Here is a 144,179-nt window from a genome sequence, read left to right on the forward strand (position 1 = left end):
CGTCTGTATACTCGATAGTAGCTATTATCTACAGTTTGCTCGGTCGATGCTTTTGTTGTCGACCTTAGAAGCAAACAATTAGTAATGAAAGAATAAGTGAAGAGCACGATTTGCGTTCATTTCTTCATGGGGTGTTTACATCTGTGCGGATTTTCTAGTGCTAGTGTACTAGCCAACTAGCATGAATTTCAGTTGCTCCTAAAATCTCATGCTGGTAGACGCTGATGCCCTGTTTACATTATGCTGGTGAGCTTTTTTGCTAGCAGCTGGCTCATTAGCACTAGTGAAATAGCATAAGTGTAAACACCCCATCAATGAAAGCGCTATGAGCGTCGTTGGCGATATTTGGAAACTACTGGAAGTGAATTCCGTTTTGATTGAAGAGGCTTATTGGCTAGCGGCGGATATAGTATTTTTTGTATTGTACTTCTTGACTATAGTTTTATTTTTTGTATTGTATACTGATCAAGAAACCTCGGCTCTGTAAAGTTCATTCGATTGAGTATGATCATACAAAGTAATAAGCAAAAAAAAAAATAGAAACGTACGAACATGGTACAACTAAACTATTCACAAAAATTTTGCAGCTATATTTTCTTTTGCAGAAACAAGTCTTCTCATTTGACCTTGGCTTGAAACGGATTGTGAGTTAGTATTTTTATAAATATACGGAGGATTAATATACACACATATAGGGCAGTGTACTACTTCAAAATAAGCGCCTACTTCAAACCAATCATCAAATATATCAATGATTTCAACGTGAACGAATCAATCATACACAGCAAAAAATAAATTTTAATATTACATCCATGAGGATGCACTTCAATCATGTCGAAAATCTCATGTAATTTTTATGGCAACAAAAATAAACAAATGCAGTAAAAGCAGCGTAATGTCAGTTCATGCACTCTATTAATGATAATTTTGTCTTTTTTGGCAAGTAATATTGCGCTATATTTTCGACACGATTGAAGTTTATCCACTTTGATGTGAAATCAAAATATTTTTTTGGCTGTGTACGTTTGGTAAGATAGTTTAGTTCAAAAGCTACTAAACAAAGTCTATAAGAACACATAATATAAATATTTACAGTCATTCTGCTCAAAACAAAAGACGCCTTAGTAACGAATCAATTTTTTTCTGCCTTCATCTATATACCGAAGTGAATCTTATGTGTCAATGTATTTGAACAGAAATAAAACTCGTATGACGGAACTGGAGTCAAGAAGCAGTGTTAGATTTTCAACAATATCTCAACAAAACATGACTGTTTCTCAAATCTAACGGTCAAAACATAAAATAATGAAATTGATACTCTATGTTTGTTGTACCGTAGCAAGCAAGGAGTAGCAATTTCATATTTGTATGTTTAGTGGGAGCTGACATTTGTGATCTTGAAGTTTCATGCTAAGGCTTCCTAATAGTATCACCTTAAGAATTCTATTTACCAAACGTAATTGTGTTTATCGGCTCCGTGATGCAGTATACACCTTTTCCCCGTACATCACAGCCATGTGCACGTGCCACTCCAACGCAAACACAGCGATAATAAACTAATTGATGCGTATCTTCTCCCACACAGACGGGATAATAAACTTAACTAATAGTGATGATGACAATGATATTGCCCACTAGTAGCTCAATCTCCCTGGGATGCTGGAAGTTAAAATTTGATGACTTTCGTGCGTGTTCATGGTAAACATTGCTGCTGCTCGCTCGCTTGCCCTTGTGTATTGGGACGCGGTGATTTCACAGAGTCAGAATGCTTCTAATTTATTTGCTATCTCAGATGGAAAACCACGTGATAAATGCTTCCCACCACGCCATGTAAAGTGTTTTATTGCTGCAAAGTGACGCGTACAAAAACAAACAAACACTAGCCCATCGCCACAGTAGGTAGCCACCGCAACCGTGACTTAATCCAGTAGTAGTTCCTCTGTCAGTCTTCCCCAATCCAATGGGAGTTGGTTGTGCAAGAACAAAACCGAATTCAGATACTGAATAGCGCTTTCATGGCGACCGCAGCTCCAATGTCTTCCGGCAAGCTTTCCTCCCGATGAATAACATAATTAACGCCAATACTTTGATTGTAATATGGCCCGAAGGAGATGTACTCACGCAACATGGATCGGTAACACTCTCCGTTGGAATCGCGTGTCGAAATTGGCACAGACTACAAAAGCTAAACCGCTGCATCTGTGTGGCTCGTTTTCGCAAACCTCCCAGAAAGTGCAGATTCCCGAAATTGCAGACATTTCATTAGACACCCATCACGTATCGGATCGGGTCGGCACAAAGCACGATGGCCCAAAGCACGCGATGGTCTCGTAAACATACACACCAGCCACACACCGACCGCACGGAGCACTTTCGAACTAAATGACTTAATGTTTTAACACCATTTCCTTATCACCACTATGGCAAATTAAAATGTTTCAGAATTTCGTTTTACTCTCGTTTCAGGAAGATTTATGTAATGCTGGCGAGTTCGTCGCATGCAACGAATTTATCGAGCTTATGCATTTCATGCATCCATCTCATTTTTATAATCACTCCATTCCTCCCCATCTAATATGTAACATCAATTTTTGATTCGTGAAATATTCAAATCCTTTTCACGACAGTAAGTAGTGCAACACCCACACCGAATTGATAAGTCAACCGTTTCCATATCGGTCTCGAAGCGAATGCCATTACTCTCTAGTTTACAAGGTTTACTATACAGAGCAGCTTAGTTCACTCACCCTCCCTCCCACGATTGCCCCATCGAGCAGACCCGCAGCAAATATTTTAATCGGAAGCAGTGTACAGTGGTAGGCATACGTTTAGGCGCACCTTGGCTGCGCTTATTTCTTGGTTCATGCAATCCAATAAAATATAAATCGATATTACAATTAACAAACATTAATCTTAGTTAGACGAAATTTCATACAAACGCACATGAAAATGACCAATGAAATTTACTGTAGTAAAGACTAAGTAACTTAAGTGCACTTTAAGAGACGAACCAGCCTACGGTGCCGGATTCAAGCGTCAATCGTTAAACGATCGTGCATCGAGCCAGCGTTAAACGCATTCACGGATACAAAAAAGAAAAATTTTACATTTGGCACAATAATGTATTTTTTGCCCTACATGTGACATACAGCAAAAAACAGTAATTTTACAGGAAAGTATTTAAAAATGTTGCTTTCAGTTTTACAGCCATATGGGTCATTCCATCTCTAGTGGTTACAGAATTTAAAAAAAGTTGTGGTCGATGTCACCGATTAAAGACAAACTTGGCCAAAACGCTTGTTCTGGCATGCTGAACAAACGCCTATTTTGATTTTGCTCTAAAGTACCTTCTGGGCTACAACCCTTGATTTCCGAGATTTTTAAAAATTTCAAATTTCAGAAGAGAGTACTCCACAACCAAATAAGCTATTCGAGATACGTCAATTTGAAGAGTTTTTAATATTGATTCTTATAGGTGTACTCACATTTTGTGTTTTTTTATAGTAACTACAGTAAACAGACTGATTATCGGCAGGTATCCAAATTGTCAAAAAATGGCCTATTTTAACCATGGGCGGAATTTTGTGTCTTTTAATATTATGTGCTATAATTTTCACCACACTTTGGAAAATTCTTCAATTAGATGTGTTTCCAAGGGCAAATGTTTTGGAAAAAACAGTTTTTGAACATTTTTTTTTACTTTATTAGAGAGATTTTTAGCCGTTGGCTAGTTCTAGTTTTTGAACAGTACTTCTAAAGCACAACGTTTTGGCTGTATCACATAGAAACGTATTTTTTTCACTTTTAGGACCACAATTAAATTATGGACAGAAGTAAATAAATGCTCGAGCTAGTTATGATTTCATATAATGAGAATCCTGCCCAGAACATGTGAAAAATAACATAAAAATATTATTATGCCATCGGCATTTAAATAAATTTTATACAACATTGATTTTTCACTATAAAAGCTTAAAACTACCTCTCTCTAATCTGATCATATCTCAAAAACTATTTGTCCAAATCATTTGCCCTTGGAAACACATATAGTAGGAGAGTTTTCCAAAGTGTGGTGAAATTTTTTGCTCAAAATATTAAAAGATATGTGTTTTTACATGGATGTCAAAAGAGCAATTTAAATTTATTTAATTTTCAACGAACAACCATATAAATTTACATGGAAGCTTTAATTCATTGTATTTCAGACAGTTAAAAGGTACGTTAAGATAAAAAAGTATAATTTCAGATAAAGTACCCCGGGGCAAAGTGAAACGGTTTTTTGTAACACTTTTTAGCTCTCTGGAAAATTCATAAAGTAAACCGGATGTTTTTGCACCAAAAGTTTCGTAAAAGCACAGAAGACGCTGAAACAGTATTAAACTATAGATTAGGTAAAGAAAAAACTAATTATTTATGAGGATACATATATAGTTTGTGTTGTTTTGTCTTGCCCCATACAGTGGGGTAAGTTTAACCACACATATTACATCAGTTTTACGATGAAAAATCTTATCTATTTTCTCCTAAAACATGTAGGGACATTTTTTTTTTTAGTATTTTTTTTTCTTCAAAATTTCACTGAATCAAGCTTAGAGTGCATAAAATACCAGTAGGGATTAGTTGTCAGGATAAGTTCATTTGTTTACATCATGGCTTCACCGGAACAAGCACGTCGCGATTCGATCCTGTACGCAAAACTTTTGAATTTGTCGAAATCCACGGTGTGACCGGACTTGGCAAGCTGCCACTACTCAAATCCCACCAAACAATGGTCAGCGTAAATGGCACAGTAGTTTCCAAAGAGATGAATCTGGCCAATACTCCAGAACTAAGGTCAATTGAGAAATACTGGTCAATTATGAAGCACATACTGAAGAAAAAGGGTGGAACTGCAATTGACCTGAATTGAAATGGAATGGAATTCGGCAGCCAACCAAGCTAGTGCAAAAAATGATGGGCCATGTACGAGAAATGGCCTATGGTAAGAAGGAAGACCGAAATGTCTTGCAATAAGCATAGTACCTACTCATGTATAGCTGTTACATTGAACTATGAAAAACAAAACGCATTTTAAAACCCCAACAAGATTTAATGTCTGGATTTTTTCGTGATCAACCTATATAAAAAAAAACCGTTTTTGAACTTTATCAACCTCTGATGGGAATACAAGTATCCGCTGATGAACGCGGTACATCATGACCGCTACAAGTGTTACCTGGCAAGCCGTGTTCACCCACACTACATAAGTATCTCTTATACGCCTTTTGCCTTCCATCTTATACATGTACTGATAGTCTAGTGGTCAAAGTATGGGTTTAATGATCGCCAGGTTCTTGGTTTGAATCCCGTCTGATGTTTTTATTTTTTAAACTTATTTTGGTTAAAAGTTAAAAGTTAAATTCATGAACTTAGTTCATGATTTCAACTCGGATGATTCATGATTTCGGGAATCTTGGGTGCGTTACGCAAACATAGCTCATGATATCATGGTGTATTTTCATAACATGAATCGATGTTTTTAGAATTACTTGTTATTTTACACAGTTGTTTGTTACTGTCCAACATGCCATTTTACATATATGGTTCCTTAGTTTTGTACACGACTAAGGGCTTATGCAAAAATAATACGCATCAATAAAAAAAAAACATATATATTTCGCGAACGATTTGTTTGATCGAGATGGTGGCTTCGAAGAAGTTGCGGACAAGTATTGTGCCTTTCAAGAAAAAATATACACTGTAAAAATTATTTTATTAAAACCTAAATTATCAAACAATATTAAACTCAGCTACAACTTTGTTGAAAACCACTTTTCAATCAAATCTAAGGAACAAAAGTTATTAATGATTCAAGTCACTGATGTCTTATGATTATGCTTATTCAACTGTTCAGTAGGCAACATTGGTGTTTCAGGTGCGAAGAATAGAGCACAAATATCATGGCTACTATGTCACACTGCAGAATACAGTGTTGCCTACAGAACAGCTGCTTGATCATGCCATACGATTATCAATCTCTTAAATAATTAATAACAATTTAATTTGACATTTGGCTGAAAAACGATGTTCCGCAAAGTTGTAGCTAAGAAAATTTCCCGTAATAATAGTTATAGAAGTTTTCGAAAAAGCAATATGGGGAATGGGTAGAAGACAATGAACAAAAAGTTTGGTTTTCCCATAGTAATTTCCATATGAACTTCGAATAGTTTGTGCCAAGTCAGTTTCTTACCAAATGAGTTTAAATTTTGGGAGGCTAATCAGGACCTGTTTTGAAACCGTTTGAGCACTGTGGAGCGAAAATTTCAAATTTTGCATCAGTCTAATGATTATCCATAATATTCATAAGTCAACTAATAAGCAGAAGCCATGCAAGAATGTTAATGAAAACACGACGGCAAACATTAACAAATGAAACGCATGAATAAATTATTAATGTTCGTGGATGATTAATTCAATAAGGTACACGTCATTGCCAAAACTAACAGACAACTCGGTTTCATCTTCAAGATCTCCCGAAGAGTTTCGTTATCCTGCCTATCTAAATGGTATAATTGCTCTATACGGCTCTCTCGTATGGTTGATTCTAGAATTATTTAAGTACAAGTGGTATGGTGTCCGTATCACAGGGGCAACAATCACATATTTCGGCGGAGCTCAATCACATATTTCGGCAATGCTCACATCAATGTGATGAATATAGTGGGTGAGGATAACTGCAACTAACTACTCTTTCTAGCATTCCGGACTGCGATGCAAGTAAAGAGTAAGCTGTTTTGTTCTGTCATACCTCCGTCAGTCTTACCGCTGTCAGTTTGCCCAAAAATGTCAAAACCATGTAAGCTATGGTGCATCTATATGTGGTTGACAGGAATAGAGTCCCCCTGGTCCGAGCAGTTTCGATATTGAATTAGAATCTATTCAAAAGAAACTCCTTTGTTGCAGCCCGTTATGCTGCCTTTTGATACAAATGCTGCAAAACAGCAAAAATCCGAACGAAGGTACTTCTACAAATGAGTATTTTAGACCCTAATTTAAAATAGTTTCTGTCGTGAAGTAATGAAATTGGGTTTTTAGCGGAATGCTTTAAATGAAACAGCAAAAAAGGTTATCTTCCATTTAATTCCACTTAATTAATGTTGGTATCTTCATCAGTGTCATTCCCGCTAAAGAGCTTATCAAAACTTAACCCCCTTAAGTACTCATCCCCTAGGTAAAAATATCAAGATCACAGGTATAAAAATGAAACAACAATGTTTAGAATCGGAACCTACCTAACTAAAAAACCAAAGATTTAACTAAACTAAAGGAGAAAAATCGATACAAATCTCTAATAAAGAAAACTGTCATTCAACATTTCTGATATTTGTAAAAGAGGTACACACTTAGTTTTTTTTCTACCGAGCTCAGCTGTGCAAAACTCAGCAAAAAAAGTTTTACTGAGATCTCAGCAAACATTTCAATTGTTTGTTAAGATTCAGCTAAGCATTTTCCGAGACTCAGCAATCAAATATCACTTTTGCTGAGATCTCAGTGAAACTTATTTTTGCCGAGATTTGCAGAGCCGAGCTCGGTAGAAAATACTAAGAGTGTATATTAATATCTAAGTGGATCTAAAAACTGCTAAAAGGTAAATAAAAATGTGACTTATGAGATGAGTGATTCAAATAGATTTGTTATTGTTCGCTATTCTATATAGCAACTAACTTATAAAGGACATTTAAAAATGTCAGGTTGAATTCTCATTCGCCTCGTATACGAACATTTGAACAGCAGCAATGAAGTGACTTAGATCTAATTTTGGGCCTAATAAGCACAACCCGCGTTTTACCTCTATTTTAGAGCGGATTTTTTATTCACAAAATGAAATGCTTTCGCTGCAAATGACATCTAAATGTATTTACATTTCCGTGCGTATTATAAGATTTGATGAAGAGTAACTAATTGTTGAAATATTGTTAAAAAACTAAGATTGCTTCTTGACCCCGAACTTGGCCTACGTATTTTAAATTTGGCCTAACGCATTAAAACGCCATTGAACCGCCATTGAATTCACTTCGGCCCGTCGGAAGAAGATAAAAATTGATTCGTTCTTAGCACTTCTTTTGTTTTCGAGAATAATGGGTCCAAACATTCATATCACGTGTTTTTATATATTTCGTTCGGTAGCTTTTGAACTAAAGAATCGTACCAAACAAATAATTGACTTGTTAACACCGAAATCATGGATTTATTTGATGTTTTCTACTCGATAGGCCCAAAATAAGCGATTAGGCCGAAGTAGTTCATTACCCTAATGTTGTTTTCATTCGTAAGACGTTCCGCTCATGGCCAATACAATAGCAAATTAGTGATGCCAGCCTTGGCCACTTCTCAGTCATAAAAATAGCACAAAGACACAAAAATAGTCTTATTGGGTGTAGAATAATATTAATATTTTAATTTCTACAAAAAAAACTCAATAGTAATTAAAGATCATAATTAAACACCTTGGTTTAGAATCTATACAAAACAACACAAAAAATGTATCTCAATTGAGAAATTGAGAATCATGAAATTGCATCTATAAGAATGTCCACCACTGTACGCCGTAGAGGCAAAGCCATTTGTGTGGATTTTGCTTTATTATAGGGCTTATATCATCTTCTCTCCGGCGGCAATGCTCTTTTGCATCACCCCGGGTTGACACTCTGTCTGGGAATGGGCTAAAAGCATGATTGGGTGGAAAACCGGAGCAGAGCATGCCAAACAGAGAAAAAGCAACAAGCCAATATTGATAATGATAGTTATAACACGAGCGAGCGGAACTTCTCATCGCTCATCGGACCACCGGAGAAGGAACCTTTTTTGCTCCAATAAAAAGCCATATCTTAATTGGTTTGAACTTGATAACTTCTTTTTCGGCTTCGGTTGTGAAATTTTCATAAAATAACCAACGATTTCTTTTAACCGTTTGTCGGTTTGGAAGTGCGCTTAGCACGTGAGATGCGTTCTGTTGAAATTGTAATATCACTTGTCATCCTCATAGATACCAGGTGAGTGACACGATTGAGAGGCAATCAAAATTCATATGCCATCAGACCATTGATTGATCCTACCAGCGTGCATGTTATCAATTCACTCAGCGTGTCAAAAAAATTCCTTTCTTGAAATCAAATATACTCAGGTCAATACTTACGTGGACGACCACTTTGTCCGTTGTCGTCGGCATAGACAGTGCCATTTTTTGCTATTCGGACAAACTTTGATGAGCAGGCCGATTGAAGATACATGTATTCGGGTGTTGCTCCCGCAATCATCACCACCTGAGAAGTAGAGCAAAAGAAGGAAATACCATATTACATTAATTGAGAACTGTTTATATGCCATGTGTTGATACATTTCCTGCTTCGTGTCTGATATATAGAACATGTATTTACCAACATACAAACAAAAAAGAGCCCTTCGAAATCGTAATTTAACAAATCATTTAGTATCTTGCTCAATTTCAAAGACTACTATGACGTCAACAAAAAACAAAAGGAATCCCCTGTCAACATGTGAACAACAAAGAAGGTAATTTATAGACAGTCATTGCTGTTGTCAATGGACACCGTGGGTTGTCTCTGAATTGAAATTGCGCCTTTATGATATCATATCGTAACAAAGAGATTGACATCTTACAAATTTCGCACTGTGTATCTGAAGTATATTTATTTACTATCCTATAGCTTGCTTCCGAATTGTATCTGACGTTTGTACATGGTGGAATGAAATTTGTCAAGATTGACATAATAATGGGTGATTTTTATTTTTGAGCTACGTACAACATCCCCTTGAGTGGTCTTGAAATTTTACTTTTATAACACTGCAAACATCGTTTGATAGGAAAAGGATAGCGCTGAAATTTTGTTGTGGCGTTTGTTGGTCTAGAATACACCAATTTTTTAACACTTAAAATTGTAACCTTGATCGGAAGAGCTGAGAAAGCTTTTAACAAGTAACACTAATCAAGTCAAATTAATAACTAAATGGAATTTTACCTGAATTCGGGGCCTTCCTATGTTAGTCAATAAAGGCGTAGCTGCATAGAAACATATGCTGGTACACTCTAAGTAATATTAAGGTTAGAAAATGCTACAACTTTCCTAGGGTATCATCATGCTTGCCCTAAAATATATATGAATGCATTGTGCAGGCTTAGAATACTGTAAGTATACCGTTATTAAACTTGGTTAATACGAAAAAAACAGGTAATAACGATTGAAGTGTGAAAGATAGTTAGAGACTAAGTGAAAGAGTTATTCAGAAACTGATGCATTATTAAGGAAATTAAATAAATAAGTTGCTTCTCAATTTTCAAATAATAAAATTTCCATTTCAGTGAAAAAATTACGACGCAACCGACAGCCGCAGCATGCTATTGAAGCTAAATATTGAACGCTATTTAAACGTTTCGGATATTGTTCAGAAAATTAAGTTGAAAAGATGCATCTGTGTCACTTGAAAATTCATACATGTAAACCAAACAAATACAAGAAATAAAGATCATTCAAAGTCAAAGTTCAGAAAATTGATCGCGTTTTTTTTAAATGCATAAATGTCACACATCATGATTCAGGTCAGTGTCAAATGCGAGATAAAAAACAATTGATACCATTTTTATTCTGAAAATATTGATATCACACGCAGTAAACATTGATGATACGATTAAGTTCAATCAGAATCTCTTTTTCAAAGCATCGTGCTGCGATTAGATAATTTATTATACAGTTGTCATCCACTCTTTTTTTCTATTATTCCAAAGCTGTGCACCGATCCTCTAGTATGAATGGGACCCAGTTTGATAAGCAACGTAATCACGTTGGGTGTCAATAATTTTGGCGATAATTGTGAGTGGCTGATATGTTTAGATGTTATTTATAGACCTGTCCATCGAATGGAAGTAAAGATGAAAGGTTACGATCTGATTAGACGTTTGACAAAAAAAAACTCAATCTTGATGAATGTTGACGTCCATGTACCGGAATATGTATATTTTTAATTTTCACTTCTAGTAACCCTATGAACCTCACAGAAACGTGTTTCTGGTAACAATGTTTGCCGTTTTGAGTTGATTCTACGTTTCGTTTTGTAATGTAGAAACATTTCTTTTTACTTTATTAACCATAATCAGTCCCATCTGGATAATAAAAGGAAGCCAAGAAAAAAACCGTTGATAATTTATTTTTCCATTGGCTCTTATGGGTGGGACAATCTACACAGTTCGAAAAAGTAGTGTAAATTTTTGTCACTATGATGCACATAAATGAACCGTAATATAACATTCAAATTAACGTTATAGATCGTGTAAAGTTATGAAAAATTTTATGAAATATTCCAAATATTGTATGCAAACGTCTATTTAGACCTGGGTGTCCTTTCCTGTACACAGAAGTTGTCTCAATTCCACTCGATCCATGACTCAATCCACGCTGTCTACGAAGGCTCCGCAGTCCACCTCCCAAGTAACATTGAAAGCTTTATTGAAGTTTTAAAGCATACTACAAGTCTAACACTTGGTCTACAGAACCCTCATAAAACCCAAATTGTTACTTGCGCTGGTCGATCCACCTTCTGCACCTTGTTAAAGTCCAGATGCGTACCTTTTCGTTTAGTCCAGTCATCAAATTCATCAAATTCATCAAATAATTCGGACGCCTCCCTTAGTTCAGTCGTTAATGGCGCAGCTATAAAGTAAGAACATGTTGGAGGCGGCTGGGTTCGATTACCGGTCTGGTGAACAATTTCTCGATTTCCCTGGTCATGGAGATATACTAATGCAATAATGGTACAGGCTTAAAATGTTCTCAATTAACAGCTATGGAAGTGCTTAAAGAACAGGCCAGCGGGACGTTATAAAGCCAGTAAGGACACACTACAAAAAGTCATACACATTTTGGTGTCCCGAGACCAGCACATGCAACCGACACAATGAGAAAATCAAATCAATTGGAACACTTAGGCTGTGGTCCATTTGGTGAATTTTCACTTAAATTTGACACTTCGAAACTAAATTATAATGTTCGAAAATCCCTCTGTTGTTGATCGGCCAATTTTCGAGAAGGTGTGTGTCAAAATTGATTCCTTGTCTGTCAGATATAAGTCTGCTGGAATAGCAGGTTAATTTGTAAATTTTCCATCTGTCAAGTTTAAGTGAAAATTCGCCAAATGGAACACAGCCTTAGTTTTACATGAACTGTTTGTTTAAGTTCGCTAATTTTCGTCAAAGATGGATTACGTCTTGTGTGAAAATAATTATTTCTAAGTGTGGACGTAATAAAGCCAACGAAAAAGACGTTCCGTTAGTCAAGGCGAGGCTAACACTCTTGAACCTCTTCCTCGCATGTATTTTGAGTCCAATCCGATTGGCTTCAGCCAGTCTGATGTTCGTTTCCGCTATCGTCTCTTTGCCATAATATCGATGTCATGCCAAGACGAAATTTTATAAATTTTTACCACTCTTCGAATTACACCTTACAATGCGATATTAAACAACAGACACGAAAGCTTATCACCTTGCCGTAACCCTCTTCAAGATTTGACCTCGAAAATACGCTAAATATAAAAATGCACGTGCTTAGCTGTGCAACAATTAGCAAAATGCCCTATCGCTCTATCCATGTATGAAGTTGTCAGATTGCCAAAATTTTATATGTGGTTACCATGACGATGACAAGACAGGCTTTGTTGTGATGGACTTTGTGTTGTTGTCAGCCACTTTGAAAAAAAAAAAACGTTCCAACTTGGCCCGGTGTACTTTATTGAAGGCGTGCATCTAATCCAAAGTTAAACGTACACTCAAAATAATGTTCACGTCAATGCTACGTGAAAACATACATAGATTTTTTCCATCGCATTTTCACGTAAGTGTTACGTGATTCTCATATCAAAGCACTCATTTCAGTGAGCGAGATAGTCACGGGATTATCACGTAGAAGTAATGTGATTCTTTCGATGAATTTCATGGTGGTTTTCAATGATTTTTATTAAGGTTTAAATTAATTGTTTTTCTTGATTTCAAATGAAAAAAGATCCTAATACCCCGGACAGACTATGGCTTATATAATGTAATATAGGCTGTCTTGCAATGAGCACTCATACATAGGATTTCCAGCGAAAACTAGATGTATGAGTGCTCATTGCAAGACAGCCTATATTACATGATATAAGCCATAGTCTGTACGGGGTATAAAGTATTTCTTGACCATTGTATCTTTATTGTGGCAAATATGCACACAGAAGAAGAAATTATTTCGGGCGAAACTAGACTCGGGAAGGATATGGAACGCATATAATACAAGGGCATTTAACTCGCATTTAAATCCATGGTACTCCTTTTCGTCAGACTAAAACAAAGAAACATGTTACAAATTATTTTCACCATACAATTTGTCTGTGATAAAATGTTCAGCTATTATACTTACAACACGAAATCGTCTTACGAAAATAAGCCCTAAGATTTTAACTGGCATGTAAACATGCAACTTGCAATTCCACCATATTGTGTACCATTATGAGTGGGGCACTCATTTATTTTTTCATACGTGACAATCACTTAGAGTTTACGTGAAATGCACATAGAATTTGTGTATGTGCAAATCACGTGCGTTTCATTAAAAAAAAACCTAGTGACTTCAAAGGGACTCCCGTTGATACATATAGGGTATCACGTAGACTCTACTTGTGTCACGTAAATTTATCATAAAATTGAAAAGAGAGAGTCCAACTGATTTTTCACGTAACAATAACGTGTCGATTATTTTGAGTGTAGGCCATTCCGGGTCCAACTACAGCAACATATTTCTTTACTTGTTGCGTCCATCTCAGATTCAATTGCCGCTTATACCCTGGACAGACTATGGCTTATATCATGTAATATAGGCTGTCTTGCAATGAGCACTCATACATCTAGTTTTCACTGGAAATCCTATGTATGAGTGCTCATTTCAAGACAGCCTATATTACATGATATAAGCCATAGTCTGTCCAGGGTATTAGCCACGTGCATCTCCGTAGTAGAAATCAACAGTGAGATGCTGGTATGTGACTTTGGTGATAGATAATTGAACTCCAGCTTAATTAACAAACTTATTTATGGAATCAAGCGGCACTAATTAAACAGCATGCCCATCGTCGACGACATTTGCATGTGAGGTAATACTGAATTAATAGGCTCTTTAGTGGACAGAGATTTCGCAACGATCAATACCTAACCTACACTCGATCGGTCAAATAGACGGAGTGCCGTTTGCCACTACCACGTTTCCTCTGATGAACGTGTGTTGACACACTGATGTGTTTGCCAACTTCTGTCCAGGGGCAAGGTGATAAAATATTTAACATCGGACCTAACGTGCATATATTTTATTAATGAAAATAGAAATATGTCATGTCATGGTTGAAATGCAAGTCATTTCCGAGAAGCATGATTTTGGCACTTTTACAAATCAAAACATATCTGGAATGTGACAAAGTAGTCGGCAACGTGCAATGTAACTCAGGTTGTTTTATGTTTATAACTATTTGACATTTGAAATGGAAAAAAGGAAAATAATAGCGAATTCGTTTATTATTCAGTTCCAAGCAGGATCGGGTATCAAGATTGGGTTTGCTTGTTTTCTGACAAACGTCAATTTGCTCGTTTGTTTTTAAAACCTAGCTCAGGTTGAGGTTCGCACTGACAAAAAGTTCGGTTTCACACTGGGTTGGAACTGATTCCAACCCCGGTAATAAACAAATTCGCTATAAGTTCAACCAAATGATATCAATTTTTTTCGACTGATCCTGGTTGTTAAGAAAACTGGACCATGCAAACGTATTGTTGTTCCATGTCGCATTGCAAATTATGAAGCAAAGTGGTGAGGTGGTTGAATGAGGGCGGTAGAAGTCTAAACACCTTTCTATAAACATAAATAAACCTTCGCTGAACGATTGCAACCGATGAGTGTAGAAAAAGAGTTTAAAAGCCTGCACTCCGGCTACTACAACGGTCGATACGAGATGGTTAGACCTCGCAAGATTGGAAGAATCGGAACATATAACTGTCGTTTTGTTTTACAAAACATCATGCATAAACAGAAACGAACGAAACCAGAGTGGAAGGGAGAAAATGTATTTGAAAATGTGATTTACACACTCTAGATATGCTGTGCAAAAGGAGTAAAAAGGGTATATGGCAAAAGGCGATCGACGACACGGCACGAATCGGTAAGGTGTTGTTTGGCCTCGACTGAGCCGCGTACAGTGGTGATGTCGATGAGGCAACCGGCTCGGACTTATCTTGAATTTCAAAAAGCGCAACCACAATGTAAAATTAGTCTCGTTCTCGGAAAAGCTTAACAGCGCTGCTGACAGTAAATTATGATCGATTTGAAATGTTGTAGTCAATGATTGCCGCTATCACTTGGTCGGTTTGTGAATGCCTTAGAGGCAGTTCTGTTCTTTCCCATATTGAAACTGGATTGAGAACCGATTACTTCCATGTTATTTGGTGTCAAAAACAAAGAATTCATAAATGGCATTATTGCACGGTTTGCTACCGGAGTTGTTTTTATAATTTATTGGATGCCGTACATCACAGCAGAATCAACATACGATATGGAGAGTAGCAACTTTGGAACAAGCTGAAAACTTTTTTGTTTGTTTAGAATATAAGACAGAAGCAATGAGCTGGCTGCTCTCTTACCCGACACTCTCTAGTTGCAAAGTGGCGCGGCACGTTGTAAATCACGAAGATGCATAAAGGTGGCTTTCAGGAGCACGCCAACGCCGCGTCGCGTTGCGTCGTCAGCATGCATGTGGAGTTTCTTGGAGCGATCAGGAAAACGTGTTGACTTTTTACTTTCAAGATCGCGTTAAATGAATGAGTTGACCTTTTGTACATAGAAGGCGCAACCATTTTGACACTTGCTATTGATGCTCGTTTCTATTATTTGACTTTGAAAGAAGCCCACCAACGAGCATTCCCTTGTTCTGTATGAAACAGGTCGGGAGTGCAGGAAAGTGTTTGATTTGATTAGCAAACAAATCGTCAATTTAATGAGTAAGAAAATACATAAAACATAACGCAGACCATTGAAACTGATCGATTGTGGCGCTGAAGTTAAAGCTTGGTAAATAAAGATTTATTTTAGTTTCAACCCGTCGTAACTTAACTTTTATTTTTTATTTTTCCAAACGTCGTCTGACTGACAAGGTTTACGGCAGATCTATATTTAAATGGCAACTCTTAAAGCATTGGTGAACTAGGTTTTATTTGCGATTAGAGTTTCAACACGTTAATGGATATAGGAATTTTTCTGCTGAATTTGTTGGATATAATACTTCAATCAAGAAACTTGGTCACAGACCCCAAACATTGATTGGAAATTTTATTAGTACAAATTGATCCTACACGACCACTGGGATTAACCCAAAATGGAGTGAAATTTCACTAATTTTGACAATCCGGGGTATACTAGAAAATAACTAAATAGGTAATGAAATTGAAACATCGATCTTAAGGGCGGAAATATTTGGCTTAATATCAACTTGGTTAAATCATGGCAATGCTATATTAAATATTTGTTAATATTTATCTTTTGGGATCGCCTTAAACAGGACGAAGTAGCTTATCACCCTATCGATTTGTGGCGCAGTTACAGGAATTGTTCCGAGTGTGACAGGTGTACTCAGTATATCACATCACCTTCATCGAGGATGAATGTTTGTGCCGTTATGGCGATTTAAGATAGCGTAAGTTAAAAATTAGCATCACATGTTCAAAATCATTCAGTAATTTGTTTTTGTTTGATTTCTAAACGCAAATAAATAAAATTGAAGTACGTGTGATGGTTTATTATTTTTCTGTAATAAAAAGCATGTTATTCATTTTTCTGCTTTAGTTTATCACAAATGATCAACTACTACGTCAATATTGATTAACTTTAGAAAAATAAATTAGTTCTAGACATGGGAAAAATAAATCTTATAATCAGGTAACCATACCTGGTAATGCACTTCATAAACACGTAACCACCAACACAGTATGTGAACATCCGAGGATGTCTCGGTTGGTATCTGTGTACTGTGTAGCGAGAAACAACGAGAGATGTGTGAAAAATAACAGTTACATACTTTATTTTTATTTACTCCCGCCGTCGTCTTGTGTACATTTGTTGCTTCGAGGGCTGCAAAGAGTGGCAATAAGCCGGTGGTTGGTGGTCTCTGGCCATCCGCATTAGCTCGATCCCTACTGTTTTGACTGTGCTGCTGATAGAAGTGACCAATGATGGTGATGATTATGGCGCATTCCTACACATTGTATGAGGGGGCATATGTCTACTGAGAATTTCGAGATCAATTTGGAGCACCGTGAGTGCATGGGGTCATTTTATTACTGTGACAGTGTGGAAATGTTATCAATGTCAGGGATTTTTTTATGTTAGTTGAGGATTTTTTAGATAGTATTTAAATTTTTGACGGATCAATTATTCAGGAAATTTTGTCAAAAATCATACTTTTTCTTAAATTCCATCCTTTAATGAAATTTGAACTCGTGACTTTGGCGTGAGAGGTATAGATGTAACCACACTCATACATTTGACATCACGATGTACAACTATTTTAACCCTTCAGGAGGTCAAAGCCTATTGCTTGGTGTACAATAGTTGGGAATTTCCTAAGCGGCGCTAGTATACGTGAAATTTTCACATATAAAATATCACGAGATCCTCTGACCAAATAGAATGCTACTGTCTTGGGCAAAGTTGTTCAGGGGGCCAAGGCGTTTTGGCTGGTGGACAGAAATTCATTTTTTTTCACATCATTGCGCTTGTATACACGTGAAATTCTCGCATTGGATATATTTCGAGACCTGCTAAACTGTCATCGGCAAAGTTGTCCAGGAGATCAAAACTTTTTCGTTGGTCGACAGTACATAATTTTCTCACTACGCGGCGCTAGGATATACGTGAAATCTTCGCATATATAATATCTCAAGATCCTGAACAACTAGAAATTTACTGTTTTTGGCAAAGCTGTTTTGGAGATAAATATCTTTTGGCTGATGAAAATTAGTTCAGAAATTTCTCCAAATTTGGCGGGCAATTCTCGCATATCAAATATCATAAAATAAAAATAAAATTTACATCAGCCTAAGTGAGATGAAACAAATATATTCTGGATGTCTTTTACTGGTGAAGATTTTCATGCAGATTTGTGGATACATAAATTGGGATGAGTCGTTCCACTTGTATACCTCTGATAAATTAGTGGTAACACGTATCTCAGATGGAAAACATTATCATAAAAGATCAATATCGCTGAAAATTCCCCCAAAATTAATGTTTAGAGTCTCCCTTTCATTTAAGGCTAATTTCAAATTGTCTTATCGAGGGGTCTAGAACAAAAAAAAAATCCCTGTATTCACGTGTGCACGGACAGCGAGACTAACTCAGAGAGTGAGGCACCCCAAAAAAACATGCAAATGTGTTATGTTCATATCTTTGTCATGTAACGTCCAATTTTCGTTCTTTTTAGAAAATTTGAAAGATTTTGAATGAAAATCAAAGGTTCACCTAAAGTTACACTATTTTTCAAAATGTACTCTGAAGAATCATGATTGATTTTCTCAGAATTGAGTTCAAAAATATATATTTGAAATTAAAAGTAGTAGTAGAACCCTTTTTCTATGCCATTCATACACACTACTTAAAAGTCATGTAAATTTCGGTTCCCTGAAACCGACGCATGTAAGCGAGCCTTTCATGAAAGAAACATGAAAATCAATTCAATCAAACATTCTCTTCGTCGACTAGCTGATGTTTCGGTTTGAGAACACTTAATTTTACATTAAATGTTTGTTTACGTTCTGTGATTTACGTCCAATATGGATTACGTCTCGTGTAAAAGTAGTTATTTCTAAGTGTGTACCATTCAAATAACCTAAGGAGATCAAAAATTGGACGTAAAATGAGAGAGCTTTGCACAAAACACATTTGCATGTATTTTGGAGGTGTATTCAAGCTTATGATCGGGAGTGTAGATTACTCAGCGCTGAGTGAACTACGCTTTTGGAAATTTCTCAAGACAACTGTGTAAAGCAATCTCACGACTGAGATTGTCCTCGACTGGCTAACTCGTGTGTATATATTTTATACATTTTACATTACATTACACATTTTAGATGAACTGAGTAGATTCTTCTCGTTTAGATTTAGGATAAGATGTGTGTAACCATAAATTCGACGTCACCCTTCTAGCAGCGTAGGAATAGAGGTATAATGAAATAGATGATAATTTTATATTATCAGGCCTTTTCTTTATGACTTTGGATGTTCCTACACACTTAGAATGTTTTTGCCAAGATGGGCACCACCGAGCAGCTCGGTATTTTATTTTGCTGGATCTCAGCGAAAAACTTGTCACGTAGTGAGAAAATTCTTAATTACTGTCTACCAGCCAAAAAGTCTTGACCCCCTAAACAACTTTGCCGAAGACAGCAACTTTCTAGCTGATCAATATCTCGAGCTGAATATGTGAGAAAGGCACGTACATACTAGCGCCACATAGTGAGAAAATTCTGAACTATTGTCACTCAACAAAAAGATGTTGGCTTCCTGAAAAACTTTGCTGAAGTGAGAAAATTCTGAACTACTATCCACCAGCGACAAGGCTATGATCTCTTGAACAACTTTGTCGGATACAGTAACTTTCTATCCGGTCAGGATCTCGATATATTCCATGTTGTAATCAATTAAATCACATTTTCCCTATTATCCGCATTTTTTAGGTGTTTACTGTAATCAAAGTTACGCTTGTTTAGATCAAAACAAGTTTTTTGATGAATACTCGTTGGTTTCAGATCGATTGGTAACTCAGCAACAAAATGGCAATGGAAAACTCATGTGTGTTGTACAAAGTACAACAGCGCGAGTAACGGAGGGTTAAGGACCACCTAGCGCACAGGGCAGATTTTTTTTTAAGTAAATTGGCTGCCTCTGTTGTCGTAATATGAACTATTTCTTGATTTTGTTCAAGGATAATCATGGAATACTCTTTGATATTAAAGGGTGATACGGTCAAAATTTGGTCAATATCAACTTGACGTATTTCTTTCAATTTTGCATTTAAAAAACCTGAACACCCCTCATTTTGAAGGTGTGTGTGTGTGTAGAATGTTGCTCCTATTTTGATTTTGGAATTCACTCTTCAGTTGTCAAAATGCCGCCCAAGCAAGAAGAGCAGCGTATCAAAATTTTGCTCGAGCATCGCGAAAATCCGAGCTACTTGCACGCAAAGTTGGCAAAATCGCTAAAAGTTGCCAAATCAACCGTTACAAATGTAATTAAAGTGTTTGGGGAACGTTTGTCGACAGCCAGGAAGTCTGGATCGGGGGGAAATCGAAAACCGGAAGCCGCTAAGACGACAAAGAGAGTTGCCGGTAGTTTCAAGCGAAACCCTAACCTCTCTCTCCGAGATGCCGCAAATAAGCTGGGTGTATCGTCTACAACCGTGCATCGAGCCAAAAAACGAGCCGGACTATCGACTTACAAGAAGGTAGTGACTCCAAATCGCGATGATAAACAAAATACGACGGCCAAAACGCGATCCCGGAGGCTGTACACGACGATGCTGACGAAGTTTGACTGCGTGGTAATGGACGACGAAACCTACGTCAAAGCCGACTACAAGCAGCTTCCGGGACAGGAGTTTTATACGGCAAAAGGAAGGGGAAAGGTAGCAGATGTTTTCAAGCACATGAAACTGTCAAAGTTCGCAAAGAAATATCTGGTTTGGCAAGCCATCTGTACCTGTGGCTTGAAAAGCAGCATTTTCATAGCTTCCGGGACTGTCAACCAAGAAATTTACGTGAAAGAGTGTTTGAATAAACGTCTGCTGCCTTTCCTGAAGAAACACGGTTGTTCCGTACTGTTTTGGCCGGATTTGGCATCTTGCCATTACGGTAAAAAGGCCATGGAGTGGTACGCCGCCAACAACGTGCAGGTGGTTCCCAAGGACAAGAACCCTCCCAACACGCCAGAGCTCCGCCCAATTGAGAAATACTGGGCTATTGTCAAGCGGAACCTAAAGAAGACCAAAAAAACTGCTAAGGGCGAGCAGCAGTTCAAGGCAAACTGGCTTTCTGCGGCGAAGAAGGTGGACAAGGTGGCTGTACAAAATCTGATGGCAGGGGTCAAGCGTAAGGCCCGGCAATTCGGATTTGGAAAAGCGGAAGCCTAACTGAATATTTTTCCTGAATTTTATACTAATTGAACTTGAAAAAGAAATTTAATTTGATTTTTTAAATAAACGATTTCACCGATTTACATGCGTTTTCCCTTGACCAAATTTTGACCGTATCACCCTTTATCTTAAAATTTTGTTCATAACGCTTTAGGAATTTTCTCCAGAAAACTTTTGGAATTCAGTTTTTAATTCTCTTACAATTGATAATCAGTTATTTTTTTTTCCATAATGCTCTTTAATATTTATTTGAAAAAAAAAAAAATATCAGAATACCTATCAGGATAAGCATGAAATTTTCAGAAGAATTGGCTTGGATTATCTAGCAATTCTCTTCAGATGTATCCTGTAACGTCTCTAGGTAATTTCTTCAGCATTTTCTAGTTAGAAATTCTTTCCAATTTTTAGTTGCTTTCCAAAATTTTCTAAAATAGTTATAAATTATGATTTTTAAACCGTATGAGAATTATTCGCAAGAAAGCTTGATCATTGGAAATGACAAGAAAGCTCATGATTGGTAGTTTCGTCTCGTGATAGTGAAAGGACCTGTTTTCTCATGGTCACACGATGGCCGTGATATTTACCAGCTCTGTCCGCATAAGATCGCAATCAAATGAGCTTACATTTTAGAAGAAATATCAGGTTTTGATTCAGAATTGATTGAGGTGGGCGGGGTATAATAGATATTTTGAGCCACCCTGCTCTTACCGTTTGTATAAAACATACAATAAATATTATAAATTATATATCCATGTATACATACAAGACACAAAGTCAGCATGATATATTGTTTCGTGTAATTTACCAGGGCGTGCTAACGTTGAACCATGCTTATAAGTTTAAATTGTCTAAGATGGGCTCGATATAGAAGCTGCCATCAATTGGTTTGGCAAAATATTCACTCAAAAATGATCCTATGCTTGAGGATTTTTTTAAAATATTGCCTCAAAAAACAATCAAGATTATTCCAGACAGTAGCAAAAATCCGCCTTAAAAAATATTTTTCGCACATATTTTAGCATGTGTCATGATCCGAATATTCATCTCAACGGGGAGTAATTTAGAAACAGTTTATCGCCTGAGGCGCCCGTCGATTTCTCGTGGTCATCATCATCTTATGTTAACCAAAACACAAAAAAGAAACATATCATTGAGACCACAGGGAGGAAAAAAAAAGTTTCACACACCTTGCCATGAAACTGTTGATACGCGCGCGCGCCGTTGGTCCGGTGTTTCTTGATTAACATTATTTATTATCGCAATATTTATCAATGGCGGCATGGAAATTTCTCACAAAATAATAAAATTGTTTGACAAATAATAAATCTTTCGGGTCTCTTTTGCACCGCACAGGGTCCACGTAGCTACGTCTCGTTTCAGGTCTCGTACACAGTGCACAGCTCACAATCGATGGGACCAGCCGAAGGTAAGCGTCACACTCCATGGTGGAATATTTAAAATATTTCGCGCATATATCATCAATTGAACCTGCGAGTGCCCCTGTGACGTTGATGGGGTGCCACATTGTCACTGTGCAAATTCCTCTATCAGGTGGTGTGGAGACGAGGAGTTTTTCTTATAATAATGTCGGTCTAAGTGTCCCAAATATTGGGCCCATTCATAAATTTCGAAGGAAAGTAAATTTTGACAATTTGTCAGCAGCAACCAAAATATTCATACTTGTTGATCGTTGGGCCGATCGTTAGATCCATAGGCCAACATTAGAGCCAATTTCACTACTTACTTTATCTCAATTAGACACAGTAGGTCTCTATTTTGTTTTTTAATTATAAATACCGTCACGATAATCTAATGGAATTTTCGTTTTAGTACACCAAAATTATTCAGGGTCGGGTGCACTATTGTTTACAAACTAGGTCTGGCCAAGACACATTGTATTCACCCCTCGGTTGCCACCCCTCGGTGTCAAGTTGGTAAACAAAGCATATCAGTGCATGACTCTCTTGTAACGACAGTATCTAGTTGTTCAGTTTTTCGTTTCTCGTAAGCAGTTGAAATACGATGTTACGCGAAGTTTTGCAGCTACACTGCACGTGCACCGGTAAAACGAAGCTTATTTCAAAACTGGTTTTGCTAAGTTCGCATTAGTCAGCAGTTCAAGTCAACAGGAGAGTTTTTTTGTATATGCTACCAACTGTATCAATATTTCCTTGTGCTGAACAAAAAATTCTCAGCTTATATCCAACTTGTGAAAGATGAAAATATTAATGTTCAGGATACTTTTTAAAGTTCCAATCGATTTTCCTGTATGCCATGATATTCAATCTAAGCTGATCAATTAATTCATTTCATATCGTTTGAGAAATCAGAAGTTGAAAATTAAGAAAATACTGTTCAATAGCAAATCTATGATGATGTAAGATTTTTCCAGTTGATAATTTTGTTTGTTTTGATTAGATAATTGATATGAACTAAATAATAGCAAAAAATTGTGAAAATGTGTATTTGTCGATTAATCATAAAGTTATTTCTAAAAAAAAAGAAAGTTCACTTTTCACTTATATTTCAATACCTCCTATCTGTTTCCTTCTTAAAATAACAGTAAAAACTGGTTCCATTGTTACAGATCAAATTGCCAGACCTAGTTTACAAACAAATTATGTTGAGTTGTCAATGACACTCACTTACATCAAATGTAAGGTTGAATTTATTATACCCTCTGCATATGTTTCATGCAACAAATGTAATGCCATTTAGTTCTTGCAGCGTTCAAGCAAGTATTTCCACTATACATTTTTTGTATAAAATCTTCACGAGATGAATTGTTAGACGCAATGCATTTGGGGAAACAAACTTTGTTAGAAAATTAAGCTATCATAAAAATTACAACATGGATCATATCATTCGAGCAGTTTAAATTTACGTTTCTTTCAGCTCTATCTTTTACGTGGATCAATATTTTGATATATTTTTTTATAGAGCCTTTAATAAATGCTCAACCTGAAAAATCTAACCATATAATTAATTATTCGTAAAATCCTTCCGGTCATCTCATTACAGAAGCTGTTTATGTAGTGAAACATTGCATATTCTGCATACTTTTCATGCAAATCTGTAATATAATCTTACATTTCCCGGTTGGGTGTACTTTCTCACGCCAGTGTGTCTGGGTTTAATCCTAGCCGAGGTTATAGGGATTTTTCTGAGGTGACAAAAACCCCTGGCCATGTCTTCCTTCGCAAGGGAAGTAAAGCCATTAGTCCCGGTTCATATTTTGAAGGGTGCGATATCTACTCAGGTTTGAAGCATGGGATGGCAATCGATATCCGTCAATTGTCAAAATATGAAAATATTTTAATTCCGTCCAATATTTTGAAATGTTTCTTCTACAACATCGAACATTGAAAAATCTGGTATTTATTGCATCATTTTATTAAAATTGTTAGATCTAAAAAAAAAAAAAAAAAAACGAAAAACAGTTTGTACTCTTGTGGTAATCTAAAAAATCGTTTCAACTGAACACAGCATTTTAAAACAAATGCGAAATTATAAAAACAAACTCCGGGCGTCCACTAGTAAAGAAGTATTACGCTTTTTGCATTAAACTTTTTGCATTAAACTGAATATTTGGTTGAAAGCAAACCAGTAGAAAGGAGCATAGGAATAAAAATGGCTAGTTGGAATGTAAGAGGGTGCAAAACATTAACCAAAAGGACCGAAATTGACGGTACGTTAGATGCATATGGAGTAGATGTAGCAGTATTGCAGGAAGCAAATACCCTAGGGATAATACACGCAGCGAATTTCACTTGGATGGTGGAAGGCAACCATATTAATAAGGCAAGAGGACTAGCAATTTTAATAAGGAAAGGATCAGGAATAAAAGTTGTTCATATTAAAGAAAGAAAAAGAGGCATTATGTGGTGTAAGCTTCTAATAAATGGAATTAATTTAATATTAATTAATGTTCATGCACCTAATGTTAGACAAAATGCATTTTTATCTAATCTTAGTGATTTAATATCAAAATACAAACATAGAAAGAACTTGTTGATCATGGGTGATTTTAATGCACAACTAGGAACAAAAGACATGAGTAGTGAGGACCATAAATATATGGGAAATATGATCGGTCATGATTTCTGTAACGAAAATGGAGAACTGCTCAAATTATTCTTGCATACATCAAAAATTAAAAACGTTTCATCCAAAATAGGGAAGGATATAAAAGTAACTTGGAAATGAAAAGATAAACAAAGTTGAATAGATCATATTCTAGCTCCGCAGTATAACAATTTTAAGATTAAATTTATTAAAGGATATTGGACGCAGGTCAAAACGGACCATAAACTGATTCAAGTGGGTATTTCACTTAAAGATGTAGAAATTCAAGCATCAAAAGCAAAAGAATCATCTCGCATCTGTACAGAATTTTTTAAGGATCCAAGTATTAAAAAGAAATATCAGGAAAAATAAAATCAATTAAAGTAAAACACACACGGATCACTAATGAAAACTTTTTTTGCAGCAGCGTTGATTTACAGCAGCTCAAAACTGTAAGATTAGTTTGTATTCAGTTAATTGTTAATTTTTGGTTTAATCTACAAAACTCACATGAATAGTTTTCACTTCACCGTGTTTTCTCCTTTTGTGTCTGCTAGTGCCGTGTTATTTGCCTGACTACAACAATAATTATGAATTTCACATTTTTAATCTAATTGTTCCATACAAACTTACTTCTTTAATACCGCAATTCACAAACGATTCCACTTAACTAATTATGCCCTCTACTGATCAATTTCACCATAAATTCACTAAATCGCTTCATTCAACTACAATCGACTATTTCCATCCACTAATGTTTACTTATGTTGCTATGTTTACGTTTTTGACCGTTTGATTCGGGTCGGCTATCCGCACTCAGGTACGCCCGACGACTACGCGTGTGTTGGTAGCTGCGCGTTCGGTGATGACGTCACCGGTGCCTCAACAGCCCCTCCCCGTAACACTGGCGTAGGCTCTCCGCTGGAGCCAGATTTACTAACACGTATCTCCGGCACCGCAAGCTTTGCCACCGGACGCCTGTATGTTCCTTTTGCTGTGCGCACCACTGCTTGTCTAATTCTTCCATCGGCTCCTTGGATGACCTCCTCTACTACTGCTCGAACCCAGCACTTTCGATTGTCGTCGTCTGCCACAAACACGACTTCGCCTACTTCCAGTGGGTTCTGTTCGCTATGCCACTTCGATCGCCGGTTGATGAACGGAAGGTACTCAGCCAACCACCGTTTCCATATACGGTCAGCCAGCATCTGCGACCTTTTGTAGCTGTCCCGTAGCGCCTCAGCTTCGTTGGTCGGTAGTACACAACCTCCCATTTCGCCTGACGAAAGCCCTCTCAGAAAATGGTTGGGAGTTATCGAACCAGTATTCCCCGGTTCTTGAGGAATATAGGTTAGAGGTCTGGAGTTCACCATGTCCTCTGCTTCAGCTAACGTAGTCTGGAGTATCTCATCCGTCAGTTTACGCCCATCGTCCAACACCTTCACCGCTTCTTTGACCGAACGGACGAGTCGTTCCCACACTCCGCCGAAGTGTGGTGCCGATGGTGGATTGAAATTCCATCGGGTCCTTGAACTCGTTAGCTCCTCAGAACAGTTCGCTTTGATCTCCTTCACGATCTCCTTGCTTGCGCCTACGAAGTTTGTCCCATTGTCAGAGAAATACTCAATGGGAACTCCACGCCTGCAAACGAAACGTCGGATGGCCATTAGACATGCCTGTGACGACAGACTATGGACGACTTCAAGATGGATGGCTCTAGTTCCAAGGCAAGTGAAAAGAGCACACCAACGCTTTTCTGTGTGTCGTCCAACCACTACGTTGATTGGACCGAAGAAGTCAACTCCGGTGTAGCTGAACGGTCTAACGAAAGGAGTGGTTCGTTGATTCGGAAGCGGAGCCATTCTTGGAATCACCGGTTTGCATTTCTGGACCTTGCACCGCATACAGCTTTTCGCAACTCTTTCCAGCTCTCTGCGGACTCCTGGGATGTAAAAACGTTGTCTCAACTCGTTCACTACAGTTTCCCGGTTCGCGTGACCGAACAGCTGGTGATAGTGTTCTATCAGCTTGACCGTCACCGGGTGCCCCTTTGGCAGGATTACCGGAAACTGTAGCTCAAACGGAACGAACTCTCCCTCCTGCACTCTGCCATCCATTCGCATCACATTATGCTCGTCCAGAATAGGCGACAGCTTGAAAATATCACTGGAACGATCAATGGCTTCGTACTTCCCTTCTCTGCATCTAGCTAACGTCTTCACTTCGTCTGCGAACGATTCGCCTTGCGCCATTTTCCACAGATGGCGCTCCGCCTCTTGGTACTCCTCCCTCGAAAACGGACGTTCTACTGCTGATACGGACCCTCTACCTAATCTCACTACCCTGGGATCAGCTGGTAGCGATTCAATTGGCAAACCTCGCTGCTTCCGGCGAATGTTCGACACGAACCTAAGAACGTTCGCCACCGTTCGGACTACAATATTCCACTTCGAAATGCGGCTACAGTTGATCAGCGGCCTTGCGATCTCGATACTGTGGAACAGTAAACTGGCACGTAACTCTTCCTTCACGTTCGGTCTCGGTGGCTCCGGATGTGGCCACGTATCCTCCGTCTCGTACAGAAACTTAGGACCCATGAACCACGGGCTGTTCGATGTGATCCTGGTTCCTTCCTTCCACTTGGTCAAATCATCCGCTATGTTTAGCTTTGTGCGGATCCAGCGCCAATCCGACGGGTTCGTCTTGCTCAATATTTCGCCGATTCTGTATGCGACGAACACTTTGTATTTCCGGTGATCCGACACGATCCAGGAATACACCGTACTTGAATCCGTCCAGAACTGTACACGGTTGATGCGCAAACTGTGATTTTTCTTTACGGTTTCGGCCATTTTTGCTCCAAGCACTGCTGCCATCAACTCCAAACGTGGCGTCGAATACTGCCTCAGCGGTGCCACCTTGGACCTGGCTTGCACCAAAGTACACCGAGGAATCCCATCTACTAGCATTCGAAGGTATGCCACGCATCCATATGCACCTGCACTGGCATCTACGAACACGTGGAGTTGCAGTGATTCGTAGTCCAGTGATTCGCCACCACCGAAATAGTGACGGGGAATTTTCACTCGCTCAATATCCGGTAACAGCGCTGTCCATCTTTGCCACTTTTCGAAACTCTCATCGTCGATCGACTCATCCCACTCACAACCTGTACGCCACAAGTCCTGTATCAGCATCTTACCGTGGATGGTGAACATCGTCAGCAGGCCTAACGGATCGAACAGACTCATCACGATGCTCAAAACGATTCGTTTGGTCGGACGCTCGTCTCCGGACAAGTACGGTTGCAGATTCTCTCGCAGCTGCAACGCGAACGTAAACACGTCCTCTTGAGGGTCCCAGACAATACCCAAAACCCGCTCGGAACCCGTAGCCTTGTCGGTTTTGAAATGGACAATTTGGTTCGATTTCGACTCACCTAGTTGCTGAAGTACCTCGCTTGAATTTGATACCCAGTTTCGGATTTCGAAACCGCCCTTTGAGTGGATGTACCGGACCTCGGTTGCCTTTTTCACCGCCTCCTCGACGGTCTCTGTGCTGTCAAAGTAGTCATCCACGTAATGTCGGTTGACAATCGCATCCACGGCATCTGGGAACTGCAACATAAATTCACTGGCGTTGCGATCTTTCACGAAGAGAGCCTGACTCGGCGAACATGTCGCTCCGAATATCGCGCAGTCCATCACATAGACCTCGCCGTCGAACATGAACCGTAGAGCTTGCCTATCCTCCAGTCGTATCTTCAGTTGGTGGAACATCTCTCGGATATCTCCACCGAACCCGACACTGTATTGCCGGAACTTGCACACTACCGACGGCAACGATGTGAGGAAATCAGGACCTTTAAGCAGCTTTGAATTCAGCGAGACACCTCCAACAGCGGAAGCAGCATCCCATACCAGCCGGACTTTATTAGGTTTCTTCGGGTTGATCACGATGTTGAGGGGAAGATACCACACCTTCTTGGGGTCGGTCTCATTTAGTTCTCCAACCGTCGCTTTGTGGCAGTATCCCTTGCTTTGATACTCGATGAGTTGGTTCCGAACGTTTTGTTGCAGTTGTGGACTCTGCGAGAGGCGTTTATCCAAGCTCTTCATCCGGCGTGCTGCCATTGGATAACTGTCCGGAAACGATGGATCATCTTCCTTCCACAGCAGTCCCGTTTCGAACCTGTCCCCAACTCGCTTCGTTGTCCTTTCCAGAATCTCGCGGGCCCGTTGATCTTCAGCTGATTCAGGCAAAACTTCCACCGACACTCCTGCTTCTTCGAGTACATAGTGCGACTTCAGCAGATCGTGCAACTCCTGATTGGACACCCCAGCGCATGAATGATGGCCAACGTATGCAGTCCGCAGACTGCCTCCTTCTTGTGGGCCATACACCGTCCAGCCAAGACTGGATCTGACAGCTATCGGCTCTCCTGCTTGACCGATCCGAGATTCAATAGGTGCGAATAAGTGAAGATGCTTCAAACCTACCAAGATTTTCGGCGAGTCGTTCGGATATTCAGCCACCGGAAGGTTTCGAAGATGGCTGTAACGCTGCACCAATTCCTGGTAGTTCAAGGACTGTGCTGGCAACTTGAGCTCCTTCACGGTGTGTACTTTTTCCATCGGAAACTGTTCCTTCGATCCGACGGCAGATATCGTCAGATTCAGCAGCATTGACTCTCGTTCTAGTCTCGTCATTCCAGCGGTCCAGGTTACCCGTAGTGGCTGTGGTTTCCCAGTCGCCTTCAGCTGGTTCGTGATGGAACTTTCCACCAACGAAAACGAACTGCCCTCGTCGAGAAAAGCCATAATGTTAATGGACTTTTCTCCAAAGCTCAACGTCACTGGAATCATCCGGAAGAGTATCGGCAGCTGAAGACTCACACTGTGAGCGTTGCAGTCCGATCGCATTTCGGTTACCTGCTGATGAAGCATGGTATTGTGTTGCCCTTGACACCTATCGACTTTACACCGGATGTTTGCTTTACACCTACTCCTCCCGTGGGCGTTCAGGAATGATCGACATAGATCGAAACGTTCGACAACTTCCAGCCGCTGTTGAACTCCCATCTTCCGAAATTCGTCGCAATTTCTCAGCCGATGATCTGTGCCTCCGCACGTTGGACACGGCTTTCTTTCTGCGAACGATTCTTCGCTGTGTGAGTTGATGTGGCTCTCGTTCTCTTTCGGTCTTCCTCCTTTTGCCTTACCGGAACGATTACCAGTCGGATTCGATGGCATATCGACGATCCCAGTCACTTCGCTAGCAGTAGAGACCAGTTCGGACAAGAAGTCGGCCAACGTCCGCAGTGTTACCCTTTCGTGTTGCCGCTTGAACCGAACCCAGTCCATTTTCGTCCCCGGTGGTAGCTTTTCGACTAACTCCTGGATGAGGAGAGGATTCACCAGGTGGTCGTTAAGCTTTGTTGCTTCGAGATGGTCGCATAATTGCTGTACTACCATCCCAAAGCTGATGAACGTACCCAGCCGGTCCGCTTTCGGGCAATCTGCCTTTCTCACCTTCACAAGCAACGTGTTCAGCAACTGCTCCGGTCGCCCGTACAACATCCGCAACGTTTCAATGATTTGCGGAACTGCTTCTGGCAACAACATCCGACTGCAAACTGCCTCCCGTGCAGGGCCTCGCAAGCTCTCCTGCAAACGAGCAAGGTTCTCCAAATTCAAAAATCCGCAAGCCTTCGTCGTGGTGTTGTAGCTGCTGATGAATATTGGCCACTCGTCTGGCCGACCTGTAAAGGTAGGCAGCTTTCGCGAAAGGAACTGTCGTGCCGATATCTGCGCCTTCGTTGGGTTTTCTTCATCCTGTTTGTTCTTCCGCTTACTCTTCTTTAGATCCTTGTCTTCTTCCTCGTCTTCAGAACATGTTCTGCTACTGTCCTCGTTAGAATCGTCCGACTGTTCATCCTGCGAACTCACCTTCGAACCATCGTCGTCACTATCACTTTCATCCTCCTCTTCTTCCTTTGCTGGCTTCTTTACAACAGGTACTGACTTAACCTTAGTTGTCTTCTTCTTCATTCCCTCCGTGGATGTAGACGGCTTTGGATCGACTATCGGTGTGGAGCTAACGCGTAGTTTTCCTCCTGATGACTTCGTTCCTTTGGAACTTTCACGCTTCTTCTTTTTCTCCAGCTTCTCCACTTCCTTTTCCGCCTGCTTTCTGCCTTCGCTCAGTTCCTCGAGTTCCTTCTGTAGCTGCTTCTTCTCCATTTCCTTCTTCTTCTGGAACTTCTTCTCCGAAGCAATCTTCATTTGGAGGATTTGCTTCTCCAAAGCCCACTGCATCTCCATCTCCTCGTTCTCCAGTTCCATCTGCGCTTTAGCCAATGCCAACTTTTGCTCCATCTTCCTCTTCAGACGCTCTTTCTGCTTCTTCACCGCTTCCATTGCTTTCGCAATCTCCTTTTCGTCGTCCGGGTTAGATTTTGCACTGACCTTCGCTTCCTTCGCTTTGGATTGGCCGTCAACACTATCGTCAACGGGAATAACATCGTCATCGTCAACATCATCTTCCGAATCACTATCATCCGGCTCTTTTTCACAGCACGATGAACATCTCCAGTTCTCGTCGTATTCCACGGCCGATCCAACTCCGGCACAACTGAAGTGGAACCATTTCGTGCAGCCTTCGCAGTACACCATATGATCGTCCTCATGATCCGGACGTGTACAAATCGCGCAGTTGTACGCCGTCTCATCCGGATTGAGGTTAGATCCATCCCCTTTAGATATATTCATTTTTGAGGATGTTCGGATCACTAATGAAAACTTTTTTTGCAGCAGCGTTGATTTACAGCAGCTCAAAACTGTAAGATTAGTTTGTATTCAGTTAATTGTTAATTTTTGGTTTAATCTACAAAACTCACATGAATAGTTTTCACTTCACCGTGTTTTCTCCTTTTGTGTCTGCTAGTGCCGTGTTATTTGCCTGACTACAACAATAATTATGAATTTCACATTTTTAATCTAATTGTTCCATACAAACTTACTTCTTTAATACCGCAATTCACAAACGATTCCACTTAACTAATTATGCCCTCTACTGATCAATTTCACCATAAATTCACTAAATCGCTTCATTCAACTACAATCGACTATTTCCATCCACTAATGTTTACTTATGTTGCTATGTTTACGTTTTTGACCGTTTGATTCGGGTCGGCTATCCGCACTCAGGTACGCCCGACGACTACGCGTGTGTTGGTAGCTGCGCGTTCGGTGATGACGTCACCGGTGCCTCAACACAAATATTCGGTAGATCAAAGATACTCAAACCTACTTAAAAAGATGAAAATAGCCGCTTCTAGCATATTGAGAGTATGTAAAATCCCAAGTACTCCAAAGCGGAGAAAAGCTTTTAATAATTTAAGAGATGCTTTGAGATTTTCCAAGAAACATCCTGTCATGCAGAGCTATAAATACAAATGAGGTAATCCCAAACAAGAGTTAGCTCAAGCTATAAAAGACCATAAGGAAAAAGAAATTATGTTATTCTTTAGACAATTAAACGATTTTGACGTAGGAATGCGAATAAGAAAAACATACAGTTATATAAATAACTTCAGAAAACAGAAGAACAAGTATGGGATAAGGTGAAGAGTCACCTCAACTTTTCACTTATTTAATACAAGATGTTCTTAAAAACGTGGCAAGTGATATTCCTGAATTAGAGTTGATAGATTGCTTAAAACTGCCGATAATTTTAGCATTTGCCGATGACATATTAATAACAGCAAGAAGTATAAATGAGTTAGAGAATATTCTTAAAGTTCTAGAAGAGGAGCTATCCAAAGTAGGTCTTAAAATCAATAGGGAGAAAAGTCAAATTTTAGTTAAGTACCCAAATGACACAGCAGTACAGCCAAATGAATTAATGCTTAATGGAACTGCTTTTAAAACTAGTGAATATATTAAGTATTTAGGAGTTTGTCTGACAGCAACCCTAAACAGGAAATTAACCAATAGGCATAGATCTATACACGCTTTGAAAACTTCAAGATTAGTAGTAGATTTTTGTACAAGATTTCATCCGAGCTGGGAATTAGGAAAGCTTATATATAATACAGTTTTGGCGCCAGCGTTATTATACGGAACTAAGGAACAGGGTGACACTAGCAAACTACGAAAAAAATATTCTAAAGAACATTTTTAATAGCTGCAAAAAATGAAAGAAAAATTTCAGCCGGAAAAACAATAAATAGACGAGTTAGGGTAGGCAGAATAAGTTATATTGGACATATCAGAAGAATAGAGATGAATCATCCACTGCAATTAGCGTATGGATTCAAATTCAACAAGAAAAAAGAGGATAGACCAAGCCTTACTTGGAAGAAATCATTAAATCAGGACTTTGATAGATATGAAGAACTTGATATAGAAGAATAGCTAAGGACAAAGAAAATTAGAAAAGAAAGCGGAAGAAATTTATAAGAATGAGAATAGTGAAATTTCAGATGGTGTATCGACAGAGGAAGAAGATCAAGGAAAAGGAAGTTATAAACACTGGAAGAAAAAAAGATAAGACAGAAAATGTGTAACAAGAATTATTGCAAAAAAAAATTAATAATAAAAAAAAAACAAAAAAAAAATAATAATCTTGGTTGTATTTCTTTTTTATTTGCATGCATTCCGGGTGACGAGCGAACATGATGAAGAAGATGGCTTTATCACAGAGCCTCGTTTCGACATGGTATACGATTCAAGATTGGTTTCTGTAATGATAAGTATCACGATCTTCATCGAAATGTAAGTATTATTGACAATAATCATAACAATCAACTCGTATATACATTGAAATACATAAATAAAAGGGAAGGGGCGGTCCAACAGGGCACCCGATTGAAGCGATTCGGACGGGGAGAGTGGGAATGCCAACTCCCTGTTGATAACATTTCGTGGATAAAGGGCGGGCTCTTCTTCCAACTCATTGGGGCATCTTCCTGTTTTGGGGCTTGCCTTTTTGACCAATTGGCTGATCAAGTGGCTGGAAGGAAATTCTTTATTGTTCGGTAGATGCGTATAGGCGACTTTGCCTATCGATCTACCCAATCCGTTTTAGGCCCTTCATACAGCGACATGTTGAGGACAATCAGAGGTTATTAAGCTTGATCAAGACAAACAGAGAAGAGAGCCCACTGCTGTCGGACTTAGTTTCCATGCTGCAATGGGTGGTAAACCACTATCATGCATCATCATTACGCTTTTTGCATTAAACTTGTACTTAAAACTCGGTAAAATTCGTGAAAAACAAGGCAGCAACAAAAACGAACAAACACATCACTTTCATCAGGCGCGAAATCCAGACACTAAGTCCATAAATCCAGACACTTTTAAAAGTTGATTATTTTTGCTAACTATGCTCAAAATAGCACGTAAATTTTATCATGATCTTTTATGTCGTTTTCGAGTTTGCGGTGTAGTATGCAGCAAAACATATTTCAACAGCGCAATCGGAATATCCTAGAACGCACCAAAATACGAAAAAATTGCACCATATTTTCGACACGGTTGTAGTGCATCATCCTCTTTGACGTTATATAAATTTTTATTTTTTTGCTGCGCGAGTCATTGACAGCTCAACATCATTTGTTTGTAAACAAAGGTACATCCAGTATTTACACCCAGAATTATTTCGGTGTACAGCGGTAAAACACCGATGTAAATACACCCTAAAAACGAAAACGCCATTAGTATAGTTCAGAATCAGCTCACATAGTTATTATGTTGCAAAGTAGACTTAATGTTTTATAAGAAATCAAATGTCCATAATTTGCTATTGTTATGATATGTTGGTATCTTGAATTCACGAACTAATTTCGATGTGATAGCAGTATAAGTTATTAATGTCATTAAATCAATTAATTTAAACAACATATCAATAGCTTGATAAGATATAAATGTAAAATGTGATATTATTTGTTATGATGTTTGCTATTCTCTAGTTATGATATCAATTGACTCTGCTATTACTCAGTTATGGTCCCATAGATTTTTTGATACTTTACCTCTTATATTAATCAAACTAACAGCAGTTTTTGATGTTCTGTTCCGAAATATTAATATTAAAACTTGCAATTGATTTGATATTCTCGTTTGCTCGGGTATCGTGATTAGAGTTTTATTGTCGATAATTATTATAACACCCTTGTAACATGTTATAACCTTGTAGTCTGAACTAGGCATTATGCTCGAACCTGAAAATTTGCTAGGCCAGATCGGGAATCGATGTCCCACTTTCGGCTTGTTTATATCGACTTGGGTATCTGGGGCCTTAACTAATTGGGCTCTTTACTCGTTTCACATAGCAGGCTTTTAAATATAAATGAATTCAATACCACAGCAGATTCCAACGAATAAAGAATAACACAAATGAAAAAAGTGGATTGCTATTATGAGTTATGGTAGAAATCCTAATTGTGAGCAATTGGCAAGCATCTGCATCTTGTTTGCTGTTTGGCTGCAATGCTAATTTAGAACACAAATTGCAAGTTGTTTTAGCTTGGGTCTAAGCTTAATACTTATTTTTTTAATGAAATTTTAATATATATTTGGATATTTCATAAATGATAGTTAATACTAGAGATGGTCAAGGATAAGAAGGACCGGTTCTCTAGGTGTGAAATTTGTAAATGTCAAAATTAATCATATTGTCGATCAGTTTTGAGACGATCTTTAACCAGCGATTTTAAGAAAATGTAACAACAATTTCTAGATTCTAGATCGACCCTTTTTTCTCGATGTTCTAGAAGTCATTTTTCTACATAGTTCCACGGCAAAGTTCGAGTGGTACAAAATGTAATTTTAAACTGCTCGAATGATGTGATCCATTTATCATATGGCTGAGCAGTTTTGGGGCGACCCTTTACCAATGGTTTTAACCAAATTAAACAACAAATTTCTGATTTTCCAAGCTTAGCATAAATAAGACTTAGTTTTCACGTGGTTCTGGAAGTAAAAATATCAACATATTGTTCCCCGGCAAAGATCGAACAGTAGCCCGAGCAGGAGAAAATAACTAATGAATACCTAATTCTGATCTTATACCTAGATTTGGTATTGACCAGCATGACCAAAGAAAAATACCAAAAAATTACATGCAAAATACTTTGAAAATAACAAAATTTGATAATTGGATACCAAAGGAATACCTGTGTGGTATTGTTTTGGTGTTGCATAATTTGGTATTGGAATGGTATTGTTGGAACATTTTTTTTTTTGGTATTTTACCTCTTATGTCAGGCTCATTCATACCAATTTAAGTAATCGAGATATTCGTTCCTGCTCGGGAGGAAACGTCATTTCAACCTGCTTGAAATTCATTTGTCACAATTGGAACACACCATATTAGAAACGTTTAGCCATGACTGGTACGTCTACCGGAGTAGGACGAGTTTTTAAAGGGCGAACACGAAATTATTGCGACACATTCAACAGGGCATAACTTTTTTACCATTGGGTAAAAATCAACCAAATTTTGCACACTTTCTCATTGATGTGTATTGTGTACATGCTTGCTGTCAAACTCGAAGTCGTGTTTTTCGATTCAACGAAAATTGAGGTGAACCAACGCGAGTTGAGAGAACAAATTCTTTCCAAACTTCTGGAATTTCCTGACCTGTCGCACCGGCAGTTGGGAAAAATGTTGAACATTCACCATTCAACCGTCTCCAGAGTGTTGAAGCGGTTCCAGGAGCGGTTGACGTTGGACCACGGCAAAGGAGCTGGAAGAAAACCGGGACCGGAGAACAAAAAGACGGAGGGAAAGGTGAAGCGGATGATTAAAGCAAATCCCAACGTCTCAAGCCGTGATTTGACTAAAAAGATCGGCATGTCGCAGAGCTACGTCCAGAATGCAAAGAAGAGAGCTGGACTACATACATACAAGGTACAGAACTTCCCAAACCGCGATGAGCGGCAACAATCGACGGCTAAAACTCGGGCACGGAAGCTCTACGAGAAGATGCTGACAAAATATGGCTGCTGTGTGATGGACGACGAAACGTATATAAAAGCCGATTTTAAGCAAATTCCGGGGTTGGAGTTTTTCACCGGCAAGAGCAAGTTCGATGTGGACGACAAATTTAAGAAGAAGAAAATGTCGAAGTTCGCCTCCAAATATCTCATTTGGCAGGCCATCTGCTCTTGCGGACTGAGGAGTGAGCCTTTCGAGACAAAGGGCACAGTAAATGGCGAGATCTACAAATCTGAGTGCCTCGAGAAGCGCCTTTTGCCGTTCTTGCAGCAGCACGACGAAGCTCCGCTATTTTGGCCAGATTTGGCATCATGCCACTATTCTAAAAGTGTCCTGGAGTGGTATGAGGCCAATTCTGTCCATTTTGTTCCAAAGGACATGAATCCGCCAAACTGTCCGGAGCTGCGCCCGGTGGAGCAGTACTGGGCAATAATGAAGCGGGAACTTCGGAAGAGCAAGAAGACAGTCAAAGACGAGAAGGACATGTTAAGAAAATGGAAAAAAAAACTGAGAAACTGGTACCGGATGACACTGTAAAGACTTTGATGGAGGGCATCAAGCGAAAATGCGTTCAATTTTACACTCAAGGCTCCATCGATTAACTTTTCTTTTGATTTTTGAAGTAAATATATGTATAAAACTACCCTAAAATTTTGGCTTGATTCTAAACATTATAAGAAAATTGGCATGACATTTTCGGTGTCGCAATAATTTCGTGTTCGCCCTTTATGATATTTATTATAAGCTAAAGGCCAATGGAAAGCACATGCTGCAATATGATCATATCCTCAGCTTATAAACAATATATCTCAAGTTATTTACCGGATTTTCTTTCACTTGCGATTATTGACCTGAGTTTGACAGTCGTCACACTTTTCGATCGGCTTCAATGGTGTGCCACAATTCCGGCAGACATCCTTCTCTAACAACAAATCAGCTCGCTCGGTCGTCTCGTCGCTCACCGAGAGGCGGGAAACAAAGTGTGGTAAAAATGCACAACATGCACTTTCACGACGTTTTTCTGTCGTTGTGTGATTGTCGGCTGCAGCGATCGAACCACCAAGCACGGTGCAGAGGAATGATGAAACATTACCCCGAATGTTTGCATTAAATATGCTTGCGCTTATGTATTCAAATAACTGTTAAACAGGAAGTTCGAGCTTATCCATTTCATGCCACGGAGCTACAACACGCGTCTAGCTCGGAGAAGAGGTAAAGTAGCACATCGCGTCCCGCTATAGAGCAACACTTGGAAAGAGTAACATTTTCCGTAGCGTCCCATCTTCTAGGAAGCTCGGAACTCATCAATGAAATTAAATAAGCTTTTGCTTTACAATATAACGTGCATATTGCGCCTTAATTTGGTGGAACCTGTTATCTGCCATGTCCCAGGCAATCTGTTATCTAGTGTCTGCGACTTGGCGCTCACAGTTTATAAGTGGAAGTCACCACACACGCATCACGTCCAACCGGACTCAGGAGGGGAAATTTTCTGTCCGTTATCGCAAGTCAATCGGCGTTAATCGGAAGCACTTCAAACCTATAACTGCGGTGATATATAAACCTAATAGGAAAAGTACTTGATGCTTTACCGAGGTGGGTATGATAAGAACGCAGAAAGTGAACATCACAAATTGTTCCAATAACTTAAAATTATTTTTTTTATTTATTTTTTTTATTAAAAATTTAAAATGGTTGACTCTGCATTTGTTTTGTTAAAAAATGAACTGATGTTCCATTGTTATCATTTATCAATTTTTCATCCCACTTTTGTCAATCCCTAATTTCAACAACCTTTTCTTCTATCTTTTATTTAAAGTCGGTCTCTGTTGATCATGAAGAGACTATTTGGTCTATTTGAAAAGTGACGCGAGACTTGTCAAGGTCATTAATCGGACGTCAGTTCCCATAAGTATAAATCTAACATACCATGTATTTTTAAGGCAACATTGGGGGTGCAATTTTAAAAACCAAATCGTAGCTTTGGCTCACATTGTAGCATGAGATTGTGGCTTCTAATCAAAGCATGAGATTGTGGCTTCTAATCCTTATACCTTCGACAGACATACCAAGTAGTACCGTTGTACCAACCGATTTTAATTTCGCTCACACTGGACTAGCCTATCGGTCCCAAGTACATTGATTAACGTACCCCATTCTAGTACTACGTTATGTTTGTTTTGATTCGCTATGAAAGTTTGACCGATAAAATGAGGTGTTCGTGGATTTTCCTATGTTTCGAGGGGTGCATAGATTAGTTTGGGACCGAAGAGAGTACCAGAGCTGAGCCAAAAAGTTGAGCACGTTTCTTCGGGACTGTTTACTGTAGACATGCAAAGAGTAGGTAAATCTTATCATTTGAATCAACACCAATGAATTTTTACACTTGAAGTCCGAGATGTGCAGCGAGCATTTCCTCACTTCATTTTTGCAACGCAAAATTAAATACAGTTTATAACTAGAATTAAAATATCCTTTTTTCTACATATTTATAAAAAGTTTAAACTCTATTCTATCGACTGCTTCAAACAGAACTATTTTTTGTCAACACTGTGCAAAGTTATTAGCAAATGAGTAGTTCGTGAGCAAAACAGAGCATACCTTTATGGTTGTACTGCTTTAATATTTTACGTCAAATAAAGTACTTGATTGATGGAGTGCAGCGGTACTACTCGGTATGTCTGCCGAAGGCATTACTCTTTCAATGCTTTAGGGATGATAGTGAAACAAAGTTGTTTTAAAAAAATCTTGTCAAAATCGAGATGCTATCAAAAATAGATGAGTGCGTCAACAATGGTGCTGACATGCAATGCCACGGTTGAGTATCTGACTTGGGTTAATGACATCCTACACATACAATAATAAGTTATCTGTTCGTAAGTCGTCTTACAATTTACATCGTACCAAATAAAAGCAAAATTCTTGAAATTCCGATAAGTTCAAAACAATGATAAACTGATAAAAATAAATCAATTCCGAATCACAGATTGCCGACAATGTGGTTAGTCAAGGGTAAAACAAACCGATACTCAAAACATACCTAGGGTGCAGAGTGAACCACTGCTATTTTCTCACATCATCATTATGCGTGGCGCGGCAGATAATAAACAAATTACCTCTTTAGAACCGTATATATTTCCATTTAAATTGGAGTAATTTAGCACCAAGCTGCATCAGGGCGTGGCTGGTCACTCACTGATCGTTGTCGGCATCGACCGGTCTATACGGAGCGCCCTTTAACCAGCAGTGGCGACAACCTTCATTCGACGTCAGATTGCGGCAAATTCCATCTCTATTAAACGCCTCGCCGCGACCGACTTGTCCAGTTATCATCATTATCAGCCTCGGAGGCGACGTTGTTTCATTATCATCATCATCAACATCTTCATAAAAAAGCGAGCGAAACAAAAGTCGTAACGTGCCCTGAAGATGAGTGGAATAAGATTGTAACCCAAAACCTACTAAAAGCACCAAATTACCAACCTCTCATTTGTGCTAAAGAGGCATTCATTTGCATAAGGCTACCTTCACTTATCAAATCTGCGGCATCGCGGGCCAAAGCTTCGCTTTCGCCACGGCTTGCTAACTAGCACTTTTCCATCAAGATGAAGGTGAAATTTGATGCGCTCTTTATTTTATAATTTGATAAAATGGGAAATCCATAGCAGAGAGCAGCTGTTGTACGCCAGCAAACGTATCCTTATATATCCATTACACACATCGTGAACTCCACAACAAGGGGCTACCGATTTACCGTCAACCAACCAACGACGACTTGAAAACGTGGGAATAATGAAACGGGAATGAAATCATTGTAAATTGGATGAATCGCACCTTCTGCGATCGCTTGCGGCTACGCGACGCGTGTTTTATATTTATATGATGCAGTTGAGGAATCAACGATCTGTCTTACATACACTTTACATACTTGTCCATTTCGATAGAGGCTTCTTGTAGCCGCGGTAGGAACAATGTGTGAAATTTGTACAACATACTGACGTCGGTGAAACAGTGCAACCAGTAGCGCCCGTTCATTGAGCAAACTTAAATACTGTTACTGTTATGTATAAATAGCTTATAATTGTAGCACCAACATCAAATCAAATTTTTTACCGGATGTCAAATGTCATGGAAATGTCAAATATCATGCACTACAGACATGAGAAAATCAATGCTGCCACTTCTGATGGACTGAATAATGTGTCTAGGCTCATACAATTTGTTAAACCCGGTTTTTAAATATACTGTTTCAAGAAGAATTTTCTATCACACTCCAGTGTGTCTGTTTTCAATCCCATTTCAGAGGCGAAAAAATCTATGGTCACGCCTTTATTCTGGAGGGAAGTAACGCTGTTGGTCCCAGCCCATTGTTTATGGATTCCAGGTGTGGAGTCTCCTCCCCGAGCAGGAGAAAATAACTAATGAACACCTAATTCTTATCCGATACCAAAATTTTGTGTTGATCAACATGACATAAGAGGTAAAATAACAAAGAATAATGTCAAAAAAAGGCATGCAAAATACTTTGATAATAATAAAAATTGATATTTGGATACCAAAATAATGCCTGTGTGGTATTGTTTTGGTATTGCATCATCATAATTTGGTATTGGAATGGTATCGTGGGTATATTTTTTTGGTATTTTACCCCTTATGTCAGACTCACCCATACCAATTTAAGGTATCGAGATATTCGTTCATGTCGGGTCTCTGGCATTTGGTTGCCGTCAATGGATGGCAATCGATGCAAGTCGGAATTTCGGAACAGAGACACTTGCACAGAACTGCCCTCTGGTAAATTTCGCGCGATGGTACACGAATACCCACACGGGTACTGCCTGATTGTCGTTAGTCAAACAGGCGGGATAAAATGGCTAGGTACATGTTTTGGTAAATCTGCAATTTTTTAAAAACTATATGATGTTGCAAAAATAATTAAAAATTGTGTCGCCATCTTGAAAACGCGTTCTGATGTAATTTTAACAATGTTCAATAATGTCAATTTTACGATCAAAAGTGTAAAAACTATTTAATCGCTACCCATTTTCAAAAATTCAGGTCTTCAGCAATAAATTCACGTCATAAGATGTTATGAATTTGATTCCGTATGATGATTATGCATTAGACTGATGCAAATTTTGACATTTTCGCTCCACAATGCTCAAACGGTTCCAAATCGGGTCCTGATTAGTCCCCCAAAATTTGAACTCATTCAATAAGAAACTGACTTGGCACAAACCATTTGAAGTTTATATGGAAATTACTATAGGAAAACCAAATGTTTCGTTCATATCCATTTAACAATTTACCGTATTATTCTACTTTAAAAAATGATAACTAAGCTCGTAGCAAATTTTCTCAGCTACAACTTTGTGCTAAACCACTTTTCAATATAATGTAAGCATCAAAAGTTATAAATAATTCAAGCCACTAATGTCTTATGATTATGCTCAATCAACTGTTCAGCAGGCAACATTGGTGTTTCTGGTGCTTAGAATAGAGCACAAAAATCATGGCTACTATGTCACACTGCAAGATACAGTGTTGCTCACAAAACAGCTGCTTGATCATGCCATAAGATTATCAATCTCTTAAACAATTAATAACTATTTTATTTGACGTTTGGCTCAACAACTATATTCTGCTAAGTTGAAGCTGAGAAAATTTTCCATAATTATAGTTTTTGAATTTTTGAACAGTGCAATATGGAAAAAGGTAAGAAGACAATGAACAAAAAGTTTGGATTTCCTATAGTAATTTCCATATAAACTTCAAAAGGTTTGTGCCAAGTCAGTTTCTTATTGAATGAGTTCAAATTTTGGGACCCGATTTGGAACCGTTTGAGCACTGTGGAGCGAAAATGTCAAAATTTGCATCAGTCTATTATGCATTCATATCTAACAAGTTGAAATTTTACGACATTTATGAGAAATAAATAATTTCCATGAAAATCCTGCTGAATAATGCTGAATCTTTTATTGTTTTATCTGAGACCATTTTCAAATATAATGCGTATATTTCTAACATCTCAAACTAAGACATCACTGTAAGCTCCTTACATGCCAATTTTAAACCCGGCGCTTGTCCGCTTTACCCCCACCTTCAAAAGAAAATTCAACAAGAAAGCGTTTTAGGTTTTAATTTAAAAATATAGAATATTTAAGAATTTTAAGTTTTTTTTTGTTGCTTTATTATAGCGACTTTCAGCCTTTAGCTGGTTCGTCTCTTGAATTTTAAGTTGTAATTGGTATCAAAGAACGTAATTTAACCTATCATTAACTAGATTTTAAGCATTACGTACATTATAAAGGCGTTTTTACGTTAAACCATGTTGGTGACTTCGGTGCACTTCTTTCTTGGTTCATAACATTGGTTTAGGAGAACGGGTTTGAATCAAACCTTAAAAGAAAGAGCCAATTGAGCAGCGCCTATCTTGATTACATTGGCAATGTTGGTAGATCCACCTAGGCGTAGGTTAACAATTTAGTTTGTTTTGAACCCAGTCCTCTCTTATCCTAAACGTTTTCAGAAAACATCACCTTTCTTTATAAAAAAAAAGAATAACGGTTCAATTTTTCAGCTTGCTCATTGAGAAAGCTAAATTGAGCATTAACAAAACACCTTGAAAAAGAGTCTCTAGCAGAGCACTCTAGCAGAAATAGCAGTTACTCTACTTGCAAGAGTAGTGTTTGATTATGGTTGTTAAAAAAATCTACTATGAATGAAGCATTAAGCTTCAGCCGTTTTCAAGAAATCCGCAACTGATGGCATCACTTTCCGTGCCGATGCTTTGCATCTGAGAGCTGCTGAGCAAGATGTCTCGCCGTACATTTGCAACCAGTCCACGGTTGTTATCGAAATCAGAATGTGTTTATCTCTTGTTCGGTTGCAAATTACGCTTTAGGATATGCACAAAAACGATCATTTACGTGAATTTATGGGAAAGCATTATCACGATGGTTGTGCGCATAAGTGGTACTTACGATGTTACTGGGTACCATTCGCTTTCCCTCTGTCTTTCGACCCGCAGTAGCATGATGCTGCCGTTGCTGAGGTTGGTCAAAATGATGATAATTTTCGCGCTTTCTGCTACCCTCGCTATCAAATTATCACTTGCGATTTTAACGCTGAGCCAGTATCGCACACCGTGATCAATGTTTAGCATGGTGAGAACCAACATTTTCCTACTAACCTTTGCGAGAAACACCACTATCGAGATACGACACCACCACCATCCATGCGGTAGGAATTTCAAATAGCTCATCGTTACTCCCATCATCATTGTCTTGATTACTGCTCACTATAAAAATCACACCTTTCGCGTTCGATTACCCATTTACGATTGCACAAGCTCTTTATGCCCACCAAACTTTTATCCTGATCAAGGTGCTTGGTAAATTCATTGAAGATACATTATCACACCACAACCACAGAGCACATGCAGGCCAGATTGTTCGGAAAGGGAAGGAAGGAATTTGCTAGCTTTAATCTTCATGGCATTTTTATTGGACGGCTGATAAAATTCTTTTGGTCAGACCACTCGCCCATAGGAATCCGGTAATGGCAATCTAGGTTGAGGAACGCTCTGGATAAGCCTTTATCTGACAACAATTGCAAAGACTGTCTGTCGATCAGGCATTCCATACAGTCCACATCAGCTGGGCGTTGTTTTTGTTAGTCGAATTCCTCGCATATATTTTTGACTGACAATCCCTGGAAAACACCACAGCGATACAGGCTCTGTTAGCTGATAAGCGGGATTGAAAAATGTTTTATGCGCATGACATAACCCTAATAGTAGCTTTGAACAAACTTGTTCGTCTCATGCTTTTGTAATGTTAACGTGACGGAATGTTCATATAGTTATATAGCAATTCGTTCAGCGAAATTATGCCAACAATCAGGGGTGATTGCGTTCAGAAAAGATGTTGATGGTTCTAGAGGCACACTAGATGGTTTACTCTATTTAAACTGGTCCGGGTAAACTTCCATCAATAGCAAAACGCTTTCCATTAACTGCAGATTCATTCTATCAGTTTAATAGGTATATGATATATTTAGTAGTCATATTACCCAGAAAGAATTCAGTTACGCTAGGCCACACTCTAAGAGAGGAAGTAGCACGGAAAGGAGTAAGACGGAAAGATTGCAAAATGTGAGATAAAAACGGATTAATAATAAACAACATTTATGATATCAGACAACCAGGGCCCCACAACCAACCATTGAACGCAATTATCGTCGTCATCGTTGTCATCGTCATCATATCGGGGCAGTCTGGTCAAGACTCTAGAATGTTACTCTACTACTTTGAGAGCCAGCCCAGTTCAGGCTGCTCAAGCGCTCTACTTCATGCACTATATTATAACCACACGGTCCACTCAACAGTATCAGTGCCTTACCAGACCGGAGAGGGTGCTCCACTCTCATTTGCCTTAGATTAATAAATTGTACCTTGGACGTGACGGCGAGAGATGCAAAACGTAATAATAACAAGAATCATTGACAATAATTAGTATCTGGCGCCTACCATAATGAGTGCCTTTGGTAAACGGCACCAGTAAAGTCTTCTGCGCCGGTGTTTATGATTTGTACCTATGGTAACACAATTGTGTAGAAATGTTGATGAATATTTTGTTCTTGATGTAATTGTAGTAGACGATGTATTGCAGTTCTACGTATATCTATCCTATGTTCTAAAAGCTGCATTTGAGAAAAACGCGAATAATTTATTTTCCTTGATTTGTTTTTCGTACTGAGCTCCAATGCTTCCGACGCCAAAGAGGCAGCTTCCACACCTGGACTCTACCTATCGACCCATCAACTCATGAACCGGGGACCAACGGCTTTGACTTCCCTTCCGAAGGAAGGCATGATCAGAGATTTTATGCCTCAGAAAATCCCGGTGGCGCCGACTGGGATTGAACCCAGGCCTTTTGGGGTGAGAGGCAATCACGCTTACCACTAAACCACCGGCGCTGCTAAACGCGAATAATGTTTCGAACCATTTTTGCTCATTGGAAGAAATAAACGTTAAAATAAAATCACGCATTGTTCACATTTCAACACAATCAATATGTTATCCAATGGGATTGTTATGCCGAGAAATCTGCTATGAAGTAGGAAACTCTACGCATGTCAGTCCCACTAGCAACTATTACTATCAATGTTGCTTTGAAGGCCACATTGCGTTTGGCGTCTTTACTCTTGTGTTTGCATGAGCGTGCTTGCATTTTCCACGAAGTGTTGGAAGTTCCTGGATAGTTTGCATAGGTTTGAATAATTAACTGATACCAATAATAAATGTGTTGACATGAGAGTGCAGTTTCGAACGCCTTTGGAAACGGTTGTGTTTTAAGTTTGTTCTCTGTTTTGTGCGTGCGTTCGCGTTCATAGTTTTCGGCTGCATTTGCCGGATTAGCGCTGGCGCTCTGCCTCCCGGACGTTTATACGTGTGTGATTGGTAGTTTTCTCGCTTTCCGGGAAGTTTTGGAATAGAGAAAGAAAACGTGATTCAACATGTTTGCAAGCATCAGAAGAGATGTCGCAATCTGCGTTGTTTGATTTTCTCCCGGACCAGAAATTAGTGGCATCGCGAGTGTTTATTTACGCGATGCTGTTTATTTACGCGATGCAAGGTGCGTGAAAGAGTTCGGCAAATCGGTGTTGATGTTGGCTCGCTTGCAACTTTTTTTGTGTTTTCGAAAGAAATTGATCGAAAGTGTACCAAAAGTGCTTCTGAACGTGTTTCGCAGTTGGGTGTGGTGAAATTCGTGAATTCGCGGTTTATGTTCAGTGAAAATTCCGTATCACAAAATTGCTCACCCAGTTCCCTTTTTTTTGCCGTTCGACGACGACGGCTTTGCGAGAGAAAAATAAGCATCGGGAATGTGCTCCCGGATGTATTGATTTGATGAGTACGTTCCAGTTGAAGATTGTTCTTATACATATCTCGATTGCATTTTCGAGAGGACGTCCGGAGAGCTTTGAGATTTAGGCGTTGTTGCTTTTGCGGGCAGACGCGTTGGTCACCGGTAAGGGCCAGTAAGTGCTGCCAGCAGATGAATCAAGAGGTATTCGAAACAAAATTGATAAGAAATGTCCATTCAAATCGATTTAATACAGTTGAACAAATTTCAAAACTATATAGGGTAAATGATGGCTTCGGCAGCCATCGACTGTTTTCGGCAACCACAATTTAAACGTTAATTTCGATGTATTTTCTCACTAAAACACTTCGCTGAATGTATTTAAACGATTCCTTAGTCTTTCAGCTTCAATCCTAATACATTTTTACGACTGAGCAAACCTGTTATGCTAGATGTTTCTTCAAAAGAAACATAAGCACATCAAAATACGGCTGATTTCGAGTTGCCGATAATAGAACAGCTGGTTAACACGCAGTTTAAACGGAAAGGTTGCCGAAGTAAAAGAGGCTGCCGACAATAGTCACACTCACCTGAGAAGTTTGGAGCGCCTTAAAAACGGTTTCAAACCGTTTTGGACAGTTTTGTTGATTGAAATGGATAGAATAGCTAGCAGCAGATGAATGTAAACAAACAGACACGTCATATGTGTGCGTGACACTGAGAAAATGCTAATAGAAGTGCGGAAGCTGCTTAGATTGACGAGAATACGTAAATTCCCCTACGTGCCAGATTTGGATATAATATTTTTTGAATGTGGAAGTGTGTTTATGATACCATTATCCATTTGATAAAGGTAGAGTGAAGATGTGGGGCTTATTGTAAGTAAAAGTGACCTCGGAGTGGTTGTGAATTACCAGGCATTCTGAAATGGGTCACTGGAGCTGCAATAGAGCTAACACCTTCTAACTCCCGGACTAAACCTGCTTTAATTTAAGGGTAATAAAAAGCAGTTTTCTTCCATAGTATCACTGCTGGACAGTGGGGGTTAGATTGCACACACACACACAGACACACACACACAGGCACACACACACAGACACACACAGAAGAAGAAGCGAGGAAGAAGGAAGAGAAGAAGAAGGAAGACAGGAAGAATAAGGAGAAGCCTAGGCCTCGTAGGGAGAGAAGCAAGGGTGACGCTCTGGTTGTTGAGGCGAAGGACAAAACGTCCTACGCAGCACTCCTCCGGAAAGTGAGAGACGATCCGGAGTTGAAACAACTAGGCGAGAATGTGGTGAAAACCAGGCGAACCCAGAAAGGCGAGATGCTATTCGAGCTGAAAAGGGACCCTACGGTTAAGAGCTCAGCTTTTAAGGAGCTCGTCGAAAAATCTCTTGGCGAGACGGCGAACGTAAGAGCCTTATCCCAGGAGTCAGTGGTCGAGTGCAGGGATCTGGACGAGATCACAACAGAAGACGAGTTAAAAAGTGCGCTGAAGGTGCAATGCAACCTGGGAGACGTACCGATGGCAATTCGGTTGAGAAAGGCGTATGGTGGCACGCAGACGGCGTTGATACGACTTTCTTCGGACGCAGCTAACGAGCTGCTGAAGACTGGCCGAATCAAGGTTGGGTGGTCAGTGTGCCCGTTGAAAGCTATTCCTCGGGTATCTAAGAAAATGGAGAGATGCTACAAATGCATGGGCTTCGGTCACCAGGCGAGACACTGCAAAGGCCCTGACAGATCTGATCTGTGCAGGAAATGCGGAGAGAAGGGGCACGTTGCAAAAGACTGTACAAAGCAACCGAGGTGCATGCTCTGCAAAAAGGAGGACGGAAATGGCCATGTGACGGGAAGTTTCAGGTGCCCTGAGTTCAAGAAGGCGATGGTGGGCCAGCAATAATGAAGGTAACCCAAATAAATCTCAATCATTGTAACACAGCACAGCAACTGTTGTGGCAGTCAACAACGGAAACAAAGTGCGACGTTGCAATCATTGCAGAGCCATACCGAGTCCCTCTCGATAATGGTAACTGGGTGGCGGATAGAGCAGGAATGGCGGCCATACAAGTCATGGGCAGGTATCCCATACAACAAGTGGTGGCAAGCTCATATGAAGGTTTCGTGATCGCCAAAATCAATGGAATCTTTGTATGTAGTTGCTACGCACCCCCGAGATGGACAATTGAGCAGTTCCACCAGATGCTAGATGGGCTCACCGAAGAGCTCATTGGACGGAGACCAGTCGTCATCGCAGGAGACTTCAATGCTTGGGCAGTGGATTGGGGGAGCAGATGTACCAACGCAAGAGGGTATAGCCTGCTGGAAGCTCTGGCAAAGTTGAACGTCAGTCTGGCCAACGAAGGAACCATCAGCACCTTCCGCAAAGATGGTAGGGAATCCATTATCGACGTTACTTTCTGCAGTACGTCGCTAATGGCAAATATGAACTGGACAGTGTGCGAGGAGTACACCCATAGTGACCATCAGGCGATCCGGTACAGTATCGGCGAACGAACACCGGTGGAAATGCGGAGGACGAAAGTAAGCGAGCGGAAGTGGAAGACGAAGGCATTCAATAAGGATCTCTTCATCGAAGCTCTAAGGGTAGACAACAGCGTCCCGGGCCTAAGTGCGAATGAGTTGACCGAATTATTAGCAAGGGCATGTGACACAACTATGCCGAGAAAACTGGAGCCAACGAACAGGCGGCGTCCAGCCTACTGGTGGAACGAGGAAATTAGCACCCTCCGTGCTACTTGTCTTCTAGCCAGAAGGCGTGCTCAGAGAGCAAGAACAGAAGCAGACAGAGAGGAGCGCAGGGTGGTGTTCCGAGAGGCCAGGGCTGCACTGAAACGAAAGATAAAGCTGAGCAAGTCAAATAGTTTCAAGGAGTTGTGCCGCGATGCCGATGCCAACCCCTGGGGCAACGCATACCGAGTTGCGATGGCGAAGATCAGAGGCCCAACGATGCCGGTTGAAATGTGTCACAACAAGCTGAAAGTCATCGTGGAGGGACTTTTCCCACAGCATGACCCAACGAACTGGCCACCTACACCATATGGCGAGGTAGATGAAGACAACGTTGAACAAGTCTCCAACGAGGAACTCATAGCAGCAGCGAAAGGGTTGAAAGCGAATAAAGCTCCCGGCCCGGATGGAATTCCCAACGTGGCGTTGAAGGCGGCGATCCAGACGTTCCCGGACATGTTCAGGATGGTGCTGCAGAAATGTCTGGACGATGGTCAGTTCCCTGATAGGTGGAAGGTACAAAAGCTTGTGCTGTTGCAGAAGCCCGGAAAACCGCCGGGGGATCCTGCATCGTATAGGCCAATATGCTTGCTGGATACTGTAGGAAAGCTCTTAGAGAGGATCATCCTCAACAGGCTGACGAAATGCACGGAGAGTGAACACGGATTGTCGGAGAGACAGTTTGGATTCCGGAAAGGGAGATCGACGGTGGATGCAATTCGGACAGTGATTGACAGAGCCGAGAAAGCTTCCAAACAGAAGCGGAGAGGAAATCGATACTGCGCCGTGATTACGATCGATGTCAAGAATGCATTCAATAGCGCCAGCTGGGAGGCCATCGCCAAGGCGCTCCATAGAATGAGGGTTCCGGGCTACCTCTGCAGGATTCTAAGTAGTTATTTCCAGAACCGGGTCCTTGTCTACGTGACAGACACGGGGCAGAAATCGCTTAGAATCACGGCGGGGGTTCCCCAAGGCTCCATTCTAGGTCCTACGCTGTGGAACGGAATGTACAATGGCGTGCTGACGCTCAAGCTGCCCAAAGGAGTTGAGATCGTTGGCTTTGCGGACGATGTCGTCTTGACGGTAACCGGTGAGACGCTGGAAGAAGTGGAAATGTTGGCGGCTGAGGCGATAGATACGATTGGTAACTGGATGCAAGGAGCGAAGCTGCAGATAGCCCACCACAAAACAGAAGTGATGTTGGTCAGTAACTGCAAAGCAGTGCAGCGGGCAGAGATTACCGTTGGAGAGCACACCATTGCTTCGAAGCGCATGCTTAAGTATCTGGGAGTGATGATCGACGACCGGCTAAACTTTAATAGCCACATCGAATATGCTTGCGAGAAGGCGACGAAGGTCATCAACGCAATAGCCAGAATCATGCCGAACAATTCTGGTCCAAGCAGCAGCAAGAGACGTCTTCTGGCTAGTGTTTCCTCATCAATACTAAGGTACGGAGGTCCAGCCTGGATTGAAGCGCTGAAAACGAAGCAGAACCAAAGGAAATTGAGCAGTACGTTCCGGCTCATGGCCATGCGAGTCGTGAGTGCGTACAGAACCATTTCGATGGAGGCAGTATGCGTTATCGCCGGTATGATCCCAATCGGCATCACCTTGGCGGAGGACTACGAGTGCTATATGACGAGAGAAACCAGAGGAGTACGAAAAATGGTGAGAACGGAGTCGATGGCTAAGTGGCAGCAGGAGTGGGATGCAGCAGAGAACGGTAGATGGACACACAGGCTAATACCGACTCTTTCGACCTGGGTGAACAGGAAGCATGGAGAAGTCAACTTCCACTTGACGCAGTTCCTGTCTGGTCATGGCTGCTTCAGGAAGTACCTGCATCGGTTCGGACACACAACGTCACCCTTCTGTCCGGAGTGTGGGAATGTGGAAGAATCACCAGAGCACGTGGTCTTCGAATGTCCTAGATTTGATGATGTGCGAGAGGATATGCTCGCCCTTAGCACGGAGAATGTCGTCGAAGAAATGTGTCGAGAAGAGGGCACCTTTAACGCCGTCAGCAGAGCAGTAACGCAGATCATGTCAGCGCTGCAGCGAAAATGGCGGGAAGACCAACTAGAAAGTAGTAATGTGCTCACACAAGTGCGAACTGAAAGCCGAAGCCGGGAGAACTCTCCGTCAGAGTAGGCTGTATCCACCACCAGGGATAACCGAGTAGAACGTGACGCTGGGAGATAAATGGCTCACAAATTGGAGAGACGATCAGCGAACTGGAAGCGCCAATTAGCTGAGGTAAAGTGAGGTGCGTAATGCACGGCCCCCTCCGAAGTAATACGACAAGTGGTTCCGGGGGAAAAGGGCAAGGCGTCTAAGGAGGTTTTAGTGCGGTAAGAATCCCACACACCGTGTCACCGCGACTGTGCGCCCAGTCGTCAAGCGGTGGCACGATGGCCTTTTTGAAGGTTTCCTCCTTGCCAAAAAAAAAAAAAAAAAAAAAAAAAAAAAAAAAAAAAAACACACAGACACACACACACACAGAAACATACACACAGACACACACACAGACACAGTCACACACACACAGAGACACACTCACACACACACAGAGACACACTCACACACACACATACACACACACACACACACACACACACACACACACACACACACACACACACACACACAAGCCTACAAGGAGCTCGTTGAAAAGTCTCTTGGCGAAGGGGCGAGCGTAAGAGCTCTATCCCAGGAGACAGTGGTCGAGTGCAGGGACCTGGACGAGATCACCACAGAAGAGGAGCTAAGAAGTGCGTTGAGAGTGCACTGCGATCTGGGAGATGTCCCGATGTCAATCCGCATGAGGAAGGCGTACGGCGGCATGCAAACGGCGGTTATACGGCTTTCGACAGCTGCAGCGAATAAGCTGTTGGAGACGGGCAAGGTCAAGGTTGGCTGGTCATTGTGCTCGCTGAAAGCCACTCCTCGGGTTACCAAGCAATTGGAGCGATGCTTCAAGTGCATGGGATTCGGTCACCAGGCGAGGAACTGCAATGGCCCTGACAGATCTGATCTGTGCAGGAAATGCGGAGAGAAAGGCCATATTGCAAGAGGCTGCACGAAGCATCCGAGGTGTATGCTCTGCAAAAAAGAGGACGGTAACGATCATACGACGGGAGGCTTCAAATGCCTAGCATACAAAAAGGCGATGGCAGGCCAACAGTAATGGAGGTAACCCAAATAAACCTCAATCATTGCGACATTGCTCAGCAACTGTTGTGGCAGTCGACAACAGAAACAAAGTGCGACGTTGCAATCATTGCGGAACCGTACCGAGTCCCTCCCGATAACGGTAACTGGGTTGCGGATAGAGCTGGGATGGCAGCTATACAAGTTATGGGCAGATACCCCATTCAAGAAGTGGTTGCGAGCTCATACGAAGGCTTCGTCATCGCCAAAATCAACGGAATCTTCATGTGTAGTTGTTACGCACCCCCCAGATGGACGATGGAGAAGTTCCACGAGATGCTTGATGGACTTACCGAAGAGCTGGTCGGACGACGACCGGTAGTCATCGGAGGAGACTTCAATGCTTGGGCAGTGGAGTGGGGAAGCAGGTGTTCCAATGCAAGAGGGCACAGTCTGCTGGAAGCTCTGGCAAAACTGGAAGTTATGCTGGCCAATAAAGGCACCAGCAGCACTTTTCGCAGAGATGGCCGAGAATCCATTATCGACGTTACTTTCTGCAGTCCGTCGCTGATGGCAAACATGGATTGGAGAGTGTGCGAAGGATATACCCATAGCGACCATCAGGCGATACGATATGGCATCGGTCAACGGAATACTGTGGCAGTACGGAGGACGAGAACTTGTGACCGAAAGTGGAAGACGAAAGCTTTCGACAAGGATTTGTTCGTTGAGGCACTTCGTGTGGACGGGAGTCCCGTAGATCTAAATGCGGACGAGCTGACAGAAACGTTAGTGAGAGCATGTGACACGACCATGCCGAGGAAACTGGAGCCAAATAACAGACGGCGTCCAGTCTACTGGTGGAACGAGGCACTTAGTACTCTCCGCGCTAGTTGTCTCAGAGCCAGAAGACGTGTTCAGAGAGCAAGAACGGAAGCAGACAGAGAGGAACGAAGAGAAGTGTTTCGAGCGGCCAGGGCCGCTTTTAAACGCGTGATTAAGCAGAGCAAGTCGAACTGTTTTAAGGAGCTGTGTCGAGACGCTGATGCCAACCCTTGGGGCGACGCATACCGAATCGTGATGGCGAAGATCAGAGGTCCAACGATGCCCGCTGAAATGTGCCCAGAGAAGCTGAAAGTCATCGTGGAAGGACTTTTCCCGAAGCACGACCCAACAACCTGGCCACCTACACCGTACGGAGAAGGAGAGGGAGATAACGTCGAAATCACCAACGAGGAGCTCGTAGTAGTGGCAAAAGGATTGAAGGTGAAGAAAGCTCCCGGTCCGGATGGAATCCCCAACGTAGCGTTGAAAGCGGCGATCCAGTCATCCCCGGACATGTTCAGGATGGTGCTGCAGAAATGCCTGAACGAGGGTCACTTCCCTGACAGGTGGAAGATACAGAAGCTAGTGTTGCTGCCGAAACCAGGAAAACCGCCGGGGGATCCAGCATCATACAGGCCTATATGCCTGCTGGATACACTCGGAAAACTCTTGGAGAGGATCATCCTAAACAGGCTGACGAAATACACGGAGAGTGAGCACGGATTGTCGGAGAGGCAGTTCGGATTCCGGGAAGGGAGATCGACGGTGGATGCAATTCGGACAGTGGTCGAGAGAGCTGAAAAGGCGTCCAAACAGAAGCGGAGAGGAGATCGATATTGTGCCGTGATAACGATCGACGTCAAGAATGCGTTCAACAGCGCCAGCTGGGAGGCCATCACCGAAGCACTGCATAGAATGAGGGTCCCTGACTACCTGTGCAGGATCCTGAGGAGTTATTTCCAGAACCGGGTTCTGGTCTACGAGACAGACATGGGACAGAGATCGATTAGGATCACAGCGGGAGTTCCACAAGGCTCCATCCTTGGTCCAACGCTCTGGAACGGGATGTACAACGGCGTGCTAACGCTGAAACTGCCCAAAGGAGTTGAGATCGTTGGCTTTGCGGACGACGTCGTCTTGACGGTAACAGGCGAGACGCTGGAAGAGGTGGAAGTGTTGTCAACCGAGGCAATCGATATGATTGGTAACTGGATGAAAGGAGCGAAGCTGCAAATAGCCCACCACAAAACGGAAGTGTTATTGGTCAGTAACTGTAAAGCGGTACAGCGGGCAGAAATCACCGTCGGGGAGCACACCATAGCCTCGAAGCGTGTGTTAAAATACCTGGGAGTGATGATCGATGACCGGCTAAACTTCAACAGCCACGTCGAATATGCCTGTGATAAGGCTTCGAAGGCCATCAACGCGATAGCTAGAATCATGCCGAACAACGCTGGTCCCAGCAGTAGCAAGAGGCGTCTTCTGGCCAGCGTGTCATCATCGATACTGAGATATGGAGGTCCAGCCTGGGTTCCAGCGCTGGAAACGAAGCAGAACCAAAGGAAACTGAGCAGTACGTTCCGGCTCATGGCCATGCGAGTCGTGAGTGCGTACAGAACCATCTCGTCGGAAGCAGTATGCGTTATCGCCGGTATGATCCCTATCGGCATCACCCTGGCGGAGGACAGCGAGTGCTACAGGCAGAGAGAAGCCGGAAGAGTACGGAAAGTTGTGAGAGTGGAGTCATTGGCTAAGTGGCAACAGGAGTGGAACACGACGGAGAACGGTAGATGGACACATAGACTAATACCGATTCTTTCGACCTGGGTGAACAAAAAACACGGAGAAGTCAATTTCCACCTAACACAGTTCCTGTCTGGCCACGGCTGCTTCAGGAAATACCTGCATCGGTTCGGACACGCAGCGTCACCCCTCTGTCCGGAGTGTGGCAACGTCGATGAAACGCCGGAGCATGTGGTCTTTGACTGTCCAAGGTTTGAGGCAGTGCGAACGGAGATGCCCGTCCTTAACGTGGAGAATGTCGTTGATGAAATGTGTCGAGAGGAGGACTCTTGGAATGCCGTCAGTAGGGCAGTCACACAGATTATGTCAGAGCTGCAGCGTAAATGGAGAGAAGAGCAGCGATCTAGCAACGCCAGCTAGCGCTGAGAGTACGACAAGTGCATGAGCACAGCCACCCCCCGAAGTAGTCGCTTCACAGTGGTCCCGGGGGGATCCAGGCAGAGGAGAGAGTAAGGAATGGGTTTTAGTGGAGCTGCACTAGGCAACTAGTGGATACCACACCATGCCACCTTCACTACAGGCCAGGCTTCTTGAAGCTTTCCTAAACCTTACTATAAAAAAAAAAAAAAAACACACACACACACACAGGAAGATTTGAGGCAGTGCGAGTGGAGATGCCAGCCCTTAGCGCGAGAAATGTCGTCAGTGAAATGTGCCGGGATGAAAGGACGTGGAGCGTCGTCAGCAGGGCAGTGACGCAAATTTTGTCGGAGCTGCAGCGAAAATGGAGAGATGATCAGCGAGTTAGGAACGCTGGCTAGCTGAGCTAAAGGTTTTAGTGCTTAAAAGTCCCACACTGTGCCAGAAGGAGAACAAACACGCAACACAGTGACAGGCCGGACTTTTGAAGCTTTCCTTACTATAAAAAAACACGCACACACACACACACACACACACACACACACACACACACACACACACACACACACACACACACACACACACACACACACACACACACCAATAATAAATGTGTTGACATAGCTGCAATCGTCGTATGCTACTTCTATAAAGCCATTAAAAGTATGGGTAAACAATGACTTAAGCGAAAATTTCTCAAGAATCAAAAAACACCCACGCAAACTAACAATTCCATTTTCTACCAGATGCTGGATTAAGATTGCTTGGATGTATTTCGATTCTCGAAAAATTTGCGTTTACTATAAAGCCATTGTTTCCGTTTGATAGTTATACAGTAATGACTAGATTGTGTCAGCCCTCTTTTTGAAAATCTGTTCTAATATTCTACGTAACCCATGCGTTTTTTTTTTTTTTTTTATTTCACCAAACAATACCTTATACATCCATCTTGAAGATGAATGAGAAAGATTTGGAATTACGGTTGTGAGAAATTATTGAAAAATAAATGACTGATGTGTGGAGGGGCTGCCAAATTGGGTCATTACTGTAGTACGGTTAGACTATAGCTGATGAGGCTGTCTTGCAATGAGCATTTATACGTCAATTTTTTGCCGGAAATCATAGGTATCACTTTTGATATCACGATAGCCTACATAAGCTATAGCCTGAACGTACTATTAGGGGTTTGGTTTGGTGAGTATCTACGGTCCATACAAATTTAAAAAAAAAAACCCGAATTTATCCAAATATGGTGTGACCCTTCTTACTTATTCAAGTTTATTTATTTTATTGTCATTATCAGTGACCTAGCCCCACACCACCGTGTCATCCAGTGACGCTACGCCACTGCCTGGGGGTACCCGGAATATATCCGGGTGTAATCTATTTGGTGAGGCTACCAATCACCTTATCATCGTATTTTAATGTGATTTAATGGGTTTTAATTCAATTCATATTCAAGCAACTTCCCCGGGGTACCCGGAACATGTCCAAGTGTGTCCAATGTGGTCTGGAACACTTAACACGACTTGCATTGATCTTATTTTTGAATTCTGTAGTAATTTGATGTGTCGCATGATGGTTTTGATACGTTTTCCGTTAAATCCAGCGTGAAGGCCCATATTCACCGGATCTTATTCCGGCCATATCTCCGGAACCGGTTCACCGATTCCAAAACCGTTCAGAAGCGTCCAAGACCTATCATTTGGCGCCGAGTTTGTCCAAATCGGTTGAGTGGTTGCTGAGAAACGTGAGCGCATTCATTTCGTTACATACACACACACATACACACATACACACATACACACATACACACACACATACACACACACACACACACACACACAGACATGTTCCGATCTCGTCGAGCTGAGTCGAATGGTATATGACACTCGGCCCTCCGGGCCTCGGATCGATAGTCGGTTTTTCAAGTGATATCTATACCCTTCTTTGTAAGAAGGGTAAAAATAATAAAGAATGTATGAACTATTATCTACGTAGGAGCCCCTCCCTCTACGCAGTCAAAAGATTGTTCGTCGTGGACTTCAATGATTTCAAGAATAACCTTGGAAGAGCTAACATGCACGGTAATTTCTTACATACAGAGTTGATCGTTATATGTACTGCGAATGATATTATTGTATTCAACCAAATACATCCACGGCCGTATATTGAGAACATTCGAACGATTAAATTTACGAAAAGGCGATACGACAACGGATATTCTGACTCAGTCAACAGGATTAAGCTGATGTATCGCATCCTTATTTTAACTACAAAATATGACATAAAACAAAACTGCTCCTTGCCGAAATGGCTCATACAGTTTATTTTGATCACATAAATTCTGTTTCAATCATTCGTGCACTCAAATCGATTTGTGAATGATAGATTCAGTAAAGAATATCGTGGTGGGACAGTTATTCATAGAATTTCAACATGGGACAATTAGACTTGCTGGTCTTTTTATATATGCCTAGAACAAATCGTATATTTTTATATTTTAATTCAAAAGTTTACCTGTAAAAGTTCTGTTTTATTAATAAAAGTTAAAAACGTCCAAATGTAACAGAAATGCAGAAGCTATTTCTTCATAAAAAATTTAATAAAGGGTGGTGGTGTCCAAAAGGGAAGAAATGGTAGGCTTCGTGGTCATGTGCTTAATTCCCGTAAAATTCCTGCTCCATCCGGATGGAAGTAATGTCCATTGTGTTAAGTGTTCAGTTTTTACAACACCGGGTTGAAGATGGTGTCAATGGTCTTATTTAAATTCCATCATCCAGAAGTAGTGCGGATTTGAAAATGTATGTCTTGCTTCTCTGAAACAATCACTGCACTATGCGCCAGCAATTAAATTTAGCTGGACGAATTTCCTGATGTAAATGTACTAAGCATAGACATTTTGCTTAGGAATAATCTGGTTTACACACGCTGTGAAGAAATACTGAAAAACATAAGAAATTTGTTCTGCAAAACTGGAAAAAAATCAAACAACAAAACAAAATATACCTCGTTGAATTTAAGATATTGGTCACTCCGCGCCATTGTGTCATTGATCTCCTTTGATTTGGTCTAAATTTGGAGGATGTTTATGTTTATTTTAATTTAATTTTCTAGAATCCAAATTTTTGGGACGAACGTAGCATCAATCAATGCAGGAGAGCATTTTCTATTTTTCGTGATTTTCAAGATAGCACTACTTTCTTTTAGGAATATTCAAAGCTACAATGAACATTATATTGCGTTTTTATGAGAAAATTAGACAATGAATATAAATATATATTTTTTATTTGTGTGCAGTCATGTCAAATATTTTATATTTTCGTTTAAAAACATTAAACGCAATTTTCTCAGAATGAGTATATTTAGATTTTTAATCTGACAGCACCATCATTTCTTTTTTACACAAGAAACACTTTTCGACAAAGAGTAATTTGGGTATTTTCTGAGCAAAAAATGTCAAAAATTATGAAAAAAAAACAACTAACTAGAACTAATTTTCTCGCCTACTATTTCAAATGTTTTTTATAGCAAGAAAACATTAAATCAAGTTTAAAAGAATGCACAGTGTTGCCAAATTCAACTTTAATTTTCCAACTAAATTTAGGATAAAAATACTTATGATTTTTTGTTGAGGATATATTTGACTTAATAGCACCATCTTTTTTACATACAAGACATATTAAACAAAAAACTGGACAAACTATAGTTGCAGTGATATAGAGTTCTGGTAAAAAAAATATAAAACATGACAAGAAGGAGTTTTTATCAATATTTTTAAAGAAAATTAAATCACGCTCCGGACGTATTCTTTCGAACGATTAGCATTTTAATTTCTTATTCAATTCTGTCGTCTTGATCCAAAGTCAATTATCACAGACAATCAGACAAATTCTAAACATCCAAATAAGAAGAGGTCAATTACACTTTTGACTTTTTTTGTGTGTGGAGTGACCCATATTTTGTTCATAGTGAAACTTAAGTTTTGTTTGGTTTTCCCTGAAAATGTCAAGTTGCGATTTTTTGCGCTTTGTGAGATATGTACTCAAATTTGAAAATTTTGGTTGAAACCTGGATCTGGCGAAGATTTAATGATTTTCGAACCAATTTGAACTGTCAACACATGCAATCCCACCCGGATATGTTCCTGATATTACCAAAAACCTTCATACGTCACATCCACATGTGAATTTCAAATAAACATTTCTGGCGGTTATTTTTACTACTTGGCCCGGAAATGTGTCGAGGGCCCCTCAGGAAGTGACCAGAATTTAAAATGATCCAAAATCTATCATACCGCATGAAAGTTCAATAACAAGAATATTGAGTACTCAGAATAACAGAAATTTGTTGAAATCAGAGAATAACCACGTATTTGCAGCATTTCAACAATTCCAGAATTGTATGATGATCACTACACGCAAACCAAAAATGTATCAGATTGAATGTTAGTTGCATTTCCTATCATCCTTCGCAGCGAATAGTGCAGCGAATGATATAAGTAGACTTTGCAGATGATGCAATGATGTTTTATCGTTTTTTTTTTAATTCACGTTCTGTCTACGCTTTCGACTATACAACCAAGCCTTTTATTTACACACGTGCCACGATTCTCTCCAATTTCCGTTCAGCATAAAAAGCATACGAAAGTGAGTTATTACTATGAGCGCTTCTTATTCGCTTTTAGCCTACCCATACCCAAGCAGGAGAAAATAACTAATGAATACCTAATTTTGACCTGATACCAAAATTTGGGGTTGATCAGCATGAAATAAGAGGTAAAATACCAAAGAATAATACCAAAAAATTACATGAAAAATACTTTGCAAATAAAAAAAAAATGATATTTTGATAACAAAATAATACCTGTGAGGTAATGTTTTGGTATTGCATTATCATAATTTGGTATTGGAATGGTATCATGGGAAAATTTTTTTGGTATTTTACCTCTTATTTCAGACTGATCTATACCAATTTAAGATATCGAGATATTCGTTTCTGCTCGGGTATTCCCAAGCATGGAGATAGCAGTGGAGAAAGCACAAGTCTGATAATCACAACGTTTATGGTTAGAGTCCAGTTGGCAAGCTTTTTTTCTAGTTATTTTTCAAAAAGTGAATTTAATTACTCACATTTTCAATTTACATTTTCTTGCATTGGACCACAGCTATATTTGGATACCACAAGAATGCCTGTGTCGTATTGATTTGGTATTGCATTTGCATAAATATTTTTCCATCCATACCAATTTAAGGTATTGAGATATTCGTTTCTGCTTGGGGAGTGTGACGGGAGCAATTAAGGGTAGCAGCAGCAGGTAATTGGAATCTTCTCCATTTTGTTTAAAAAGGTCCTGATACCAAGTGTCGTCTGGGGGGAACTGGAGTAGTGGTCAACATCTATACCTCTCACGCCAAAGCCAAGAGTTCAAATTTCACTCCCGGACAAGTCCCGAATGACCCAAGAGTATCAAAGCGGTTAAAAAAAAATTGTTAAGTGTTCGTCTATATGCACCCCGCTGTATTTTATACAGAGCCGCTATACTGCGTGAAATGAAATCCGATAGACGTACCTATAGGAAGGTAATTCCTCTTGGGTGGTGCGCTACAAGGGGTCCAGAAGAAGTTAAAAGGTCAGAATAGCTAGTAAGAAAATGAGAGTTGAAAGTAGTCGTAAAAGGGAGAAAAAAAAGTTATACTAGGATAACTTAAATATCCTGCTTGCAGTCAACCCTTTTCTTGAGCGGGTACATTTTTTCCAATTTTCTTTTTCTGAGTTAACTGAGTTAAGAGAATGAGGTAGTTTGCTACATGAGAGGGTAGATATATAAGTAAAATGGCAATATTCACCTGATATTCCCAGAACAGATTCCGGAAGCCAGGGGCATGTGACTAAACACTGACTTCCAAAGGAACGTTCCACATGTTACGATCTTAATTGGAGACCACAATGGACACCTCAAAGCCTCGAAAATATGTCATAAGGCTAAAAAATTCTATTTAAAATCATGTAGGGTATACGTCCCTAACCTCGGTCTAATATGCAGCCATAGATTACGTTTTTAATCATAACTCATCAATTAATTTACCTGCAAACGATATTCTACTGCTAAATGGTATGCTTAGATATGCTTATCATGTCGTTTGCTATCAGGAACCGCAAAAAGTTGAAAAACTTACTTTTTTTAAGACAAAAACTCACCAGGGAAATGTATGTAATATCGGTCTATTGTCCCCAAATTGGGTCTATTTATGGATGCAACTTCGTCCTATCCTGTTTGATTCTCAAAAAAAACGCTCTTGGTAACGTTTTCTTATGTATTTTTTTTTATCACTATCACTGTTAACTTAATACTCTTCATTCCTCAAAACATTTCTTAGAGAAAATTTTACGAAAACTACATTAAATCACTCAAGTTAAAAATTAAAAATTAAAAATTTCGCTTATCGTCTTTCGACCGCAGAATATCTAAATCAAAACATTGTGATGTTCATTATACAGATTTGGCAGAAAAAATCTCCCTTCCTGTTCGTTCCTTATCATCCAAATGCAAACCACATTGTTGACGTTACTCTTATTGCTATATGCTGTCAAATGAATTTCATGGGCCAAAGTTAGGAACATAGAAAAGAAATGTGTCCCTAAAGTTGGGTCCATGATTTACTTGTGAAAACGTTGTTAAACAATTAAAATAAACATAAAATATTCAAACAGTAACTGTGAGTTTTACGTCTAGTGTGTATTATCAGGTAATTCCATTCAATAAATGCCATAATCAGGCCATTTGATGATCGTCAGTGCAACCTTCCCATCTTAACCTTAGAAGTCATGGCGGCTAAAAACTCCGAACAGAGTGATATTCTCAACCAGTTTTATTACTTACGAGAGCTGAAAATGTATTGAAATGTTGTGATATAAATTGATTTGTGTGTGGTACACATTTATCAATCATCAGTGATCAATATTTTCCTTATTTTTTGTGTAATATTCCTTAATTAATTATTTATTTGCGTGATAGGCCGAATGAAAGGACTAGACCCACATTACATACCGTAACCCTAGATTTTCTTGAAATAAGTCCAGTAATTTCTATTGACTTCCGTTATAATTGCTTGATAGATACGTGTATTTTATTCACTACTTGGAGACTTCAAACTTGGCACCAGAGCTGGTAAATATCACGGTCAAGTGACAATGAGAAAACAGGTCCTCTCACTATCACGAGATGAATCTACCCATCATGAGTTTCCTTGTCATTTGCCAATGATCAGCCACTCATGAAAATAATCCTCATATGGTTTTTACATACCAAATTCTAACTGATTTTGATTAATTTAGGTATACGGTAGAGTGAATATATGTTTAAGCTTTTCGCAGTACAAGTAACAATAATATTAATAAATGATCTAGTAATTGCGATGTTCACAATACATTTACCAGCCCTGCTTGGCACTGATGTAAATGACCTATATACCAATCTAAATAGCATTATGACCTCTATACCAATCTAAAGAGCAGAAGGTGACCCACTCTAATGTACATCCTACACGTAACTTTTTAGAGTTTGAAAATCACAAAGAAGTGTTTTTTAAATGAGCTTTCAATCGACCCAAGTAATCATTTTACTGAATTTCTATTTCACACTAAAATGGCAATGTTTTTCTCACACTTCATCCAACTCCATTGATAACGTCATTGACCAAGGTTTTTCCACATACACACAGCCGATCGATGATGATTAGTCAAGTCCGTTCAGCTCGTTTTGGCCAATAACAGACCGGCTGATGACAGGTCGGCATCGTAAAGTAAATCTGTTTTATTCACACCACACCAGCGGTACGTGACTGAAGCTGCGCATCTAAAATGTTCGAGGAATGTCTTACCTCCGATCACTATATTAACAAACGAAACCGAATTGTCGTCAGCCGGTGTTGGTGTTGTATTTAGGTAGGCACCTATGCAGCCGAGTGAATGATATTACTAACAGTACAGTTGACGGTAGGCTCACATGTATGTTCCTCTTCATAGGTTACGATTGCATTTGCATATGCATGAGGGTGCTTTCCCTCATCATCGCAGGAACATGCCGCCGGACCGTATCGGGATAAAAAACGGCCATATGATACATTATCACATGATTTGTTCTCTGTAACTGCCATAATTGGAATGCGCTGGTAGCGATTAAATCAATTATTCCGTCTAGCGCCTGCCTGTGAAGTGTTTGAAATAATGTACCGACTTGGTCGTCAGGACCAACTAAACAGTACCACGTGTGGTGGCTTCATTCTTCTCCGTTGAGTTTTTCGACAACATCATCAAAGTCAACTTCATTCTTAGCCCTCAGGACCGACTGAATACGCTTGTTTTGTCTTAATAGGTACGAGGAAATTGGTATTCAACACAGCCGAAAAATGTAGTGTTGGCCGGTAATGCATGTTTTTGCGTCCAAAGAGAAGAATAGGCTCACTGTTTTGCTCAACAAAAGGGATTTTCGTGAATCACTAAACAAATTTTCCAATCATCAGAAATAAACACCACCACTGACTAACACTGGTAGCAGTAAATTTTCTGAAGATGTCGTGTGAATGTTTTCATTCTTTGTTTTGCGTCGTGTCGCCTTGCTACGCGATAGAAATGCAAATTTTGCGCCGAAATTATGTCGCCTTGTACATGTGTATGTATTCTTCTGTCTGATTAGTGCTAGCTGATATGCGGCTAACACTTCTTGGTCCAATCGAACTGGGCGTCAAACGTTTAGTATTCATGAGGGAAACGTGACGTGTTAAAATGGCACATGGGATATACATTTTAAACTAACGTTTAACGATGCGCTTAGATTGAGCTCCGACTGATGTTGACACTTTGTCCTACATGGTGGATTTAGGAGCAGCAGCTCAGAGTGTCAAGGAAATTTGCGAGTTTATATCATATTATATATTTCAAATTTTTATTAAACTGCTTCTTGGTATTCTCGGGTATTAAAATTTTTAAATGCTTCATGGCAATAATCTGGAGAACGGAGAGTGATATTTTGGAATGTTATGTATAGGGTTTAGGTTAAGATCGGCATACCTAATTTTTTCCAACTAAGCACAACCCGCTCTTTACTTTTCTTCATCGAACGGATTTTTACACAAAATGTAATAGTTCTACAGTTGTTGGATTTGATAAAGAGTCATAAAGTGTGTATATTATGATTAAAATACAACACTGATTTTGGATTCCAAATCGGCCTATGGATTTAAAATTCGTACAAACATATAGAAATGTCGTTGGATTAACTTCGTCATACGAATGAAAATAAAATAGGAATAGAAAAATGAATTCGGTTTTGAAGCCAAAGGCTTTGTGTTTAGCTTTTGAGTAAAAATTTTGTACCATTTTCACCAATTTTTTTTTTTTCAAAATCTGAGAAGTCACCAATTCTCAGGCTACTGTCAAAAATTCACACAGCTTCATATTGCAGTCCTGTTTTGTAGTAATCAGTTTCTTTCGGCCTCAGGAACATCATAAGCGTCACAAACTTATCTAAAAAGATATTCTCATCAACGTGAATGTTTCTCTCTTTCAAGGACAGAAACAGTTTTTTCAACGATTTCATACGTAATTGTCGTATTTTAAAAATTAAGCCACTTGAATACCTGCATGGAATAAAATATTAGACATTGCGTGTTATTCAGTATATGTGGGTTATTCCATGAGATCAGTTTTTCAGTTGTCCTGTAGTATGGGTTTAATACTTGGAAGCAGGAAATTTGCATCGATTCTTTCATCAAGATAATCGTGAACTTCATCAATCGTTCGTAGTAGGTATTCTAATGCAGTATTTTACTTCGTTTCTAGAAATTTTATTTTTTCAGTTGGAGTGAATGACAATTTAAAATACGGCATCAAACTAGCCCATCACACAGTAGAAATTTTGGAAGCAAAAAGGATTATAATTAGCTCCCGTTTTAATCCCAATACAAAATATATTTTTTTTCAATATCGTAAAAGATCTTTTTCGCAGATTTAATTTTTGCATAACTTCATTTGGCACATGCTATGTTAGCACTTGTTTTGTGTCAATTTACCCCCAAAATTAATTTGAGATCTGAAAATTCTCTAATCAAGCGATTTTTTAGGGCATCGGATACCATTAGTAAATGAGCAAAAAAACTACATTTACACATATTGGACAGATCGGGCTCATTTTGACCCCACACATTAATAATATTTCACAGATTTCGATGAAATTTTACTGAAATTTCATCAGCTGAATTTTCGGTAAACAGTTCAATGATTTTTAACAGTTTTTCTGTATTTTTCCACAGAATATAATTTCAACGGTCACTTTTTGATTATTAATACAATATTTGAAACTTTTACTAAGATTTACTTACTAAAAAGATTATTAAACGCGTTCAAATAAAAATCATTAGGAGGTTTCGGGTAAAATAAACGCCAAATCCATACTTGCCGCAGCATGCGTAAGTGAAACCGATTTCATGAACTTTCTCCATTAAGAAGACATACATTTCATATATAACATAAATATGTGCGATTTCAACGGAAGCTAATTGTAATCCTTTTTGTTAGCAAAATCCCCACGGTGCATCGTGTTTTACTGTGATACAGCAGGTTACGATTATCGATGTCTACATCATCGCAGAACTGCTTCAACTTTGCGGTCGTCACAATGTATGTAGATCGAAAAGTAGTTGAATATTTTCATTACATGTGAGAGCATATAAAATGCGGAAAAAGAAAAAGAAAAGTGATATTTAGTTATTGTGTAGTTGGAATCGCTGGAGGAGGAATCGTTTAAAAATGACTAGATAAAAATATGCGTGGAAGCATCGGGAATGCGTTCCCGGGTGTAATGATTTGGTGAGTACGTTCCAGTTGAAGATTGTTGAAAAGTGCATTGGTGGTGATGCAAATTATGGTTTTGATGACGCATGACTTCAAACATGTTGGATATCCAAATACAACATATTACATACTAAATATGCACAGGACATCGTCTGCTGAGCATTACCGCGGGTATATCGTGGGAGTCCCAGGTACCCGGTTCAAGCTTTAGTTGGCGGCGGTGGCTCTTTTGGACCTTCTACCCCCTGAGTAGTAAGTGTGAATAAGGGCGTCTATGCGATGTTTTGCTGTACCTGTTGTGGATATCTACTTAACTTGACACCCTATCTTGCCTCAAAAGTTACTCTTTTGAAGCACTAGTATTCACAACATAAAGGGCACCATTACGGAGCATGCGATTTGATCTTATTATGCGCAGTTTTACTTGTCCAATGGTATGGATGACACACACACACATGTGAGAGCATATAAAATGCTACCAACTCCCAACTAATCGAGGCCGTGATTCAGCTCGTTGTTTAAAACGTGAGCAGGGCATCCAAAACATACAAGGTAGGAATTGAAAGTTTGTTTCAACAAGTTCATATTCGTGTTGTCTCCGCTGAAAACTACTTATTTGTCCTGTAAATTGCGCATTTTGTGCATATTTTCAATTATGGCAGCAATTGTACAAACCTTTGCATTTGTCACTTCCTGGTGATTCAAAATCCTCACTAACAATATTCTAATGATAAGAAATGAAACTACTCAAACTGAGACTCAAACAATTTGTTTCCGTTCCATTTATTATATTGTTGTTCAAGTAGTGAGGGACGGCCCTGCCGTAGTCGTTAACATCCATACCTCTCTCGCCAAAGTCACAAGTTCTATCATCACCGGACAAGTCACGAATGACCCAAGAGTGTCAAAGCGACTATAAAAAAATGTTCAAGTGGTTCAAGTAGTGTAAAAGGTCAAATTATCTAGATGTTTTTTTCCTTAACTAGTTCGGGTGAGCAACAATATCAAGACAAACCAGAAAATATCTTGCTAAATCACGACCAATTGTAACCCTAGCTACAGTGGGCAGAGCAGTGTCAATTAACAATCCTTCCCATCACCAGCAATTGTAAGGGCGTTGCCAAGACAGTTCTTGATTGATTGACTGGTATCGGTGACAGAGGTCTGGGACTTTTACCAACTTACAGTCAAGGAAGAAACAAATCTTACTTAATTTGTGGATGACCCCAAACTTGAAAAAAAAACATCTATCCATTCCTTATATTCATTGACATTAAGTTCCAACTGAATTTTTACGCCAGTCATATATTTCATGTTCGGGAGAAATTTCACAGTTGCTAATTGGAAGCTTTCTAAGCACACCTCATTTTTGTAAGTATGCCAGGGAAACATGCTTGGCATACACAGTTTTGGTCACGAACTGCTCATTTGCTAATAATTTTACTCAAGTTGACGAAACATAGTTCTTTGTTAAGCAACAGATAGAATAGAGTTTAAGCTTGTTATAGATACGCAAAAAAAGTAGATTTTAATTCCAATAATAAACTGTATGTATTTGTATTTGCGTTGTAAAAATGAAGTGAAAAATGCTCGCTGCTCATCTTGAACTTAAAGTTTAAACCGCATTCATGTTAAAATTTGCCTACTATTTGCATATTTATAGTAAACTATGATCCTAATCTACAATTACTTCGAAGAAAAACAAATTTCAACAACTGAGTGAAAATTATTAACAAAAGAACAGGGAAGTTGAGATATTTTCCAATTCGAAAAATGTCTTGCCAGTCGGGAATTCGTCATTTCCAGCCTTTACTATCACACAATCTTATAAAATTAACCGTTAGTTGATCCTTTCAATAAAGGGGTTGAAATAATGGAGTGTAGAAATATAAAAGCTAGCTCATCAATAAGTGTAAGATTCATTTGCAGTGAATCACTTTAATTCTTTCACCGGCATGTGGTGGCTGTCTAGAGTGGAGCAAGTGCTGTTCCAGTGCCGCAAATTCTGAAGTATGATGCTGATAGAATCACCACAATTTAATTAAAATTAAATTAAGAAAACCACATATATTCATTTCATATCTATCGTAAAAGACTCGACCTCGTCCAGCTGCGTGATTGGAGCGACACGCCATCACTGAAGCTGTAGTTGCCATCTAAGAGGTAACTCGCGCCTGACCAATAATGCAACGACAGGCGTTAGAGTAGCTAGCAAACTCCAGGGATGAAGCCATAAACGAAGGGAAACACTTAGTTGTTGAAAAATCCAGTTTGTGTTTGAACGATCGTACGCCAAGGCTTAGTAATACATTTACAGAGAATGCACGATGGAAGCAAAAAAAAAACTCGAATATAACTCACCATCAGGAGGCACAAAATCTTGGCATAGACGGTAAGCTGTGGTAACCTGTAAATAAATAAAAGAGAAGTGGTTAATTTAACATGAACAACTGAAAACTTTGTTTTAACAGCAGCCATCGTCGTCGGTCGCCATGTGGTTTATTCGCACGTACCAGGAATGCATGTATGCTCTCTTCGCAACATGTTTCAACATTGCCCGAGAACAGGAGAAGGAGTTACTGTAGAGTCTCAGTTGGATTTTCAGAAAACCAGAAACCACAATATGCAATCTCTTCAAACGATGATGGTACATTCTTCCGTGGAAATATTAAACAACCTTTAATAAATTTAATCAAACCAACTTGCTCATATTCGTTCGTCGCGGGGGGAGCAAATAAATCGCTTGTATGAAATCCCCCCTCTGCAATTCAAAGGTAGTCAGTGGATGTACATATTTTGAATCTACCGCAGCACCCAACAACCAATTACCTTATACAGTCGAATGTGACTGTGAATCATACGCATCTAGTTCAAAGTAGAGCAGGAAATCTGATACTGAAGCTAGTAAATCATGGAATGAACTTCTAACCCAATATGTTCAACCACACTTTGCCAGCTGGATTCTGCATGTTTGAGCCTTGAAAGAATTTACGTAAAACACGCAATGTGCGGTATTTTAACGTGGTTTTGTTGAAGGGTAGAGTTACACCCCAATTGCACCTGATACCAAAGCACTCGCGACGCAGGCCGTCTTCGTTGTCTGGTCTGTTGCTAATAACCCCCACTGTCAGTAAACGTTATGAAAGCGAGCTTATGCTTATGCATGCTAACAACTGTGATACGCTTTATTTTGCTGTAGTTGATACGACAGGGGACAGCAGAAAATAGTAGTAGACACGAAGTAGACGCATAGTACTTTGCCAGCTTAGCTTAGCATTGATCTAGACTGGTGATTGGTATGGAACTGACTTTCACTACACATAGGAGTACATGTGATAATTTCCTGCACCTGATAAGTTGCGCTATTTCTTAAGTCATCCTTACGAATATATGTCTACAACATCGTTAGACATTTGTTTTTATCCGCTGGCACATAATTCATCTTTACGATAATGTTTTACCATCACAGTATTACTGATAGAAATCCCGTGGAAGCTTTTTTCCCTTGATTTGTTTTCCGTCGATCTTGTTTTCCGTGCTGAGCACCAATGCTACCGACGTCAGTGCGGCAGCTCCCCCACCTAGACCCTATCTATCGACGCATCAACTCATGAACCGGGAACGGCTTTACTTCCCGAAGGACGGCGTGGTCAGAGATGTTATGCCTCAGAAGTGGTTTATTAGCTATAGGTTATTTTTTGAAAGAGCAAGCCATGACCCGTTTAGGCTAAAGCTATAGTATTACTATGTCAATAAGAGGAGGTCTTGCAATGTGAATTTGTCGTTTCTTTCATTCTAATACTGTGTGTCGTTGAAATCGATGATCCATTACCCTATACTGATGTTCATTATTTTAGAGATCAAGCGCAACTTCGAAGAACTTTGCACCAAAAAAACAGAAGTTTTTTTTAATATGCTGTGGTTCAAAAGAGCAAGTTTCCAGCAAAAAAATGCTCTAAAATGGTGTTTAATTAAGTCAGTATCGTTAGACAACTCACTTAGAAATACCTAATCTTACACGTGACGGAATTCATCTTTGACATAAAGGATGAAACGTAAACAAACATGCCATGTAGAATTAAGTGCTCCGAGACTGACAAGTTCGAAAGTACGTTTGATTGAGCTGAATTTCGCGTCTATTATGACTCAATTTTATACCAAAATTGACGCTCGTATATGTCAGTCTCAGAGCACCTAAATTTACATCAATTTTTCTAACAGTGAAGTTATATAAAGATGCATCTGGTGAAGGTCTAGTCCACAAATTGAATTCGTTAATACGCTACTTAAAAGAATACTTTGTTGTGTGATGGTGTACTAAAGGCTCACTAAAAGTAAATTGGTACGCACAAAAGACCTGTAATTTGTGATTCAATAAGTTTAAAAAGTCCAATAATGCTTTACAGTACTTTTATTAAAACTTCTAAGTAACAGCATTAGATGGTTACATTTCTCCAGTTCGAACGAAATATTCCTCTTGATGGAGTCCATCAGCGTCCGCACAGTGGAAACGGTCACTGCATCAGTCCATTTCTTCTATCCTTTCTTTTCAAAAGATGACTTTGCCCCTATGCTTTCGAATGAATGGCAATACACGCTTTTTCAGGCATTCTTCGATATAAACTTGGGATGTCATTTTCGAGGAAGTGACAAATGGTTTTAGCGGCGCCGGTGGTGTAGTGGTAAGCGTGATTACCTCTCACCCCAGCAGGCCTGGGTTCAATCCCAGTCGGCACCGCCGGGATGTTCTGAGGCATCACATCTCTGATCACGCCTTCCTTCGGAAGGGAAGTAAAGCCGTTGGTCCCCGGTTCATGAGTTGATGAGTCGATAGGTAGAGTCTAGGTGTGAGAGCTGCCTTTCTAGCGTCGGCAGCATTGGTGCTCAGCACGGAAAACAAGATCGACGGAAAACAAACCAAAGGAAAAAAAGAAAGAAAAAAAGACAAATGGTTCCGTTTTCAGGTGACAACTGCAAATCGCTTGCCAAATCATGGCCTTCTTCGCGAACTTGTCGGCAAACACGAACTTGAATCTTTCCGGTACATCCCCACGTCCAGTCGCGATGTAAAACTTTTGACCGGGAAGCTGCATAAAACCGAGTTTGACGTATGTTTCGTCATCGATCAAAGTGCAGCCCTTGATCGTATATAAATTTCCACGAGACAAAGCGAGACCAAGTTTGTACAACTAAATTTAAGAAAATAGTGGTACTTTTTCATACACGTAAAACAAATGGCATGAACATCAAATTTAAGGGTGGATTTCTTGTATCCTCTGCATGTTTTCTTCTAATGTCAGTTCCAACAATGGAGTGTATTGTACAAACAAGTTTTTCTAGAATGAATATGGGTTATTCGCCAAGTGACCGAGAAAAACTACAAAAGTGAAATTGAACTCTTCCGATTTGGACCAAATTTGGAGAAGACACTTATTTCAGATCAACTTTAAAAAATCAAAATATTTGTGCCCTTGGTCCAGTTCCCTACTCTATGTATCGTAATTTTTATGCAAACACTTCACAAACAACATTTCATGCTTTTTTTTAATAATGGCTCTTTCTTGCTCCCCATTCTTGTTTACATAATAAAAACTTATCGAAAAAAAAAAAATTGCGTAGTCCCAGAGATTTTGAATCAACGAAAGCCAAAAGTTATTAGAAAACATTTAATTTTTACTTTATTTTTACTTTATTTTTTTCCAAGATAAGTTGTTTGTTAAGTGTTGCCAACGTTAAACATAATATTGTGACTGAAAACTTTAGGCGCATATTTTTTAGTAAATGCAACTAAATATTTGATTTGATAGCACGATCGTGTTCTTCAGTCTTTTTTTTACATAAGATCAACAACAAGTTCGAAGCATAGTTCCTGTAACACTATAGAATTTTTTGCCTCATTTTACAAAGAAATGGAAGTACATTTTAGACCTATTATTTTCAATGTTTGCAGAAAACAGCTGAACAAAGAATTGAAGAAACAAATTGATGATCGAATCATGGACGGTGATAGGATGAAAATGTAAAGGTAAGTTTTTAAGTATATTATCATTTTTGTATTTCCGGATCTGAAAACTTGGTGTCGCATGCAGTGTCTGTTTTTATCATTTATCATCACATGCAAGAAAACGGCGCCGGTGGTGTAGTGGTAAGCGTGATAACCTCTCACCCCAGCAGGCCTGAGTTCAATCCCAGTCGGCGCCGCCGGGATGTTCTGAGGCATAACATCTCTGATCACGCCTTCCTTCGGATGGGAAGTAAAGCCGTTGGTCCCCGGTTCATGAGTTGATGGGTCGATAGGTAGGTGTGGGAGCTGCCTTCCTGGCACGTCGGTAGCATTGGTGCTCAGCACGGAAAACAAGATCAACGGAAAAAACAAACCAAAGGAAAAAAAAAATCACATGCAAGAAGTAGCGCTTTAACCCAGTGTAGATGAATTGCGCTTGTTCTGGAAATCTTTGGTGTCACCTATAAGCAAAAGTGGTCATTATACATCAATCAACACGCGTTTGTTGATCTTCGCCGGGGCCCAAAATTGTAAAAATCAGAAGCGATCCTCAAAAGCAAAATAATCAATTTAATATTGGGCAAAATAATTATTTTTTTTATATTGTGGACCCCAGAGCCTAGAACCTCGATATTATTATCAATTACGCATGAGGCAATAACTTTCCATCGATTTGTGTGTAAAAAAAACAAACACAACACGTTCTACAGCGCTATATTTGTGTAAAATGAAAATAATAATTTTGCAATTGATCCTAAAAATCGTCTCCACCAAGATGTAGACGAATATTAATATTGAAAACATAATGATAATGATAATGAAGATCCAGCCCCAAATGGACAAACATAAATATTGACTTCGATACTCAATACGATGATCAAAATAATGTTGTTATGTCAAAATTCAATTTTATGCAAGTAGTTGGTCTTTCTGTTAAGGTTGTTTTCGTTTTCATCTAAGTTGAGTGTAGAAGAAATGATTTTTATCAGCACTGGTAGCATAACCAAATTAAGCTTTGCTTGGATTCGTCAAGAATTTGTTGGTGCAGAGTTGCCAAACATTTGTTTCGCGTTTAAAAAACTATATTCGAGATTTTTTACAAAGTGAATGTAGTTCTACTTTTTATTTGATTGCATCGTCGTGATTCAAAGTCCATTATCACATATGAACAGGCAGATCACTTCACAAACTGATCATCGTTCATTCATTTAACGGTTGGCTTAATTTTGTATTAAATGGTATTGTCGCCACTGACGGTGCTGATAGCCATCTCCTATGTAGTTTGACATTGGAACACTACCGTGATCTGTTGAGCACGGGTCTGCTACAATTGACATAAGGACGTTTGGCATAAGGATATTTGGTATAATGACGTTTGTTAATTTACTATTCAAATGACTCCTTCTTTTCATTACTGCTTGTTCTTGTGCATATAATTATTGTTTTTGAGGAAATTTTTCCATCTAATATTTAATAAAGATTGTGTTAGTACTTCCTGGAATTATGTTCATGAAATACTGAGTAGAAAGGATTCTCAAAGAATAGTCTAGTAAAATAAAAAATGCATTTAAGTATTGGATTGATTTTATAAAAACTAAAGAAGACACAAATCATGTGTTGCTCAAAACGCTAAGGCACTATAAAAATAATGAAAAATATCGATCGGAACAAACATTTGGTCTGCAATAAGTTTCTCCTCTAAATTTGATCCAAATCGGAAAAGGTCAATTTCACTTACCTCGGACACTTGGCCTACATCATAAAGCGTTTCCATAAGGACACAGATTTTTCTGTGTACATTTATGAAGTATTAAGGAAAAGACTATTTTTTGTAAAAAAAACTCATATTTATGACTTAACCTTAACATCTTTATAGTTGGTTGGAAATGCTATCTAACATGAAGCTTTAGTGTGATAATTTATTAGCTAGAGAATGGCCCCTACCTACACTCTTCTAAGACCATTCTCTAGCAAATAAATTAGAACAATAAAGCTTCATGTTAGATAGCATTTCCAACCAACTCTGAAAATCGCAAGCTTCGCGTATGAAGTAACATAAAAGCACTTTGAACTTAACATCTTGATAGAAACATATGGTAGGTGAGCCAGTTTATGCACTCGTTTGTAAGTATACTTAGTTTTCATATTTTATAAAATAGAAGCTTTCATGTTGTATAGCAGCTGATACCACTGAATTGAAGTTTAAAGCATTCTGAATAATAAAACGATGTAAAATGTCTCTGTCTTCTAACTCTTGTACCAGTTTTGGCATCAGTTGTTCCTTTATTGGCCGTAGAAGTGTTCCAGTTTTTGGCTTCGCTTAATGGGTCCTCAAAATCACGCTGATGTTGAAAACAAATCCAAAATTTCAATCTTATATTTAAAAGATTACATAGTATGAGCATTAGATTGGAAATGTTAAAGTTTTGAATGATATAGGTATGATTATCAGCATGCAGTGCCCAAGCCTAGCTCTGGTTCTTGAGTGAATGGTTTTAGATGATGGGGATTGTAGAAATAAGCAGAAAGTAAATTTGCGTTGAATTCATTTTATTGAATAAGGATTTCTTCACTTTTTGCAGATATGAAATCTTTCCCTTCTAGCAGCTGTCGTTGAGTGTTTCCAAGTATTCAGATGGAGAAATTCAAAACCTAAAACAGTGTCAACCTCCCATTTGGCGGGTTGAATACGATGTGATTGGAATAACGCCTTCATCAAATAACGTGCTACACGGTAACCAGCGTAAACACATAAATGAGTAAAAAAATACACATTTTTTTATATTTATATGCAGCTGTCAAAAAATGTGTAAATTTGAAAATCTTAAAATGTGTAAAAAAAATACACATTTTAATAATGTAGTACCAATCAAAAAATGTGTATTTTTATACTCGTTAATGGGTAAAAAAAAACTTCAAACTTTGCTGCATCCTGTTTCGTTGACCGGCCTTCGGCCGCTAAGCAGTGATTAACAACAGTGAAATTAAGGAACTAAGGTGCAAACTGGACAGTGCAGATGGACAAGTTAGGGTAAGTGATTTATATTATTTTCATAGCTAAGTTTAAGAAGAATTATTTTTTTTCATAATCAAGGTTTTCATTGTCCGGTGTCTGGCTGCGATGAGTTCCGTTGAGGTTAAAACTCAAATAAAGAGATAAATGTGATAAAGATAAAAGAGATAATAAATTATTATTGTATCCGAGAATTCTTTATTTTATCAGTGACACAAATAAGAAAACTCCGAAATAAATAGAAAAAGCATGCTTCCCCATCGTATTCAATTTCTAGAAATGATTACTTTTTACACGTTTGCTGGGTTTACACATAAATGTGTAAACGCAGTTTACACATTTTATGAGTAGGCCCCTTTTTTCACAAAATGTGTGAAATTTTACACATTAATGTGTTTACGCTGGTTACCGTGTAGGGCGCGCAGAGTAGAATGAGCACTTAGTTCTGGAGTCTTGTTGTTATTATAGATAGCAAGTAGTTCAATGTGCAGAGCGTAGTAGTTCAATATCCCAGTAGCTTGCACGTCTCAGCGACGTCCAACATAGAGACGCAGAGCGAAACTTCATGACGAGCAACTTGACCTTCATTCGGGCCACGGGAAATGTTTTCCATTCTAGATGAATTGGTGGGACCCAGCGGGACCTTGACTGACTTGTTCTAGCAGGAAAACACTCAAAAAGGTAGAAACAACAACAAACTGGCACTGTCAAAACCATCCAATTCAGCACTAATGCCAATAATCGCTCGCCAGTACCAGTTTTTGGTCATACTATAATATCATGAATTAAAAACGAAAATCGTATTATTTCGTATTTCATGATTACAATTGAATATTTTACAACACGTTTGAGCATAAAGATCATCATAGTTTTACATATTTCGATAAAACATGATTATTAGCCGTACGTCTAAGAAAGCGAACCACTTAAAGATGTAGTATTTTGAAGTATATTGTTTGCTACTGAATTAAAGGTCGCATATGAACTGGAATTTTGTGTTTGAAATACAGTCGTACAGAGTATACCTTACCATGTTATTTTATTATTTGCTACAATTTAGACTTGCGCCAAATACTGAAGCTAGGGCCAAAACTGACTCACCTACCCTAGTTAAATAGAATTTTTTCTAATAAATAATAAGTTAATAATTTAAAGTGCTGTAAAAGAAAAATAATGCCTTCTTATTTTTGTAAGTAAGTAAGTTTCAGAAATTCTTTCCAAAGCATGTTATCTAGAATGAATGAATTTCTATCTAATCGACCGACTGCCAAAGAAGCATACTCGGATCATGTATATTGAATAACATACATACTTATCTTGCTACCAAAAAACGATAATGGACAGTGGATGAAAAACACAAAACTCCAAAAGATATGTGCATGATTCGAATATTTTCGTTTTTGTTCACCTGTCTTCATACCTGTTTTGAGGTGTATCATGCACTCTCACCAACAAATCAAATCAATTTATCTTGTGATGTTCACCTGATACTATCAGGCACAGTTTGTAGTATATACTTGTAGCAAAACCCACCAGCGAGTGTACGTAAATATCTACTGAAATGCCGCATACGTGTGCTTCATATTATGATGATTTTTCCGTCACTACATAGCTATGTGACAGTGAAAGCATAACCGAAATTGAATAGGTGCAACCGTCCGTGCCATATCGGCATTACCGGTAGATGACGATGGAATTAAAGTAGCTGTGAGGCTGTGTGGCTCAACTTGTCACAAAAGTCAGCTTAAGAAGGAAGAGAAGAAGAGATCGAGAAATGTCTCCTGTGTATCTGATATGGATCTTTTTCTCGGTAAAAATCCAACGGCAAACGTAACGTACCACTTGCATAGATTCCTCTATCTACCATGTTACAGCTGAGCGACCTATCCCCACTTTCCCCATCTGCTATCAATTTCAACTCGACAATCAGGTTGCTTATTATGTACAGTTTTATAAGAAATCGATATATTTAATTTTATCACATGATATATCTCTACAGTTATAAAGTGGATGGTTCTAAAATGGGTCTCATTGCTCAAGAATCATCCAACCTGTGAGAACGATACAGCCAATATTTATGTGACATAACATGGACTGCTCCTGTGATTAGAAAAGCACATGTACACATGTATCGAAGGCCATTCCACGTGACCTATATAAAATTCATGACAATATTCGAAAGGGATCATTGAACTACTAGTCAGTCTTCTTGGGAGAGCTCGTTGCAATGAACCATCGTGGCTGTATGTGCAACGCCATCGGTCTGTCTCCCAATTTCTATATGCATAATTGATTGGTACGAGTGTTTGTTGAAAATCAATTTGTTATTTGTTTTTGCTGGGAATTTCTTCAACGAGCAGCAAAAATTGAAAGCATTGATTAAATGCAGGACTAAGCTTTTGGCGTATCGTGAATTAAAGGGTGTGCAATAAAAAATGAGATTTTTTTCAGTCATGTAGCTAGTAAAAAAAATGTTTTTTCACGAATTCAGTATTTTTATTAAAAACATAATGTTTATTCTTAAAAAAGAAGTCAATATATATTGGAAAAGGGGCCCTGGTCAGCCGTACGACGCAACTTAGTCGCGATGCTCTCATAAGAGCGCTGGACGGCACTGAAATCATTCTCATTTTTTATTGAACACCCGTTATTTGACATCATAAACATATCGTACCAAATATATAGTCAGCAGCTTATTTTTATGTTAACTTCTGCATTCCAAAGAATGTAAGATTCTGATTTAGTTATGGAGCTTAATAGATTAAATATTACGTTCAGACTATAGTTGATAACTATTACGTAATATTTGTTGTCTTGAAATGAACACCCAAAGATACATTATATCCGTAAATCATGTATAGGGGACTGCCTCTCTGGATATCAAATGTAATATACGCGGTGGCTGGTAGCTCATTGAACTCGCGAAACAGGGTTACGAAAGACCTCAAACCAAGCAAAACATTGTTCCACATTATACCTCTGGTTATCACGGAGATACACAGGTTTTTATGTTTGAGGCCACCTCCTGTCTCCTTAATAAAGAAACAACAACAACAACCCTACTGCAATAACAAACCACTTAGCGATCTAAAACCAAATGTTGACATCAGCTAGAAGCATACGCTATCTGCTACCGGAGATGGAGCGAAAAAATATGTTTAAACTGCAAAAAAAAAACCTGAAAAAATAATAAATACAAAATAATCACAAAAATAATGAAAAAGCATAAAACGATAGCGCAAAACAACAAATTAGGCCGAAAATTACCTGAAAAGCTCAAAAACTGTCTGAAACGGCCTTTAGAGTTATCGAACTTCACCGCCTTATAAGAAATACTAAATAGCTGAACAACTTTACAAGAAAACTTATAACGAAATATTTATAATAACAAAGTAGTATAAAAACCCGGGATATCTGGAAACTCAAATGTGATTAAAAAACACATAATAAAATTTGTAGGAATTTGCTAAAATAGCATAAAAACGCCACAATAGCTTTCATAAGCGGTAAAATAAAACCAGAAGGCTTTTAAATACTGAGCACACGTTTAAAAACCTGCATAAATTTTAAATGTCTAAGCAAACTGTTAACGTTTTAGTACTCGCGCTAATGTTTGTAACACGAGCACTCGTACGTTGTTCAAAATAAATACAACAGAATGTTATTTTCACTTTGAGGGCACATCTTGAAACATGACATTCTCCAAAATATTCTTCAAGTACTGGTCTATTTGAATTTCATAAAATTTGGTATTGAATTTCATAAAACATGTTTATTTCTCGTTGATTTTTATTTTTTTTTTTTTGTATTGCACTTTGTACTACGGTGCGAGTACTGCAAGGTTAATTATCCCATTGATTCAGAATAGGTATCTGAAGAAAAACGTCAAATCCCAGAGAACCATTACGTGAAAATAGAAGGCATTTTGGAATCAACCACCTAAAAGACATGGCTTTGAAAACACCCGATTGGCTTAACAGTCAGAAAAGGGCTTATTTTAAGCCAAACTTAAAACGCCTAAATGCCTTAGTAACAACCAATTGGCTTTAGAAGACGCCAAACTTGGCCTAAGAAACCGTGAAAAAATAACGTAAAAACGGCCCTAAAAAATAGCACATAAATAAAAATCTAAAAATGGAGTTTAAATTATTCCATGTTAAGCAAATGCCTAAATATTTAACGCAATTTAAGAAGATAAAAATTTCAATGATCTCACTTCAAGAGTTTTTCTATTAAAAGGTTATTTTGTTTGGTAAATGGAAATTTAATCTTTTTTGATCAATTTAGTTGAACACTAATTAAAAATTTTGTAATATGTTTTATAATTTGATATTCAAACCATGTTAACTTGTAGAATCAAAATCATTTATTCTAGCACATGTTTGGTTATTCCAACATGATTTTAAATTCAGATCAATTTTCCATAAAATATTGAAAACTTGTGGCCACACTCTCCGAATACCTATTTTCCATCTGAAAGCAGTCTACGACCCACTAACTGGTTGATCGCGGGCCATTGATTGTGGTTTTTATTTTCGTGTTTTGGCTGGTGTTTTTATTTGCTTAAGTGATATAACTTTTGACGGAAAAAAATTTCGTCGTAAATTTCCTATTTTTTAGCTGTATTAAAATGATTAAAGGTTTTACTACATACATACATACATACATATTAACATACAACTTCTAAACTCATGGTTGAAGATGAGGTTGGAGCAAAATATGTGATTAGGGAAGATGCATAAATGATATAGCATTTTAGGGTAAACAGCTATGTCAAAATAATACACTACAAGGTGTTCAAAGTTGGTGTTTCTTTTTTTTATGCAATTATTTTTTCCAGGCTCATTTGCTGTAGCTTTGCGGAGCTGATATTCATTGTTTATATCACAAAATTACTTAAAACTATCGTTAGTAAAGCGGGGCCGATTACTCGCGGCTATCTCGAGATTAGGGGTAACAAATTGTAACAAATGGATGACAGAGACCAATGTGCTCTTGATCACGAACTAAGCAACATACTGATGAAAAAGACAAACATGGGGGTACACCGATGGGCAGCTAACAACTTGGGAGAACACAAGATGACACTAACTACTAAATCCTCAGATCTATCCGTTTTAAAAACACATAAAGTGTAATATTAATTTGTATTACATATCGATACTATTTATTATTTTTTTAATTTGTTGTGAATACCTATGTTGGAAAACCTATTGCATGAGAAAGAATATTTTTTGAAACCAAATTGGTCTCCACTTAACATTCTTCAATAATCAAACGAATATCTGTAATTTCTTTCCTAGAAAATACATTGTACATTGTGCGATTATGGCAGCTAACAACAAAGGCCTTTTGCGATTAGCTTTTATCAACATTGAAATCTGCAAGGCCCGACGCCTCGTGACAAATCCTTTTCCTCCATTCATATGTAGCGACCCATGTCTAATTTCCATTGATTATAAAACACAACATCGATTCGTGTCACCTAACACCATCCTGTATTGCTGGGCGACTCCATATTTACTCATACCTTGGTACACAAACAATACCCCACAGGGCGCAAATTTAAATGTATTGATTTAACCGTAAAACCAAAAATAAAACAAATGAACAAGACTGATAAGTGTCGCGAGCAGTGCGGGTTTTTGCACGCTCTTATCATTCGAGAGCTATTGTACTGTAGACGGAAACAAACGCATGTGGTTCGGTACCCCACGTTGCCCGTCAAGCCTGACACCTGGAGTACTGCTGCGTATATCAATTTCATTTACAAACCCATAGCGCACATCATCACCGCCTGGTGGGAGTAACCCGTCCTGCTATAGATTTGTAGCAATCATGGGCTATTGACCCAACCACAGGCGCATTATTATGACAAAACCGAAAGTGCGCCAGCTTTACAGTCCACAGTCCTTTAGGGTTTTTTTTTTTGTGAAATTTAATCCGACACGATACAAATATAAACACGAGCTTTTGGTTTGTACGATGGCACAGGAGGAGTCCGATATATATGTCATGGGTTTATAGCAGTCCTCATTGAAGCGTCAAAACGGCTCACCACCTCTTTTACATTTTTTTTTCTTTCCTTGAGGTGCTGCCGCCGAGATCCGAAAGAGATGCGCTTGTCAAAACCAATGAAATGCAACCGCCAAAGTTTGTGATAAATTATTTATGAATGAACGGCGATGCGTTTTTTATGGAACGTAGCAAAGATTATGATATTTGATACTTTTCGATTCCTTCGCTTCCTTTGTTGACTGGTGGGGTAGCTACACTGACTGTTTTCTTCGGGATTTGGCCCAGGCCAACCGCACGCCGCTCCGATATTCTCAGGAGGAGTGCTGCGGTGAATGTCGTAGCGTAAAATTCAAGGTGTAAAAATGATTGACATAAAGCCCAAATCCGGTTTTCAGCGTTTGTTTTCGGAGTTTGAAAATTGGACTGCAGCAACGTTGATTGGCGTGAGTAATCATCGAATGCGCTTCAAGCCGGGTTTAAATTCGAAGGGGAAACATGTTTTCCGTTGAGTGTACCGCTAATTGATAACTGTGTACCTCGGTAAGATTATGTGGGAGGCGATGTTCTATTTTAATGATGCATAGATTATCAAGAGATTAAGCTTGTTCTTCTCACCGAAAGCAGGAACCGATGAAAAGGTTCCGCTGTTCTGGCCTGATCATCTGACGGTTATAGTTACCAGCATTTCCGTTAGAATTTACTCGAATTCAAACTGTAGAGTAGTGAACCATGAGTATCATGAAGGGAATTTTCAACAGCTAAACTTTTCGGTAAAATTCAAGCATCTTGAGTTATTGGTTAAAGCACTCCAAAACCAGGAAAGCTCTTATACGATCAACAATACTAACTGCTTTAATAAGACTTTAAGACTGATTATTAAGTTGACGACTAAGTATTGCCGCAACGTGGGTAGATCACCTTTTCGTGGTACGTTACGGGATGTAAGATCTAGTCCTCACTACTTCAAACTAGGGGAACAGGAATTTCCGTAATCAAAGGAACACATCTTAGTCCTTGTTACTTGTGATGCCTTGTTGATAGTGACAAGACTGGGCTTTTTTCACCGAGGATGATCTTGAAACAAGGAAAAAATTAGTTAGTCTTCATCTATGTGATTCCTAATATTCTATTCGTTGTTCCCTAGTTTGAAGTGGTTAAGACTAGGGTTCTGATGCATAATCTTTATTGGTGTCATTTCTTAATTTTGTTGCTAAGGAATCCAGTTTTAACTGACAGGGGAGGGAGTTTCAACACTCCGAAGGGTATAAAGAGCGGGACTGTTCAATTAGAGCAGGATTCTTGCGATAAATGCAAGAATGGCAACTGTAAAAAAATGGAATACTTCATCATTTTTCAATAGTGATGGAGTAATACGACATACACTAAACTAAGGACATGGGATATACTACAATAGATCAAATTACTGGTCGCAGTGGTGTTAGGTCCCGAACAGAAGGACAAAAAAGTATTCGCATGTAACCATAGGCACGTTATTTCGCCTTTTTGGCTATTTTCAGTTGAACAATGGCTATACCAGTGTTTGTAAGTTCTGATGAGGTCATTTGCTATGACATCCAGTGATTTTTTTTTAAAGACGACAGTAAGACAATGATAGCCTGATATGACATGAAGGGTGATGTTTATGTGAGTAATATTCCTATGCTCTAAAATTGCAAGGGTTATGCTACCTGAATCTTTTATCACCTTTTTTTCGTTTCATTGCTGACGACGAGGCTTGTTTCAAATGATGAATTTCCGATCAACACTAGTTATACGCAGCAAAAACTTTGTAAATTTACATGTGGAACATTGATGTATGTTGTAACCTTATATGAAACATACAGCAATAAAACATTATTATTATTATCTCTATTTAGGAGCAATAAAACATAAATTTTACATGAAAGTAATTACTAATACATTTATTTGCAATTTAACATGCATGTTTTATTTTACATGGATTTCAAAAGTTCAATTCATATTACAACGATGGAAATTTACATAATTACACGTTCAGCTTTAATCAATTGAATTTTAGATCGTTAAACGTGTAATTTTATATTTAAAAACCTGCTTCAGTTGGAAGTTGAAAATTTCAAAATATGTTTATCCGTGTAACTTTTTATGTTCTGCAAAGAGTAATTTTATGGCTGCAAAGAGCAATTTTACATTTGGCACATTGATGTATTTTCTGGCCTTAGTTGAGACATAAGCACTACAACTTTAATGTTTTCACGTAAACATTTAATAATCCAATAATTTGCATTTAATTTTACATGCATCTGTGTTTTTACAGAGCAGTGAAGGTTCAATTGATATGAATAGAATTTTCAACGAATAACGATATAAGTTTACATGAATACGTAAATTCCAGTTTGAACGTGTTTAACGTGTAATTTTATATTCAAACCCCTGCTCCGGTTTGTAGTTGAAAATTTCAATATATTTGTATCGGTACTGTTTATATTTGATACCTTGTATACTTTATTTTACTATCACGAGTGCGTTTTTTTAATGTATAATTTGTGCTGTGAAAAGACATATGCATATGTGAAATACGATGCATTCTAATGCCATGTAGCAACAAAAATATTATGATAAAATAATGAGAAATATCAGTGATAAATATGTACCAACGGTAATATTAATCGTCAAGGATTTTTCTGGAGCGCAGTGAAAACACTATTGTAACCTTTTAATAAACTTTAATTGCCTCTCAGAGAAAGATCGAATGAACACCGAGAGGTGCTGCTACTGCTGCCAGATTGGACAACGGCTGATTGCAAACTTATTCTTTCAATTATTAGTTCCCGTAACAGGCCTGCCCAACGTTTTTAAAACACGGGCCAAACGTTAAAATTCATATCATCTGGCTGGCCAGAAATTTTGATTTTAAATTAGAACCGGAAGGTTTTAAACGATTTTACAATCACATTATCTGATTTGGATCAAAAGTAATCAAATTGTATACTTTAAAAAATAAAATTTTTGGTTTAAACAATAGCATGCTAAAATTACATGAGCTAACAGAACCCAATCTATCCAGATCTATGATCAATATCTTCAAATTTATCTAATGCCCAGATTCTTGAAGAAGTTCAGGATTCTGTTTTTTTTTCAAAGAGTGCTTGATTTTTTTTTGGGCACGAAGTTTTCCCAAATTACAAAAAAAAATCTAACTGTGCGATTTAGATATTATATTTATCCAAAGATCCCTTCTCAGACAGAGATTTGGTTTTCTTTTCAAAATGCCTGCGTATTGAGTATCCAAATAATACACCAAGTTTAAGCTATCACTTTTAAAAATTCGGCATAATGACTCATTTGGTCTTAATACCTATTCGGCCCATAGATGTTCAACCTAATGGCCCGACACCCGTAACGACATATATCGCGTCCTGCTTACTAAGTTTTATTTTAAAAAAATCGAATATCAGATGTGCGTTGGCCCTTTGGCAATGTTATTCGAGAATTGCATAATCGTAGTTCTTAACAGAACGGAACAAGTTGATAGGACTGTGTTAATGAAGCCTTCTAGGTGGCAGCGTTTGCAATTTGAATTTTTCCAGTTGCCTCAACCGTCAAGGTGGTCCGGTCACGACGATTATCCACTCCAACCTCCAAACGGAAAATGTCGCATTCTTTTGCTCAAGAGTGCTTCGCTTCATCGTTTCACTATGCCTGCCCTACCTGGCTGGTTGACCGTCAATGTAGTGGCGGCAACTAAAGCTTTCAGCCAATAATCCAAGTGGGTATGGGTCGTATTTATAACAGCAGCCGGATTTTGTTACAACTTATCATCCGATTTGTCATACTCATTATGTCTCCTGATAAGAACGTAAATCCTTTGCCAGCCAGTGATCGCCGCAAGCCGGTGCCAGGTACCATGGCTCATACAATACCGCGCAAAATATTTCAATTAGTTCTGGTCGAGGAGACTTCGAGGCTTATGTGGTTCGAGCGAGCTAGGCACTCAAACGGCAAGAAAATGGAGCAAGAGCTTTGGGATTTATTATTTTCATTGCATTTTATTGCACAAACCTGACCTAACGCAACCAAATACTGGCAAAGCGGAATTTTTTTTTTATCAGCACGTTTACGGATCGGCTCTCTGGATTGGGACTGGTGCCAAGTACAATTTGAGGTACAACGCATATTCCTGGCAATGTCTTTTAATTAAGACTCTAATTAAATCATCCGCACGGGAATTATCCCCTTATCTCTATTTGCAGGACAATCGTTGGTCTTCATTTTATGACAGCTGATGATTAAAGATAGACTTTTCAAGAACAGTAAAATATTCGAGATGAGTAAACTGGTGCAAATAGTATCTTTTTTACTTAAGACTAATGCGAATAATATTTACCAAACATACCATGAAACAGACTATGGAACACAACTTTATGTTCTAACGTCATGTAACATAGTGGATTTATGCATATAAATTGAAACTTGTTTAAAATTAGACACAAACATAGGAAAATGCTTGTTGAAACAAATAGATTAAGGGAATGTGTGCTCTATGTTAAATAGTACATACATTTAAATTACACAGCATTGAGGACGACCCTTGCGTAGTAATAACATCTATACTAGCCTGGCCCATTTAAATAAAAGTTCTAATTTTCCACGGGCCAAACCCTAGATTTGTTCCTTTAGGTAAGAAACCATTATCCGGAAGTTTCAGCTCATTTGGTTCTAAGATGGGATGGCACTTTTAGTTTGAATTGTGTATGGGGAATTTGGATAAAATAGATGAATAAATAACACTCCTAAACTCCATCGATCATAAAAAAGTTTCCTTATTCTCGATTTGATTCAGATTTTCAAAAAATGTAGTTCAGTTAATGAGTAGCAACTTTGCTGTAGATTGCATCATGACTCCAGTTAACTTTATTGAGATATTCGCTTTTGAATGTATACAGTATATCTCAAAATTGAGCGTACAGCTGTCCGTACAGTTCAGGAAAACAGCTGTACAAACACATCTTTAAAAAAATAGATTTCTAATTTTTTGGCTCCTGGCTCATCAACCATTTATTGGTTATCGGTATAGTATTGGGCTTATTTTGATGAGTGTGTAAGTAAGTAGTTAGAGCTATTTTAGAAAAACTAAATTTCCTAAAAAAACACATTTTCTTGAAATACAGTGAGCCAAAAATATTGAAATTTTTCTAATCTGTAGTCATAATAAAAATCTTTAAGATGCCACTAATTTTACTAAAATCCAACTACTAAAAAAATGAGAATTTTTTCAGTCATATAGCTAGTAAAAATTTTATTTTCAACGAATTCAGTATTTTTTATTAAAAACATAATGTTTATTCTTCAAAAAACGTCAATGAATATTGGGAAAGGGGCCCTGGTCAGCTGTTCGACACAACTTAGTCGCGATGCTCTTACAAAAGCGCTGGACGGCACTGAAATCATTCTCATTTTTTTTATTGAACACCCGTTAGGAAAAAACTTGAAAATCGACTGTTTTCCTGAAATTACTCAAACTTCATACATACTCTGCCAATAAAGTCCAAAGCTATACTGATAAATCAATAAATAGTTGTTCAACCACTAGCCAACATTTCAAAAATCTATCTATTCACAGTTTTTCAAAAAAAAATCCCGTTCAGGTGTACGCTCAATTTTTAGATACACTGTATGTGCTTTTGATTCCTTGATTTTTTTTCCGTCGATCTTGTGCGTGCTGAGCACCAATGCTACCGACGCCAGGGAGGCAGCTCCCACACCTGGACCCTACCTATCGACCCATCAACTCATGAACCGGGGACCAACGGCTTTACTTCCGAAGGAAGGCAAGATCAGAGATGTTATACCTCAGAACATCCCGGCGGTGCCGACAGGGATTGAACTCAGGCCTGCTGGGGTGAGAGGTAATCACGCTTACAACTACACCACCGGTGCCGCTTATATGTTCTTTTTGTATATGAAAATTTCAACCAAATCTCCTATTTGAACATTAAACCAAAAGCGCCTGCCTGGGAAAACGTCAAAAAGAACTGAAACATTCAGATAGTGGTTATCGCACCAAAAGACACAAGCCTGAAGGTTGGCCTGTGGAAAATATGAAATTTTATTGTTTGTGGTAATCTAGTTGATACGTTGCTTAAACTGCTTATATTTTGTTGCAATATACGAGCAGAATGCACATGATTACTTAATATCTCCATAATACTAACATAAATCGTGATGCTGTCTTCAGCAAAGTTGTTACTTATAGTATGTGCTGAAATTCTGAGCTTAATAGAGTTTGCTGAACCAACTCTATGCACGAAAGAGGGAAGGAATATTATTTATAAATACATTTCAACCAATATCTCCATATATATTTTAAATCAAAAGCGCCAGCTCTTGTTGCATCCAAATGAGATGAAATTTTCAGAGAGTGGTTTTCTCACCTAATGGCATAAATCTAGGGGTTGTGTCGTTGAAAAACGGATAAAAAATAAATAAAAAAAAAACCCATATGAATGTGCACCAGTCTAATCCATACCTCTCAGAAACCCATCAAAATAATTTTTGAATATTTTTTTTAAGTGCAACAACAAGCGTCATTTTGACTACCATTTTTCATGCGTCAATCCAATTCCTAGAAAGAGCTGATTCCTAACCTCCGGATTCTGATTGAAGCACACTTTAGCAACTACATATGAAGTTTTACAGGGATTTGACAATTAGAATCTGATAGTTTTGCGAAGAGCGATATTTATGAAATATAATTTGCTTCCGAAGTAAACCAACTTCAAACCATTTGCGTGACCTCTAAACCTTCATAAATCTTTACCATTTTTAACACAGACTCATATGTTGGAGTTTTGAGTCAAAATGGAGGGTGGCCATAATGATTGCAGTTACTGTTTACAGAATTAAGCACCTTACTGTGACATCAAAGGTAATGAGGAAGCAGAACGACTCGGGTGAAGCACGGAAATACCGGGTTCACCGTACATGGAAGGGGCAGAGACCTTTATACGAGGAACATAAAAGGAGACATACATAGGAGATGGACTACTGAAAAATCCGAGGAAACAACAATCGTTTTAGACCGTAATGCTCCGCATACCGGACAGTTCGTTAATCCGGACATTCAATTTTTTTTTATTAATTATGACGTCTACTTTGCAACATGATAAACATGTGTGATGATTTTTAACGACGACAAAAGGTCATGTTAAAATCAACGAGTATGGTACGCATTGATAATCAACTATTAACAGTGTACATATAGATGGATCTTAATCCACTTATGTCGGAATTTCGGAGCTTTATGCATTGTTTAGGCTACAGATTTACAAGGGTGTTATAATAATTTTCAACAAGAAAATCATCTTTAAGACGTACAACCTTGTAACATGTTATAGCTCTGTAGTGCGAACATACCATTACGGCTCCCCGTTAACATTACAACCTATGATACGTGGTGTAGCTTATCTTGATATCAGAATCACTGGAAATAATATATATGACGTTTGATATCAAGATATCCTATATCACGTAATAGTGTGAACGGGGTATTAGAGTTGGACATACAAGAGTTACACATCAGCACTACATATCATCTGCCCTCAAGTCAGGTCCCTCTAATAATTTAATCAATTAGAAAAATCATGGATCTACATACAAAATGATCCAATTGATAATTAAATTAAAACAAACCTTTTCATTTGCATTCTAATATAACATTTCAACTTTTCCTAGGTAAAAACTTGTTTCTGTTCCCAAATATGAGCCAGGGGCCACATTGCGCATCTCGAAACGAAAAACTTTTTCATACAAGCATTCGTGCCAAAAGTGTTTCGTTCCGAGATGCGCAATGTGGCCCCAGGTTTTATGTAAAAAACCTCTAAAGTAAAGAAAATAAAATAAAATCGCTAAATATTTTATGAAAGCCTCCATCAGATTAATCAGTTTGAGCTGAAATTAAGACATAGAAAACGACTGGCCCATGGCATTCACAAATCATGCATCTTAATCGTTTATCCTAAAACTTATTATTCATTAGCTCCGATATCGTAATCGAAAAAGTCAATAGTTACATTTTATTTTCTCGTTCATTTATATTACCACTTCACCTAATCATATACCCGACAATATTTTTGTCTCGATTAAATACTCTCAAAGTGAATGAGTTATAAAACTTCATGGTGCTTGTGCATGAGCCGAATGTCACCTTAAATGTTGCTGCTAAATGGTACATTTATCTTGGAAATTATTGCTCATTAGCAACTGCAAACGGTTGCTGCGCTGCGACTGTTTGATTTCTTGATGATCGAACCGTAGCGGATTATTTTCTACTGCGTACTAGTTCTGCAAAACATCACACCGGTGGCTTTAACAGTTCGGTATATACGTTCTAGCCTTACGGTAATATATGGGAATAATTAGAAAGTGGGATTTGTATATTGTTTGTCAGCCGGCTTAAATAGGGTGAAAGGATGCATCTCTACGTCTGTAATGGTTGACATCATTTATCGTCGAAAGAATGAATGACAATTCAATTTGGCACACAATCAAGAAGAAGGGTGTGATAATTTGAACAAATAAACCCAATAATCCGTTTTGGGATTGTAACACTTTCAACGAGACATGCGCCCTTATTAACTTGAAAACCAAAAAAAATCTTTCCAAAAAATTTGTCTTGACTGCTACAAATAACTAGACACTGGAAAAATCTCGACTAACGTGGTGCCCATAGCTATTTCATTCATCGATGCAAAAAAAAATCACATCCGTCCCAGACTGATGACACCGTGATAGGGGTTGCATCTGCCCTTCGCACGCGGAAAACATTGTTTATTTATACCACGATGATCGGCACTCGCAAGCAGGAATAGCAGTGGAAAAATGAAACAGTAAAAGTATACACCGTGCTCTCCAAAAAACGGATATGAACGAAACATCACATTGCTATTACTACCCATCAGAGACGATATTGTTGAAACGCGCCTCATTGTCATATACCATAGCACGGTGTGCCTGATGGTAATATTATTTGGAGGCAAATCGCATTGTGATAATTTATTAGTTGCACAAACGACATGAACATTGAAGGTCCAAGCGCAATTATAGCGAAAGCGGGACGACAGCGGCAACGGAAAAGCCCGATCTGAGTAAGGCTACTTTACGGATTGAAAACTAGTTAGAACCAAAACGACTTCGGTTAGGTATCTTGATGTAATTTATGACAACTGTCAAACTTTCCGTTTCCGTTCCACTTCCGCCCACATTGCATTTTGGATTTGAACTATTAAGCTGTTGTGCAGTTAAATTTAAAATCAATTATCAACACAAAAAGGTCAAAGAGATAATTCAAATTAAAAAAAACAATAAGAGGTTGAACGGCCTATAACGCTGTCCACGAGACAATTGCAATCAGCTGACTTTTTTGTTTACCAAGAATTTTTGAAAGATCGCAGTAGAACTGGCAGTTTATTCTCATATGAATCTCTGCTTTGTTTATGTTTACGTTCAGCATCACTCACACAATCTAGATTTCCAGCTGTCAGTTCCACTGAGAAACGTCTCTTGGATCACCTTATTGCCAATTCAGAGAAAAATTAGCATTTGGCGTCATATTTGACAACCGAAAATGACAGCCGCGACTGACAGCTGCTTTGGAAATTTCGAGCGCTGAACCAAAATCTTTAATTAAAGACCTTTTTTGCATGACAACGCATTATAAAACAATAACAAGTTAAGCCTGGTACGCAGCTGAAAAGTAATGACGTTTTTACGTGCTACGGGATAGGACACGGAATGCTAAAGAAATTACTTTTCCCTAGCATTTCTTGAAGCCTGATACGCAACTGAAAAGTAATGACGATTTTACGTGCTACAGGATAGGACACGGAATGCTAAAGAAATTACTTTTCTTTGACATTTCTTGACCCTGTACGCAGTTCAAAAGAAATCGGTAAAGGAAAGATCGATTACATTAGTATCGTGATCGACATGAAGGTGGCGCATTCTGAATGCAATTTCACTTTCTTTGCGGAATAATGGTCTAGTGCAAATTAATATAACGACACTTTAAAAAGCATGATCAACGAATGATTTTCTTTGGTATTTTGAGAACTTCTACCGATTGTACCTGTTATTTTTTTTTGCAAAAGCAACTTTAATGATTATTTGAACTAACTCTTTGATTATATTTGTGCAACAATAATTTTTGACATGCTAGATCATGCTTTGAAAATGTCCAGTTTCCTTATCTTTATTTCCGACGGAGAAAATCATATTTCCATTTATTTCCGTTACCTACATGATGCAATTGATTCTTTCTTAGGCATTGTAGCATAAGAATGTTTCTAAATACACATGATTTAGAATTTCTCTGTCTCTTGCAATTGGGAGAAGCCATGCTGTTTAAAGTGTCCTTATTTTAGTATCCTTTTTTGAAATTGCAAGTTTTACAAATTTAATAAAAATAAAAATGCGATTCCAAACGCTAACATAGAATCCTGATGTGAAGTTTATTTTGCAGTTGGTTTAAATACTAGGCAAGGTTCAAATGATGTTAAAGTGTTGTGAAAATCTCAAAATCTCAAAAACTCTAATCTCATTCTAGAGGTTATTCGCCTACGAGTATTGTCATGAAAAACAGAACTGTGCAATGTTCACCGGTGAGATTTCCTGTGTTGGTGCTATTTATTATTCTTAGTGTTTATTATGCATTATTCGATGAAAACCTAACAGAGAGAGAGTTATGCGTGAGTTTTGAATAAAAATATGTTTTTCCAGTGTGAGTGTGAATATGTGAAAATGCATGAAAATCTCCAGCATGAGATACCGTGTGAATTGCAACTCAGCGGCACAAACCGTGAAAAACGCATAAAAGCATATTTCAAAAAATTGTATTTTTATAAACTTTAAAAAAACAAGGACAATTGTTTTTTATCATTTTTTTAGTTATTTGTCAAAATTACTAAAAATAAATATCGTGTAAATTTTTCATGGAAAGATTTCCCTACAACTCTCTGTCTCTGATTAGAAATGACTTTTTTGTGCTAAGATTTATTGAAAAAAGTTGAAAACGCCATTTTGAAAAAAAAAAGATTCAAAATGGCTGAATTTTAGCAGAAATGTGAATGATCCTTTTTTGGTTTGTTTTTTTCCGTCGATCTTGTTTTCCGTGCTGAGCACCAATGCTACCGACGTGCCAGGAAGGCAGCTCTCCCACACCTGGACCCTACCTATCGACCCATCAACTCATGAACCGGGGACCAACGGCTTTACTTCCCATCCGAAGGAAGGCGTGATCAGAGATGTTATGCCTCAGAACATCCCGACGGCGCCGACTGGAATTGAACCCAGGCCTGCTGGGGTGAGAGGTAATCACGCTTACCACTACACCACCGGCGCCGTTAAATGTGGATGATAGCCCAAACAAATATGCAAATTTTCATGAAAACCGGAGAACGTCGATTCAAAAATTCATTTTTTTTTTTGCATTTATCTGCTCAACTGTGTTGTTGAGAGCCGTCGTAATGTCTCTTTAGGGACGTAATAAAGCCAAAGAAGAAGACCTATTAAAAAAAAATATTTATCGAGCACATCTTTCAAACCGATCAATACGATCATCAAACTATAAAAAACGAAAACTATTACCTTTTAAAATAAGATAAAACATCAAAAATCCGTTTATAACTTCCGAAGACATTACAAACATAGTAAAAACTGTGATTTAGGTTTGGTGGTTGAAGAGTTAATCAAAAAGAGTTTTCGGAGGCATCTGCCGACGGCAAATTTGTATCCACGATAAAAAAACGAACAAACATAATTCCAATGTCATGCAATTTGAAGGTTAACGGTTCTCTGGACTTCATAAATATAACACCAAAATTTTAAAATTACTCAATCACATTTTTCAACTCAAAGGTTATTCATCTAACCCACCGTGTACATCATATTCCCGGCTTTCTCCTGTTCTATTGTATAAGAATTTACACCACTCGATAAATTTACCCTCAATGTGTTTTAATTAAAATTTCATCGGGGTAGGTATTCATTACTGTGTGGCATGTGTGTGGCGAATGATTTCAATGTAAGGTAATGGCAGGAAATACAGAGAGACTTTGCGTTTACTCTCTTCTATCCAAATCCGAACCAGTCAGCCGCCAGTCGGCTAGAAGCTTGTTCTTGATCGAAGAGTTGATTTTGAGGAAACACCAAGAGGGGTGAATGATGAGTACGCACTTCAATTGAGCTGAGGGTACAGATGGGGATACTTACATCGTATTTATTTGGCCTCATTGTACCTTTTTATTTTGTATTAATAAAATGTCACATTCGTTAATGCTACTGAACAGATAGCCACCGATCCAGATTGCGGGAGTTATTTCCATACAGGTTGATACACACATATAAAAATCTTTGTAATCACACCACTTGAAGTAATATAGAGAAATTTATTATGAAAGAATTCGTTATTCCTTTTTTTATTCTGCAAAATGCACTAGTCGCCTCTTGACGTTTTGTTTTTTTTTTATATTACAATCTTCTGTTATCGCTGATTTTTTTTTTCTAACACTCCGACTAATACAGTAGTCTCCGGCGCGTGACAAGAGGTTGATTAATTGTATCTTCCCAATGATTGTTTTTATTCACTTGACACTGATTCAGCACTGCTTTGTGTGCACATTTCAAAGGTTCCCAATCAGTATATTCCGTTGGCTGCAAAGTGCATCGCACCACCGTTGGAACTTTCGTTTTGCTAAAGTTCATTACGTATGAAACTGGCTACCTAAATAATCTTTCACTACACGATGAGTTTCCTAACAAAAACACAAAACAAAAAAAAAAGCTTCACTGAACAGTATAAGAATGCATCATAACATTTTAACATTACCTTAATGCACATTTATTTGAGTTTAACTCTGCCATCGGCATCGGCCACATGAATCAATTGCATGCGCTTGTCGTCTAGAAACTCATCATCTTCAGTACACATCATACTCTTTTAGCATTCACTCGAAAATCTTCCTATATATTTCTTCGTATATATTGGACGCTATTGTAAATTATTTTTCTTCGTTGTGGCTCATATAAGCTCCAAATCCACACTTTTGTTTTCCGTAATCAATCAACTTTTTCACATGTATCTAGATAAAACACCAAAACAGTATAAATAAACCTCTATTAACTCACGTGTACACACTTAAATCTTCGGTTGAACTCTAATCGAAAATAAATCGTTATCAGGAAGCTGATAATTTTTTTCTCGATTAACTGATTGCGCGCATCACACACAACAGATACTCTTCACCGCTTTACACGCCATACAAAAGGAACGGGTACGGGTTACGATCAAATCAATTAGATCAATATTTTCATTTGCAACGAGCAAAAAGTCGAACAAATTTAGGCTTGCAGCACCTTTCGTCCACCAGTAGTGATCCAAACAACCGTCGGTCAGGATGCTTCAACCCCTTTCCAGTATCCTTGCTTGCTAGTTCCACACGGTTTCAGTCCAACACTGTTAGGAAATGCCACACACGAGCGAGTTGTTCACCGTACGAGGCGCAAAACAGTACTAAATGCTTGCCTCAAGCTGAATGTGTTTGAAACCGTCCGTCCGTTTGCTGCAACGCTCACCGTCGCTGTTGTTGCTGTTGTTGGGTGGCTTGGTCGCATATTTGCTCTGCTTCGTCCGATGCCTGCGTTGAAAAGATTCACTGTAAACCGATTGTCGCACGAGGGTTAATCATGCTGTATCACATGGTTATGCGACAAGTGAGAGGGAGGATTAGAGCCGAACATTGAAGCAGCATAGTGGTATGCAACATTCCATGGGGTGTGCGACGGAAATCAGCTGCATTCAGCAGTGTTGCAGCGATTTATTGTGGAGTTTGGGGTTGAGAGACGTGTAATTCATTTGTAGTCGCTCTTGTAATACCAAATTGGCGCAAAATCGCTGCCTGGCAGACGCACGTTGGAGACCGTTGATTTTGGATGATTTGATGATGTGTGTAGAATTTGATTGGCTAATATACTGTCGTTATACGCATTGCTGTCCCATATTATATGCAATCTATTTGGTTATATCTTTTTTTATTATTTCTAGGTATGGTAATTTACGTATTCTCGTCAATCTAAGGAGCTTCCGCAAAAAACTCAAAATATAAAATAAAAACTTATCCATTTTCAAGCAAGATTTAGTGATGACATTTTTTGACCTGTTTTTCAAACTTTACACAAACAACTCTTTATTACGTAACGCAAAGCATTACTCCCTCTCCCCTATGTCATAAATCGTATAAGTGAACCCATAGCGGCGCCAATGGTGTAGCGGTAAGCGTGATTGCCTCTCACCCCAGCAGGCCTGAGTTCAATCCCAGTCGGCGCCGTCGGGACTGAGGCATAATATCTCTGATCACACCTTCCTTCGGAAGGGAATTAAGCCGTTGGGGTCTGGTTCATGAGTTGATAAGTCGATAGGTAGGGTCCAGGTGTGGGAGCTGCTTCCCTGGCGGCGGTAGCATTGGTTCTCAGCACGGAAAACAAGATCGACGAAAAACAAATTAAGGAAAAAAAAAGTAACGCAAGGCTTTACTCTCTTTCCCTTATGTAATAATTCGTAGCGATAAAAGTGACCCATTATCCCTCTATAAGCGGTACGTAATTTATGGATGCTGCCTTGCAGCAGATTTTTCACCATTTTACACCTATCTGCTTCGCGTTCAGAGTGGAATCCCTCTGAATTTTTTTAAAATTCCAAGTTATTAGTGGACTGAAAAAATACATCCAAATGAGTGTCGTTCCCCCTGTCCATTACTGAATTTTAAAGTCATGACCATATTGTTTGCAAATTAGCATCAAACATGGAGTTACATTTGAGTATATCATGTCAATTAATGAGTTCTGTAAAAATTCCATTTTAGGGGCAGTAATGCTTCCTAAGTCAAAATTTCCGTTAGAATTACGTTGGTTAGTAATAGATTTCTACCCGCTGCAATAGCAGCATAGGTAGCTCCATTTACTCGCTGAACATTGTTAGCAGCGAGGGGATCAGGTATAGATGAAAAATTTGAAGCAGGGGTGATATTTGTACCTACGGGTACGAATATAGAATTTGTTCCTCGCTGACCGTTCTAACAGCAGAGGATTTTGTACCTGGTTGGGAACGTAGAGCGTTTCCTACCTGTCACTTTGAACGAGATTGTAGGATCGTTTTGTAAGTCTTACAAACCCAAACATTGGATTTGTGGTTTTCACCACAATTTGGACATTTAAATTTCTTAGGATCTTCCTTCGCTGGACAGCCGTCCTTTGCGTGAGAGGAATCACCACAATTCATGCATTTAGCTGGCATGTAGCAATTTATGTTCCGTAGCCTCATCCCACAGTGGTCGGAGATGCCAATTTGGTGAACTTAATTATTTTGTGGTTAAACCGTTGACTTAATCCAAAAAAAAAGAATTTTTCACAAAAACATTGCGCATATTATGACAATTACCAATATTTGTCATGGCATACTGTGAAAAAATAAAAAAAAAAACAAAAGAGATAGAAGGTTAGTTTTTCCAGCAAAGTAGTTATTGGAAACCCCTTTAAATTCAGATTTTTAAGTATAACCTTTTTTATAACAGTTTTTTAAGTGAACAATGTTCTTGATAAATGTAGAAAACATACAAATACACAGTCTTTTTTACACGGGTTTATTTACACGGTTTTTTTTACGACGATTTTCGAAATAACGTGGATTTTTGTACACGGTTTTTTTAAATAACGCGGTTTTTTTTACACGGTTTTTTTTTTTAAATAACGCGGTTAAAGAGCCAAAACATTCTAAGTGTTTTCTGAGGAATGGACTTAGCCAAAAAAACAAACTTGGAAGTGTACTTCGAGTGGATTCACCGGACAACATGGGTACATACATATTTTTGGAACGGGAACGACGTGTAGAGGCCGGAAATCGATGATTCATGCCATTTTGGAATTCAAGATGGCGGCTTCCGGTTTTGTGAAAAACTGTCAAATAGCCAACAATATGGATATTTTCGGAACCGAGACGACATTCAGAGGCCGGAAATCGATGATTCATGCCATTTTGGAATCCAAGATGGCGGCTTCCAGTTTTGTGAAAAACTGTCAAATAGCCAACAATATGGATATTTTTGGAACCGAGATGACATGCAGAGGCCGGAAGTCGATGATTTACGCCATTTTGGAATCCAAGATGGTGGCTTCCGGTTTTGTGAAAAACTGTCAAATAGCCAACGATATGGATATTTTCGGAACGGGAACGACGTGTAGAGCCCGGAAATCGATGATTCACGCAATTTTGGAATCCAAAATGGTGGCTTCCGGTTTGTGAATGTTTCAAAAAAATGTTATGTAACAAATTTTAATTAACTTTTTTTTTTCGATAATCTGTAATTAATCTTCTTACATTTACAAGAACTTCATAAATTCAATGTTGAACAACATGTGATTCCAGTGACTTGGTTGTGGAATGCATGTAGCACTAGAGGTTATACAGGTACAAGTGATAATGGCCTGCCGAGATTTGCTCAGCCGAGCTTGGTAGAAAAAAACTAAGTGTGTGGATAGTACTTAACATAACAGGAACTGGGGTTGAAGTTGTCGCTGACCGAATAGTCAAAGTCATGAAACACAGTGAACGAAGAATCCTTGTCACTGAAATCGATGTTTATCCAATAAGTCATCATCACCTGCTGGCTCCAAAATTCTGCAAAACCGGAAGCCGCCATCTTGGTTTCCAAAATGGCATGAATCATCGATTTCCGGCCTCTGCATGTCGTCTTGGTTCCGAAAATATTCATATTGTTGGCTATTTGACAGTTTTTCATAAAACCGGAAGCCACCATCTTGGATTCCAAAATGGCATGAATCATCGATTTCCGGCCTCTACACGTCTAGATTATACCATGCAAGAGTGGAAATGGCTGAATTCCAACACAAACCTGGTTAATAGTCTCTACCGAACAATCACAATTCAGGGAGTTAGAAGGAAAGGGGTGTAAGTGACCTTGATCGATTCTCTTCATCTCTTTCGTTAATAATTCAGCTGCAAACACATTCCTTGATGCGTTTGCTATTCTGTATGCTAGATTAGAAGCTTCTTTATCAAACTATATGGCAGAAATAGATCTGATTATACACGGAGAACAAATTCGTTAAGTTAAGATAACAATCCTAATAGTTACTTTCACATGGAAAAATATTGTTATTTGAAAGAAACCTATAGTTATTCCAACATTAATTTGACCGTCAACTCAATCATATCTACCTAATAGATTCAACTGTTCATCTTATACTCAATTCAACTATAATTTGATCAATTATAACAACCGTCAAATTAATTTATTTATATAATTTGGTTTCAAGTGATCATCATAAATCCACATACTTTTAACTTGTGATGCGTAGAGCAGGCCATAAGCTGGTTCTCACGCAGATGAACACGGTTCAAATCTAAGTTGAATGTTCTTGTTCACTTTTTTATGATTTTGCAGTTGTGTTTTTGAGATCGATAAAGAAGCAAAACAAACTTCCTTAATATGTCGATAATGAAGAGCAGTTCGTTTAATAAACATTGTAAAATTTTGCTTTTCTAACAATAGTTTTCTTGAATCAACTAAAGCATAGTTGTATTTTGAAGATTGACGTTTGTTCATCTACTGGAAAATATAGTTGAGCCAACCGAGGAGCCAACTATGGACTATAGTTGTTACCCTCTATATATAGTCAAATCAACTATAGTTTCGGGTTATCTCTAAAACAATTGAACAATATAGTTATTTTGACTGGAAAAATAATTGCGTCTGCTATAATTTGTTCTCCGTGTAAAGCTGCTATCAAAAGAGAAAGTCGATGAAGAGAATCGATCAAAGTCACTTACACCCTTTCTCTGACCCCTCAGCTTAATGTAATTCTGAGAGGTAAAATCTGAAAATCGTTTAATTTTTCGCTATTTGGTGAAATTTTGATGATCACCATAATCAGCAAGTTTATGTATACCGTAATGTACCGTAATTCAAGAGCAAACTTCCATTACAAAGCAATAAGTTTTTATATTCAAAAGTATGTTTGCCCTCGTCGTTTTGCTTTCTCATTATTAAAGTGAATAAATCGAACTGTTTGTTGCTAAGATGATTTCGGTGGTCCTAAGATGATGAATGGGCTGCACGTAAGGAGACGTGATTGATAATCCTCCCGAATATCCTGGTAAAAAGACTTTGACTTAAGTAACCTTAGGGGGTCACCAAACGACGTATAATAACTTTTGACTCGAAAACCAGTACTTTTTAGCATGAAAGCTAGTGATCTGCTTTGTATGATTAAAACCCTGCTTAATATGTTAAACATTGCTATCACTATGAATTGAAATTAGGATGCACCACGGTATGCACATTTGCACCACGTAGATATTTAATTCATACACATATGTATGTACCTACAACGTTTTACTGTTCATTACTCACCTACGGGAGCAGCTTTGTGGAAGCCAGCTGCTTTCAAGATGGTTAGGATTTACAAATGAGAGAAAATTCCGAAATGGTGTGATCAAAGCATTCGGAAGGTCTTCACCTCCAGAAGAACTTTATCATGAACGAATATGTTCTAGGTGATCATGACTTACAAGTACCGGATAAAATTCCATGCACACTGCTCAGTTTTTTGTTATGATGAATTTTGAAATAACACGGGTTTATCACACGGTTTTGTGAAACACATGGTTTTTTTTAAACGGTTTTTTTAAATATCGCGGTTTTTTTTACACGGTTTTTTTTAAACAACGCGGTTTTTTTTACACGTTTTTTTGAAACAACGCGGTTTTTTTTAACACGTTTTTTTGAAACAACGCGGTTTTTTTTTTACACGGTTTTTTGATACAACGTAGTTTTTTTACACGGTTTTTTTTACGCGGTACGTATCCCCCGTGTAAAAAAAAGACTTGAGTGTACATGTTTTTGCTCAAGACAGTATGTGGCTAAAATCATCCCTTTCAAAGTTACAGTACTTTTTACATTAATTTTTCCTTAATTTCAGCTGCATATAGGGAAAAAGGTGGCAAACCGGGACACAGCACCAAGTACTCTTCCGTGAACAACAATGAAATTTTCTGTATGTATGCATTAACAAAAAATGATTAATTTAAACAACACATTTTCTAAGACAAGCACTTTGTGTGCTTAGTTTACTCCAGTTGTCAAAATTTGACAAATTGTTAAAGATTTTTGGGCCAGCGCCGGTGATGTAGTGGTAAGCGTGACTGCTTTCTAACACCCCAATGGGCCTGGGTTCAATCCCAGTCGAGGTCGGTGGGATTTTTCTGAGGCATAAAAATCTCTGGTCACGTCTTCCTTCGGAAGGGAAGTAAAGCCGTTGGTCCCGGCCCATGTGTGTTGAATGGGTGCGATATCCTGCGCAGGTGTAGAAGCTGCCTTCCTGTATATTCGATTGCCGTCAATGGATGGCAATCGATAACCGTCGGTGATTGGCACTAGATTGCGGAACAGAGACCGACGTTGAATAAAGGGAAGAAGTTACAGATTTTTCGAAGATTTTCAACACCTTGGGCTACAAAATAAAAGTAAAAAATGGAGATGTACTGGACCTGATGCCGAAAAAGCTAAATTCCGCAAGCAGCTTATCCAACAACGCTTCAAACAAGAATTTGAACTTTTTGTTGACATGCCACATGGCAATGGAGCCGGCTCGTCGAACGATGGGAATACTGCGCGACGTTTCTTTGATAATGCAGCAGTTCCTGCAGAGATTTTGGGTGTCGACCTGCAGGTGATTGAACGTTGCCCAACTATTTTGTAGGTCTTGTCTTCCGGACGAGAAATCAATGTATCTAAGTTCAAGAACTATTGTCTAGAAACAGCTCAGTTGTTAGTAACCCTATACCCTTGGTTTTACTTGCCCGCCACGGTCCATAAGATTTTAATGCACGGATCAGACATAATTCTACATTTTAATGTTCCTATCGGACAATTGTCTGAAGAGGCACAAGAGTCGCTAAATAAATTAATGAAAAGGTTCAGACTAGATCACACTCGAAAATCATCACGAGCTACAACCACCGGTGATCTCATGCGGCGACTATTAGTTTCTTCAGATCCAATTATTGCTGGTTTGCGTGTAAAATCTCAGAAGAAGGACAGAGAGTTTTCCGAAGATCCACAGTTTTTGTTAGATTTTACAGGCAGCGAAGAGGAAATAGATGAAGAGTGAAACTTTTTTTATTTGTTATCATGTAAACTTCTCAGAAAAAAATATTATTGTTAAATTACAGATAAAACTACCTAACAGCAAGATAATTGTGTTCTTCTTGACTCACGCGGATAAATGAAAGTGAAAGTAAATTTAAAAACCATTTTAATCCACAATAACCTACATACTCTTCCTCACATGCACACTTAAATGGATACAGAAAATTTCCTTGTTGTTCACGGATGAGTTTGATAATATCTGTTTCTATAATCCGTAATTTACCGTTCATAAATGAGGAGACAGGGTTATTTTTAAATAGAAAAAGGCCAAACACGTGAACATTCAACATGACCCTATTCACTCACTTATGAATTGGCGTTAACCAAACTTTCACTACTTTGTAGTACAGAGTCAAAGATTTAAAAAGAGTACTTGGTGCTGTGTCCCGGTTTGCCACCTTTTCCCCTATATGCAGCTGAAATTAAGGAAAAATAAATGTAAAAAGTACTATAACTTTGAAAGGGATGATTTTAGCCACATACTGTCTTGAGCATTGTTCACTTAAAAAACTGTTATAAAAAAGGTTATGCTTAAAAAAGGGGGTTTCCATCAAAAACGCTTCATATCTTCAACATTATTCGTCACACAAATTTGGTGTCTTCAGCAAAGTTTCATATTTTTGTGAGTACTACAACTTTACTGGAAAAACTAACCTTCTATTTCTTTTGCAAAAAAAGTTAGTTTTTTTTTTTTCATAGTATGCCATGACAAATATTGGTAATTGTCATAATATGCGCAATGTTTTTGTGAAGAATTATTTTGAAAACAGTTTTTGGATTAAGTCAACGGTTTGACCACAAAACAATTAAGTTCACCAAATTGGCATCTCCGACTACTGTGCATCTCTGGCACTTACGGCACTGGGTGAGGTTTTGGAACTTTCCCCCAGTCGTTCTGAAGTGTTCCCACTTCACTCGGACATGGAGCATAAGGCTAGCTTTTTCTAAGGCCTTAAGGTTGTTTATTTATTTCCATTTCGTCAAGCCAGTGTAGACTACATACAGTAATTATTACAATATTTACTTACATACTATGCATTAATTCTATTCTGTTTAAGCTTAGTTTTTATTTGCTGCTTGGACATAGTGATGTCAATAGTTCCGCAATGCAAATTATATAGGCGCATCATTCGATTGATTGGGCTATTTTTTGCATAGTTTGTTCTGTACGATGTTTCTGAAAATAAATTCCGTGTTCTAAGATATCGACAAGGTGTGTAAAAGTTTAATTGTGCGAGAATTTCTGCCGAATCTATGCGCATTGAAATAATGTCGTTGATGAAGAAAAGCATTGCAAATTGGCGGCGCTCCTTAAGTGTTTGTATATTGATGAGCATGCAGCGCGCTTCATAAGATGGTAATGGAAATGCAGTCCAATTCAATTTACGTAAAGCATATAAAAGGAATTGTTTTTGGACAGATTCTTTGCGTTCTTCGTGTATGGAAATGTATGGATTCCATACTAGGTGGCAGTATTCCAGAATTGGCTTTACATATGTGGTATATAAAAGCTTAATAGTGTATGGGTCTTCGAAATTATGACTGAACCTTTTGATGAAGCCTAGCATTCTGTTTGCTTTACTAGGCTTGAAGTGAACTGAATAAAAATCATTAGAAATCCAGTTGCGCGAATCGCCAGGACGGGATTTCATTTTCATTTTGATTGCTTGGACTGGCACAACTCCAAGTAATTTTGCCAGTTCATCTTTGATCTGATCTAGGGATTTACCACTGGGCAGTCCTTTCATGACAACTTTGAACACACGTTCAGTTTTGGTGTCGTAAGAAATCTTTTCCTTCTTGGAATTAAGCCGGGAAAGTTTACTAAAATTTTTCCTGGATGATGGAGCATTCTCATCATCCATGAGTAAATCAAACTGATTGCTCAAATTAATTTCATCAGAAGGGGGATCAAAAGATTGCGCTTTTCTTTTGCGCTTAGGCGCCATGGCGGCAGTGAAGCTTTTATCCAAATCGACTTCCAAGCAGGATTACCTCGGGTAGGGTCTAAGCAAGGATCGAAGAGGAATAAGAGTAGAAAATTTACAGGTATATTGAGTACTGAGTGTTGTCGCATTAGATAGCAGTAACACTTCTTTCAGCAAAAAGCAAATAGTTCCGCACGGTAAGAGATCACGATGCGGACTGATGTTTAAAACATTAGTTTTTACATGTTTATGGATACTATATACTCAATACTTCATCAGTCAAAAATAGTTTCGCAACAATTTTCGCAACAAGAAATTGGAATGAATGAGTAATATTTCTAAGCTTTTGCTTGCTGATAACTGCCATCTCATTCGACAGAGGGCGGTTGTATTTTTATTGATTATTTATAATTTAATTTTATTTAAAGCTAACCATCTAACTCTTATGTGGTCTTAATGAACAATGAAATGTATATATTAGACTAAAAACGATATACACTAGACAAAAAAAACCTTTCAAAAATTTAACATTGCAGACAGTTATTTTCTTAAAGAGAGTCGTCGTTGAAAGGTCCGCGTGGTTAAGTCAAAGTCAAAAAATTTAAAAAAAAACGCATTAAAAGGGCTACACATATATCTAATGGGGTCATTTTGTCCGTATTCCACACTTCGCGAATCAAGAAGGAAATCCCGCTGGTGTAGTCTTCTCTCTGATGCGTAGAAATGAATTTGTGCGAGGTTATTCGAGGCATTACATTCTCCTTTTAGCATTTTCACCACCGAAACTGCTTGAGCGATAGAGCGCCGTCGTTCGAGCGACTGTAGTCCGAGAAGTTGGCAACGTTCTTCGTAAGGTTGTAAGTTGGAGGAATCATTCCATGGAACTTTTCCAAAGAGTGTGCGAAGAGCGTATCTACACTGTTTCGATCCTAGCAATCCAATTAGCGTGATACGGACACCGGGGAACTTAATTCCAAAATTGATTGTACCAGTGAACAATACAGGGATCGTAGGCAGAGTGAATCCCGGAACCCTGAAGATATTTTGAAGATGATTCCAAGCTGCCTATCTGTTTTAGTGATTACTTCGCTGTAGTGTACTTGAAATGTAAGGGTACTGTCTAGCATAACACCCAAGTTGTAGTTGAGCTAAACGTTGAAGAGGCTATCCTGCGATAGTGTAGTCAAAAACAAGCGGAAGGAAATAATACTGCAGTAAAAATACTTACTGGCATGAAATCACGAGAACACCACATTTCAAAGTAATCCTTCCAAGCAGATCTTCTTGTGACTAGGAATGGAAAATCATTTGCATTCATTTCGTGCATTCATTTACATTCATTTGCCTCTAACTTTTTTTTTCAATAGCATTCCGCAAAATGATGTATAGAGTTTTTGTAGGTTTTGTTATTAGCTACAACTTTCGTCAGCAAGTCAAATCCGTATCTCTTATGCATGACAAACCAGAGTGAACAGAAACCACTACTGTTTTTCAGTGAATGTATTTTACACTGAAAAACAGTAACAAGTTCTGCCTGTTCTAGTTCGTAATGCATAAGAGATAAAGATTTGCGGAATGCTGTTGATGAAAAAAGTTAGAGGCAAATGAATGTAAATGAATGTATGAAATAAATGCAAATGATTTTCCATGCCTGCTTGTGACGCATAACAAAACGCTATTGTTGTGAAATTTTCTTGCTTTCTCTTATTAGCCTAATCATACATTGTTTTCGCACTTGTTATTGGATGTTCATGTGGTCTAGCCATAACATTTTATTCATGAATCCGATGGTTATTCAACTAATCAATATTCAAGAACTACCTTGCCGAAGAAATTATAACTATTTACGCGAACCTGCCTCAAAACCCCATGGTGAACTGAACATGTTCACGAAAACCGCGGTTTATGAAACCGCGTGGTTCATCAAGGTTTTTCAAAACACGATTTGAGTTAAGTGTTCTAATTTCATCTGGTGAATCATCGGATTCATGAAAAAAACACATATTTATGTGAACCGCTATAAAATTTTCCGGTGCAGGTTCACTAACCAAGTCTGCCCAACAGAAATAAAAATGGATTTGTTCCGCAATCGTATCATGTTTCAGAACTCCTAATATTACAACAAAACTTTAATTTTTTAGCATTTCTGATTCCATATAATATATAACGAACTTAGCTTGATCATTGTTCCAATGATTACCGACTTCTGCTTCTTTCAATTAAGAGATATTCTATATCCAGTTATACAATCAACTCGTTAAAATATGCATTAAATTCTTCGACTGGTTAGTGTGTATGAAAAACATCTATCAGTAGTACTCCATTATTCAAAAGATGTCTCAGTTTAGTGTTTAGTGATATCATCACATATAACCAAATTATTGTGATGATGAGCTGAAAGCTAAAATTAAAAACATCACATTATGCCGTGTTACCTACATTAAATATCTTATTCATCTTTAGTTCACCAGCTGCATGAACACAGTTTATGTTAAAAAGTAAGTTGGTATGAATGTTACTTACATCATGAAAAACTTATCGTAATTGATGGATAATCACGAATGACTAATAAAAACAAGATATTAGCGGTGCCGGTGGTGTAGTGGTAAGCGTAATTATCTCTCACCCCAGCAGACATGGGTTCAATCCCAGTCGGCGCCGCCGAGATGTTCTGAGCCATAACATCTCTGATCACGCCATGGCATAATTCTCCATGTAAGTGGGACTTACAATGCTAATCTAAAAGCATAAATAAGGTACCGTCTGATAATTTCAGTGCTTGGTACTGAAATCGTTGATTCCATGCAGTAATGTCACAAGTCGAAATTACAATTACAATTCCAAGCAAAGTGAAATTTGTGTCATTACATTTTTCACACTGTTCAAAAATGAGTACGCCTCGGAGTACGCTTCAATCTCTATACATGCCTTAAGTGTACAATTCTGATAATACGAGGAACGAGCTGCAGGCCTTTTGGGATGATGCCACACTTAGCGTGGATTACACACAGATTCGTATTCTTCTAAGGTGCACGGTACCGGGTAATTGGGGAATTCTGAGATCTGTAGGTGCTTTCTCTACGGATACGATGAGCGAGTTTGATGTTCGTCGACATGGTGAACATGGCCGAACAGCGGCGTATCGCACGATGAACAACTGTGCCCGAACAGTGGCGGTGTTGCTTCTTCACTACTTCTCTGGCTGGAACGCTCTTGCAAGCTGCTTGCGGGGAGCCTTTTCTCCCGCATATCGTCTGTGTTGAGCTGCTGCGTGTTGAACGAAACTAATGGAAATGCGGCTTCGGCTTGTTTCGTTTAGTACCAACTATGTGACGGCTCTGTTAGGAAAGACACCTCCCAGAAATCCACAAATCGTATAAGGATGTTCGTTTAAAATCGTTTAAATATCCAAATCAAGTTGAAGTTGCACAAGATGCAATTCCAAACTGTTTTAAATTGTTTAAGATCAAAAATTATGATTCAATTATAATCCTCTTTGCGAGATTATATATTCGTTTGATGTCAATAAGAAATTATTTAACGCGTTCTATTTTAAAAATGTCGCATTAAAATCCTTGGTTGATGTTCTCAACACTCATTTGCAATGTGACCTTCTGAAAGACCCTAGGAAACCTATGAGATTTCCTAGATAGGGGAAATGCAGGTAATGTCGGCGTAAGTGTCCCTAATTTGGGCTCATACATAAATTCAGCAATCGACTAAATTTTTAATAGCAACCAAAAATATCCATTAGTAACGTCCCAATAACGCGTTCATGGATGGACTTCCCATCTACAAAAGTAGTGCAAATCATTTCTGGCCAATTGTTGCCAATATTAAGCCAATGACTTCGGAATTTCCTGGAGAGCAACGTTGGTATGGCCTTCGTAGATCAATAGAAGTATGTACCATCCTTTCTAATTTTCTCGATTATGTCATTGCCGATCGATTTTGGCCACATGAGAAACTCTCCTTTTATCCATGTCATGGTAACAGACACTTTCGATGAACTGCACAACTTCAAACATTTTAAACAAATTGTGAATTGAATTAAACCGCGATAGTAAATATTAAACAGCGCACTAATTAATCGAACGATGACTACGTAACAGACGTTTGTTTTGATTGTTGACATCTGATCAGTACAGAAAATATCCATTAGTACCACCCCAATGACGCGGTACATGAGTAGATAGAAGCTTCAAATATGTTCATCATTTCAAAAGATAACTCATTATAAATTATTTTCCAACTTCTATTCAAACCAATATCACCAGGTACCATAAACTTTATAAAATTGAAGGTAAATTTAAAAGAATTTTTTTTGGCTGTTTGCTTTTTGGTCTGACTATATGGATTGCCATAATTTTAGAAAATGTAATTTGAAAGCCGTACAAATTCAATTTTAAATTGAATATTGGCATATTCAAAATCATATTAGATGCAGGATAAAGTTATACATGGAGTTGTATAAAGTACCATATTGAACCATATGAAATCCTACAACGTAGGAGTATTTTCCACATGCACGTATGTGGCCTCTATAGAATTATATGCACTTTATACGATTTATTATTACTGAATGAAGATTCACTTAACAGAGTTGCAATTCAGTAATGTGAACATTATTGTAGGCTGGGCTTGTAGTCTAAGCAAATGTATGGGAAATTTATATGCTTCCAATTTGAGTTAAATTTCTTAGTTTTTTAGCTATGTTCACTATTTGTACTATATGCCACAAAATTGCTGACTAACTACGGCGTTGAATGGCATATTTCATGACATATTTCACATTAATACTTTGGTAAAATATGCCTTTGAAAAAACCCCTTTTTTTTTCGTTAAATGCCTAATTTTCAATCTCTTAATGTGACCCCAAGTAAAGTAATGAAAGACGTAGTCCTAAGTAAAAAAAAGTCATTGTGACAGCTATATATACAAATCAATCCGTTAGAGATAACTTCGTCAAAATACATAATTTCTCAATTCATAAAACAAAAATCACTGAATAACTGTTCAAAAGACAGTTTTAACGTAGGAATGCAATGTATCTTAAATTCTACTAATCATGTAGCACGTTTAGTAAGTCTAGGCATTGAATTAAAAATATTCATTCACTTAAAATACAATGAATTCTGCAAACCAAAGTTAAAAAAAAATTGTATTCTTATTTTATCCGCATTTCTAGTATGTATGAAAATCACTTCCTCTTTCAATTCGATCCCACACATACACTGTTGTCGCTTTTTACGCGGTTTTTTTTTTTTTGAATTTACACGGTTTTTTTTTATGCGGATTTCGGAATTTACGCGGTTTTTTTACGCGGATTTTGGTTTTTTTTTACGCGGATTTCAGAATTTACACGGTGACATGGTTTGTTTACGCGGATTTCGGAATTTACGCGGTTTTTTTTTTACGCGGGACGTATCACCCGCGTAAAAAGCGACTCCAGTGTATTGAGGCAACAAACCGTTAACTGCTTTAAAAATGAGCACCATAGTCAAATATACAATTCTTTGCTTAACCGACAACCATTGTAAGGCGTCCAGCTTCAAAGTTGAGGAAGTGAATCTATTATATCTCACAATCAAACGCATTATTTTATCCTGCAAGCGCAAATTAGTTTTACCTGTATTCAATTTCAACTGCTTATACTTCAACCATCTACTTGGATAACGCAAATCTTCATTCAAGTGTAAAACGACATCGTCTAAATCCTTAGCTGCAATGAATTACACAGTATCATCTGCAAAAAGATTGATGTCGCAAAATCACGTCGCAAGTCACTAATATACATAATAAATAAATAATAATCATATTTATAACAGAAAGATTCACATACGCTGCACATATGCAAAACAAAATATAATTCAAACATAACATAACATCTAAGGTCAAAAAGCAGCACAATAGTTAAATAATATAATATGTAATCTTTTAAAATTTTTAAAACTAATTATAACTTTGTCCTAAGATTTTGAAATATGGTTAAGTCTGGGATGACGAACTGTTTTTCTAAGAAGATTAAAACAAAAATTTAAAATGTTTTCAATGCAAGTCTTGAATCCTTAACCTAAATAAAAAAAATCCCAGCTCATTTTTTTAAAGGTAACCCTAGTTTACATGATGTTACCTTATATTCTCAATCTGCACTGTGGGACACAAATTTCTAGGACAGAATTATTTTAAATATTTGACTTTTTATGATATTCTGTGTTAAAATCTAGAATATATTTGTTTAGGTACCAGTCTCTTTATGTAAGATGTCAGATTTGTCGCAAAGGGTCACCAACGGATGCAATGTGCGTGGGCCTTAAGGCTTTCACAGGCGTGTAAGAGATCAGGGAACTTGCGAAATGGAGGTGCTCCGCGTTCTGAAAACATCAGTTAAGTATCAGAAATGTAACCAAAATGAGGGGTGATACACCGAGAGAGAGTTTTCAAATATGGACGAGTGAACCGATGAATTTGAGTTCATGCACTGACGAAAATTTGACAGGAGAGCAGGACCATGTTTACTTCAAATGAACACTAAATGTTCATTATTCGTGAACATTGTCCCGCTCTCCCGTCAAATTTTATCGCAAATCCATCGGTGCAGACGTCTATTCTAGACAAATGTTCTTTGAGTCACTATCAACAAACAGCTCTCCCACAATAATAATTCCACATACTTAGATTGGCAGTAAATGTCCAAAACCGTGAATAATATCATAATTCATTAAAAGGGTGGTACCTAAAACGAGACGTGTTATGGTGTAAGTAAATTGTAGACTTAAAGCTCAAGAGACCACAATAAAGTAAAATATGATTAGATTTTTCGGTCTTAGAAATAAATGTCGCACAGTGTAGGTATTTGATTCAAACTTAATGTCAGTCACATGAATATAACTGAATGAATACGATGAATTGATTCAGCTGTGGTAAATCTTTACGAACAATGTATGTGCTTAAATTATCTCCTTGGCCTGAGTGACTGATCGAGTTTTATGGACATTGTATAGTTATAATTAGTGTAGTAATCGATTGGTGCAACATTAACGGTGTTATCGCTATAGCAATCAGTCGGCGCCAGAGTTGAATTCATTCGCCGTTTATCAGTAGTAGGTCCGCGATTTCTTTCTTGACACCCACGATTGATTCAGCGTTCAGCGTGACTTTTTTACGCACCTTACCGATGGCGTTTACATCGCAGTTGACTGTGGGACCAGATAAGAAAGAAGGTGTAAAAGTTTACAATTTGGCACCGAGCGCCGATTTATCAAGGCTTTCCGTATACTGAGAAACTAGAGAGGAAGCGAAGTACTTTCCATTGAAATAATAAACTAATCTTATCAGATGGTTATGTATCGGTAAGGGTGATAAATGAACGAAACAAAAAAGGGGCCAACTTTTCGACCAAAACAATAATTCAAAACACAGGAAGTGCGATAATTGATTGCATTCGAAAATGGGTTATTAATGGTTCGCCATTCTGTACTTATTATGAAACTATACGTAAACTTCCACATGTAATATAAAATAAAAAACAATTTTCAGTGTACTTTTATAGCACTACATTGGAACACGAAAAGAAAAATTGTCTCATTTCAACCTTATGTAGGATCGATTCTTACCAATGTAGAATATCGAATTTATAAAATAATTGCACTTTTGAGCTTTAATTAATCCAATGATAAGCGATCTCGCAATTTGTATACGTCAGGTAATTTTATCACCCTAAACCAATTTCTTATCGTCTATATATCTTCAGAATATATAAAAGCCACCATAGTCGTTAGCTACCAACGGTACAAACGGATCCAGTAACCGTTCAATCAAATTTCCCACTGACGCCAGTAGATAGATTATTCAGGAATTGAAAAATGCTTATACTCGATTAAACCCATCACATTCAGGTGGAGCGCAACGAACCGGGTCTGGAAATGAAGACAACTCAATTGGTTCTCCGGTAGACTGCCTTTGTTAAGGCTTCCGTGTGGATAACTCATCGAGAGGCGTTATAATGTTTGTATTTACATTTTGTCAATTTGTAGTTGTCACACACTTTTTTATCAGTTATGAGAAGAGATGATAAAAAAAATCATTCATGTTTATTTTAAAGGCATAATCAAATTACCAAAGTTAGCTGCTTGTTTGCACGTTTGATGTGAGTGAATTGTATGTATCATGACATTAACTCTCAAATCACCAAAATCTGATACTGAAAAATCCTAAAACTAACATAACTCCTTCATTTCTGAACAGATTTTTTTTTATCTAATAAACGCAAATCCTCAAGTTTTGATAAATTGAAAAATATAAAAATATTTTGAATTGAAATGGGGTAGTTTATTGATGTTGGGAGCATCGAGTTGGCAACGGGGTTCGATCTTGGAAATTTCCAATTCGGTTTTTTGTTCGACTCCTTTGGTTATAAAATATTATGATGACACAATAAACGACTGGAAAACGGTATACATCTTGAAAGTAGAAAAACAGCTCTCAAATGAACGAAATGACCGACAGTGCCCGTATGAAAGTTGTCAAGATATAGACGGGACAGGCATGGACTGACGATGTAACTAAGCAAAACTATATAAGACCTCTGTCTTCGTTACGCCTGTGTCGTGGAAATCCTGTACACCGGAATCGGTAACAAAGGAGGAGCTTATCTCCGTAACCAATTGAAACGGAACTCAACCCAAACATGGCTGCTCTTCTGGTGTGGACAGATTTCCCAACAAACAGTTTGAGCTGAAGGAGCAAATATTTGCCTGAACATGATCTTATTCAGCTTTTAATATTTGTTGGGTTGACCAACCCTAAGTATATAAAGCTACAAATCCGCTTTAGCGCCAACACGCTTTTCAGCGTATAATGGGGTGGCTCCATACAAATTTTGGTCATAATTTATATCATTATCATATTATTTTTCTTATATTTTTGGCTTGAAATGTGTTCGGACAACCATATTATGGGTTTTTAGAGAAGATTTGATGATAAAAGGCTCTTCAAAGTTCTTATTTTACAGTAATATTATATTATCAAAGTTTAAGAGACAACTACTCAAGTAACCATATGTATTATGATATAACTCTATATTTGCAATAAAACAGCATTTATAATGCAAAGAAGTCTTATATAAGCATTATTAAAGCATGCTTACCGCATATTAGCATGGTGCATGCCTGCCGCATATCAGCATTGTTAAGGAAACCGGACAAAGGACCGTTTTGTCGGGATGGTTAAGTAATGCTGAGCTATTAGGGCGTTCAACATAGATGAAGCTGGCGAGGGTGAAGCGCTTGGCATAGATGGCCCACAGCGACTCATGAAGAGTTACTGAATCCTATCAGTAGCGGTGCGGCTTCTTCCTTCTTCTTTGGTGAATGGAAGTTTATGTGGGCTACAGCTCGCTGCTTGCGGGCAGCGTGTCGTTGTTGTAGTAGATAGACAAAATAATGAGTAGAATCAAGTGAGCGTGAAGCGTGATAGTTTGCATGTAAACAGAATCTCATTGATTAGAGAATTTTGATAGGCTAGCAGGTATAAATATGAAGTACCTAAGCTCGTTGAAGTCATTCTTGTAACGAATTTTGGAGGTAACGGACCACCAGCAGCAGCAGAAACAACAGCAACAGAAACAGCAGCAGCAGAAACAGCAGCAGCAGCAGCAATAGAAGCAGCCGCACCCGTGGGAGCTGCATCGCTAATTCGTGTTGTCGTGGCCGAAGCTGGAAACCTCGGTCCGGTCACGACAGTTGTGTACTGGAGAACAATGTTCAACGCCACGCGCCGAAAGCACTGTTGCTGCTGCTGATGATGAAGACCAACCAGACACCACCCCACACGGTGATTGAATAAGTACCGTTCGACGAGACCGGATGGAATGCGATTTAGAAATCTGTGTTTTTTTCCTATGTTCGGGACCTAACACCACTGCGACCAGTAATATGATCTATTGTAGTAAATCCCGTGTCCTTAGTTTAGTGGATGTCGTATTACTCCATGACTATTGAGAAATGATGAAGTATTCGATTTTTTTTTTTACAGTTGTCATTCTTGCCTTTATCGCAAGGATCCGACTTTAATTGAAAGGTCCCGCTATTTATACCCTTTGGAATGTTGAAACACCCTCCAAAGGCGCACCACTTTTTCAGGCAAAATTAGATTCCTAAGCAACAAAATTAAGGAATGACACCGTTAATGACCATGCATCAGCACACTTAATCACTTCAAACTAGGGAACAACGAATAGAAGATTAGAAATCACATAGATGAAGACTAACTAACTAACTCATTTTTCTTTTTCCGGTGGAAAAAGTCGGGTATTCTCACTATCAACAAGGCATAAAAAGTAACAAGGACTAAGATGTGTTCCTTGGATTACTGAAAAATCCTGGTCCCCTAGTTTGAAGTAGTCAGGACTAGGAATCGATGGTAGATCTTACATGCCGTAACGTACCACGAAAAGGTGATCTACCCACGTTACGGGGCAAATCTGCGTAAGGGAAAGCGTTTTAGCAGGCAATCGGTGGTAATTTTGATCACCATTGCAACAGTTGGACATTTGCGTAATTTTCAAATTTCAGTGACCTATTGGAAATTGATAAAGTGATTATTCTAGAAAATTTGTAGAAATTTTTTTAATCGATTTGCTTGTTTAGAATTAAAATCCATCCACTATTGACAGAGTTATAAGTAGTCAAAACCTGACCAATTTTCGTAACGCGGTCGATTTTGGTTTTTGAAATTGCACTTCCAATATGTTGCCGAAAGACATAATCCTACATAGTTGAAGATGCTAATTTCAAATAACAGACTGTAGTGGTACTTTTTATACGATAGATGGAGTAGATGAAAGTATAGAGTTGATAGTTCCGTTAGAGTACGGCAGTGTGAAAATTGCATATAGATAGTAGAATAGCGAGCTAGGACAACTTTTAAGGAAGGTACAAATCGGTTTTTTCATCTCTCTTTACCAAACTCCCCCTTCATACGGGAAAAGTAAAGTAAACGCTTTTATTCATACGACCTATTGTTTTTTTCATATCTGAGAGAAGATACTTCGTATATTTTAATCTGGAATAATCAGGATATAATGATGGTCAGGAGATTTAATAAATAAATATTTTTCTTATAGTCGTTACAGATTTAGGTTATTCATGAATGTAGTGGATAAATAGATTTAAAGAAATGACCTTATAGCGATACTATACGTCACATTTTTTTAAACTTTTTCTCTCCTTTCTATGTGACACTAGAAACGATAGATGATTCGTACACACACCTTCGTAATGCGGTTTGAAGAAAAATGATGAACAAAACAGCTTTAGCTTACATAATTATTCGCGGCTCGCGTTTTTAACGATGCAAATGATATTATTTAAGTATATATCATCTTTAAAAGTGAATTAACTTGAAAGTGCTTGTAGAAACTCGTGTCGTAATTGCTTTTAGTGTGGTTCTGAAAAGTGAAAACTAGTCAAACCAGGCATTGAAATGTCATGCCCTGGGCAGAACAAAACCAACTGATCAAAGTTTTTAATGCAAATATGTCAAATCCGTGAATGAATAGACAATAATTTGGTTGAACAGTGTTAAATTATGTATCCAGATCTTAGTCATACAATTCTGATTCATTTTTCAAGGTATGTAACTAGTAGTTTACTATTTTGAAGGACAATGTCTTTCGTACGCATACCAGAGCACGTTTATTTAATTATTGAGGGGATATCAATTGTTGCATGACGTACTGTATAACCTTAACCGTAATAGGAATAGATGCGATGCACTACTCCAGACTCCTTTAAATAATTTATTTTTCTTTACTGTTTTCACCGAAATCTATTTATGTTAATTAAATCCCTTTGTACCGGTAATCTTTCGGTACTACTTTATTACTCTCTGACTTTACGTTCGTTAGACATTTTGTCCTTTCTACCTTTCGTTCCTTTAGGTTTCATTCGAACTTCTTTGATCCTTTAGATATATTTTTCTTCAATTTATGTGCCTTTAGTCCTTTAACCTTTTGTCACAGATTACCTTGGTGATAATTCAATATTTAGAAGTCTTAGCTCAATCAATATGTTATAAAATTTAATATTTGTGTTTTCAATTCACTTATATTTGATGTAGTTTAATTAAGTTTTGCATTTCATTTCCGATTTTGCTAGTACATCTAAACCCACACCAACTTCACACTCGACAAATTTTCAATAATTTGCTTTCACACTGGAGTGCAATTTCTGAATGGGAGATTGAGATATCCGTTCGCCTACCGTCTTCAAAGACAATCACTTGGACTCGCGATAAGTTGAAAAAAAAGCACTCCAAGCACCTCTAAACAGCCTTATGTAACCTGTTGCTTCCTCATATCTCATCGCACGCGGCGATGGCAGGGCCACATACGAACACTGCATGCTTGATGTATATAACCGAAATGATAGATGGGTGTAAATATAAATAAACTTCTTCGAGCAGTTTTGATTGATTGGTATTTTTTTAAAGCGTTTTCTTCGACTACTAATACCGTTGAATTGTAATGTTCATATAGCAGAGTCTGAATAAGTCATAAATTTATAAATACAGTCAACTCTTCACAAATCCATGTCCACTAACTCGATATCAAGTTATACACAGAAAAAAAAGTTGATATATATCCAAACAGTTGCACATACATTGGTAGGTAGGTAAGTCATTCCGTTGGTTTTGAAATATTACGTTGTATGATGTACCCAGAGTTTGCAATCAAATCGATATATATATATATATTGATTCAATATTGTATCTGCTATTACACCAACATATCATACATCTGCATGAATTAATCATATTGTCGAGCAGTTCTGAGACGAACTTCTACCAGCGATTTCAAGAAAATTTAGCAATGAATTCTAGGTTTTTCTAGTTTCCCACCGCAGAGCTAGAGTGGTAGGAAACGTCATTTTAAACAGCTCGAATTATGTGATATTACTTTTTTTTTGCTGTAAGTAAAAAATAATCTCACGGCTACTGCGAAGGATTATCTATGGGATTGTTGTTGTATAACTCGATAGTCCCTTCAATATCGAGTTGTTTGTAGCGAGTTCCAAGCAATTGATTTTTATAACAATATGGTAATTTGAATGAATATGTATGTAATCGTGTTTTAAAAAGGCTTTCGATAGCGATTGTCAAAGCGTCTTCCGTTGTCCCTCTCATACATCACTCAGCCACTTTCTTTAATTACCGAAATTTCAATGCGATGTGTTTGACAAGTTCCGTTCCCGTTATCAAAGAATCATTTTGTCATTATAGGGTAGAGAACTACTTCGGCCTAATCGCCCAATTTGGGCCTATCGAGCAGAAAACTTCAAATAAATCCATGATTCCAGAGTTAACAAGTCAATTATGCGTTTGGTACGATACTTTGGTTAATAAGCTACAGAACGAAGTCAATGAGAACGCGTGATATGAAGGTTTGCAACCATTATTCCCAAAAACAAAAGAAGCGCTCTGACCGAATCAATTTTTATCTTCATCCGATAGGCGTGAATTAAATTGCGTTTCAAAGGCGTTTCAATGCGTTAGGCCGAGTTTGGTTCTAAACTGCGCTAGATTAAGAAAGACTAAAGGGCCACCCACATTAGATCCGTTTGCGTTGCGTTGACGTAAAATTGGCAGTTAGACAATAGATTTAACAACACTTTGCCGCAACGCGTACGATCCGGATCAAATGTGCGTGGGCCTTATGTGCGGGTTGTGCTTAATAGGCCGGAAATGGGGTAGTTAACCTTATGTATCGAGGGATTCATTAAACCATTGAAGTTGGTTGGTAAAAACCAATCCTCTGGCATGGTTGTTGGTTCTTGAAGCCGCCGTCGGTGATAGCGGTGGCGTTGTTGTCGATATAAGCTCAAGCTACGTTCATGCGTTATCATCGGCATTTCTTATCGATGTATATCACACAATACGGTCATATCACGGTAATTGATTCTTGAAGCAGCCATCAATATAGTAGACCTTCTTCTCATTTCTCCAAATGATACACAATTAGAATACACCGAGACAACCATCGGAACACCAACCAGTTGATATATATTCACTAATATCGCAACGCTGCCATGGTCGTTCCAACAAACGAATGAAAAAAGCTAAATCTCGTAAAGTTTTACAAAAGGAAGAATTAGGCGCCACGAGAAATTCTTAAGAAAGCCCAAAGTGATTCGATCCGATGGGGGTGGCAAGTTCAAAGAAGAAATTTCCAGCGATTTTTACAGAGGAATACAATCACAATTATCCACGAAGATCGCAGTAAGCCACGCTTGAACAGTGTCTTGCTTATTTTGGCTGCGTGTTTTTCTTCCGCGGATTTGTTTTTTTTTGCATTAAACAGCATTTGTTTGAGCTGTAATTGAATTTTAAGTGTTCATGAAATTGGGCTATAGTGGATTGCCTTCCGGGAACCCGGTTCTCCGAGTTCGGGATGCCACACTTTTGGCGTGTAGTTCTATCGAGAGTATCGTACCGTAGGTGAGTTTGAGCCCGGTCCGGTTGGTGAATTAGCCCGGGAAAGTGGTGATAATGTGTCCATCGCGAGTTTTGGTGGTGATTCGGTGGACGACCGTGAACCAGCAAGTTTTCCACTTGTAAAAGTGCTCGGTTGCTGGTCTCTCACCGGTGTCGGAGATTACGAGCAATCTGAAGGATGCCTTGCTGGATACGCCCAAGACTAGACGGGCGATAGCTGGTGGCCACGAACGGTTCCTGCGAAAGCACTAGGCATTAACTCCTCCCAGATGACCATGGCAAAGCAAGAAAATTTGTTTACGTTAAAGGAATGACTTACCTTTGCCATTTGATAATTTGCAAACAGTGACAGATGGCGGACGTGAAGATCCAGTGGAGGTGCCGGGGAAAGGTGTTGTATCCTAGACAAATGGTAGGTTCCCAATTCGCTGTTGTCGCCGTCGTAGTCGCCGTCGTAGTCGCCGTCGTAGTCGCCGTCGTAGTCGCCGTCGTAGTCGCCGTCGTAGTCGCCGTCGTAGTCGCCGTCGTAGTCGCCGTCGTAGTCGCCGTCGTAGTCGCCGTCGTAGTCGCCGTCGTAGTCGCCGTCGTAGTCGCCGTCGTAGTCGCCGTCGTAGTCGCCGTCGTAGTCGCCGTCGTAGTCGCCGTCGTAGTCACCGTCGTAGTCGCCGTCGTAGTCGCCGTCGTAGTCGCCGTCGTAGTCGCCGTCGTAGTCGCCGTCTTAGTCACCGTCGTAGTCGCCGTCGTAGTCGCCGTCGTAGTCGCCGTCGTAGTCGCCGTCGTAGTCGCCGTCGTAGTCGCCGTCTTAGTCGCCGTCTTAGTCGCCGTCGTAGTCGCCGTCGTAGTCGCCGTCGTAGTCGCCGTCGTAGTCACCGTCGTAGTCGCCGTCGTAGTCGCCGTCGTAGTCGCCGTCGTAGTCGCCGTCGTAGTCGCCGTCGTAGTCGCCGTCGTAGTCGCCGTCGTAGTCGCCGTCGTAGTCGCCGTCGTAGTCGCCGTCGTAGTCGCCGTCGTAGTCGCCGTCGTAGTCGCCGTCGTAGTCGCCGTCGTAGTCGCCGTCGTAGTCGCCGTCGTAGTCGCCGTCGTAGTCGCCGTCGTAGTCGCCGTCGTAGTCGCCGTCGTAGTCGCCGTCGTAGTCGCCGTCGTAGTCGCCGTCGTAGTCGCCGTCGTAGTCGCCGTCGTAGTCGCCGTCGTAGTCGCCGTCGTAGTCGCCGTCGTAGTCGCCGTCGTAGTCGCCGTCGTAGTCGCCGTCGTAGTCGCCGTCGTAGTCGCCGTCGTAGTCGCCGTCGTAGTCGCCGTCGTAGTCGCCGTCGTAGTCGTCGTCGTAGTCGCCGTCGTAGTCGCCGTCGTAGTCGCCGTCGTAGTCGCCGTCGTAGTCGCCGTCGTAGTCGCCGTCGTAGTCGCCGTCGTAGTCGCCGTCGTAGTCGCCGTCGTAGTCGCCATCGTAGTCGCCGTAGGCAGTACCATTCGTATATTTAAAATTTACCATCAACCGGTGAAACTATATGAACTACCTCGTATCTCTGGTGTTCATTATATACCGAGCTAAAACTTAGTCATATTTTGTCGTGGAGTGTTTTGGTTTATAGATATTACTTCATTCTTACAAAGCTCGCGACCGCACGTTGGGCAGCGCTGACGTTCAGATTGGTTGCCATCAAAATCTATCAATAAAACTCTCAACGAGCTGTGGACGGGTACAACGTCTGAATTGATAAATCTGAAGATATATGGGTACGAAGGCAAGAAGGCAAGAAAATTTATATTCATCGGTTATTCCAGTTAGCATAAGGGCTACCAGTTTCTCAACCCTAGACTGACCACATTTATATGGGAGATTTTTTTTATAATATTTTTTAATGGGCCAACCCCCAGATTGGTGCAATTAGGTGAGAAAATCACTCTCTAAAAATTTCAGCTCATTCGGATGTAACACTTTTGGTTTAAAATTTATATGGGAATTTTGGTTGAAATGTATGGAGAAATAACACCCCTTCACTCTTTCGTACATAAAACAACAAGCTCCTTTAAGCTCAGAATTTCAGCACATGTAGCTTAATCTATAAGAAACAACTTTGCTGAAGACAGCGTCCTGATTCAGGATTCAGGAGATTTTCATTCTTGAATTTATATCTGCATTTTTGTCCTATATTGCAACAAAATACAGGCAGCTTATTCAACATATCAACTAGATTACCACTTAACAATAAACATGTCCATATTTTCCTCAGGCCAACATCCAGACTTGTGTCAGAAGGTGATATAACCACTTTCTGAATGATTCAGCCATTTTTAACGTTACATGGACTGGTGGGTAAAATGCCCACTTATAGAAAAACAACGATATCTCAGATGCATTTTCTGGTTAACGGATAGTGTTTGTTTTCAACTGGAGTTTTCACAAATAATTCCTGATCATAAAATTATATATTGACCTACTGATTCCTTTAAAAAATTGCATTTTGTGCAAAACATGACACAGTTGTTAAAATCATCGACTACAAATTAAGCTTTCAACAGCACATATCGCAAAAGAATGGAACGAATTTACTTCATGAATTACAGTTTAACACTCTATTGAGACCTTATTTTCTTATGAAAAAATTACGCAGTGTTATCGCATTATTCGTTCTGGAAATGTTAAGAAAAGAAGGAAGTGCCTTCTAGAAAATCACGAAAAATTGAAAAAAAAGCTCTCCGCGTTCTCTTAAAGTGTTCATTTTATACGATCGATGAGGATATGAAAGTATAGAGTTGATAGTTCCGTTAGAGTACAGCAGTGTGAAAATTGTATATAGAGAGTAGAAAGCGAGCAAAGGTCAATTTGGAGGAAGGTACGAATCGGATTAATCATCTCCTTTACCAAACTCCCCTGTTGGGGAGGGGTGTCACTTGACGTGGAATGAATCATAATTTTTTTTTCTATAATTTGCACGGTAGCCAGCAAATCTCAGCATGCAATTTCCCGGTTTTTCCCTCAAATTTTGAAAATTTCATGGTTGTGCAATACACATTTAAATTAAGCATATATCTAAATGCTATTGAGCCAAAAGGATCACTAAGTTAAATAAATATCCCTTGGAAATTCGCATAGAATTTCTTATTGGATTTATTTAGAACGTTCTCAACAGTTTTCTATAATTTATTTTCACAGTGTTCTTTTTGGAATTTTTCTAATTAAATTTGAGAATCTCCCTGGAATTTCCTACTTTATCACAGTCCAGAATTTTTTTTAAAATTCGTTCTATAGAATTGTCATACAATGCAATTCATCTAAGAAAAGTCATAAAATTCGGCTCGGAATTATCTACATTCTTTTATAATTGCCTTTGGAGTTATCTTCAGCATTCCCTTAAAAATATTCTCAGAAATTTAATTTCCTTGATTTCTCAGAATTCAAATGAAATTTTGTTTCGAATTTCCTTGGAATATGAGCACGAATTATGTTGGAACTGTCCTTAAAAACCAACGCCCTTGAAATTTGGTCTCTCTGGAAAGTCATCTCTCAACATATTTGGAATATTCAATAGAAATTTTCCAGGAACTATTTTCACAATTGTCGTAGAAGTTTCCTCAGAAAAATAACATAAAACTCAACTCTGAACTCTTCTTAAAATTCACCTCAAGCTCTTCTCACAATTACCTTGGAACTCTTCCTAAAATTGATCTGAAGTTATAATCAAAACTTTCTTAGAATTCTTTCTAAAACCCCCTTGTAATTTTTTCTCTAATATACTGGGGTATTATTCAAAGATTTTTTTTTTCCTAAATTTCCGCAAAATTCCTATGATATTTTCCTAAAAATTCTCTTAATAATTCTTCAAAGATACCGCATCATGAAAATCTACTCTACTTTTTCAAGGTCCAGAATATTATTTTTCTAGATATGAAGTTTATTGCTGAGGTTTTTCCAGTTTTTCCCCGTGATTTCGGGTTACCCGTATTATCCACGGTTTTCTAATTCACTGATCAGTCTGAATTTGTAAATAAATGCAACAATATCGCCTAACCGCCAACATACATCAAACTTTTAGCTCATGTCTTAAAATATCAAGTTTTTTTTTCTGAACTCAGAGTTTTTTTCAATCCTGGATCATGAATTTTATGGTATGGAGCTCAATATTGTTCCCGACGATTGGAGACGAGTTAGGGTGATAGCCATTAAAAGCCTGATAAACCCGCGTCGGATCACAATTCGTATCGGCCCATCGCAATGCTGTCGTGCATTCGAAAATTGATGGAGAAAATGATCCTTTTTCGCCTCGAGAAATGGGTTGAGACAAACCACCTTCTTTCATATACTCAATTTGGTTTCCGTAGGGGTAAGGGAACGAACGACTGTCTCGCGTTGCTTTCCTCGGAAATTCAGTTAGCTTTTGCTAAGAAAGAGCAAATGGCTTCTGTGTTCTTGGATACCAGGTGGGCTTTTGATTCAGTATCCGTTGAAGTTCTTTCAGAGAAACTCTACGCTTGTGGATTGTCTCCATTAACGAATAATTTTTTGTACAATTTGCTGTCAGAATAAACATATGAGCTTTTCTCATGGAAACTCTACAGCTTTTTGATTTAGCTACATGGGTCTCCCCCAAGGCTCATGTTTAAGCCCCCTTTTGTACAATTTCTACGTTAAAGAAATTGATGACTGTCTTAGTGACAATTGCACGTTGAGACAACTTGCAGATGATGGCGTAGTGTCTATCACAGGGCCAAAAGAGGTTGACCTGTAAGGACCCTTACAGGATATCTTGGACAATTTGTCTACTTGGGCTATTCAGCTAGGTATCGAATTCTCCACGGAGAAAACTGAGTTGGTCGTTTTTTCTATGAAACATAGGCCAGCACAACCTAAGCTTCAACTTTTGGGTAAACCGATCTATGTCATTCTATGTCTTTCAAATATATCGGGGTCTGGTTCGATTCTACATGCACCTGGAGATCCCACATTGAGTATCTAAGACGAAAATGCCAACTAAGGATCAATTTCCTTCGATTAATTACCGGAACGTGGTGGGGAGCCCATCCACAAGATCTTCTGACGTTGTACCGGACAACGATTTACTTTGTACTACCTATATTTAACACAGGATGTCAGCCCTTCAAGAAATATTCCCAATCGTGTAGTCTTCTCCGATTTCGGCAATTCAGTGAATTTTGATTTATCTATGACGCAGGAATTCCGCGGAATTCCAGAGCATCATCGTCCTATGACTGCTCTTGGAGGCGAACCAGCCCAAGGCTGAAATCCTCCCTAATAAAGATAAATTAATTAATGACTGCTCCGTCATTATACTCTGCAAAGTTTGGCCATGTTGATTCTGCAAGAACGTTTTTCACAGATGGATCTCTAATAGAGGAGTCCGCTGGTTTTGGTGTATTTAATGAATTTCATAGCGCCTCTCGAAAACATGAAGCTCCTTGTTCTGTGTATGTGGCTGAACTGGCAGCAATTCACTACACTTTGGAAACTATTGCTTCACTTCTTCCAGACCGCTACTTTATTTTTACGGATAGTCTCAGTTCTGTCGAGGCTATCCGTTCCATAAGGCCGGTAAAGCACTTCTCGTATTTTCTCTTGAAAATACGAGAGCTGCTTAGTGCTTCATCCGTGCGCTCTTTCATCATCACCTTTGGGTGGGTCCCTTCGCATTGCTCAATTTTGAGCAATGTGAAGGCGGATTCACTTGCAAAGGTGGGCGCTATGGAAGGCGACATTAATGATCGACAAATCGCCTATAGTGAATTTTTCTCTATTTATCGTCAGCAGTCACTCGTTAGCTGGCAACATCAGAAGGGAGCTTGGGACGATGGCTACATTCAATTATCCCTAAGGTGTCGAAGTTTGCATGGTTCAAAGGGTTGGACTTGGGTCGAGACTTCATACGCGTGATGTCTCGTCTCATGTCCAATCACTATTTTCTAAACGCTCACTTGTTCCGTGTGGGGTTGGGAGACAGCAATCTCTGTGAATGTGGACAAGGTTACCAGGACGCTGATCACATCCTTTGGTCTTGTGCGGAGTATCGTTGAGTTGATTAACCTTGTGTTTAGTTTGTATTTGTGCGTGTGGTTTTTTTTGCAATGTTTGTTTTCAAGATAAATAAAAATAATTTCATGTTTTAGGATTAATTTAATATTTGTATCGTAGACCACATTTGTATAACGGAAAGGATTACTCGGCTCTGTAAAGTTTATTCGATTGAGCCTGTACAAATAAAGTAATTATTAAAAAAAATTGGGTTGTTAGTGGAATACTTAAAAAAACAACAAAAAAAGGTTATCTTTCATTTATCTGGTTTTCTATCATTATTCCGACACAACAAATTATTTAGAATTTTCTATTGAGTAAGTGAATCTCTTCAAAGAAACTGTGTTCCACTGGAATTTACATTGTTTGTAATTGTAGTTTTTTCTCCGCGTTTTATTTATTTTTTGTCAGTATGTGTTCATTACCAGGCTCTCTGTGTGAGAATTACACTTCGTAAATTGGACTGCCATAACACTACTACACTACTATTACTAGAACACCTAGCCTAATAGATTCACTTCCTTGATTCACTTCCTAATAGATTAAATTGTCGATGAAGCAAAGAATTGTATATTAGGCTATGGTGTTCATTTTTAAAGTAGTTAACGGTTTGCAGCCCCGATATTTGTGAGACCGAATTGAATTGAAACACGGATGAAATAAAGTGTATTCAATATAAATACCTCTTTAAGACATCGCAGAATTATTCTAAGGATATTTCCGGAGGTTTTTTTAAGTTGCTATTTTGAAATGATGCTTATCAACATACTAACATTAAAGTTGGTCACAGCAAGCATTTTGATTTGAAATGATCTAAAAAAATCTATTGTTATAATATTTACAATCATAAAAATATTTCAGTTAGGTTCAAATGTGAATAGTTTTCTCCACGAGTCTTTTAATTCCTAGAACAGCTACATTATTTTACTAATGATTTAAAGTTTTTGTTTTTAACCAATTTTTTTACAAAGCCAAAAAGATGCTCTATAACTAATTTTCATAAACAATTTCGTTAAAATCAACGGTTTTAAAGCTATTAAAGTTACGCCCTTTTGAAATATTAGTCTTATCTATTGACCTGTAAAAACATGATCTCTTTTTTTTTTCCTGTGGTTTGTTTTTTTCCTGTGGTTTGTTTTTTTCCGTCGATCTTGCTTTCCGTGCTGAGCACCAATACTACCGACGTGCCAGGAAGGCAGCTTCCACACCTGAACCCTACCTATCGACCCGTCAACTCATGAACCGGGGACCAACGGCTTTACTTCCCATCCGAAGGAAGGCGTGATCAGAGATGTTATGCCTCAGAACATCCCGGCGGCGCCGACTGGGATTGAACCCAGGCCTGCTGGGGTGAGAGGTAATCACGCTTACCACTACACCACCGGCGCCGTTGTAAACATGATCTCTTGACCTGTAAAAAAAATAATCTCCCATATTGAAGACATTTGAAAAGTTTCATCATAATCAAAGAATTTGGTCGTTTCCTCATTTGTTTCTGAATTAACAGGAAAAATGCGAAATCAATAAACTTAGACCTAAAAACAACTGATCAAAACCATTTCTCAATTGAATTTTACCAAATATACTATAATAGCAATATAACTCACTTTTCGACTATTCAGGGGACAGAAATTTCACATAACGTCAGAAAAGGCAACCAACATGCATTTGATTACAGTTAAGGGTTGATGCATATTAGACTGATGCAAAATTTAAAAATTTTCGCTCCACGTGTTCAAACGGTTTCAAATCGGGTCCTGATTAGCCTCCGAAAGTTTAAACTCATTTGATAAGAAACTGAGTTGGCACAAACCATTTGAAGTTCATATGGAAATTACTATGGGAAAACAAAACTTTTTGTTCATTGTCTTTTTGCCTTTTTACATAGTGTACTGTTAACAAATTCTATTGCTATTCTTATGGGAATTTTTATCAGCTACAACATTGCAGAAAAATGTTTTTCAACCAAACGTCAAATTAAATACTTATTAATGTTTTAAGAGATTGATAATCTTATGGCAAGATTAAGCAACTGTATTGTGGGCAACACTGTATTCTGCAGTGTGAAATAGTAGCCATGATTTTTGTCCTTTATTCTTCGCGCCATAAACACCAATGTTGTCTGCTGAACAGTTGATTGAGCATAATCATGAGACATCAGTGACTTGAATTATTAATAGCTTTTGGTCTTGAACAAAGTTGTAGCTAAGAAAATTTTCAACAAGCGCAGGTATCATTTTCTAAAGTAGAGTAAACTGGTGAATTTTGAGATAGATATGAACCGAAATTATGGTTTCTCCATAGTAATTCCCATATAAACTTCAAATGTTTGTGCCACGTCAGTTTCTCACTAAATGAGTTCAAATTTTGGGAGGTTGATCAGGGCCCAATTTGGAACAGTTTGAGCACTGTGAAGCGAAAATTTCAAATTTTGCATCAGTCTAATGCATATATTATGTCATGCTCTAAGGGGGGAGGGGGGAGGGTCTAAGATTTTGTGACAAGCAATACTTTAGGTATAGGAAAAACGTCACGATAGGAGGGGAGGGGGTAATGTTTTGCTCGATTTAGCGTGACATAATTAATGCATGGGCCCTAAGGGGTGAGTGATTTAAGTAGTTGTTTCACATGAAAAATAGTTAAATTACATTAATTGCAATCCTGCAAAAAAAACTTGCACATTGCTTAGGCTTGTGGATAATTATGGTAACACGAGAAGAATTGTTTAAATAGTTTTTGATTTAAATCTTTGCTGTAGATTTCACCCCTGGTAATGTTCATAGAATACATTAGTTGTCTTTTCTGACAAGAAGGCACGTTGAAAAAGTGAGTGAACTTTATTGTTAATACAGTATATTTGCTTTAACTGTATCTTACGCTGCACACAGTTCACAAATTTATTTATTTTTTGTTATTGGCTATTCAATAAGAAAATTGATTGTTTCAAACTTTCCTTACTAATTTGTAGACATCAATCAGTGCAGATATTGAAAGAATGGGAGAATAATTTTCATGCATCCGGAAACGGATAATGTGTTTATTACTTAGGAGCATTAGGCACTTCAGACTTAAACGTTTTGAACTGTTAATTATAATCTATTTATAATCGGGAGGTATTGAATGATTTCTTTACAATGCAATTTAAATAAATAATAACAATTACAATTTAATTTAATTTAAATTATGATTTTAATTTAATGTTGACATCAAAATTTGAATTCAATTAGCTTTCAATTTCATGTTGGACTTTGCTCGGGTGACGATTCGGCTGTTTATTGTGACCTTTTTCAAGGGTAAAAAAGTCTACCGTTTATCGTTAAATTTAGTTTGTTGCCACAATAAGTGTTTTTCAATCTCTCTTTTTTAAATTATGTTGTCACTGAGGTCAGAATATTATTAGGCGCTATTCACTTACAGCTTTGTGGATATTTATCAATTCAATTGATTGTTTAGTTTTAGGCAATAACTGTATGTTTGTTTACATTTCATGATATCAATAAATAGTTAAGTGTGCAGATATTTTTAACTATTTTAAACAAGATGTCAGTTATGATTGGATGAATAAAAAACACACTTATGGTTTATTGTTCCTACCGCCTCGATGTTGTCTACCTTCTCCTACTTGGAATAACAATAAAAATATTGTATAAGTAAATTATCTATGCTATCAAATGAATTCCAATTGATATTATATCTATAGTACTTCGATACAACATTAATTTCTGACCATCACAAAATAAATGGTACGTACTCCAACGCTCGGTGATAAAGCAATAAAATATTCAATGAAAGTGATTGCACCGAATAGCTGTTATCAATATAGGCACCTATAATAAATAAATCACCGAACCGATTCAAAGAAAGCTACTCACATTGGTTGATAACTCTCGATATCCGTTTCACATGCACTCAACTTGATTCCGCACGATTTACTGAGGTGATGGTTGTCGCATTTCGTAACGATGGGAAATTATCTTTGTTCTAGATGGAAGCAAGGTTTCTCACAAAGGTTACATTGCGTTTAGAGCGATTTGGCTTTCTCTAACACCAACCACCAACGCCATCGACGGTGAAGGTAAATAGCTCATGTATTATTTAAAATTCCTTTGCAAAGGTATCATCGCTAGGGAAAGGAAAAACAACAATCCATCCCGGGTTGTATCGTAACGTAAGCCACTAACCAACCATCAGGCGCCTTCCTTCTGAACCAGACATGTCTGAAACCCCGCATACAAAGGAATTTTACGGAAAGTGTTTATCGAAGCTGCAGTTGTTTTTCTTTTCCCATCGGAAAACGTGATTCTGGCGAAAAGAAAGCTGCAACAAAGATTGGCACAAAAGAACGGACGTCCTTCTGGTGTGTCATAGAGATGACATTGAACGTTCTGGTTATGCAGATTCAGTAAGAAGGAATATCAGTTGTTAAAGGGGGATGTATAATTGCACACCTGAAAACTCAAGCAGCACTAGAAATTAGAAATTTTAAATTTAAACATCATTATAAAATGGTATCTAGTTCTTCTTCTACTAAAGCTATTAGGCCTACGATGTTGCAACTGGAATTTATATCTGCTCTTAACTTGGCGTTCTTTTAAGCTCTCATGAGCTTTCTATATCTGGCATTGCATGGCTTTGTATATTGTGTGGCAAGTACAATGGTACCCAATGAGGAATGTTACATTTTTGACGTCATGGCACATTTACGCTATGGCCTGGGTGACCTTTGCTGCACATAGAAGACATCATCAGCTGATAAGTCTCTCTCTGACCGAAACTCATTCTTTGGATCTCCAACCTACATCGTTCGACAGTCACCTTATGTATTTACTCGAACAACAAAGATAGTTGATTTTTCCTTGACTGCTGTTGACTCCAACTACGATGCTATAGTTCTCACCGAAATCTGACTCGATTAATATTTCGTTATGACCGTTACGACCTGAACTTGGATAGGATTGATGGTTTGATCACGTGGTGGTGGCACCTTGATAGCGGTATCCAAACGCATAAGCTGTTGCCTTGAGCCTGCTCCGGTCAACTCTTCTCTTGAGCAGTTGTGGGTTAAGATTGCGACCTCACAGAGATCTGTAAGCAACAGTAGTACCTCAAAATAAAAAAAAAAACTGATTTATTCTGCGTTGAGAATCTCATCAGTTCAATTGGTGCTGTGTTATCTCGATTATTTAATTTAATGGTATTATTGGGTGACTACAACCAGTCTTATTTGACATACAATTTTCCTGCCATTGATGTCTGCTTCCTACTTTGTCATGTCTGCTTCCTACTTTGCTCTTCAGGATTTACTGCATAATTTTATGCAAATTAACTACATACTGAACAAAAACTCTCGGTTGCCTGATCTTACGATGGTTAATGAAGCTGCTTTACAGAAATGTTCCGTTTTTGAAGCTGAATATCAGATCACTTCCAATGCTTGAAAATTCAGAATATCTTAGAAAAATATTGAATTAGGTTTGAGGTTTTTAAAGGGAAAATGGTTTTTGTAACATTAAAACGATAAAGTACTCTATAAAATTGGAGAAAAAAAAATCTGCTCTAATTGCGTAGCTACTCGGATTTTCTGTCTGGCCCGTATTCTTTTTTTTTAGTTAGAGGAACGAAGTGACGGGCATGCGTCTAGGATAAGATTTAAAAAAAAAGCTTCTAAAGAAAATATGCTCCCAAAGAAAATTTTAAAAACAGCTTCTTAAGAAGATTTTAAAATATTTTTCTAGAAGAAGCTTCTTAAGAAGATTCTAAAAGAAGCTTCCAGATGAAGTTTATAATTAAAGACATTGCAGACATGTTGCCAAAATCGTTCCATTTTAAACGAGTCAAAAAATGGATGTAGCACGTCGAGGTGTGTCGAGGTTTCCGTAGTTTTGTTCGGAAAAGTCAATGTGCTCGTTTCTGTTGTTGGTCGTGATATGCTGACTTGGTTCCTCTATTTGGCAGCTCAATTGGTTCCCGAAATTCTATTCGCCGAACTATAAATGAACATAGGTATGTACCATGATTACCATCCTATTGATTTTATTGACACCCAGATAGACAGATTGATAGCAATCTGTTGGCATGACGAATGTATTCTGCGTATCATTCACAACTTGACTGGTTAGTTCAAGGGCCAATACTGTGAATCAGTTCAAGTGCCTGCACGGGTTGCCGTTTGATATCGATCGATATAATTAAATTACTAAATTGAAAAATCCGACGCCGTCAGTGACGCGTTAACGAACCCGATCTGCAAGTTACTCTCCGCGCTTGAGATTGCCTGCATATCACGTAGAAAGGCTACCTGTTTCGGCCTATTGCTTTATGCATTTATTTATGAGACAATGTTATTCAAATATTTACATTTTCTTAGATTTAATTATGTTATTAACATACAAATTGCATAATTTACTGGAAAGCTACTAGTTTGAAATCGCTGTGCTGCTGCTCGATTTTCACTAAGATTATATACTGCGACAACTTTTTGACACGCAAAAGGGGCAACACTTAATAGCGTTGCATGTCTAGTGGTTATCTATAGACAGGCAGCTGTAGTCAATACAAATTGTCCTATTTTACACCGGATTTTTTTTATAATAAATTCTACCGTCAAATATCTTTTCCAATGAATCGTTAACAAAGTCATGAAAAATATTGGTGAAATTCTATTATAATCCGTTAAAAATCTACATTGCTATTTGAAGCATGCCAGGAGCTGTTATAAACTAAGTTAAAAATTAGAATATAGAATCTGCATTCATCCTTTTTTCAACCATTTGGTTTATTTGCACTTTTAATTATGTATCACTAATATTTAGTGATGTACGGTTTACTTATTAATAATATTACCAAGTCAATAAAAACTTTACATGCATTGAACCACAAAGAAGAAATGGAAACAACCGCAGCTGTCAAATATTCCAAGATACAAGATCTTTTTAGCAAACGCAATAAAGCATTGCTAGAGATTGAAGGTCCAGACATGACCTTCAACCTTGTGAACATCAAAGCCTCTTTTTGTTCCGAATCTATAGGTCCTTGGCGTGAAAGATTTATTACTTCCTAACTAGACCAACTCCGCTTGATAAAAGGTTAATAATAAGTATCTATCATCTTCTTGCCAATGGCATGAAAATTATATTCTTGTGCAACGCCTGCTTCGATCCGTCATAAAGAAGTTTTGTAAGCAGCAATGCGTACATTTAATTGCCAGAGTGTTATTTAAATGTATTTTCAACTACTTATAACACATCCTGCACCTTTTCAGTTGAGATGTCATAATAGAGTGTTTTCAACTTTCTTCTCCGAAAACCTCATAAGAAACTGTCAATGACTGCGTGAAGTGACAGTCCGGCTCAATGGCGCCGTCAATGTCCACGTCAATCTGGAAAGTGCAGAATCTCTTCAAGGGCTTTATAAATTCAACTAAGATTGATTTTGCATACGATAAGTTTTATAGTGGTATTAAAACAGTAAGATGCACGTTTAAATAACATTTAAAGTTAAATGCACAAGAAAACTATTTTGGAAAATGTTGAATTCTAGGAAGTATGAAGAAAACATATTTAAACCTCATATAAAACATGGGATGTTTTATGCATCACTTATAATACATTATTACAACAAGTCGTTCTAATTCTTTTTCAGAAAGATGTTTTGTGTGTTACTTGGGTGTTCGAATCCCATGCTCATTTTTTTTTGTTGATTTTTTGCCGCTGGTTTTTATGATGTTTCCAAAACATGTTATAAGACCAGTATTTAATTTTATGAGCTCCGCTTCTTGCGCTTTTTAGGTAGTATAAATGTATTAAATGATGTAAATTAAAATATTATTGATTCTATACGTAAGTCATTGAAAAGTATTTTCAACTTCATTATGACAAGCCGTGTTGCTTGGGTATAATGGTTGATGAGATTTTTGTAAATGTGAAAGCAATAATTTGAATTTACCGATAGTCTATCTACCGTCTATATAGAACATGTGGATAGTTTTTGAGTGGTTTTCGAAAAAGATTTTAATTACGACGCAAATTTTACTAATATTTGTTCTCTACGAAAAAGTTATAGCTCGTTGCCAATGTACTTTATACTGGTGTGCCTAGAGAATATATGGCGAAATTCAATATCAATTAAAATTCTTATCTCCACCTAGTGGCGAACGTTCCAAATTGATGACATTAAGACTAGGTTTGTGCAGAAGTGCAACACATCAGAACATGCTTTGATAAGCAATTTGTTCATAGTATGTTAGGTGTATATAGTAGTTGTAGGTTAGTTGTAGTTGTAAATAGTAGTTATAAGTAGTATTCTTTTTCAATTTCAAACAAACCAATCCCACCATAGTGGGAATTCTCTGAACAAGCCTGATAAGACTAGCCTTAATCTAAAAAAAAAAATCAAATGAACTAAAGTTGAAGAGACCCTCTGTGTCACTTCAAAATTTAAACATGTAAACCACACAAATTCAAGAAAAAAAAAGATAATTTAAAGTATAAAAAAAGTCTTCTTCTTTCCTTTATTTAACGTCGGTCTCTGTTCTGCAATCTAGTGCCAATCACCGACGGACATCGATTGCCATCCATTGACGGCAATCGAATGTACAGGAAGGCAGCTTCCACACCTGCGTAGGATATCGCACCCATTCAACACACATGGTCCGGGACCAACGTCTTTACTTCCCTTCCGAAGGAAGACGTGACCAGAGATTTTTATGCCTCAGAAAAATCCCACCGACCTCGGCTGGGATTGAACCCAGACCCATTGGGGTGTTAGAAAGCAGTCACGCTTACCACTACCCCACCGGCGTCGGCAAAAAAAAAGTTTTGTAGACGACGATTCTTGTGACGAACTTTGGAGAGATCGGACGACCAGCAAAGGACCTCTAACAGAAAGGACAGCAGTAGTAGTGGAACAACAGAGCAGATTAGTGGAATCGATGATTATGAAGTATATTAAGTCTGGTTTAAGCTATTCTAAAGGGTGCTACGATCAAAACTTGGTCGACTAAAACTTGACGTGTATTTAAAAAAGCATTTTAAAAACCTGAACACGTCTAATTTTGTAGGTGTATGCGTGCATAATGATGCCTCTATTTTGATTTTGACATTGTTTCTTCAGTTATCAAAATGGCGTGCTTGTACGGCAAGGCAACGCATCAAAATTTTGTACGCGCACCACGAAAATCCGAACTACTCGCACAGAACTACGTCAAGGCAGTCTTCGAACAGCTTCTTGGGCAGGAGTTTTATACGGCAACCAGAAGGGGAAAGGTGGCAGACATTTTCAAACTGTATTTCGCTAAGAAATATCTGGTTTGACATGCTATCTGTACCTATGGATTTCAAAGCGATATTTTCACTGCAATATTTTCGTCAACCAGGAAATGTTCGTAAGCAAGTGTCTAGAAAAACGTCTGCTGCCTTTTCTGAAGCAACACGATTGTTCCATGCTGTTTTGGCCGGATTTGGCATCCTGCTATAAAGGAAAAAAGCCAAGGAGTAGTATACCGCCAACAACGTGCAATAACCCTCCCAACACACCAGATCTCCGCCCAATCGAAAAATATTGCGCCATCGTCAAGCGGAACCTGAAGAAGATTCAAAAAAACTGTTTGAAGCGAGAAGCAGCACTTACATACTTGATCCTCAAAAAACCTTCGTCAAAATCTCATTCATTTTTTCGTCAATGACAAAGATTAACCTGTTAACAAAAAATGGAATTTCGTGTATTCTGTGTTACACTATTGTTATCCAAGCAGTCCAGGACGTAGATGCTTGTTCATTTTTACGGCTCCATGTAATTGTTTTGCTCAAGTCAATTAATTTCGTTACAAATTTAGTTAATACTATAATCTACACTGAAAAAAATTCTGAATTTTAAGTATCGCGTAAAATCCCCCTTCGTTTAATTTTGAGCTACACTAATAAAATTCCACACATTTTTATTGAAGAATTTTCATGTGAAGTTCCACATGATTTTCATGTGACCGCACATAAACAGATCCACCCAGGAGCACACATGACATTTATGAGTCAAATGAATAGTATGTGTGGTTACACATGGCTTTTATGTGTACACATATTAAGTATGTGTCTGACACATAGATATCATTTGTTGATCACATTGCAAAAAATCATACAAACAATCTTTGAAATTTTATCAGTGTATACTTGGCATAAACAGTGAAATTGTTTACAAGCTTGCATACAATATTGCTGATTTATGCTATATTGCGCTTAAAGTTACACAAAATATTGCGTAAATTTATGCCAAATCTAGCGTTAATTTTATGTACGCTATATCTCGCAGAAATTTACATGTATTTTTCGAACGGTGTACACACGTTCGTCACTGACAGTAACCCTCAAATATTATTGCAGATTTGGAAACCGTGATTAATTTCCTCTAAGAATTGTCCAAGTGTCAATGATTTGGTCAACGACTAGATTACGTGACTTTTCAACGTTTTGCACTGCTCAAACTCAACAACTACTCACCAAATCGTTTTGAGTTACACAAGAAATATGTCTGAATTTTAATTATCGCGTAAAACCTCCGCTCGCATAATTTTGAGCTTTAGTTGGCATAAACAATGAAATTATTTACAAACTTGTTTACAACATAGCTTATATATGCGATATCGCGCTTTAATTTACATGCAATATAGTGTAAATTTACGGCAAATCTAGCGTTAAAATCGTGTGCACTATATATCGCTGAAATTAACATGGTTTTTTTTTCAAACGGTGTAGGGTAGATGTTCCACTTATGGCTATGCAGTGTACCAATTAAAGGCCTATGGAAATTCCATAATTGGAAAACACAATAATTGGAGCGTATAGACATTACTGGTACATCTACTCTACTCAAATCTGAAACTATTACTCAAAATATAAGAAATTTAACGCACTTTCCAAATCTGCAATAATATTTTGGGGTTACTTTATGTCTTTTCAGTTACAATACAAAAATTGTACAAAAACCATTCAAACCCCGTTTTAATGTCATGTAGGGGAAATGGATGTAATGTTGGTCTAAATGCTCCTAATTTGGGCCCATACATAAATTTAGCAATCGACTAAATTTTCAACAGCGACCAAAAATATCCATTATCCACGCGTTCATCTAGATAAAATAGATAAATAGCAGATTTTTAGCGATGGGCTCAATCTTTCTTTTTTGCCTCTTGATACATATGGCTGACTAGGTTTTATCAGTAATGTTCCAGAGAAGTTCCAACCAGCCTGAAATTTGTAAAAGTGGCTATGATTAAAGAAGTTCCTTATTTTGTATAAAATATAATTGATGTATCACGCGTCTCCATTAATCATCATATCAATTACACCATAATATGTAGTTAAAGTTTCTATTTTCGTGTGTCCGGGAATCGGGCAACTGCTAATGGCTCTTTTGAACCATGAAATATGTGCTCCTGGAACCATGAAATATGTTTATTCAGTAATATAAATTATACACTGTGCAACATAATGATTTTTTTTTCTGAATCAGACAAATTTGATCGTATTTGCATATATTATGGTCCCTTGAATAGAGAGACGTAGACATTTTATCAAAAAGACTGGCACTTCTTCCTCTTTTTTACATCCGCTATACAATTCATATATCCACAAATAAATTCTCCCGATGAATGGTATATATTGTTGCTTCCATCTTCGCTCAACCGCATCGCTATTGTATCTTTCGCTTGGATTCTGGCAAAGTTTCCGGTCTTCTTGATATGTTGTCTTCGATTAAAGTCTATAATATACTTATGCCCTAACACGTTACGTTTTGACGTTGGATAACGTCTTTCGGCAACATACGGGGGTACGAAATTGAAAACAGTCATTTTGGATGAGTTACGAAAAATTAAAAGATTTTGAACGATAATAACTCAACCATCTCTCGATAGATTTACGAGATAATGACATCAATCGATTGGAAATATTTCTAGCAATTTAATGTTAGTTGTTTCAAAACTATTAATTTCATTCTGTAAACTATTGAAAAATGGTTAAAAGTAAACCATTCTCTAAAGATGGTGAAAATCGATTGATTTTTTTATATTCTTATACTTTCTCCAACTGAGACATCAGATGCGAGTATCTGACACCTCTGATATTTTCTGTTCTACTATATAAGCGTCCAACAAGGTCGCCCGTTCCATCATTGTCTATCCGATCGTCGACCCAGCAGCAGAGCAGCAGAGCAGCAGAGCAGCAGTGCAGCAGAGCAGCAGAGCAGCAGAGCAGCGGAAGCAGAGCAACGGCAGCAGAGCAGCGGCAGCAGAGCCTGGGGGCGAAAGGGCAACTACGCCGAGTGCGTTGGTGCCAGTGCTCCGGTATACTGGGCCGCCGTCATGGAATGCCCAGCTGCTGCAGTTCTCAGTCGGTCGTATTCACCGTCTGCTCCGCAAGGGCAACTACGCCGAGCGCGTTGGAAAAATGGCCCTTTTCAGGGCCACAACATTATCAAGAAAGAGTTTAACGATTAATTTTCTAGGGTGGTGTACAAGGGAGTACCCAGCACAATCATGGGCATTGGCTGCAAGCAGGGTTGCTTCCACTCACTTGCTATAAAAAAACGATTTTCTGAATTTTGAATTCATTCGATGTTATAATGATATTTTGTACTTGTTAGATACAAGAAGCGGATGAAAGGCAAGTGTTTGACTCATAAAACCTGTCAATTTTGCTACCAGAGTGTTACAATAAGCGATTTTATGATTCGTGAGCGTTCACTCAGAGTGAGCGCTCGCGAGTCGTTAAATCGCTGATTGTGACTATCTGAAAGCGAATTGGACAGGTTTCATGTGTCAAACATTTGCCTTTCAATCTCTTCTTGTATCTAACAAGTACAAAATATGATTATAACATCTAATGATTTCAAAATTCAGAAAATCATGTTTTTATAGCAAGTGAGTGGAAGCAAGCCTGGCTGCAAGCAATATTTCATCAGATTCCAGACAAATCTGTTCGATAGTAATTAGAACAGAAAATGAAAATATAAAAATGAGGTAAAGAAAATAATTAAAATATGGTTCAGATTAATACCTGGCTGAATAAAGATACACATTACCATTTATTATATAAGACCACGTAGTCCTACGTCACCATTGCATACAACCCCATAGGGCTGTCCCTTGTAGTTGGAGGGTGGTGTACAAGACACAACCGCATTGTTGACATAGGACTACGAATTTTTTTACGGTTCAGACTCCCTTGTACACCACCCTCCAAGGCCGATTGATTGTTTGGATGGTACGAATCTACTTTGAGCTGGTGTACTTGGTGACGGCCTTGGTTCCTTTAGAGACAGCGTGCTTGGCCAACTCACCCGGCAGCAGCAGACGGACCGCAGTTTGGATTTCGCGGGACGTGATCGTCGAGCGTTTGTTGTATTGAGCCAGACGGGACGAGTTCGAAGATGCTTCAACACCTTGTAGATGTAGATGGCATAGCTTTCCTTACTGCGCTGTCTCTTCTTCTTCTTCTCTCCCTTGACGATGACTTTCTGCGCCTTTCCAGACTTCTTAGCGGCCTTTTCACTGGTTTTCGGTGCCATGATGAAAAGAATAACTGATAGTCGTTTCGACGGTGGTGTCTCGTTTTGTGCCCGTAGCATAAGAAGCGAAACTCCTCCCCTTTTCAGTATTTTGCTGTATGTATTGTTCCTTCCCTGTATTAATAATATGTTACTCGACGCAGGTATAAGTATACCCTCGACGAGTGAAATAAACAGACCTGGTCGGTCTGTTTGCCAATCACGCCAAGCGTGTCACAATTATGCCAAAGGACGTTCAGCTGGCTCTTCGTATTTGTCGTGAACGTTCTTAATTTTTCCGTCGAAATCTATCAAAACCGGCCCTTTTCAGAGCCACTAAAAGATTCCACAAGAGAGTTGGGAAGGAAATTTCTGATGCTTACAACTGATCGCATCACAGTGAATCCTGATCGAAAAATTGCAACCAGCAAGTGCCCTAGAACCAAAAGCGGTGCGATGCTATGACGATGACTGTAAGGGGCTTAGAAGCAGAAGGGTGAAAGCCAATTCTCTTTTTCGATTTCCTCTTTTGTGATGACCATGGTTTCCTATTTCGCACTATTTCTGCTATGCCTTTCTATCATCCACAACAACAAACGTATCAATGAATGTGTTTGCCGTCGAGTTATCGTTATCTGACCGTGCACTTCGTAGTTGCTCCTCCGTGAATGATCACAACTCAAGAGCAAATTTTCATTACGTCGAAAGTAAAGGTAAACAAAGTCGAGCTATCAGTGTCAATCGATGCTCCTGCTATTACACTATATACTGTCCGAATATAGGATCACATCCCATTTTTAAATTTATTTACTAGTCTAATTGCTTTTTGACGTAATCACCTTCCGATCAAAATAGTTTTCGATGTTACTTAAGTCACCCGATTTCTATGGAGATGCCGTTTGCCTTAAGTAGCAGTGCTGAGAAACCCGTGAAAAGTGTTCGTTCGTCGTTTCGCTTTCTCATTATTAAAATGAATAAATCGAACTGTTGGTTGCTAAGATGATTTCGGTGGTCCTAAAATGATGAGGGCTGCACGTAAGGAGACGTAATTAATAATTCTCCGGAATATCCTGGTAAATATTCTTTGACTTAAGTAACAATAGAGGCCATCAAACGACGTATAATAACTTTTGATTCAAACACCAGTATTTTTTAGCATGAAAGCTAGCGATTTGCATTTGTATGATTAAAACCCTGCTAAATATGTTAAACATTGCTATCACAATGAGATTATATGTGTTTAATTGGAAATAGGAGTAACTTTTCGGCGTCTGGCTCGACGTGGTTATGTCAAGCGCCTCCGGTCTGATCTTCGAGGAAACCCGAGATGTGCTGAAGGTATTCCTAGAAAATATGCGTGATGCCGTCACCTACACTGAACACGCCAAGCGCAAAACCGTCACGGCCATGGATGTCATATACGCTCTGAAGCGACAGGGACGCATTCTGTACGGTTTCGGATGTTAAAAATTATCACCAATGTAACAAAACGGCCCTTTTCAGGGCCATCAAGTTCATTTCAGAAAAGAGTTAGAATAGAATTTATGTAGAGTATCCCCTGCTTCCAAGTTTGGTTACAAGATTATAACTCTAGAGAGCAGCGGCGCCCGTGGTGTAGTGGTAAGCGTCCCAGCAGGTCTGGGTTCAATCCCAGTCAACGCTGCCGAGAAGTTCTGAGGCATAACATCTCTGATCACGCCTTCCTTCGGGGTTCCCGGTTCATGAGTTGGTGGGTGATAGGTAGGGTCCAGGTGTGGGCATGCACAGTTGTACACATCAACTGCTAATTTGGTAATAACTTTTCACTCAGATGTTGAAATTTATTTTTCTTTAAAGTAATTGATAAATTGAGCTCATAGTTTACTATAAATATGCGAAGATTAGGTAAAGCTTAACATTTGAATCAACGCTAATCAATTTAACACTTAAATTCCGAGATGTGTAGTAAGCATTTCTCACCTCATTTTTACAACGCAAAAACAAATACAGTTTACTACTAGCATTAAAATCTACTTTATTTTACGTATCTATAACAAGCTTACACTCTATTCTATCTACTGCTTCGAAAAGAACTATGTTCCGTCAACTGTGTGCAAAGTTATTAGCAAATGAGCAGTTCGTGACAAAACTGTGTATGCCAAGCATGGGTGTGGGTAGCATTGGTGCTCAGCACGAAAAACAAGGAATATTCCTAAAATATAATATACACAATTAAGTACAACACATAACAGACGTTATCCAACGCCAACCCTGCGGTCGTATCTAGTATACAACCCTTCCAACTTTTTTAAGTACCGCTCTCTTTATCAATTTGCATATTATTCCGAATTTGGTCATTTATTGTCAACGTAATTGTTGTTGTTGTGGAAGGACCATTTGTAAAAAATGACTCAATGTACATTTGTCTAAAATATTTGCATGCTATCTCGATGTTTCACCCCTTATTTTCAATAACTTTGGCAGTTTGCAGTGTCTTTCCGTATTGTGAGCTCGCTGACGTGCTAGGGTAAAAGTATATTCTAGACTTGTACTCAGGAAAACATAAGAAAGTTAAATATGGTTAAATTTTCCTGTCCTAATTTAATAATAATAATTTTGACCTTAAAGTATTGGTATAATGGTTTCAAAATTTCAAATGACCTATAGATACATTTTCTATCTTTTAGATTGGATTGGTGCATTGATAAAGAAAACCAAAGCAACATGATAAGTTTCCAAAGTGGTTATGTCAAGGTCCATACTGGACGTTTATAATGCTGTCGTCATGAAAAAAATAGAATGTCGATTAACCACGATCCCTATACCCTAGCAGCACGCATGTCACTGAACAATTGTGGTTACTTGTGTGCCACTTATTCCAGTCACAATCAAGTTGCAGCAGCTTATTTCGATCGAAGTGTGCTGCTTGGGTAGGTATCTTAAACTGAATTTAACGATCTACCCAGAACCGTGGAATCGCCCAGATAATTTTTGGAATCATTTTAAAGTTCGGGTTATCATTCGTTTATGGTTTATATATATTAGGGCTTTCCTTAACTACAGCACCAGTTGACTTCAGGTTTTCAACCATTACAAGCGAGACGGGGTATCCGGGTACCCAACTTCAATTTGAATAACATGGAATAAGAATCGATCGTTGGAGAGACAGCAATTTTAGTTTCAAATTATGTTTTCTGAGAAAATGATCCGTGTGCATTTTTCCTAAATCAGCTAATCGATTCTCTACAACTTCTTGTCAGACTAAGTTTCTATACGACCAATGGCTTTATATATATGATTTATAAATGTATATGCACATATGCCCTTGTTTAAGCTTAGTCTTAAGTAAAAATGGCTGTTTGACCTGTAAAAAATACATACCAGACGTGTGAAAATTTTCATCCAAATCGAAGAGGAATAGTGATTTGCTCGTTTCCAATAGAATTGCTCAAAATTATATTGAAAAATCTAGAAATCACTTCACAGTAAACTTCCTTTGGAAAAATAATCTACATAAATTTGTCCACTTAAATAGTCCATTTGCAATAACGAAAAAAAAAATGGTAGTTTCTGTTATATTGAGCATTTATATATTTGGATTTGAAAATATGAGTTTTTTCGATCATAGAAGTACTTCTTAAAAAATAAATTAACTTTATCAATACATATCAATACCAAACTATGTTTGTGGGAATTCAAATTTCAATCCTATGTTATTGATTTAATTTATTTCGGTTATTTTTCTAACCCTTTGAACGCATTATTGGAAACTATTCTGCAAAAAATACTAAAATTTTGTTATTGAATACTCTAAGTAGCTAACAGCTTAATATACCATTCTAGCAAAGAGCAAGTTAACTTTTCGAACACAAATATTTGGTGGGACACCCTATTGTAGCCTTAAAAATATAATCCATCCACCTTTTTACCATGATGCAACCACGGCAATCACTGATTTTCAAGACCAGCGGCAAAGGGCACCAAGGGCACTGTTATCTGCATGTAAATATGTCTGAGGTTGATGTATCTCACAAACGCCGACCATTTTCCCATAATTCATTTCCTCGCCACGCACTTAATCGTAAATCTTGTTGGGGATTCAGCATCAGCATCACCGAGGCTTCCTGGCAAAACGAGTCGCTATTCACTCAAAAAGACCGTATAATTCTTCTGCGCCCATGTCGATCGCGATCAGTGTGCCAAGTCTCCAGAAATGTGCTGAAACGAAAAACAACCACTCTTGGAGTTTAGAGGCTCGATTTATCTACCCTTCTGTACAGTGTCGAACATAAAGTACGTCTCATTTAAACTGATGATGATGATGATGATGATGTTAATTTCAGGGCTATCTTAAATTATCCTCATTCGGTTTGTTAACGAGGAACACACCCACTTGGTGGCGTCATTTCTTACAGCTAATAGAAATTGGATATTTACACGCAAGAAGCAATTTTATGCTCCGTTAAAATTCAAGAACTCGCGAACAAATCAAAATCTCGGTTCTACAACCTCTCAACTCACATTCAATCACTGATCCCAAACCAATATATTGGATTCATTATCCCGCATACAGGTATTATAAGTATTATCCGAACATTTATTATTTTTTTGTTTTCGGAGTGATATTTGACATTAAATAACAAGATCGAGCGTTTGATATACATTTATATGGCCATCGTTTGTGTAATGGATAAATTTTATTTGTTTAGCGGTGCCGGTGGTGTGGTGCACAGATAAAAAATCTCAATTTTAATAGTGATGTAAACATTCATTCACGTAGACTTGTATTTCTTTTCACGCAACCGAGCAACTTGCAAACAATGTTGTTTACAAAGATATGCTTTTGTATACAATATTTGGTACATTGCATGAAATGTGTCAGTACTTTACATGATATATAATGTAAACGTATATGATATGTGACGCTCCATTTATGTGCATCATATTGAACAGAAATTTACACTACTTTTTCGAATTGTGTGGTGACTGACTCTCACCCCAAAGGGCCTGGGTTAAATCCCAGCCGGGGCATAAAATCTCTTATCACACCAGGGAAGTAAACCCGTTGGTCCCCAGTCTATGAGTTGATGGTGTGGTAAATAGAGTTGGGTGTCGCTAGGAACACAGAAAAAAAAATCTGAATTTTACTGGTGATGTAAACATGTAAACTAGCAGCTTACAAGAAATGTTGCAAACAAAGGTGGACAGTTGCATACAATATATGGAATATTGCATGACATGTCTCATAAATTTGCACGATCTGTAATGTAAACTTGTATGATATATGACGCTCCATTTATGTGCATCATAGTAACGAAAATTTACACTACTGTTTTTAGCTGTGGAGGGACCCTCTGTGGGAGCTGCCTGCTTGATGTGGTTACATTGGTACTGAGTACGTAAAACAAATCAAGAAACAGAAATGTTTTAAACGAACAGAATATTCATCAAAATGTGTGTATGTGTTCGGATAGTTTTCATTCTACCGAGTATATATTTCTTACCTAATAACAACACGAACAATATTCTATGAAACTTCATCAGCATACAGCATTGGTAGAAGCCAGCAACATTGGACAAACATGAAATTTTGAGAGAAAAAGACAATTGTTGTAAACGCTCCCAACGACCACCCCAAGTAACCATCAAGCCCGCTAATGTCAAAAGTGCAATATAATGCTGATATAAGGCGAATATAAACATTTAAAGCTATATATTTATCAGTCTTATATTGTAAAAAGTGCCCTTATCATGCTATTAACAAGCTTGGTGGTTACTTGGACATACATGACAGAGTTTGTATATTCGGTGCAGTAAAGTCAAATTTGAACACTAGGAGGCAAGATTTGGTTTGCACATTCTTTTCGTAAAATACAAACAAAAATATGGGTGGGGGTGGGGTGGTTAAATTCCATTGAAGAAGGCAATGTTGCGGTGATTTATTAAAGATGTATTTATATATTTATCTCAAACTTGGGCTCATTACTGATTTCGTATTTCTT

General features: G+C 38.4%; 1 protein-coding gene, 1 long non-coding RNA gene and 1 pseudogene across 2 annotated transcripts; all 3 read right to left on the reverse strand.

The window, feature by feature from the left end:
- Positions 1 to 8,593: 8,593 nt before the first annotated feature.
- LOC135711964 (uncharacterized) lies at positions 8,594 to 95,493 on the reverse strand. The gene is made up of 3 exons (XR_010518516.1): positions 94,211 to 95,493; positions 69,291 to 69,336; positions 8,594 to 9,302 (listed from the first exon to the last, which is right to left on the reverse strand). It is a non-coding gene; the product is annotated as an uncharacterized LOC135711964 (long non-coding RNA).
- On the reverse strand, positions 26,142 to 32,087 carry LOC135711966 (uncharacterized). Its single transcript, XM_065234938.1, has one exon. It carries the CDS (start codon positions 32,076 to 32,078, stop codon positions 26,142 to 26,144), a length of 5,937 nt encoding a protein of 1,978 aa, XP_065091010.1. The 5' UTR covers positions 32,079 to 32,087.
- Positions 95,494 to 137,923: 42,430 nt separating the features above from the next.
- LOC135711954 (histone H2B-like) lies at positions 137,924 to 138,219 on the reverse strand (annotated as a pseudogene).
- Between the last annotated feature and the right edge of the window lie 5,960 nt (positions 138,220 to 144,179).

This window comes from Ochlerotatus camptorhynchus, unplaced genomic scaffold, assembly GCF_037179485.1.
Source record: "Ochlerotatus camptorhynchus isolate MF236.1 unplaced genomic scaffold, CSIRO-AGI_Acam_v1.1 ptg000447l, whole genome shotgun sequence".
NCBI classification, from domain to species: domain Eukaryota; kingdom Metazoa; phylum Arthropoda; class Insecta; order Diptera; family Culicidae; genus Ochlerotatus; species Ochlerotatus camptorhynchus.

Bases quoted from the DNA above. Each gene is read 5' to 3' on its own strand.
- LOC135711966 (XM_065234938.1), bottom strand. From the start codon at position 32,078: ATGAATATATCTAAAGGGGATGGATCTAACCTCAATCCGGATGAGACG.